A 107,459-nucleotide genomic window follows, 5' to 3' on the forward strand; every position below is an offset into this window, starting at 1 on the left:
TTTTCTCGTACTTTCAAATATGTCAGCTCACTCTGTTTCTCACAGGCTGGTGAATAAGTTGGATGGGTATTAAGTGTTCCATCATCTCCCTTAGAAGGTAAGCGCTGTAAGGGCAGATGATGGTCTTGAATTTGCCCTGCAACTGCCCAGCCGACCCAGGGCTAGAAATCTGACCTGACTTGGAGCGGGCTTCTGGAATAAATGGAGCCAGAGTGGGGGAAAAACTGGTCTCTCAATCTTTTGCTAAGCTGAGGAAGAAGAAGGAAGGGGATATCCAGTCCCCAGGCCTCTAACATTGATTTGCTGCTTCAGGCTGAGCATGTAAGCTCAGGGTGCCTGGACAACCTACTCAGTCAATTAACCAGTAGCTTTTGTGCCATTTATCAAGATTTGTATTATGAAAAGCTTCCATTTCAACATGAATTCTCAAAGTGGTCTAGTTAGGTCACAAATAAGCTTTTCCTTTCCTTGAAACTTGAAATTTAGTCTTTTCATATGCGTAGTCTTTTCGTACCAGTATCATAATATACTGATGAGAAAACAAATTACACTGCCTTGTTTTGTTTTGATTAGTAAATGCTTGTCAGCTATTCCTTTCCTTACAAGAAAATGTTGTAGTTTACAGTACAGTAAATCTTTGTAAAACTCTACCAGGGGTGAACTAAGAAGTATTGGCAAAGAACACAAAATCATTAAATTTGTTGTTTTCTATTTCTTTCAACGGTTCTATAAACTGGTGATCATTCATGACATTTGCACTTATAAACTGAGCAAAATTTTTAACCTCTTCATTGAGATTTAATACACATACCATGCAATTCACCTATTTAAAGACTATAATTCAATGATTTTTAGTATATTCACTGAGTTGTGCAATTATCACTACAATCAATTTTAGAACATTTTTATCAGTCCCTAAAAAAATTTACCCATTAGCAGTTACTCACCCTTTTCTCCTCACCCCGACCCCCAGCCCTAGGCAACCACTAATCTTTGTGTTCCTATAGATTTATCTATTCTGGACATTTCATAAGAGTGGAATCATACAATACATGGTCTTTTGTGACTGGCTGCTTTCACTTAGCGTAACGTTTTCAAGGTTCATCTATCTTGTAACATGTATCAGTACTTTATTCCCTTTTATTGATGTATAGTATTTCATCCTATGGATATACCACATTTTATTTATGCATTCATTGCTTGATGGACATTTGGGTTGTTTCCACTTTGTGGCTGTTACGAATAGTGTGCCATGAACATTTGTATACAAGTGTTTGTAGAGAAATATGTTTTCATTTGTCTTGGGTATATACCTAGGAGTGGGGTTGCCAGATCATATGGAGACTCTATGTTTAACCATTTGAGGAACTGCCAGACTGTTTTCCCAAGAGGATGCACCATTTTACATTCCCACCAGCAATGAACGAAGGTTCCAATTTCTCCACATCTTTGCCAACATTTCTTATGATTTGTCTTCCTAATTATAGCCACCTTAGTGAGTATGAAGTAGTATCTCATTGTGATTTTGATTTGCATTTCCCTAATGGCTAATGATATGGAACATCTTTTCATGTGCTTATGGATCATTTGTATATCTTCTTTGAAGACATTTCTGGTCAGATCATTTACCCATTTTTTAATTGGCTTGTCTTTTTGTCATTGGTTGTAAGAGTTATTTAAATATTCTGGATACAAGTCGTTTATCAGATATATGATTCGCAAATATTTTCTCCCATTCTATGGGTTGTCTTTTAACTTGCTTGATGTGTATTATTTGTATCATTTGAAGCACAAAAGTTTTTAATTTTGATGAAGTCCAATTTATCTAATTTGTCTTTGGTTGCTTGTGCCTTAGGTGCCTTAGCTAAGAAACCATTGCCTAAGACAAGAGCATGAAGATTTATGCTTATGTTTTCTACTGAGTTTTGCTGCTGCTTGTAGGTCTTTGATCCCTGTTGGGTTAATTTTTGTGTGTGGTATGATGTAGGGGTCCACCTTAATTCTTCTGCTTATTAATGTCCAGTTGTCCCTGCACCATTTGTTGAAAAAACTATTCTTTCCTCATTGAATTGTTTTGGCACCCTTTTCGAAAATCAATTGACCATAAATATACAGGTTTATTTCTGGACTCTCAATTCTATTCCATTGATCTATATGTCTGTCCTTATACCAGTACCATACTATCTTCATTATTATAGCTTTGTAATAAGTTTTGAAATTGGGAAGTGTGAGCCCTTCAGTTTTGTTCTTTATCAAAATTGTTTGGCTATTTTGGGCCCCTTGCATTTCTATATGAATTTTAGCATCAGTTTGTCAATTTCTGCAAAAAAGCCAGCTGGAATTTTGATAGGGGTTGTGTTGAATCTGTAGATCAGTTTGGAGAGTATTGCCATGTTAACAATATTAAGCCTTCTGATCCATGAGCATGAGATGTCTTTCTGTTTGTTTAGGTCTTTTAAAATTTCTTTCAACAGTATTTTCTAGTTTTCAGAGTATAAGTTTTGCAGTTCTTTTATAAATTCATTCTTAAGATTTTTATCTTTTTCAAGTTGTGTTAGTTTGCTGTGGCTGCTTTTACAAATTATCACAAACTTAGTGGCTTAAAACAAGAGAAATGGGGGCCAGCCCAGTGGCGCAGCGGTTAACTGTGCACATTCGGCTTCGGCGGCCCAGGGTTCGCCGGTTCGGATCCCGGGTGTGGACATGGCACTGCTTGGCAAGCCATGCTGTGTTAGACGTCCCACATATAAGGTAGAGGAAGATGGACATAGATGTTAGCTCAGGGCCACTCTTCCTCAGCAAAAAGGGGAGGATTGGCAGCAATGTTGGCTCAGGGCTAATCTTCCTCAAGAAAAATAAATAAAATAAAATAAAACAAAACAAGAGAAATGTTTTCTCTCACTGTTCAGGGAACCAGAAGTTTGAAATCAGTTTCACTGGTCTGAATCAAGGTGTTGATTTCACTCCCTCTGGAGGCTCTAGGGGGTTCCTTGCCTCTTCAAAGCTGGTAGCTCCAGCCTCCTTGGTCACATTGCCTCCTCTTCCATGTGTCAAATCTTCTCTGCCTCTATTTTACAAGGACACTTGTAACTGGATTTCAGGCCCACCTGGATACCCGGAATAACTTCTCTACCTCCAGGTCGTTAGTTAAATTACATCTGCAAAGACCCTTAGTCCTTACAAGGTAACTTTTACAGGTTCCAGGGCTTAGGACCTGGTATCTTTGGATGGCCATTAGTCAGCCTACTGCAGGCCCTATTGTAAATGGAATTTCATTCTTGATTTCATTTTTAGGTTGTTCATTGCTAGTATATGCAAATACAATTGATTTTTATATATTAATCGTATACCCAGCAACTTTGCTGAACTCATTTATTAGTTCAAAGTATTTTTTAGTGGATTCCTTAGAATTTTCTCCATGTAAGATCATGTCCATGATCCCTATAAGATCACGTCTACCAAGGCAGTTTTACTTCTTCCTTTCCAATCTAGACATCTTTGATTTCATTTTTGTGCCTACTGGCCGAGTTCAGTACAGTGTTGAATAGAAGTAGCCAGAGCAGACATCCTGTTCCTGATCTTAGGGTGAAAGCATTAAGTCTTTCACCAGTATCATGTTAGCCGTGGGGTTTCTATAAATGCCCTTTGTCAGGCTGAAGAGGTTCTCCTCTATCTAGTTTGTTGCATGTTTTTAGCATGAAGGAGTGTTGGATTTTGTCAGAAGCTTTTTCTGCGTCTATTGCGGTGATCATGTGATTTTTGTCCTTGATTCTGTTGATATGGTGCATTACATTGATTTTCAGATGTTAAACCAGCCTTGTATTCCTGGAATAAGTCCCTCTTGGTCATGGCATATAATCCTTTTTATATGTTGCTGGATTCAGTTTGCAGGTGTTTTGTTGAGGATCTTTAAAGCTATTTTCATAAGAAATATTGCTCTTTATTTTCCTTTTCCTGTGATGTCTTTGACTAGTTTTGGTTTACTGGCCTCATAGAATCAGTTGGAAAATGCTGAACAATTTCTAACAACTATATCCATGACATTTTTCATAGAGTCTGCTTCAGAAAAGTGAGCACAAATATTTTAAATATGTGTCATATGGTGAAATAAAACTATAACGGAAACATCAGTTTCTTGTTTTAAAATTCCAATAAATTCAGGCTGTTAACCTAACACGGCAAGGGCACCTTCCCTCTTGATAGAAACTAAGTTTTTCATATCTAGCAGAAATTCATCTATGCCATGAGCTTGATTGGGGGGGAGCACAAATTGACAACATTTCTTTATAAATTTAGAAGTCTTTGAGACACAAATACTCAAAAAAAGCCAAAAGTATTTATTGGGCAGTGTCTTTTATATTGCATGACTCATCTAAAGCTAGAGAAAGGTCCTTGCAACTTTTGACATTTTGAATTAGTTGAATTCTGATAATGTTAGAAATGTTTTGAATTCTATGGGTAACTGTTTGGTGGCTTAAACTGACTATCTTTCAGGGGTTTTTTAAAATATCTTATTTTTTTTAGCCTTTCCTCATAATTTTCTGACAAAACTTCCATAACTGAAATAATAGATTCTTTTACCATATCTCCATCTAAAAATGATTTTCTTTTTTGTGTGAGAATCTAAGCCATTTTATAGCTGGATAAAGTGACAAGCTCAGATCTTGTTAAAGAATTTTTTTTAAATTTTAGACATTTAATTTTGATTTCAAAAGACCAATTTCATAAATTCTTTTTTGACTGTTAAGGGGAAACTTCGTATCAAATTCACTATGTATTTGTTGAAAATGTCTCTCAGTATTGTCCATTTTATTATTTTAAAATGTTTCCTGCACGACAGCTTTTTTTTCTTTGCTGTTGCAAATTGCTATTTCTGTTCATGGTGAGATTTGCAACATACTTTTTTCTTTACTGTTTCTGTGATCATACTAACTTCTGAAAATCCACTAGAGTCTACATGCCACAAATCTTGATAGGGTGTATTTTCATTTAATTCAAAATATTTTTTAACTGTTTCTTGAGACTTACTCTTTAATCCATCTGTTATTCTGAAGTGTGTTGCTTAATCTCCCACTATATATATATAGTTTTTTGAGGAAGATTAGCCCTGAGTTAACATCTGCTGCCAATCCTCCTCTTTTTGCTGAGGAAGACTGGCCCTGAGCTAACATCCGTGCCCATCTTCCTCTACTTTATATGTGGGACGCCTACCACAGCATGGCTTGACATGCGGTGCCACGTTCACACCCGGGATCCGAACCGGTGAACTCTGGGCTGCTGAAGTGGAACGTGCAAACTTAACCGCTGCTCCACCAGGCCGGCCCCTCCGAATATTTTGATTTTCCCGTTATCTCTCTGTTTCTTATTCCTAGTTTAATTCCACTGTGGCCTAAGAACGTGTTTCATATAATGCCTATTCTTTTACATTTGAATACATATGTTTTATGGCCCAGAATGTGGTCTGTCTTGGTGAATGTTCCATACACAAGCTTGAGAAGAATGTGTATTCTGCCGTTCTTAGATGAAATAGTCTATGGGTGTCAAGTAGGTCTAGATGGTTGATGGTACTATTCAGTTCAACTATATCCTTAGATTTTCTGCCTGCTGGATCCGTTATTTACTAATAGAAGGATATTGAAGTCTTTGGCTATAACAGTGTATTCATCTATTTCTCCTTGCAGCTCTATCAGTTTTTGCCTTATATATTTTGATGCTCTGTTGTTAGATGTATACACATTAAGGATTGTTATATATTCTTGGAGAACTGACCCCTTTATTATTATGTAATTCCTCTCTTTATCCCTGATAATTTTCCTTGCTTTGAAGTCTTCTTTGTCTGAAATTAATATAGCTACTCCAGTTTTCTTTCCTTTTCTTTTTTTTAAGGAAGATTAGACCTGAGCTAACATCCACCGCCAATCCTCCTCTTTTTGCTGAGGAAGATTGGCCCTGAGCCAACATCCATGCCCATCCTCCTCTATTTTATATGTGGGATGCCTGCCACAGCATGGCTTGATAAGCAGTGCTGGTGTCTGCACCTGGGATCTGAACCCACAAACTCTAGGCTGCCAAAGCGGAGTGTGTGAACTTAACTGCTGTCCTACCGGACTGGCCCCACTCCAGTTTTCTTTTGATTGGTATTAGTATGGTATATCTTTCTCTATCTTTTTCCTTTTAATATATCTGTATCTTTATATTTAAAGTATGTTTCTTGTAGATAACATATAGTGGGGTCTTGTTTTTTATCCACTCTGAAGTGTCTGTCTTTTAATTGGTGTGTTTAGAATATTCACATTTAAAGTGATTATTGGTATTTTTGAATTAATATCTAACATGTTTGTAACCATTTTGAATTCATTGCACTTGTTTTCTATTTCTTTTTTTTTAATTCTTCCTACCTCTTTATCTTCCTTCTCTGATTTTAATTGAGCATTTTATATGATTCTATTTTCTCTCTTCTCTTAGCATACCAATTATACTTCTTAAAAGAAATATTTTTTAATTGTTGCCCTAGAGTTTGCAGTATACATTTAGAACTAATCTAAGCCCACTTTCAAATAACACTGCTGCTTCTCAGGTAGTGGGGGTACCTTGTAACAGAGTGTTTCCAGTTCCTCCCTTGCATCCCTTATGGTATTGCTGCCATTCTTTTCACCACTTATCCATATGCTAAAATCACCCAATACATTGTTGCTATTATTATTTTGAACAGTTATCTATTAGATCAAATAGGAATAAGAAAAATAAAGATTTTATTTTAGCTTGACTATTCTTTCTCTGATGCTCTTGCTTCCTTTGCAAAAATCCAAGTTTCTGACTTATATCATTTTCTTTCTCTCTGAAGAACTTCTTTTAACTTTCTTGCAAGACAGGTTTCCTGGTGACAGATTCTCTTAGTTTTGTTTGTCTGAGAAAGTCTTTATTTTTTCTTCACTTTTGAAGGATAATTTCATTAGATTAAAAAATCTTAGTTACTGTTGTTTTTCTTTCAATGCTTTAAATACTTCACTCTCTTCTTGCTTGTGTGGTTTCTAACAAGAAGTTCAATGTAATTCCTATCCATTCCTCTGTTAAGTAAGATTTTTTTTTCTCTAACTTCTTTCGGAATTTTCTCTTTGTCTTTGGTTTTTGCAGTTTGAATATTATATGTCTAAGTGTAGCTTTTTTTGTATTTATTCTGCTTGGTGTTCTCTGATCTTCCTGGGTTTCTGGTTTGGTTTCTTTTTTTTTTTTTTTTGTCTTATAGATTGGCCCTGAGCTAACATCTGTTGCCAATCTTTTCTTCTTCTTCTTCTTCTCCTCAAAGCCCCCCAGTACGTAGTTTTATATGTAGGTCCTTCTGACTCTGCTATGTGGGACGCCGCCTCAGTGTGGCTTGATCAGTGGTGCTAGGTCTGTGCCCAGGATCCAAACTAGCAATGGGTGAAACCCTGGGCCACAGAAGCAGAGTGCACAAATTTAACCACTCGGCCATGGGGCTGGCCTCTGGTTTGGTTTGGTTTCTGTCATTAATTTTGGAAAATTCTCAGCCATTGTTACTTCAAATATTTATTCTGTTCCTTTCTCTTTCTGGTATTCCCATTATATATTTATGCATATGTTACAACTTTTGTAATTGTCCTAAAGTTCTTGGATATTCTGTTCCATTTTGGTTTTCCCATTCTTTTTACTCTCTGCATTTCACTTTGGGAAGTTTCTATTAACAAATCTTTAAGCTCACTGATTCTTTCCTTAGCTGTGTCTAGTCTACTGATAAGACCATCAAAGACATTCTTCATTTTTGTTACTGTGTTTTTGACTTCTAACATTTCCTTTTGACTTTTCTCTAGAGTTTCCATCTCTCTGCTTACATTACCCATCTGTTTTGCATATCGTCCACTTTTTCCATTAGAGCCCTCGGCATATTAATCATAGTTATTTTAAATTCCAAGTTCAATAATATATTAATCATGCTTTTTGTTATCTGTATTTTATGATGCTTTCACTTCTTAAGGTCCTTGCTAATCCTGGAGAGACTGCCCCTCCCAGGGCTAGCTAAATTCTAGAGATAGCAAACAACTTTCTGTGAGCACACCTTTCATATGTAAACCAACCAATACCAAGCCCATGTCTCCAACCACCTCCCACCTCCTTTTTCTCCCCACAGCCCCCCCCCCCCCCCCCCCCCCCCCCCGTACATAGTTGTATATTCTTCGTTGTGGGTCCTTCTAGTTGTGGCATGTGGGATGCTGCCTCAGCGTGGTTTGATGAGCAGTGCCATGTCCGCGCCCAGGATTCGAACCAACGAAACACTGGGCCGCCTGCAGCGGAGCGCGCGAACTTAACCACTCAGCCACGGGGCCAGCCCCTCCAACCACCTCCTTTATGTAACTCTCAGCATCAAGCCAATATTTCTTCTGCCCTAAGTGATCCCAGGGCCAGATCCCAAACAATGAGACCACCTATAGCCAAGAGCCTGCTAAAATTATTCAAACTAACCAATCCTAAAATGTTTATCCTGCCCTGCCTTGCCTTTCCTGCAGAAGACACAATAAAGGTTGGTGCCCAGGCTTTCTCCTCTCCTTCTGCCCCCTGAGTGACTCTGGTGCTTCCCCATGTGGCCCTGTGTGGTATGGTGTGCCCCCTCCTCTTGGGAACTGTGAGTAATAAACTCTTCTTTCAAGGCAGTTGTGTCTGTGTCTGTCATCTTACCACACCTGATTAAAACAAAATCCGTGGGTACACTTGAAGACTAATAATTCCAAAATCCCTGCCATATCAGAATCTCGTTGTGATGCTGCTTTGTCTCCTCAAATTGTGTTCCTTCTTGCCTCTTAGCATGACTTGTAATTTTTTGTTGAAAGCAGACCTGATGTATTGGATAATAGGAACTGAGGTAGATAGGTCTTTCATGTGAAATTTTATGCTCATCTGGCTGGGAGTTAGACTGTGTTTACTGTTTGCTGTAGCTGCAGGTGTTCGAGATTTCAGTTTCCTCTGACATCCTTGTTTTTGTCTTTCGTGTTGTCTTTGGATTTACCCAGAAACTTCTTAAGTAGAATCCAAACCTTGCAGTTCTTTCAGCTATAAGCCACTGTGATTACACAGGAGCTCTATTGATGTGGTAGTGAGCCGTGCGGAGAGAGGAAGCATTCTATCATTCTTCAATTAGGTCTCAGTATTTTAGTGGACTTGTGGCCCTGGGCTGTGACCTTAATGAGTGCTTCTCAGTTTTTTTACTCCTTCTGTGAGACAGGAAGCCTAGAGGGGACTGGAGTTGGGTAATTTCTCTTCCCCCAAGTCAGATATGGCTTTGATGAAGGTTTTTCCCTTGCTGGGCAGGCTTTTGTTATGGAGAAAGCTCTGGGTTTTTTTCAAAATGGTTCTGTTACCTTGTGCCCTGCCCCCCCACCCCCCTCACCCCCCCGCCCCCAACGGCTTAAACATGAGGGAATTTTTCTCCAGTCTTCACCATGAGAACCTGGTGGGGCTCCTGGAGGTAAAACCCACAAAAGTGGTGTGGGAGCTTCCAGGAGTTTTTAATTCTCAGGCTAGGCCACACTCAGCCTCCAGTGGTTTGTCAAAGTCACCATTTAAGTGTTCCTATCAGTTACTGGCTCCAGCAGCTCCTGCTTCAGGTAAGCTGATCTGTGTTCTCTGTAGTCACCTGTCTGTCCGCTTTTCAGAATGGTGGTTTGTCATGTGACCTCAGTTCTCTAGTGGATCTAAGAAAACCTGTTGATTTTCAGTTCAACTTTTTTCTTGTTGAGAGGACAGGAGAGACAACTTACAAGCCCTACGTTTTGCAAGATTTACTAGATTCCACGTCAGTAATATGCCTTCATTTTAAACTAAAAATGTTGTCTATATGTATTTTTAGCTAGAAAAATTATTTGTATTATAATTAAAATAATATTTCAATTCAATTACCATTTATGATTTACATAGATATCACTGTAACTTGCGCTATCTGCATAAAATATTCAAATAAATACATTGTAATATTACATCAGTATGAGAAAAAAGCGTTGAACAAATCAGTCTTTTGACACCAGCTGGATTGGTGATGTGTTTATGTGTAGTACTGGAAACAACACATACTCTTGATATGTTTGCCAAACTACAACAATATCTTATTTGATTGGTTAAAGTAAAACATAATCTTACCAAAATAATAAAGCTGTATTTTATAGAAAAGTGTTTTACACTGCTTTAGTTTTTTTAAAAGAGCGTTATTGAGGTATAATTTACATACCATAAAATTTACCTGTTTTAAGTGTACAATTCAATGATTTTTAAAGAAAATTTACAAGGTTGTGTGGCCACCACCAAAATCCAGTTTAGAGCATTTCCTTCATCTCAAAAGAATCTCTCACACCCATTTGCAGTTTATCACTGTCCCTACTCTCAGCCTTAGGCAACCATTACTTTCTGTCTTTATGGATTTTTCCTTTCTAGACGCTTCATGTAAATGGAATCATACAGGATGTAGTCTTTTTCATCTAGCTTCTTCCAGTCAACGTAATGATTTTGAGTTTCATCTATGTTGTAGCAGGTATCAGTACTTTGTTTCTTTTTATTGCTGAATAATATTCAATTGTATGGATATACTACATTTTGTTTGTGCACTCATGAAATAATGAACATTTAGATTTTTTCTACTGTTTGGCTACTATGAATAATGCTGCCATGAACATATTCATACAAGTCTTTGTGTGGATATATGCTTTCTTTTCCATTGGGACAATATCTAGAAGTAGATGGCTAGAGCATTTGGTACATGTATGTTTAACTTTTTTTTTTAAAGATTTTATTTTTCCTTTTTCTCTCCAAACTCCCCTGGTACATAGTTGTGTATTTTTAGTTGTGGGTCCTTCTAGTTGTGGTATGTGGGATGCTTCCTCAGCATGGCTTGACGAGCAGTGCCATGTCTGCGCCCAGAATTCAAACCCGTGAAACCCTGGGCCACCAAAGCAGAGCATGCAAACTTAACCACTTGGCCACAGGGCCAGCCCCTATGTTTAATTTTTTAAGCTACCAAAGTAGCTATGCCATTTTACATTCCCACCAGCAGTGTTTGAAGGTTCTGCTTTCTCTGCATCCTCACCGACATTACTCTTTGTCTTTTTTATTATAGCCATTCTAATGGGTGTGAAGCGTGGATGTGAAGTGGTGTCTCATTGAAGTTTTAATTTGAATTTAAGTCAAGCATCTTTTCATGTGCTTATTAGCCATTTTATATCTTTGTTGAAATGTCTACTTAAATCTTTTGACCACTTTAAAATTCAGTTGTCTTATTATTGAGTTGTATGAGTTCTTTATATATTCCCAAAACAAGTCCTTTATCAGAAATATGATTCGCAAATATTTTCCCCCAGTCTGTGGCTTGGATTTTAATTTTCTTGATGGTGTCTTTTGAGGCACAAAAGTTTTTAATTTTTAAGAAGTTCAATTTATCAATTTTTTCTTTTATGGATTATGCTTTTGGTATCACATGTAAGAACTTATTGCCTAACTGAAAACTTTTCCTATGTTTTCTTCTAAAAGTTTTATAGTTTTAGATCCAAAGATCTGAAAACGAGGAGTGCCAATCATGTAAATCCCAGTCGGAGGGCAGGAGAATACCAACATCCCTTCCTCCACCTTCTTGTCCTATTCAGAGCCTCAACAGATTGAATGATGCCTAGGCACATGGAGAGGGCAACCCGCTTTACTCAGTCTACGGATTCAAATGCTAATGTCATCTGGAAACACCCTCACAGACACACTCAGAAATAGTATTTAACCAAATATCTGGGCACTTCATGACTCAGTCAAGTTTATACGTAAAATTAACCATCACACTATACATAAAAATACTCATAATCACTGACTCAGGAATTGATCTCTTGGAATTTGTGCTGACAAAATCATTCAAAGGAAAAAGAAGCCATGTGTATATATGTTTACAGAGACATTATTTATAAGTTCAAAAAACTACAACGATGTGGTTGGAGAGTGACTATTAATAGGTATGGGGTTTCTTTTGGAGATGATAAAAATGTTCTAGAATTAGATAGTGGTGATAGTTTTACAACTCTGAATATACTAAAAACGACTGAATTGTTCACTATAAAAGGGTGGGTTTTATAGCATATGAATTATGTCTCAATAAAGATGTTATGCTAACTATAAACAATCTAAACATCAAACAAGTAACTTTTCATATTTTAACTCAGAAATGGCAAATACATAGCCTCCTAGCTCCATTTATATGCCAGAAACTATTCTGAACATGTTATGTGTATTAACTCAGTGGTTTTCAGATTGTGGTCCTCACACCAGTAGCATTAGGTATGCAGATCTGGGCACCCTACCCTGACCTACTGAATCGGAATCCCTGTCGCTGGGGCCTAAGAAACTGTGTTAACAAGCCGTCCACGTGATTGGGCAGCCTGGTCAAGTTTGAACATCTCTGTGTGAACTTATTTAGTTCTCACAGCAAACCCGTAAGGTTGGCAATATTATTGTCCCCATTTTACAGACATTAGTGGAATATCTATAGTCATAAAAATGATAAAATCTAAGATTGTAGAAATATGGAATGCTCATTGATAGAATAAAAGTTTATGTACATATTGTACCTATACACTACAGCTATATAAAAAATATATATGATGCTTGTAACACACACATGCCCCTTGGAAAGAAGTAGAGAAATGAGAATAGTTAATGTGATTGGGTAGGAGATCTTGGGTGTCATTTTTGTACTTGCAGAGTTTCAACAAAGTTCTGTTTGTTTGCTTTTGTGTTTCAGGAGCAGCCCTGTTGAACTGGAAAGTCCTTTCGTAGAAGAGCCACTGAGCTGAGCCTGGAGGGGCAGGCAGGAAAAGTCCCGACCAAGTCAGTCAGGGAGGAAAGCCCAGCCTGGGGTGAGGGGGCTTTAGTAGACCAGCCAGACCTGGAGGTGGGAGTTTATGGAGGGATAAGGTGGGACCATCCGCAGCTGGTTTGTGAAGTGTCTTTAAATGCCAGCCAGAGGAGGCCAGGCTTTGTCTCAGATACAACAGGGAGCCCTGCGAATGTCTATGAATGACAGATATGTAAGAAGTGGTACTTTAGAAAATTGAGTCTGCTAGCCATTTGGTGCAATGAGCAGCTAAAAGACTAGTCAAGATGCTGTTGCAGTTATCCAGACGTGAAAAGGGGCCTAACCTAGGGATTTTCTTTTAAGATTTAAAAAAAATTTTTCCTTTTTCTCCCAAAGCCCCCCGGTACATAGTCATGTATTTTCAGTTGTGGGTCCTTGTAGTTGTAGCATGTGGGATGCCCCCTCAGCAGGGCTTGATGAGCAATGCCATGTCCGCACCCAGGATCCGAACTGGTGAAACCCCAGCCGCCAAAGTGGAGCACGTGAACTCTTCATTCTGTACCTGTGACCACAAATCTAGAATCCCCTATACAAATGAATTAGAAAGCTAAATGTCACTTTTCCAAGAACGACTGGTTATACAACCTGTTCTGTAAAATCAGATCATAGCACTTCCCTCTCTTAAAATACGTTAAGGACTGCTCAGTGCCTGTAGGTTAAAGTCCAAACTCCCTTAACTTGGTTCCTAAGGTCCTTCATGACCAGCCCTCACCTGCCTTCCAGGCTCTTCTCTGGCCATATTTCCCCTAATTACTCCTATACTTTAGCCACACTGAATTCATTTCTGTTCCTTTCAGGCCTTTGGACATGCTGGTCTCTCTGCCCAGCTCCTTCTTTTCTTGACCTACTCCAGCTCATCCTTCAAGGCTCGCCTTAAAAGTCATTTTTCTGGGGCTGGCTTGGTGGCATAGTGGTTAAGTTCACATGTTCCACTTCAGTGGCCTGGGGTTCTCAGGTGCAGATCCCGTGTGCAGACCTGCACGCCACTCATCAAGTCATGCTGTGGTGGCATCCCACATACAAAAATAGAGGAAGATTGGCATAGATGTTAGCTCAGCAATGATCTTCGTCACCAAAAAAAAGTCATTTCCTCCAGGGAGCCTGCCCTGATCTCTAGTCCAGATTAGGTGGCCTTGCTTTATGCTCCATGACTTCTTCCATCATCGCACCTGGTACTTCCTCTATCATAGTGCCTGTCACACTATATTGTCACTTCCTGTCTGCTTGTCTGCCCCTCCACAGTGATCTGTGAGGACTGCTTGAGGAAGATTATCCCTAAGCTAACGTCTGTACCAATCTTCTGCCACTTTATATGTGGGATGCCCCATGGCCTGATTAGCGGTGTGTAGGTCCACATCCAGGATCCGAATCCATGAACCCCAGGCTGCTGAAATGGAGCACGTGAACCCAACTACTATACCACTGGGCCAGCCCCATAATGTTTTGATGTATGTATACATTGTGAAATGATTACCAAAATCAAGCTAATTAACATATCTATCATCCCATTTACTTACCTTTTTCTTTATGTCCTTCTTTCTTTCTTCCTTTCTTCCTTCCTTCCTTCCTTTCTTCCTTCCTTTTTGGTCAATTAAGGTCTACTCACTTAGCAAATTTCACGTACAGTCATGCGCTGCATAATGACATTTCAGTCAAGGACGGACCACATATTCAACAATGGTCCCATAAGATTAGTACTGTATAGCCTAGATGTATAAAAGGCTATACCATCTAGATTTGTGTAAGCACACTCTATGATGTTCACACAATGATGAAAGCACCTAACGACACATTTCTCAAAAGGTATCCCTGTCATTAAGAATGCATGATTGTACGCAATACAGTACTGTGACTGTAGTCACCATGCAGTGCATTAGATCACCAGAACTTATTTATCCTGCATACCTGAAACTTTGAACAATGTTTCCTCCACCCCTAGCTGCTGGTAACTACCATTCTACTCTCTGCTTCTAAAAGTTTGACTTTTTTAGATTCCACATGCAAGTGAAATCATGCAGTATTTGTCTTTCTGTGTCTGGTTTATTTCACTTAGCATAATGTCCTCCAGGTTCATCCATGTTGTCACAAATAACAAGATTTTCTTCTTTCTTTTTTTCCTGCGTTTTCTCCCCAAATCCCCCCAGTACATAGTTGTATGTTTTAGTTGTGGGTCCTTCTAGTTGTGGCATGTGGATGCCGCCTCAACATGGCCTGATGAGCGGTGCCATGTTTGTGCCTAGGATCCGAACCAGCGAATCACTGGGCCGCCAAAGTGGAGTGCACAAACTTAATCAGTCAGCCATGGGGCCAGCCCCTAATAGTATTTTTAAATTTTTTTTAGGAAGATTAGCCCTGAGCTAACATCTGCTGCCAATCCTCCTCTTTTTGCTGAGGAAGACTGGCCCTGAGCTAACATCCGTGCCCATCTTCCTCTACTTTATATGTGGGATACCTGCCACAGCATGGCTTGATAAGCAGTGCATATGTCCATACCCGGGATTTGAACCAGCAAACCCCAGGCCGCCACCGCCAAAGCAGAACATGCGAACTTAACTGCTGCACCACTGGGCCACCTCCTCCTTCTTTCTTAAGGCTGAATAATATTCCATTGTGTATATATATCACATTTTCTTTATCTATTCATCTGTCAATGGATACCTATGCTGTTTCCATATTTTGGCTATTGGAAATAATGCTGCAATGAGCACAGGAGTGCAGATATCTCTTCAAGATAGTGATTTCATTTCTTTGGGATATATACCCAGAAGTGGAATAGTTGGATCATATGTTAGTTCTATTTTTAATATTTTGAAGAACCTCCATACTGTTTTCCATATGGCTGTACCAATTTTTCTTTATAACTTCATGTACATAATTCTTTTGCTTTCTCCTTTTTGGTGAGGAATATTGGCCTTGAGCTAACATCGGTGCCAGTCTTCCTGTATTTTGTATGTGGGATGCTGCCACAGCATGGCTTGATGAGCAGTGTGTAGGTCCACACACAGGGTCTGAACCCAGGAACCCTAGGCCGCCAAAGCAGAGCATGCGAACTTAACCACTACAGCACCAGGGAAGCCCCACTTTTTGTGTGTGTGTGTGACAGATGAGTGATGTGCTTCCACGCCCAGGAACTGAACTCGGGCCACCGAAGCAGAGCATACCAAATTTTAAACACTAGGCCATCAGGGCTGCCCCCATATACATAATTCTTAGGCCAAGTATATGGGGTAGGTATTACCATCCACATTTTACAGATAAGATTGAGGTTTATTGTGAGCATTCACAGCAAGATCTTCCTGGTTCCAAAGCCTGTGTTCTTTCCTCTACATCAGTGCTTCTCAAACTTTAATGTGTATTAAATCACCTGGGGGTCTTATTTAAAGGCAGATTCAGTTTCAACTCGCCCGGCTGGGTCCTGAGATTCTGCAGTTCTAACAGGCTCCCACTGATGCAGATGCATCAGTCCATGGATCACATTTGGTGTCACAAGACTCTGCGTGATACTTCTCTTTTTTCTGAGAGAGGTTAAGTAACTCACCCAGGTCACACAGCTGGTCCACAGCTGTTTTTGAACACAGGTCTATTTGACTTCAAAACCTATGCTCTTGGCTATTAAGATATGCTTTCTCCCTCGATTAGCAGGAAACAGGTCCCCCAACTTCCAGTCTGGGGCTTAAGGGAAAAATCTAGTCCCTGAGAAATAGACGGGAGCCAGAAAAACTAAGAGAGTTACCAAGACTGGACCTCTGACAGAGGGAAGAAGACCAGGGCTCAGTTACCAGACTGGGGCACAGGGTGGGACCAAAGTCTTAGAAACAGATAGAAGCTGAGTTTCTAGAGCACAGCATCGAGGATGACTTGATGCTGAGACTCCAGGTGTGGGTAAGAGCTCCTTCTCTTCCTCCTGCCTGGGGCCTGACATGGGCCAGACCTGGGGGCAGGACTGACCCTGCACGTGTGACGAAGCAGGGGAGAGGAGAAAACGGATGGAGGGGCTGGGAGGCAGGCTGCCCTACATACTCTCCTCCCCAGAATCCTTGGCACTGCTCGGAGAGGCTGGGCTTCCAGGGCTCACCCGTATCCTTTGGGGCTGTAGACTCTCCTTTCCACCCTCCGTTTACTTGATTTCAAGCCTTCCTCCCTCCTTAGTCCTCCGCATGCACACTCCCTGTTTGCCTGTCAGGATGGTCCCATATTTCAGGCCCTTATCCTATTGACCTTGCTCTGTCAGGATCCGCAACAATTGCCTTAGATTTTTCTTTCCTTCTTCCATCCTGATTTGTTCCCTTCAATTGGCCAAGGCATAGGTCTCTGGGAAGTGGCAGAAACCAGAGGCACTAGTATTCACTCAGTCTGGGGTCTGCAGTAGGGAGTGAGGAGCCCACAGGAGCAGCACAGAGCAGGATGAGAGTAGGCAGCAGGGTTATTTCAGATGCTTCTGGGCCTATGCTTTCACATCAGGAATCCAGCCATCCACGTTCCAGCAGCTGTCAGCTTGGGCTGCATCAGAGTCATCAACTATATTAAGATCTTGGTCAGAACTTTTGACTGACTTTTGGCTAAAGCCCACTTCAGAACTTCCACAACAAAGGACAGATACAAATGTGACCTAAAGGATCAGTTACAGAGCTCCAAACAGATAAATGACCAGAAAAATTTCTGAGCATGAAAAATGGAACAATTCAGAATTGGCTTTGCAAAAGAAATAATCAGACATCATTATGTCAATGTTACTGTTGTGAAAGAAACTCTTTTTCACAACAGAGACAGATAATAGCCCCTGCTATGTTAGGATAATTTCCCATTCCCCATGACTGAGAGCCCACTATCCACCTACTGTCACTTCTGCCCCTAGGTAGAGTCTCTCTGTCTGAGTGACACCTTCTCCCAAGAGGAGGATGTCCAGGGGCAAGGAAGAACTGAAGCAGAAAGGGGGTGTTTGTCAGCATCCTCTTACCCTTCCTCGGCTTCTTTGATTCATTTTTGAGTTCATGTTGGTTCATTGTTGAGAGCTGATTACTGTTTCGTCTCTAGAGACTCTGGTAACCGTCCAAATGCAGGTTACTTGAAGAGGGACGCTGGAATCATCCATGACGTGAGAAGCCTTCAGGAACTATGGACACTTCATTTTTGTATATCCCAGTAAAAAGAAAAACATCTTAATGTGTATTTTATACATACACATAGAAGGGTCTGGACGGATACACTCCAACTATGAACCATGGCTACCTTTGCAGAATGGGACTGTGAATGGTAGAAGTTCAGGCTTCACTTCTTTTGCCTTATAGAAGATTCATTGTTTGAATTCTTAAAGTAATGAGCATTACTTTTGTAATTTGAGAAGAAGGAAAGAAGGACAAAGGGAGAAAAGAAGGAAGGAGAAAGAGATTTGGGAGAGAAGTAAAGACAAATAAAACAAAGAGCGAAAGAAAGAGGAAGGAAGGAAGGGAGAAAGAGAGAGAAAGGAAGGAAGAGGAGCTCCCTCCGCCCTCTCCTGAGCAGGATCCAGGGAATCTAATCTATGCCCCATCCTGCAGTAGCAGTTGGAGCCCTCAGAGGAACAGAACAGCAGCTGCTCACTCCCTTTGGCACATTATGCATCATGTGTTTATTTTATTCAGATTTGTCAGAGTTGAAAGAGCTCAAGACAAAAATATACATAATAACTTTTGCCCATTTGAGATATCAAAACAATGAACAATATTTAGGGAGACTAGAGGCAAGAGGGAGGGCAAGTGGAAAACATAAAAAGAATATGTGGGGAAGAAAGAAGCAGCAGTTTCAAGCAAATAGCAACAAATACCAGTCTGCTTAAAAACCCCGGAGGCTGCTACTCTTCCTTCAAGCTGTGACAACCTCGTACCCTACAGGTTGGGCCAGAAAAGCTGCTGTAGAAGGCTTGGTGGCCCTCATTTCCTCCAGAATGCTCACGGCCTTGGCCAGTGGCCATGGATGTGGTTGCTCAAGACCCGGCCCTCTCAGGACTCACCTTCCACAAGAACCTTCCTTAACTGCCCTCTCCCCTCCCTGCTCTGCCCTCAGTGACTGCGCTTCTGCTTTTCTGTGTTATATACTCAAATTTTCAGGTATTTTGCACGTTAACTATTGTCACTCTGGGCCTGTGATCATTTGGCTGTGTGTTCGTTGATCTGAAAACTCTGAGGCCTCTGACCTGCCTCTTTACCCCTCTGGGTGTCTGGGTGCTGCCTGGTCCACAGAGGGTGTGACCTTCCTGTGCCCTTGCCACACCTCTCCACGCTCTTCTCCTCTGACATTGCCAGAGGCCAGAAGGACCAGGGTTAGCAGATGACCACGTAGGCACGTTGCTCTAATTCTAGCCAAGGGCATGGGGGAAAGGACAGAGCCCAGAGCCCTGTGGCCTCTTCCCTGAGAGGACGCAGGGCTAATAATAGGAGGGGAGATTAGGGATGGATTTCAACTGCATTGTTATCTCACAGGAATGGCGTTTGAGAGCCTTTTCTCCAAGCTCTTCCAAGAGCTGCACCACCCCCTCCTCTGCCCATGTCTGCAGGAGTGCTCACGGCCTTTCACCACTTCTTTCTCTTCTTCCATCTGCTCTTCTCTGTTACCCCCATCCATTCCCTCCCCCTCCTCTTCCTCTCCAGCCCCTCCTAATTTCTCCTCCCTCTTCTGTCCATGTTCCTGTCCTCTGCAGCTATTTTCCCTACTTCTCTGCCTTCATCTGCTTCTGTCCACCACTTCCCACAAGTCCTTCCCACTTAGCCTTCTTCCCCACTTTTGTCTCCCTCCTCGCCCCTTTGCCCCACCCCCTCTCCTGCCAGGCTCCTCACTGTCTTCAGCTTCAGGCGCTGGTTTGTTTTCCAGGCTGGTGGTCTCTGTCTCCCCTTTTCTAACGCATTTGGGTCAGTTTCTGGTCCACTCTTCCCTCTGTCCAGTTGCTATGCCCTCCCTCAAAGCTGAGCTGGACAAGCACAAGTAACAGAGGTTGAGGTGGGCTGACAGCCTCTGCTCCACTAATAACTAGAAATCATCACTATCAGACACCAGACATAGGGACACCTCTGAGAACAAGACATGTAGGCCATAGGAGACACCTCCCCAAGCCCAGCCACAGCTATTCTTAGGAACCTGGTACCACAAAAGGGCCTTTTGCTTTGTTTCACACCACCCCCATGGAGCTGCTCTTGGCAGCCAAGGCTGTAATCTCAGAGACAAGGGGCCCAGGCACGGGGAGGCTGGGCTGGAACTGGTGCCCCCTGCCCTGCCTTCTCAGAACCATGAGACTCTGCCCTTGGGGCAAGGTCACCTCCCCCCACGACACACAGACACATAGCTCTGCCACTCTTTTTTCAGTCTTGGCCTATTCACTCCACAGCTGAACCTCAGCTCTGCCAGCCCCACCCCTGCTACTCCACTGTACCTCCTGGCCCGCCCCTCTCTCCAGCTTCCCAAGGACCCTTTCCTGGCTCTTTCCTACTCCCAATAAACCAGTGACCTCACCATCTTGCTTCCTTCCCACTCCTGCTCAGAATGGTTCTGGCTCTTTTTATTTAGTAAATCCAAAGTCCTCTTATAAAGGCCCTTCTTTCCTTGCTGCAGGTGGGGAAGCTAAGCCCCCAGCTCTGGTCCCTTCAGACGTCGAGAAACCTGACCAGCTCTCAGTCCCTAGCCTGATCCATGGATCCCAGGCGATTGGCAGTCAGGCTGCCTGCTGCCCCTGTAAAGCTCCCTTCGGAGAATAGAGCAGCCAGCTCCCCCGGCTCCTCCGTTCCAGATCAGACCCGGGGAGGTCATTTACGCCCTCCTCCAGGGCCGGAAGGACCTGCAACAATGTGCACATCTCTTTGTGTTCTTAATCAGTTTCTAATATTTGTGTAGAACTTTGGGGTGTGTGTGGCAAAGGACTCGAATTAAAGTCCTGCACTGAACCCGGGCTTGCACACCCAGCAGCAGGAATGCTGCATGGCGCTCCAGCGCAAGAACATCAGAGAAGGGTCAGCCTTCCACCCTCCATCCTCTCGGAACACCAGCAGGAGCCCTGCTCCAAGAGACCAGCAGTTATCCCAAGCCCAGGGTTATGGGTTGGGGGCAAGTAGAGGCACCTGCACCATCAAACCAGGCACATCACCTTTCTAGGTAAAATTAAAATACTGAGGCATAAACAAGCAAAAGAAGCTGAGTCACAGAAGCCACTTGTGTTTTGTTTCCAGATCACTCTCTAGAGCTACTCCCTGCCCTGCAGCCCTATATTAGTCCTCATACTGTGGAACGCAGGAGGCCAAGACCTTTTCTCAGGCAGGTGGATGAGGGCTGAGCGCATGGTTGCCCCAAGCTCTGCTCCAAGCTCCCTACTGGGAATCTGGAAATGAGGAAGGAGCCAGCTGAGTCTCTCGTTTGCAAGCCTACCTTATGGTGGTGGGCACCTCAACTCTCCAAGTTTTCCCAAACCACCTCTCAGGCTTCCAGAAAGAGAGACGGAAATAAGAAAACAGAAAAAAAAGAGAGACAGGAAGGAGAAAACAGAACCAGAAAATGTAAAAGGGAATGGGGAACAAAACAAGGGCATCTTTTATCACCCCCTCTTCACGCATTCAGGGTTGCCCGATCTTAAAAACAAAACAAACCACGCAACTTGGCCCCCTTCACCTTCTAGTTGCTATCTAATCTCTTTCATTTCACTGCCAAGCTCCTCCAAGGCATGGTTTACACCCACTGCCTCCACTTCCTGTCCACTCAGCCTTGTCTTAGCACCTCCCTGCAGCCTGGCTCTGCCTGCGACTCTGCAGAAGGCGCTTGCTCCAAGATCACCCAAGTGTTCTTCCCCGTCTTCCCAACACTCAGTCTTTGTTTGGCATCTGACACTACGGCCACCTGCTCCTCTCGAAACACTTCTTCTGATTTCTAGGAAACTGCCCTTTTCTGGTGCTCCGTGGCTATCTTTGAGTTGCCTTCTCCCTTGTCTATGGGCTTTTCTTCCTTCTCCCATCTTTGTACCGTGGGTGTCTCCTCGAACTTTTCCTCTCCTCTCCCATCTCATGGCTGCTTCCACAATCCCCAAGGCAGTTGGTCTCAGTCACCACCCCTGGCTGCCAGTCCCATAAGTCCAACTCCCTACAAGGATGCAAAATGTTTTGCCCTAGATGCCCACTGTTACCTCCAACCCCCCCCCCAACCCAAACACTCTGTGCTTCCTCCCACCTGCCTAAGAGCTTGTTCCCTGTTGCCACCATCCCCATCCTTGCCAACATTGTGCAGTCAGGAGTCCTCTTTCCTCGTTTCCTGTGTCTGGTGTGTCAGAAAGGCATTTTATCTCTACCTGAGAGACCCTTCCAGGCCTTCATATATGCTGGCCGCACTCTCCTCTGACCCTTGACTGCTACCCTATCCTCCCCTCAAGTCTCCCTGCCTCCAGCCTCCTCTCCCTCAAAGTGCCCAATAATATCCCTGCGAGGCCCCTCAAAGCCTGCTGTCAGGACGTCACAGCAATTGCCCCTGGTCCAGAGCTTGAGTCCTTCTTCAGTGCCTCCAGGATATTGTCCATTTTGCTGATCTGGGAAACACAGCAGGGTCGATCGAAAGCACCTTGGAGGTAGACAGACCTGGGTTTAAATCCCAGCACCACACTTGCTGCTTGATCTTGAGCAAACATCTTAGCTTCTCTGAACCCCATTGCTAATCATAAAGTGCAATTTAATTGACAGGCCAATGTGAGCATTAGGGAGATGATATGCGTCAAACTCTGCGAGAGGTGCCGGGCTCAGGTAGGCACTCTGCATGTGAGCATCCCTGTCCCCACTTCCACAATGTGGCCCCACCTGAAATCTCCAGATCCTCCATAGTCCAATCAGGCAAACAACCTGAGTCCTTACTACCTCACCATGCCATTCCCCTGCCATGCCGCTGGTCATGCTATCATTCCACCACCTAAACGACAGCCCCCTTCCCCTTGTTTCTTAAAGCCCTACCCTCCCTTCAAGCCCCACTTTCGGGCCCCCATCTAGAAACCTTTGACCGATCCAGCCCACCCTGAACAAGAGCTTCTCTGCCTTGGGTGGTTCTGGACAGGGACCACTCTGTGTAGCCCTGAACCATCCTCCTCTGGTTTCCAGTGTGATACCTGTGGCTTCCCGAGCTAATGGGAATGCCTGTGAGTCAGAGGCCCTGTGATCCTCCTGTGGCTCCCACAGAGCTGGGCATACAGCAGGCTCAGAAGGCATCTGATTAAGTGACTGACTGGCACTCAGCCGCGGGGTGGAAGGAAGAATGAGATAGGCTAGAAGCTGGGAGGGAGGCACTCTGGCAAGTTCATCAAACACCACTGCTCTGTCTTGAGACTGGCTGCAGAAGGTAGCTCAAACTCTGTGCCACAGATGTTTGTGCAGAGATGTCTGCGTACGCACATAGTGCACGTGTTTGTAGGCATGTGTGCTTGTGTGCACTTACCTGCATTGGTGGTGGGGGGTAGAGGTACGGAGACAGGTGACGGCCCCAGGGAGGCCTGCTTAAGGACCTGGGGCCTCTGACAAAAGGAATGAAGTACAGAATCCCTTCTCCAGCCTCTTGGCTCCTCATTGAGCAATTATCATCCACTCCTAGTAAATCCCATGGTCTCTCCATATCCTGGCTGATCCAGGCCTGGCAGTCATAGGATACTGCCCCAGGGAGGCTTGTGAACAGAGCAGAGGTCCTTGTGTAGAGGAGCAGGGGCCTGTCCTGGGTCCCCCGCTGGGGTCCAACATAGAGAGAGCAGTGTGCAAGACTCCAGGTCGAGATACCACAGTGTCTAGTAGACGCTATCTTTCAGTTTGCCCAATTATTTCATAACATAATACCTTGGTCATTCTCCTTCTAGAGGTTTCTAGGCCCTCTGCGTCCTAAGTCTGGCCCCAGCCCAGAGGTGGTTGGTACTGCTGAATAAACCCTGGGCAGCCCCGTCTCTGACGGCCTCAGTTTAATCTGCCTCCCATTCACACCCCAAATCCCACTCCCTAGGGCCAGCCCAGCTCCACCAGGAAGCTCCACCCAGGATCCCTAAGATCTTCAGGCAGGACACACAAAAAAATCTAGCTGATGTCTGGCTCTAATGGCCAAATAGCCTCTACCTTAGGGCCTCTGCTCCTGTCAGGTGTCCTTGGCTAACGCCGGGTGACTCCTGGTGGGCCTCAGCTCAGCACATTGGCCTGTTATAAGGGCAAGTCCATGGGCCACAGTCAGGCAGTGGTGCTCGCCCACCTCAGGGCGGTGAGCCTGGACTGAGCCTAGGACAGCCTGTGGACTTGGCCTCCTGGTCATGATGTTCCCAAGAGCAGCCACGATGTGATCAGAAGAGATCATAGGACTGCTGGATCTCTGAGCCACCCTGCCCCAAACCATCCCTTGAACCAGGCTGATTCAGTGGGGCTGATGGAGATGTGGGGCAAAGAACTTATTGAGGTAACCCTCCCTGCCCACCTGCAGTCGAGTCTGTGTTCCTAACAACAAAGGCTGCCACTTAGTGAGGGCCCACTGTGCCTGGGGCTGTGCTGGACCCTTTACCTGTGCAAACTCTAGTGGGCTTAATAGCCCCGGAAGGTAAATGTGACTGTCCCCATGTTACAGATGACAAAACTGACTCAGAGAGTTTCTGTGACTGACATAGATCACACAGCTGGAGAATAGAGGCACTGGCTTTCAAAGTGGATCTTTGTGACTGACCCCAAAGCTCACCAGGCTGCCCCTCGCATGCCCTTTGAGGCCTCTAGCCCTGGATCCAGGATGGCCACGCACACAAGGCCTCCCTTTTGGTGAGCTGGGCCCCTCCAAACACTCCCTGAAGGCAAGATGAACCTTCCCAAACATCCCAAACAACGGTGCCAGTCCCAGCCCCACCCCCTCCTCTCCCTTCTTTCCAGCTGTCCACTGTCCCTCAGAGAGCAGAGACTCTGGACTAAGGAGTGGGAGCAGGGTGCAGAGGGATACAAAAGATTTTGGAGCCAGGAAGAAGACAAAAGAGTGACAAGAAGGAGCAGCTGTTTGTAAAGGGAAACCTGAGACAGGCACAAAGCTCAGGCCCTAATCCCAGGCTCGTGTGGAGCCAGGGTAGGGGCCCCGCCAAGGTCAGGGATTCTAGGGGCAGGCTGGTGGGAGCGCTTGGCCCCACTCTAGGGTGGGTCCCCTCTCCCATGGGAGCAAAGAGCTGGTGCCCCATTCCTCTTCCTGGGCCAAGCCCCCTGCTTCTTCCGCCCCTCTTCTCTCCTGCCCCTTTGAGTTTGGGGCTCCTTCCTGACTTCCCTCTCTCCATGCTGAGGCCTCCTCTCACTCACCCTAGCGCAACCCTCCGCCCCCCGTTCCTGGTAGTAATTTTAGTAACTTTTCCTCTGAACTCCCGCTGGCATGTTCACAGCAAATGGCTCCTGTTCGGGCCTGACACTTGATCAGGTTGGTGACAGAGCCCAGACAAAGCAGGCATGATGCCGGGAGGAGAGGCAAGGGTAGGGGAGCTGGATCACCTTCCTTCCACTCCAGGCCTTATTTGGTCTACCTTGGTGAAGCTGCCCTCCCTCCAGCCCCTCTTTATTTTTAGCATTTTGCTCTGCCCTCCTTTGTCTTGTCTGCTATCACTCTGTAGTACACTCTGCACCATCCCCACCCACCCCCACACAGTGGGGCCCTGGCCCCCCACTCCCCCTCGCAGGAATGTGAGTGTGAGCAACGGCACTGGCTGTAAGCTCAGGCCTGGATTTCACTTCTACACACAGTTGAAGAGAGCTGCCCAGAGGAAGGGGTCTTCATTTTGATCACTGTTAGATTCTTGTTGACTAGAACAATGCCTGCTACACAGTAGGGGCCCAATAAATACTTGCTGAATGAAGGAATCAGTCTTCAGACAGTAGCGAGTAGAAGGAAGAGAAGCATGGTGAAGTCAAGAGCAGGAGCCGGAGGCTGGGGATGAGTGGGCGTCTTTAAGGACATCAGACTCTCTATTCTGTCTCCAGATTGGAGACAGGGAGCGGGAGCCTAGGGGCAGGGAGGTGAGTTCTATTCTGCAAGGGGGCATGAAGAATAGAAACACTGTACCACCAACAGGCCAGCGACCCCCAAACCCGACAGGAGGGAACAAAGTGCAATGGATTTGCTAAATGTGAAGAACTCTCAGTGGCTTCCCAACTCCACAGCCAAAGAGGCTGGCCTGTGGTGAAGACACTGGCTTTGAAATGGCTCAGCCACGTCCCAAGCATCCTTTGTGCATCTTAGTTGCCTGCGTCTGTGACTGAGCCCTGGGAAATCAGGGAGAGAGGCAGATTTGAGCTTGGAAAGCTGGAAGGGGTAGATGAAAAGAGTTCTTGCCCTTCATCGCCAATCCCTGAGGTCCCTAAAGGTGGGCCTAATTTCTCAGCACCTGGCAGGGCCTGGTCTGGACTCCCACCCTCACCCCGAGTTTGTTCTGCTACATGTGTTAGCATTGGGGCCCACGGGGCTGCCGCAGCAGCTGTGTACCCCGGCACTACAGAGCTGCCCTTGCGGTTCCTGGTCCACCCCACACTTGCGTGCGTCCTTCCCCCACCCCCACATCTGCTCAGTGCCCTCAGACTGCGCCTTGGTTCCAAGCGGCCCCTGCTGAGCCCTCACCTGGATGTGCCCTTCCCTGCTGTGCTGGCCCCACCTTCAAAGTGTAACTTCTCTGCACCCATCCCCCAGGTCTGCCGCTCTCCTTCCAAGCTGTCAGCTAATCAGATGGATTAACCCGCATGCGCTGAAAAGCTGTGCCCAGGAAGGAGGGGGGATTTCAAACCAAACCCCCGCAGTGGTTGCCTGGACACGGAACCCCGTTGCTGGAAGAGTGTGACATCGGTCGGCTATGTTCTGTGCTCACAGGCTGAGCCCCAACTCTCTTTCCTCACCTCCTCTGTGGCTGCTCCTAAGGCTTATAGGAAAGGGGGAGATCTTTCCTGAACCTCTGCCCCACTCGCCAGAACACCAGTCTCACCAGGTCTGGACAGAGATCGCCCCACAGAACACGAGAGGGTGGGTGGGCCAGGCCACAGCTGTTCTGCTTAGGAGTCTCCTACTCAGAGGAGCTGTATTATCTATGGCTCCGAGAGTGTCTGACTGTGGACTAGGGCGTTTGGTACCTGCAGTCAGAGCTGGGAAAACAAGCCAAGCAAAGGCTACAAACTAGGACCATCAGGCAGACGGGTCCTGCTCTCCACACGCAGTGGGTCCCCACCTCCTTGGACTCCCAGCCCTCCTTCCCAGAACTCCCTCCACAGGCTGGGCTCCGTTTCCCATCTGCTAAGCTTCCCCCCTTGAATCCTGCTGCCCTGACTGGCTGCATGACCTTAAAGAAGGCACTTCCCTTCTCCATAAAATGAAGGACTTGGACCCATCACTAACAGCCTGTCTGGCTCGAGGCTCAGTGACCTCAACATATCCCCCGGCTGGTTCCAGATAATCAGTGCCTGAGACAGAGTCCCCATCTCTAAGCTCCCTAGTCGTTGTTCTTGCCACTTGGCTGGGAAACCTCCTCCCAGCTGCCTCATCTAGCCCCCACCCTGAGGCCATGCCCCCAGCTCTGCCCCATCCCTCTGCTGCTGACAATGAGCCCCTTCCCATCCCACAGTTGGATGTAGGACCCAGGCCATGGAGCAGAGTGGACACTGTACGAGTGGGACTAAGCCAGCACTGGGGGCAGGGGGCCCACCGGGCAGCAGTATTAGGGTCCAGGAGAGCCGTGGGGAAGGGCCAGGGCCCTGCCCGCCTGAGGTCACGGTGGTCGTGGTCAGTTTCCTCTCCTGCCAGCTGTGGAATGCGAGGCCTGGCCTGGGAGATATTTTGGCTGCGGTTTGAGCCATCCCCGCCCCCTGGAACTCAGACCCTGCATACTCCATGCCATAACAATGACGACCACTTCCAATTGTTTCCTAGCTAGGGTGGGGCGGGGGGAGCACTGTTTGGGAAGGGGGGGGAGCCTGGGGGAAATGCTTCTAGTGACAACAGCCCTTTCTAAATCCGGCTGGGGACTGGGCGCAGGTGGGGGTGGGGGCGCCCTGCTGCCCCATATATACAGCCCCTGACCAGGTCTGGCGCCGCAGCTCTCTCCTGTGCTCTGTCTGTCTTTGCCGCTCTCAGGTAGGAGTGTGGAGCTGGAGGCCTTCCTCTGGGATAAGGGGACCCCAGGTTTAGGAAGGGCCTCCTCTAGGAATAGCAGCCTTCATGTGGACTACCAGGTCTGGTCATTGAGCACACATGTGCAGGTCTAAACATGCGTGTATGTGCCGTGGGAGTAGGGGGCTCGTGTGTTATGGGGGGGGCAGTATCTGCATCTGAGTGTGTGGGACAGAATGCATTAGAGGTGTGTGTGTGTGTGTGTGTTGTGTACAAGCACACACGGTCTGAATGCATGGTGAGGGAGGGTATGTACCTCACTGCCCAAGACACAGAAATATCAAATGGAAGACATGTTTATGATCATGCCTGAGGACAAGCAGGCCTATTTGGGGAAAGGAGGAAGAGGATGGCAGAGAAGATTACTTAGGGAGTATGTAGGCTTAAAGCTGGTTCTGTGAGGTCTGCAATGTGTAACTACCCGTGTCCATGCCATGGAGGTGCTCGGGTACACATCTAGGAGTCACAACTGCCACAGTGTATGTACACCTTGCAAAAGGAGCTCACAATTCCAGATCTTTGTATATTCGACAATGTACAGCGATGTGTGCCTATTTAGGCTATACACATATTTAACGTGCAAGTCTGTTGCCGAGGCATAATGGCACACTGGGGGAGGTGTGTGTGCCGAGGTATAGGAAGGAAGCGTGTCTGTGTGAACTGTGTGCACAAGCAGTGGGTGTGGGTGTTCATCAGAGAACACATGGAGAGCATTCAGCTGCGTGATGGATGTGTCTCTGAGAGGATGCCTACAGGGTCTGCTCTCTGAGAATGTCCACCAAGACGGACAACCAACTGGGAACAGGATGGAAGAGAACTGGCTTTAGAGTCATGAGACTTGGGTTCAAGTCCTGGCTCCACCACATATAGTTATGTGTTCTTAGACAAGCAAGCCCATTAACCTTGATTTCCTCATCTGTAGAATGGGGTGAGGATTGAGTAAGAGATTTCACATAAAACTGCTTTGTAGGCTGTAAAGCCCCGAACAAATGTGACCATCAGTTGTTCCTTAGGTGGCTCAAAGAAGACAAGTCACACTACATGGGTGTAGATAAGGGTAGGGAGAGGGTAGACAGGAATGAGGAGGATTAGGACTCAGAGTTGGGTTGATATCAGGAAACTGTTAGAACTAGTGCTCAGGGGGAAAAGGAAATAGTGTTTGAGAGAGGTGACAGGGCCAGAGAAGCTGACCACCACTTCCCACCCATTTTCAGGCCTGGGGGAGGGGTGGCTGCTGAGGGGGAGAGCCAGGGAGCAGCAGAGAGGTGGCCCTGACACAGCCTTCCCTCTCTCCAGGTCACCTGCAGGCTTGAGCTTCTTTTCTTGTAGACACATTTGAGAAGCCAAGGTAAGGAAAGCTGAAGATGGGGTGTGAGGGATTCTGGGAAGATATGGAACTCTAGTTTCTATCTTGCCTTGGGGAGAATGTCTTGGTGACCAAGAGTTCCCTACCTGTGACTAGTGAGGGGCCGGGGAGGATGAGGGTCAGAGATGGGTATAGTCAGTTTCCTGCTCCCACAAGAAGCCCAGAATGCTCCTCCCTCCTCCAGGAGAGCCCCAAGCGGAACAAAAGTTAGCCTCCCCGTCTGCCCTGACAGGTTTTCTAGGCCATTCTTGGGTTAAGGGATAAGCTCAAGGAAAGAGGGACTCGCCAGTGACCCCTCCTGACTCCTGAGCACGGTGCCAGGCGCTGAGGCTCCCACTGAAGGGGAGAGCCCAGGGAGAGGAGGGGAGTGGAAGGGAGGGCAGCCAGCCCCTTCTCCCATCCACTGCAGGTGCAGCCATGGGGGACGCGGAGTTGGCTGTGTTTGGGTCCGCCGCCCCATACCTGCGCAAGACAGAGAAGGAGCGGCTGGAAGACCAGACCAGGCCTTTCGACCTCAAGAAGGACGTCTTCGTGCCTGATGACAAAGAGGAGTTCGTCAAGGCTAAGATTATATCTCGAGAGGGTGGCAAAATCACTGCCGAGACTGAGCATGGCAAGGTAGGTGGCAGGGCTGGCTTGAGAGGCCACCCGGGACGCACCCCACACCTAGTGTAGACAGAGAGGGGTCCCACCAGGATCCACCCCACTCAGACCTGAGGACCGTCCGATTTCCCCTTCCTTTGGGTAGGGATCCAAACTCTCCAAATAGCCCTGCTCATTCCCGACATCCAGTCCATCTTCTCTGTGAGACCTGGTTCCTTCTCTCCTGAACATGGTTGTCCTATAACTCTCCTAACTCCTATCCCTGCTGAGGGAGGAGGGAAAGCTCGGGCTGACAGGAGGGCCTGTGTGGGCTGTTGCAGACCGTGACCGTGAAGGAGGATCAGGTGTTGCAGCAGAACCCACCCAAGTTCGACAAGATCGAGGACATGGCCATGCTGACCTTCCTGCACGAGCCCGCTGTGCTCTACAACCTCAAGGATCGCTACGCGGCCTGGATGATCTACGTGAGTGCGAAACCTACGCTATCCCTCTGACTCTGGTAGCTTCCTGGTGTATACATGTCTACCTCCTGGAGCCAAGAGTTTGTTCTTTGCGCCCAGGCAGTATTGCACTCTATCCTATCTCCTCGGTTTAGTTCTAATACCCCAGAGCTGGGATTACTCAGATTTAGTGCAGTCAGAGATTTTCCTTTCTCTCCTTCCTCTCTTGGGATCTTTCTCTAACTCTGAAAACTGCCATCCCTCCACTTTCATCCCTGGCAACTCACTCCTTTTTTTCTACCCTAGACCTACTCCGGCCTCTTCTGTGTCACCATCAACCCCTACAAGTGGCTGCCGGTGTACACTGCAGAGGTGGTGGCCGCCTACCGGGGCAAGAAGAGGAGCGAGGCGCCGCCCCACATCTTCTCCATCTCTGACAACGCCTACCAGTACATGCTGACAGGTGACAGGCCCCAAGCGAAGGTTTTTCCTGAGGGCCCCCTTGGAGGGAACACACACGATAGCTCTCTCCTTCCTCCCAAGGGGTTTGGAAAGCTGGGAGATGCCTGGACAGAGGCAGGAGATGGGGTGGGGGGAAGCCAGAGGAGAGCATCCTGTGCAGCTCCTGACTTTCCCTAACCATTTTCTCCCTACAGACAGAGAAAACCAGTCCATCCTGATCACGTGAGTGTGGCTCCCACCCTGTTCCCTTCTAGAGTCTCCCTGACGCAGCCCCCATCAGGGCCCTGGCCCCTGTGCCTAGACCCACAGCTCTCTTTCCCTCCACCTTCATGCCAGCACCGACTTCTTCTTTGCCCTTTCCCCTTCCCTTCTGTCTGCTCTCCCCCTTCCTTTCTGCTTCCCATCCCTCTCTTATTTTTTCTCTCCTATCTCCTTCACCCACTCTCCTCCAACTCGACACTCATTTATCCATAAGCCCAGGATCACCATGTCTTCCTCACCTCTTAATTTTATTTTGTCTTTCCTTTCAGAAACCTTCCCCATTCTGCCAGCCCCACCCGTTCTTTGCCAAAACAGCCCTGGCCCATATCCTCTGATTGACCTGGTCCAGCTAAGACCAGGTTCCACCTGCCCAAACCCAGCCCCTCCTTGTGGCATCCTTCCTGGTTGCTACTCTGACCCTACACAAGTCAGAGACCAGCTGTGTGTTTGGGATGAGTATTACCCGGCAGATTCCTGCGTCAGGGTTTCCGCTATTGAGTAGGGCCAGGCATTCTCTCCTGACTTGAGGCTTGTTGGTCTCAAGCAGTGTTTGTTCACTGCCTAATGAGCCCCTGACTGTTCCAACAGCGGAGAATCCGGGGCAGGGAAGACGGTCAACACCAAGAGAGTCATCCAGTATTTTGCTGTTATCGCCGCCATTGGGGACCGCAGCAAAAAGGATCAGACCTCAGGCAAGGTAGGCCTGTTGTCCTCCAAGGGCCTGCACTGAAAAATGGAGGGGGAGGCCTCCCACCTACCATCCTACTTGATCTCTACAGGGCACCCTGGAGGACCAGATCATCGAGGCCAACCCTGCCCTGGAGGCTTTTGGCAATGCCAAGACCGTCAGGAATGACAACTCCTCCCGCTTCGTGAGTGGTCCCTGACCTTGGACTTGAGATCTGGGCTGGTCAAGGGATGGTATCAAATATGAGCCTTCCCTCAACTCATCACCACTCTTCTCCATCTCTCCAGGGGAAATTCATTCGAATCCATTTTGGGGCGACTGGAAAGTTGGCGTCTGCAGACATAGAGACCTGTGAGTGCCGTGAATCTGCTGGGGCTCAGCCTGAGCTCTCCCTTATTCTAACCATCTCAAGCTCAACCTCTCGCTCTCTCCTCCCTCTCTGTCTCTATCTCTCTCTAGGTCTCTGCCCCTCAGTCTCTCTCCCTCTCTTTCTGTCTCTGTCTTTCTATGTCCCTAGGGCTATATATTCGTCTCTCTCTGAAACTCCTTCTGGCCTTTCTCCTCTGTCTCTTCATGTCTGTGTCCTTCTCTGGGAATTTTCTCTGACTATTTCTCTCTTCCTTGGTCTCTGTCTCCATCTCCATCTCTGAGTGTGATTTCCGTGTGTCTGTGTCTGAGTCTCTCTCTTTGTCTCTCCCTCACTCTCTGCCTTTTGCTGCTACATTTATCATTCATTTTCCTCTGTTTCCTTGTACCTAAATTCTAACCTTTTCTTTCTCTCTTTCTTCTCCCCTACTGTTCACAGACCTTCTGGAAAAATCCAGAGTTATTTTCCAGCTGAAGGCAGAGAGAGATTATCACATTTTCTACCAAATCCTGTCTAACAAAAAACCTGAGCTGCTGGGTGAGTCAGAGCTACCAACCGAGACCAACCATCTCCATGGCAACCTGGTTCCCTCTGCTTGCAGCTGCTTCTTGGCATGCCCTGGGTTTATGGCACTGCTGGATTCAGTTCTGGGGGATGTAGGACCCCATTAAGTTCTGTCATGTGCTCTCCCACAGGCCATGTGCTGTGGGAGGCAGCCCCAATGAGAGCCAGGGGTTTGTGCCCACATCCTAACCATATCTTCTCCCCACAGACATGCTGCTGATCACCAACAACCCCTATGATTATGCATTCATCTCCCAAGGAGAGACCACTGTGGCCTCAATTGATGACGCTGAGGAGCTCATGGCCACTGATGTAAGTGTGTGAGGACACAACTGAGAGGTGAGGGGATTGGTGGTGAGGGGCAAATGAGGCCGGTTCACTGGCCCAGGAGTACAGCTAAGACACTGGCTGCCTGTTGTTCAAAGTGGTATGGCCCTGTCCAAGGGCCAGAATGTGCCCTATGACCTGGGTGTGCTGGGGCATGGGTGTGATGAGACGGGGCTAGCCAGTATTTGCTGTTCATTCTCACCAGAGAAGGCTGAAAGCCAGGGACAGAGAAGCAGATAAGACAAGAAACAAGGCATCACCAAGAGAAAGAGGAAGGGGAGGGTCATGCAGATGCCACGGGGCTGGGGCAGGCTGTTATGTGAAGAACAGATACACCCAGGTATGGAAAGTCCAGGCAGAGAAGCAAGCGTAAGGCCTAGAAGGGGGGCAACAGGAGGAAACATGAACGGGTAACCCAGAGCAGCTCCAAAGGACAGCTGTGACCACTGATGCCTGGCTGAGGCTGTCTACACCCCATCCTGCTCCAGTACCTCCAAGTTTTGTTTTAGAGTTCCCCACCAGGTATGGGAGTCTCAGAACCCATAGGGAGTCAGGAGACAAGCTCTCTCTCCAACTGTAGAGGGATCTCATTTACCTGCCATACTTCCTTTTCTGGGGTCTACCAACACGGGGCCTGCCAACAGAACGCCTTTGATGTGCTGGGCTTCACTTCAGAGGAGAAGAACTCCATGTACAAGCTGACGGGCGCCATCATGCACTTCGGAAACATGAAGTTCAAGCAGAAGCCGCGAGAGGAGCAGGCTGAGCCAGATGGCACCGAAGGTAGGGGTCTTGGAGGCTGGGGGGCGACTGTGGAGTCACTGGGGGCCATGTCTGCAGAGGAGTCATCCCTTTACCCACTTCGCTACCTTCCCTTTCCTTCTAGAGGCTGACAAGTCCGCCTACCTCATGGGGCTGAACTCAGCCGACCTGCTTAAGGGGCTGTGCCACCCTCGGGTGAAAGTAGGCAATGAGTACGTCACCAAGGGGCAGAATGTCCAGCAGGTGGGTCATCTTCAGAAGATAAGGTGGGGGGCTGGCATGGTGCAGTGGGAGCTTTTGAATTCACTCTTCCCAACAATTCTGCTCATCTGGGTCTCTTCCCTGCCTGCCAGGTGGCATATGCTAAAGGGGCCCTGGCCAAGGCAGTGTATGAGAGGATGTTCAACTGGATGGTGGCGCGGATCAACGCCACCCTGGAGACCAAGCAGCCGCGCCAGTACTTCATAGGAGTCCTGGACATCGCTGGCTTTGAGATCTTTGACGTGAGTCAGGGGAACCCCGGGGGTGGTGAGAACAGTAACTCACTCGTTCACACATGCAACAACTGTTTGTAGAGCCAGCTATAGGCCGGGCGTGGGAAAGGCAGGGGGGTTCAGCAGTGATGGAGGCAGTCATTATCCTGTCTTCAGGGGGGCTCTGCCTCCCTGCCCTGACATGGGAGGGGACCAGCCACACCCCTTGCTGGGCTGGGGCTGACCCCATTGGCCACTCAGCCACCTGCCTACCTGACCGCTCCTGCCCTCCCTCCCTCTCCCTGCAGTTCAACAGTTTTGAGCAGCTCTGCATCAACTTCACCAACGAGAAGCTGCAGCAGTTCTTCAACCACCACATGTTCGTGCTGGAGCAGGAAGAGTACAAGAAGGAGGGCATCGAGTGGGAGTTCATCGACTTCGGCATGGACCTGCAGGCCTGCATCGACCTCATTGAGAAGGTGCTGCCTGGCCCCACCACCTGAACTCCTCACTCACACCCCACAGGAATCTTGCAGACAAAATGGAAGCCCCTCACCCTTCTGGGGAACATGATCTATATCAGAAGAATCCAGAGGCCTAGTTTCCAGAGCCCTGTCTTGTTCTGGCCACCCAAGACAGAGTAGCATCTGGGAGAGCCATCTCAGGGGCTTGAGAGCGGACACATGGAGGATGGGCACCTCCAGGATGACCTCCCACACCAATGTGTTTAGTGGCCCTGGTTTACCCATCCAAGGAGCAGGAAGTTGAAGGTGGGGTAGGAGATCGTAAGAGTGCACCTATTTTCAACCCCAATATCTGGGGGATGGAGTGGTGTGTAAGGCACCTATGGCATCCACATCCCCAGATGTTCACAAGGGTCCCTCTGAAATCAAACAAAGTCTTTCACCTTGGGAAGGCTTAAACAGGTGCCACTCTGTAGATAACTGTACTCGGAGCTGAGCCTGACATGTTAATGCCCAAAGGGGTATCTCCTTAAGCAAATATTGACCCTAGAGCAGGATCCATCTCCATCTGCATGAAGCATGCTCACTGATGTTCTCCCCTTCACCCTCAGCCCATGGGCATCATGTCCATCCTGGAAGAGGAGTGCATGTTCCCCAAGGCCACCGACATGACGTTCAAGGCCAAGCTGTTTGACAACCACCTGGGAAAGTCCAGCAACTTCCAGAAGCCACGCAATATCAAGGGGAAGCCAGAAGCCCACTTCTCCCTGATCCACTACGCCGGCACTGTGGACTACAACATCCTAGGCTGGCTGCAGAAGAACAAAGATCCACTCAATGAGACCGTGGTGGATTTATACAAGAAGTCCTCCCTTAAGATGCTCAGCAACCTGTTTGCCAACTATCTTGGGGCTGATGCACGTAAGTCGAGACTGGGACCCAGGGGACTGAGGAGCAGGGTTTCTGCCATGGTTCTGAGGCAGGTCAATGGCTATACCCCACCACTTCCATGTCAGGCTGTGCCCCAAGCTTTATACTCTCAGTGAGATAGAATTGGGTGGAGAAGCCAAGGCACCCACAGTGAAACCCTCACCTGGAGGCCTAATGCCAGTGAGGCTGTGATTCTTCACCCTGCCCTGGCGCCCCCCCATCCTCACTCACGCTCCTTTTCTTGACTCTCCTCCCCTCAGCTATTGAGAAGGGCAAAGGCAAGGCCAAGAAAGGCTCATCCTTTCAGACCGTGTCAGCTCTGCACAGGGTGAGTGTGACCCAGCCCCAGCCCCATGCAGCTCCCGAAGCCAGCCCAGCCCGGCTCTTCCCTGCCTTGCTCGTCCTTGCCTTCCCGCATGCCTGGCTCCTCAGTCCACTCCTGATCCTCTTCACTCTTGAGCTTCTCGTCCTCTCCATTCTCCTCTGCTTCACTGCTGACGTCCTTTCTTACTCAATTTCCCATCTTACCTCTCCTCTTTCCCTCCCGCCTTCTAGCCCAGTCTCCTCTATCCTCCCCCAGCATTCCTTCACTCTCTTTAGCTCCTTGCATTCTCCTCATCCCTCTTCCCTTTCATTCCTCTGCTCTGTCTTTGTTACTTCTCTTTCTTTGACTTTCTTTACTTTTCCTTTTTGTTTTTTTGGGCCACAGGAAAATCTGAACAAGCTGATGACCAACTTGCGCTCCACACATCCCCACTTCGTGCGTTGCATCATCCCCAATGAGACAAAGTCTCCAGGTGAGCCCCAGACTTGGGCCCAGCCCACTGCTGGAAGTGCACTGCCAGGGACAAGGCCTTCTAAATTCTCCTCATCTCCCACCATGGTGCTCTCCAAGCCACATTCTTCTCCCCCCATCCTCCATGAGGTCTCAGAGATTATACCTCCCTCCCCCTACGTGCTACCTAACACTTGGAATGTGTAACTCAGGGTAATGCTTAAGCACTTTGATGGACGTTACCTCACGAGTGCCCTTCAACCCCCAATGAGACATATAAGCATTGTTTATCCCTTTTGGACTGATAAGGAGATGGAGGCTCAGGGGCCTGGGTTCAAGGGCTGGCTCTGTTCTGATCAGCTGAGTGACTTTGGTCAAGTCCCTTAACCTCTCTGGGCTTAGTTTGTTCTCTAGAAAATGGGATATATCTGCCCTGGCTACTGCCTATGATAATAGGCATAAACCATATAAAATTAAGAATGTGACAACCTTCTGGTTACTCTTAAAAGTATGGCTAGAAAAAAGTGAAAAGAATAAAGGATCAATATTAACAGACTTGCTAAGATTTCCAGCTAATAAGTAGCAGAGCCAAGAGCAGAACCCAGAAATTTTGGCTCTTAGTCCAGTGCTCTCTCTACACACTCCTCTCCCCTCCCCTCCTGCCATAGGGGTGATAGACAACCCCCTGGTCATGCACCAGCTGCGCTGCAACGGCGTGCTGGAAGGCATCCGCATCTGCAGGAAGGGCTTCCCTAACCGCATCCTCTACGGGGACTTCCGGCAGAGGTGCGTACCAGGGTGCCCTGGGGCTCAGGGAACAGGGGGAGCCTGGGTGGCCTTTGTGGAGAGGGGAGTCTGCAGGTGGCCCCAAATTCTGTGGGCAGAGCAGATCAATGCAGTACATGGGTGAGTCCAGGCACCTCCCTCCCTAGGTATCGCATCCTGAACCCAGCGGCCATCCCCGAGGGCCAGTTCATTGACAGCAGGAAAGGAGCAGAGAAGCTGCTGAGCTCTCTGGACATTGACCACAACCAGTATAGGTTCGGCCACACCAAGGTGAGGAAAGGAGGAGACAAGCTGATTACAGGGAGACCTCTCTTGTCCTTTGACTCCTCAGCTCATGGCTCCTTTCCTTTTACCAATCATCTCAGGAACATCTCTGAACCACATGCTACCCCTCCCCATGGACCATGCTCACCACTCCCCCATCCCAGGCCCAGCTGCCATTGACCTTCTCCCCATAGTTCTTTCCTAGGTTGTTGTCTTCCTTAAGGTAACCCCCTTCCTCTTTCCCCTCCTGCCCCGTCCTGGTCATGCCCACACACACCTTCTTCGCAGGTGTTCTTCAAGGCAGGGCTGCTGGGGCTGCTGGAGGAGATGCGAGATGAGAGGCTGAGCCGAATCATCACCCGCATCCAGGCCCAGTCCCGGGGTGTGCTCGCCAGAATGGAATTCAAGAAGCTGTTAGAACGCAGGTGAGAGATCTCAAAAGGAGCTTCCCAGCCATCTGAGGCCCAGGCTGGGTCAGGGGCAGGAGAAAGAGCTCATCTGGTCTTCAATAGCAAGACCGGCAAGAGGAGCTCATACGGACACAGGGTGGGCCTGGTAGGTGGTGGGAGTGCGAGGTGGATGAAGGAAGGGGCCGTAACCTAGGAGTCAGGGCCTCGGGACAGGAAGAGGGAGGAGGGCTCTCTCACCACCCCTCCTGCTGGGCCCCTGCAGAGACTCCCTGCTGATAATCCAGTGGAACATTCGGGCCTTCATGGGGGTCAAGAACTGGCCCTGGATGAAGCTCTACTTCAAGATCAAGCCTCTGCTGAAGAGCGCAGAGACAGAGAAGGAGATGGCCACCATGAAGGAGGAGTTTGCGCGCCTCAAAGAGGCGTTGGAGAAGTCTGAGGCTCGCCGCAAGGAGCTGGAGGAGAAGATGGTGTCCCTGCTGCAGGAGAAGAACGACCTACAGCTCCAAGTGCAGGCGGTGAGGCTCCTGGGTCTCTGCTGGCTCTGCCACCCTGCTCTGCCTGCGTCTCCCACACACCCTGCGCCTCCAACCCAGGGGCTCACCATCTTGCCCCTCACAGGCGGAGGATTCTGGAATCACCACTTCCAAAGACCTCCAAAGAAATCCCTCAAGAGAAGGAAAGGGAAGGGGGAAAAGAAAACAACTTTTAAAAACATGGGCTTTCCATCTGGGTTCAATCTGGATCCACAGCTTAATAATTTGTGACCTTGGGCAAACCATGCATTATCTTTGAGTCTCAATGTCCTCATCTCTAGACAGACAGGGAATAAAGCTGCCCATCCTACTCGGTTGGAAATATGTAACATGCTTGCATCAACAGATGCAGTTCTCTTCCTTCAATGGGGGAGACCAGAAGAAGAGGGCCAGATAAAGAGACTCCTTTTTCCCTTCCTCTCTCCTCCTGTCCCCCAGTGCTCCCATCATGTTTCCCTAGAACTCTTCCTATCCTCATCCTTCTGAGATTCTTCTAGCTGAGGATATCCTGGAGATCCCCTCCTATCCTGAGCCCTGAGCCTCCCCCTCCCTCCACCTGCCAGGGCAAGTACCTCACCCACTGAATGGCCTTGCCTTTAGGAACAAGACAACCTGGCAGATGCGGAGGAGCGCTGCGACCAGCTGATCAAGAACAAGATCCAGCTGGAGGCCAAGGTGAAGGAGATGACTGAGAGGCTGGAGGATGAGGAGGAGATGAATGCCGAGCTCACTGCCAAGAAGCGCAAGCTGGAAGATGAGTGCTCTGAACTCAAAAGGGACATTGATGACCTGGAGCTGACACTGGCCAAGGTGGAGAAGGAGAAGCATGCAACAGAGAACAAGGTGAGAGCAGCTCTTTCTGGCTCTAGCCCAGGTCTTTTCAAGATTCCAAGACCACACTGACCTTAACCCAGGCCAGGCCACTCAGGAGATCCTGATAGCAGCATGGTCCTTAATGTTAGAGGTCTCCCAAGATATCGCCAGACTGGTGACCTTTGACCCTAAAGGGGACGGGGTTCTTGGTCGGCAGGTGAAGAACCTGACAGAGGAGATGGCTGGGCTGGATGAGATCATCGCCAAGCTGACCAAGGAGAAGAAAGCTCTGCAAGAGGCCCACCAGCAGGCCCTGGATGACCTCCAGGCTGAAGAGGACAAGGTCAACACCCTGACCAAGGCCAAGGTCAAGCTGGAGCAGCACGTGGACGATGTAAGTAGATTATCACAGGGCCTAACTACACTATGTCCATCTGTGCTTGTGTGTGTCTGTGTGTTTGGGAGATGGAGTTGGGGAGTGCTACTTCTGATGCCTTTCTAGAAGGGAGCTGGGGAATAAAACAGTGGAAGGATGGTCAATTCTGAGTTGTGTATCTCATCTCACTGATAAGGTCAACAACAGAGATGGGCTTCCTTACTTCGATTTAGGTTCAAGCCTGTATATCTCTACCTTCAAACACAGAATTTAGAGGATTATCTCATAAGAACATGATACATCTCTCTGGGGATTTTGTGAGGCTCCTCAAGGAGGATCTCTGGACTTCTAAGAGTTTAGGCATGATCTGATTGTCAGTGATCGTTGTTCTCACAGATAGTCCTTTGTGCATATCTCTGCTGAATCATGTATCTCTCTGTGTTGTCATTATGGAAATAACTGTCTCAGCCATAAGACTGTAAGCTGCCTTTAGGTGGGAACTTGGATTTATTCAATTTTGTGTCTGCAGCACCTAGCACAGAGCCTGGACCCCAGTGGGTGTTTAGAGGATGCTGAGTGAATTCATGTAGATTTGGGGTTTCATCCTACAGTCATTTGTTCCCTCATTTATCAGATAGTTACTGAGCTTCGCTCCGTGCTGGGCAGTCTCACAGCTCACTGGTAATGTGTGGCCCACTTTGGGGAAGCTTTCCAAAGTCCTGGACATCTCTTAGGATTCCTCAACCCTCAAGCAACTGAGCTCCCAGATTACCAAAACAAGATACTTGGCTTCATGGGGCACGCTGGTCCTTCTTTCCTCCAGCTGGAGGGATCCCTGGAGCAGGAAAAGAAAGTGCGCATGGACCTGGAGCGAGCTAAGCGGAAGCTGGAGGGCGACCTGAAGCTGACCCAGGAGAGCATCATGGACCTGGAGAACGACAAGCAGCAGCTGGATGAGAGGCTGAAAAAGTAGTGTGTTCCCCCTCCCTCTCACCTTCCCCCCTCCCTGGCCCAGCAGCCTGTTCTGCGGGCAGAACAAGCTGACACAAGACATCCCCTCTCACAGCCAACAGCCTCATGCAGCCTCGATAAGTGGGCAAAGGCCTACAAGAGGAGGGCCTTCCTCTCCAGACACACACATCAGGGCCTGGCAGTTCTCCCTAGAGAGAGTCTAACTTGGATCCCTCAAGCCCTTTCTTCCTGTTGGGCGCTCAAAAGGGATGGACAATAACAGCTCGCCCCCTCAGTACACAAGGCTCTTTGGAGACTAGTTGCTCAACACAGAGGAAGCATCCGCACAAAAGCCTCTCAGGAAAGTCCCTTCAGGGTCCTTCCCAGAGAGCCCAGAGGGCCACAGAGAACTGGGCCAGCCGCAGCCTGAGCAGTGCAGGGGGCTGGGCCATTTCTTTGTTCCGATGAACTCAAGGTTGCGATTCTTATTGCAAGTCCTTCCAAAATGTATAGATCCACTTTCCAGACTTGGTAAACAGCGAGCCTGCAGGACATATTTGAATGATCCGAGGAGCTCATTGGGCTCAGGGACTCTGCAAGGCTCTGTGAAGCATCATGGTCTCCATCCTCGTCGGGCCTGCATCTGCCCAGGAGTCTCCACACTTCCCCAGACACGGTGTTGTTGAAGGGATGAACAAGTATAGGACCCCCTGAGCCTTAGACCACCTTCAAAAGATGGTATTTTTAGCCCCACTTTATCAAAGAAAAAACGAGGGCTCAGAAAGTTTCACCAAATTGCCCAAAGTAACAGTGACAGAATTAAAGATCATCGGAGTTAAAGGGGCCTTTGGAACCATTTAGTCCAGCCCCCACAGTTTACGGACCAAAGAGGGAGCCCCTCCGAGCCCAGGGCCTGGTGCCCCACCTACAGTGCTTTCCCCAGTACATTTCCTGTTGGATTTCAGTTCTCCAGCAGGTGATATACCTTTAGGGACCCTACGTCACCCCTGGAAGCTGCTTTTATGATGAAATCCTGCTCTTCGTTTGTTTTATTACCATTTCCAATCGCTGGTGGGCCCCCTGGAGCCTAATGGGCCTCTCTTGCCTCACCCTCCCTCCTTCCCCCACAGGAAGGACTTTGAGCTGAACGCCCTCAATGCAAGGATTGAGGATGAGCAGGCTCTGGGCAGCCAGCTGCAGAAGAAGCTCAAAGAGCTTCAGGTAAGGTCTGAGATGCCCAGGGTTGGCACTGGAGTCCAGGCTGGTTCTCAACTTCCCAATCCCCTCCTCCATGCTGTCCTCTCCCCAGCATTACAGGCACTTGCTATGTGTCTATGGGGGAGATGCTTCGCCATCACAGTAACCTTACAGAGCCCCTCCAGGAGGGGTGGGCGATCCAATGATGACCTAGGAAGAGACCTTGAAAACCTCACAGGTCTGGAGGGCAGAAATCCCGGCTTCCTCTCTCAGCTTGGGTTTAGCCAGTGACTATGGGGAGCCCGCTCCAGATCTCTGAGTCTCCATGTCCTCCCCTGCTACCTAGTGGCTTTTAAGGTCCCTTTATCCCTAATAGTCTATGACTTAAGTTCTTACCTTTAGAGCAGACACTGTTAGGTCTTTAGCTGTCTGGTCAGACAAACAGGGCTCTCTCATTCTAACTTTTATAATTTTTGCTGCTCTACTGCTTAAAATATCCATAGAACCTAGGTTTTTCTGTCCCTTTTCAAGAGCAAGCCTCAACCACTTTCCTCCAATAAAGAAAAAGTATGACGTTCTGGCCTAAAGGAAGGCTACCTTGGCTGTCCAAACCACCTCCCCTAAATCTTTTTATTTCTATTTCTCAGTACTTAGTTCCACCGGGAGAACTAAACTGACTTGCTGTTCCACACAGGCCAGGAGACTCCAGAGCCCTGGGAGGGGGCTCTGAGGGAGGGTCCCAGGTGATAGGTCTTTGTGTCCGCTCCCAGGCACGCATTGAGGAGCTGGAGGAGGAGCTGGAGGCCGAGCGCACTGCCAGGGCCAAGGTGGAGAAGCTGCGCTCAGACCTGTCCCGGGAGCTGGAGGAGATCAGCGAGCGGCTGGAAGAGGCTGGCGGGGCCACATCCGTGCAGATCGAGATGAACAAGAAGCGCGAGGCCGAGTTCCAGAAGATGAAGCGGGACCTGGAGGAGGCCACGCTGCAGCACGAGGCCACGGCGGCGGCCCTGCGCAAGAAGCACGCCGACAGCGTGGCTGAGCTGGGCGAGCAGATCGACAACCTGCAGCGCGTGAAGCAGAAGCTGGAGAAAGAGAAGAGTGAGTTCAAGCTGGAGCTGGACGACGTCACCTCCAACATGGAGCAGATCATCAAGGCCAAGGTGAGCCTGTCAGCCTCTCCTCTCTTCCATGTCCCTCCACCCACCTCCACTTTCTTTCTGTCTTCTCTGATGGTCCACTTTCCTGCTTCCTTTCTACCCAGTTCTTCAATCCTCTCCTGCTTTCCATGCCTTCCCTCTTCCTGTCTCTTTCAATGGCACCCCTTTCAGTGTCCCCTATAGCCATCATATGACTCTCCTTCCTCTCTCAGGCCAACCTGGAGAAGATGTGCCGGACCCTGGAAGACCAGATGAATGAGCACCGGAGCAAGGCTGAGGAGACCCAGCGTTCTGTCAACGACCTCACCAGCCAGCGGGCCAAGCTGCAGACTGAGAATGGTAAGCCCCACCTCAGTTTCCCCTGACTTCCTGAGCCACCCCAGCTCTGGGTAGACACACAGTCACCCCTCTCCAGAGAATGGGGCCTGAGGGTTAGGGGAGTGGCTGGAGGGAGAGGCGAGTGACTGACCTTGAAGAGTTGAGTGGGCCTTGGTGCCTCTCCAGGTGAGCTGTCTCGGCAGCTGGATGAGAAGGAGGCACTGATCTCCCAGCTGACCCGAGGCAAACTCACCTACACGCAGCAGCTGGAGGACCTCAAGAGGCAGCTGGAGGAGGAGGTTAAGGTGAGACCCAGACTCACGCCATTTGGCCCAGGCAAGGAGCACACCAGCTGGCCTTGAGCCACATCACTTCTCCTCCCAAGAATGAGGCTTGCTGTCTGATTCTCCCAGAATTCCAAAAGAAATAATATCCCAGAACCCACCACACACCTCCTAAGTCTATTCCCCAGGCGAGGCCTTCTGCCTTTCTGCTGCCTCCCTGGACAGAGAGGGAGGGCATGGGCTAAGGGTGCCTTGGTCGAGGGGAAGTGACGTGGAGGAGAGGAAATAAACGAGGGAGATGTGTTATGGCCTTGGCTGGGCACAGGCACGGGATGCTAGATGCACAAGTGGGTCCTGGGATTAGCAGAGCAATCTGAAAACTGGAGAAAGAAACTCAACTGAACTTATTCCTAGCACTTTGCTGGGCTCATGAAAAAGGGGAAAGAATATGACTTTAAAAAGGCCAGGACCTCTTATAGCTTAATGATCTTAGGGAAATCACCTAGCCTCTCTGAGCCTCTGTCTCCTCCCCTGTAAAGGCGGGTGAGGGTGATATGGCCGCTGCAGGGAGGGGCACAGGGGTGGTGGGCATGAAGCGTTTCCTAAGTCATGTGGTGCCGCGTGGGCCTTCTTAGCTCTTAGTACTCAGGAAACTCTTCCAGGTCCACTGAGGAGGTAGAGATGGCTGAGGCCATGGGGAGGATGTTGAAATAGGTTGAGGAGATGGGCAAGGGCTAGGGTGGTCTTATGGAGAAAGCTGAGCCCACCTCCCACGGCCCGCCTCCCCCCAGGCGAAGAATGCCCTGGCTCACGCGCTGCAGTCGGCCAGGCACGACTGTGACCTGCTGCGGGAGCAGTACGAGGAGGAGACGGAGGCCAAGGCCGAGCTGCAGCGCGTCCTCTCCAAGGCCAACTCAGAGGTGGCCCAGTGGAGGACCAAGTACGAGACAGATGCCATCCAGAGGACCGAGGAGCTCGAGGAGGCCAAGTGAGTCCTGGGCGGCCCGCTTCAGTAGATCTGGCCCCCCGGAATGGAGGTTCAGCGAGGTTTTGACAGCACGGGAGGACCCTGCCCTGCCCCCTCCTTCTCCTCTCAGGGAAGCTTTTTGCTCGCGTTATGTTTCTCATCCGAATATAAGACGAACAAAAGGTTTGTCTGAGGGCAGAGTGCTCCCACCCGGGGCAGGGCGCTGTGGCAGAGGGCGGTGGGTGAGTTGCAGAAGCCCGTGTGACCTCCATGTCTGCAGACCAGAGGCAGGCCCAGTGTCAAAGGGACACCACAAGAAGGCCCTCTTGGGTGCTGTGGGTCTTCACGTCTGTCAGGAGACCCTCTGCCTACCTGTCCTCAGGCTTCTCCAACAATGCTTGAGTTTTCAAGGATTGTTTTCTAGAAGACTCACATGGTTTCCCCTTGTCCAAATCCGCACCCTCCATCCTCCCCACCCTCTCCCACCCAACCCCCATCTCCCCGGGCAGGAAGAAGCTGGCGCAGAGGCTGCAAGACGCCGAGGAGGCCGTGGAGGCCGTCAATGCCAAGTGCTCGTCTCTGGAGAAGACCAAGCACCGGCTGCAGAATGAGATCGAGGACCTGATGGTGGATGTGGAGCGCTCCAACGCGGCCGCCGCGGCCCTGGACAAGAAGCAGAGGAACTTCGACAAGGTGGGCTGGGGTCGGGGGCCGCAGCCAGGAGACAGAGCAGGGGGGCTGGTGTCCTCAAGGAGGACATTCTGTGGGGGAGGCGGCTGAGCCCAGATGAGGGGCCTGGGCAGTCCCTGGAGGTGGGGACGGGGGCTGGGCCTGCAAGTGAGCCCCGTCCATCCCCGTAGATCCTGGCCGAGTGGAAGCAGAAGTACGAGGAGTCGCAATCGGAGCTGGAGTCCTCGCAGAAGGAGGCGCGCTCCCTCAGCACCGAGCTCTTCAAGCTCAAGAACGCCTATGAGGAGTCCCTGGAGCACCTGGAGACCTTCAAGCGGGAGAACAAGAACCTCCAGGGTGCGCTGGGGCCCGAGAGGCCGGGCAGGGGCCAGGGGTAGTGTCCACATATGGTGCCACCTAGGGGCTCCAAGAGGCGTGCCCCCCCCCCCCCTTTGGACAGTGGCAGCCCCCAACTGAGGCACTTGGCCTCTCCCGCAGAGGAGATCTCCGACCTCACTGAGCAGTTGGGTTCCAGTGGAAAGACCATCCACGAGCTGGAGAAGGTCCGCAAGCAGCTGGAGGCTGAGAAGCTGGAGCTGCAGTCGGCCCTGGAGGAGGCTGAGGTGTGTCTGCGCAGGGCCTGGGGGCGGAGGAGGCCGAGCTCCAGGCTGTGGCCCCTGTTTTATTCACTGTGGCATTCTCAGGGCCTAGAACAGTGCCTGCGCACAGCAGACCCTTGACAAGGTTGTGGAGTGAATGAATGAACGGCTCACTCCATTCCCTCCACACATTTACCGCTTACGTCTTAGACAAGACTTCCTGCTTCCACTCCCCTCCCCTTTCCCTCCTCCGCCTCCCTCCTCGGATTACATTCTCTGCCTGATTGCCTCTGTTTCCTTGGCAACACCTTTCTCTTCGTTTTCCTCTTTGTCTTCATAGCTCGCTCTCATCTGTGAGGGCCTGAATCACCTTCTCTTGGGCCTGTTTTTTTTTTTCTTTTAAATTCTCTTTTCTTCTTCTCCCTTCTGCTTCTTTGACTGAACCACTTACACCACTCTTGAACTCGCTTTGTATCCACGATTCATGGACAGACCCCTGCCCTGGCCCTGTGCCCCGACTGCCTGCCTCAGACCCTCTCTCCCCACCCCTCTCCCAGGCCTCCCTGGAGCACGAGGAGGGCAAGATCCTCCGTGCACAGCTGGAGTTCAACCAGATCAAGGCAGAGATCGAGCGGAAGCTGGCAGAGAAGGACGAGGAGATGGAGCAGGCCAAGCGCAACCACCTGCGGGTGGTGGACTCACTGCAGACCTCCCTGGACGCAGAGACGCGCAGCCGCAACGAGGCGCTGCGGGTGAAGAAGAAGATGGAGGGCGACCTCAACGAGATGGAGATCCAGCTCAGCCATGCCAACCGCATGGCTGCAGAGGCCCAGAAGCAAGTCAAGAGCCTCCAGAGCTTACTGAAGGTACATGGAGACTCTTGGAAGCAGGAAGTCCTCACCTAGAGAAGGGACTGACCTCCACGTGGCCCAGTTAGGTGGTAGTGTCCCCTCACTGCACCAGATCCCTCCTGCCCCGGGCCATTGCAGAGACAACCCACTGGACCCTCCTGAGCCACTGCAATGGGCTCTCCACTAGCATCCAGTTTGGCGTTAACAGCCTTCTGATGGGCCCAAAGGTCAGTTCCCTCTCTCATTCCCATCCTCCTGATCCACAGGACACCCAGATCCAGCTGGATGACGCGGTCCGTGCCAACGATGACCTGAAGGAGAACATCGCCATCGTGGAGCGGCGCAACAACCTACTGCAGGCTGAGCTGGAGGAGCTGCGGGCCGTGGTGGAGCAGACAGAGCGGTCTCGGAAGCTGGCTGAGCAGGAGCTGATCGAGACCAGCGAGCGGGTGCAGCTGCTGCACTCCCAGGTGAGTGGCTCCCCTGGGCATTCCTGGAGGGAAGCCCCACTGGCAGTTCCCAGCAGGTGAGGTTTGGGAGCTACTCAAGCCTGCTCAGCGCTTTTCATGCTCTGCCTACCCCACTCCTCAGAACACCAGCCTCATCAACCAGAAGAAGAAGATGGACGCAGACCTGTCCCAGCTTCAGACTGAAGTGGAGGAGGCAGTGCAGGAGTGCAGGAATGCCGAGGAGAAGGCCAAGAAGGCCATCACGGACGTGAGTCCCCTCACCCACCCCCCTGCCCCCCCGCCGCCTCCAGGCCCAGGTGTCCTTGGATCGAGCAGTGAGTGCGTGAGGACTTAGCCCGCCGGTGCATCAGCTCTCTCCCGCCCACAGGCCGCCATGATGGCGGAGGAGCTGAAGAAGGAGCAGGACACCAGCGCCCACCTGGAGCGCATGAAGAAGAACATGGAGCAGACCATTAAGGACCTGCAGCACCGGCTGGACGAGGCGGAGCAGATCGCCCTCAAGGGCGGCAAGAAGCAGCTGCAGAAGCTGGAGGCCCGGGTGCGGGAGCTGGAGAATGAGCTGGAGGTTGAGCAGAAGCGCAATGCAGAGTCCATCAAGGGCATGAGGAAGAGTGAGCGGCGCATCAAGGAGCTCACCTACCAGGTGCGGGCGCAGCAGCTGCTCTGGGGCCGGGCCCTTTGCATCATGGCCTGAAGCCAGGGGGGCAACCCCCTCAGAGGAATGTTGTGTTTTCCCTCAGCCTCTTCCAGGGCTAGGGGTGGGAGCACAGCCCCTGGTGGCCTGGTTTCCACTCTGCCTAACCCTGTTCTACCTTGAGTGTCCCCTGGTCAGTCTCTGAGTCTCCTCACCTGTGAGCTCCACCTCAACATTCACCCTCAGCTTGTCCCCTGGGGGCACACCCGGAGCTCCAGACAGCCCTTCACCAGCACAGATCACCAGAAAGCAAATATGTGGCCAAGCTTTGGCCTGGTGCCATCACCACCTCAATACACCAAAAATATACCAAAGTCATTAAAACAAATCTCCAAACTTTTCAGTTATCCAGGGAGGTGTAGGCTTGAGCTTTCCATAGTGTTTTTCTAGAATCAGACTCTCAGTTCGATTTTGTTTCTCTTCCAGTCCAGAAAGTAACCCTCTGTCTATGCACACTTGTCCTTAACCTCCATCCAGTCTGTGTTATTTCCCTGCAGCCAGGGAAATCCCCTCACGCCTGCCATCCACAGTTACCACCAGTGCTTCCTGGGTTCTAGAACAGGGGAGCTTATCCTCCATGGGGCCCCAGGACCCCCAACGGCGTGCCCCCTGCTTCCCGGCACAGTGTGCACATGCGGTTTTGCGCACAATTTCAGGAGTCCCATAAGCTCCCTAGACTCTTTCCTGGTACAAAGCATTAAAAATATTCATCTTTTTTTTGGTAAGAAATTACGAGAATCCAAGTGTTTGGTGAGGGTCAGAAAGTAGACTTGGGTCAGGATATTACATTCAGGGTAAAGACGACAGGTGGGGGGAGGGGACATGCTGCCTCCTCTGACGGTGCCATCCTGTCCTCATTCCTGACCACCCCGACCCCCAGACGGAGGAGGACAGGAAGAACCTGCTGCGGCTGCAGGACCTGGTGGACAAGCTGCAGCTGAAGGTCAAGGCATACAAGCGCCAGGCCGAGGAGGCGGTGAGTGACCACGCCGGGGCCTGAACCTGGAGAAGGGACACAGGGGAGCTGGTGCCCCAGGCTGGGGGGCTGAGCACCCTGGGTGCCCTCTCACCTCCTCCTCTGCTCCCCTCTGCATGAATGTTGGTGAGCGGTGAGATCTCTGAGCTCCTGGTTTGGGACAGGGAGTCCTGCCCACTAGGAGGCTGGGAATCCCCTCTCCTGACCCTGTCTCACCTCCTTCTCTGCTCCCTGGCCCCACAGGAGGAACAGGCCAACACCAACCTGTCCAAGTTCCGCAAAGTGCAGCACGAACTGGATGAGGCAGAGGAGCGGGCGGACATCGCCGAGTCCCAGGTCAACAAGCTGCGGGCCAAGAGCCGCGACATCGGCACCAAGGTGGGTCGTCCCACACCCCAGGTCTCGCAAGTTGCCCCCATGGCAGCATCCCCGCCCCCCAACATCAGTGTCCTCAGGCAGAACCCCCTCACACCACGGATGCCTCTTCATTCATCCCTAGAACTGACTGCAAAGCCCCAGAGGGGAGGGAATTCAGTCCTCTGGGATTTTGAAGATTCCTCCAGCTCTAGCTCTCAATGACTTTGTGAATTCCAGCCCTCGGGTGATTGGGAACCCTCCCCTCGATGACCCCAACTGATAGGACCCAGGGTGTCTCAATTTCCCCCAACTGCTAGTCTCCACTTCTCTTCCCCCCAGTTTTGGCTTACAACTTCACAACTCAAACCTAAAATGGACATCCCAGGGAACCCCGTTGTCCTCACCCAGGCAGCTCCCTCCGGCTGGCCCCAGAGCCCTACCCTCCGGAACTTTCCCTCTACACTGATCCCTAGGGCACATCCGCCACCCATGGGGGCCCATCAGGCCACACAGCATCCTTCCACCCGTCAGGTTCCCCAGCCCCCCTTTGTCTTCTGTGCCCAGCTCTGCCCCACACCCACCTCTCTGGCACTAATTTGGACTTTGTTTCCTTTCAAAAGGGCTTGAATGAGGAGTAGCTGTGCCACATCTTCTTGACCTGCCCAGTCCTGAGGGTGCCAATGGAGTTCCAGTCCCGGAACGCAAATAGCAGCCCCTTTGGAGGAAGCAGAATAAAGCAATTTTCCTTGAAGTGAGATCCTGCCTCTAGACTCTTCTTCACTGCCTGCCAGCCACAGGAACATGGGGTCAGGGACATGCGGGTGGGACACAGGGGTGAGAGGAGGTGGGGCTCCAGAGGAGGAGGGACAGCTTCACAGGCCAGACCAAGGAGGCCTCCTTGGGGAGCCTGTGAGGCTCTGAGACCCCTGGTGCAGCACTGCCCGTGTGCTCCCCTTCCCCTCCCCCTCCCAGCCCTCTCCTCCCAGCCCCTCTCTGGCTCAGAGACACTCTGGGTTGAAGGAAATTTAGGAAAACGCTTAAGGCTCGCCAGATCATGTGAGCCTGCCCCGACCGGCACCCTGGCTCTGATGAACACTAGCCCCACCTGATAACACCCAGGGCTCGGCTGTGGGGAGGACATTTATAGGGGTGCCCTCTGAGGTGTGAGCCACCTGGGTAGGTGGAGTAATGACCCCCAAGTCCTGGTTCAAGGCAAGTCTCTGAGAGGCTGAGGACTTGCAGTGGCCAACTATCCTTCCAGACACGGCCACCACCATCTCCAACCGCCCCGAAAGGCCCGCACCTCCTCCCCCGACAGCCCGGGGCACTGCACCCTAGCCCACCTCCCTCTCCTCCTCGTCTCCTCTCGGGTCAGCCCCTCCGTCCAGGGTGCTCCTTTCTTCTCCCTCGTTTCTTCCCACGGTAACTTCTGTTGCCAAGACCCTTCTCGTCTGGGCTTGCTGGAAGATGGGGGTTCTTTGGCCCATTTATGGCAGACCATCTCGAGGGGAGGCAGGCAGATGCGGGACTGGGGAGAGTCACAGGTGTGAGCAGGACTCTGGGGAAGGGGCTCTGCAGGGCTGGGAAGTGGAGGAAATTGTAAGCGCCCCCTCCAACTGAACAAACCCAGCTCCCCTAGAGTCATACTACACATGGGTGGGCTGCTTAGGGAAGGCCTGGGACTGTGGGCCATAGAGAGCAGGGGCTTGGGAGGCAATGGGACTGTCCCCCTGGGACTCCTGGAACCCTGGTGCAGCCCTGGACTGAATCTCCCCACCACCACCCCACCACACACAGCCACTCCCAACCAACCTCGTGCTCCATCCCCCACTCTGAGCAGCAGCCAAGAGTGAGGGCCTATCCCAGGAAGGAGGGGATGCCAGTCTTAGAGAACAGGAGGAGAGGAGAGGGGGACAAAGGAAATGAGGGAGGGAAAAGGAAAGACCTAGGGAGGGTGGCAGTGGAGAGAGAGGGAGAGAGCTTGAGAAACTGGAGGACGGTGACCAAGGGAACCCACAAAGAGAAGAGGTACAGGAGGTGAGGAGGAGAGGTCCAGAGGCGGTCCCACCTCCCTCCTCACACCCCCTCCACTCTCCCGACCTAGGACACTCCTCTTCTCTCAAGGACTTGGAAAGCAATGAGGAGATAAGTAGAGAAAAGGGAGGGACACACTTGAAAAGGGGGATGCAGGGGACACTTAGAGAATCTAAGCTCCCAGAGCAGAAGATCTAGACACTGAGAGAACACAGCAGACAGGGGGGTGCGAGAAAAGACTGGCAGCTGAGCCCCAGGAGAAGGAGGGTGACCAGAGGGGATGGGAGAGGATAAAGACGGGTGAGCCTTGGAGAGAGAAGCCGGAAGAGCCGAGGGGGCGATACTGGGCGAAGGAAAGAATCCTGGGTCACCTTCAGATGCAAGGAAAGTCAGGGAAGCTGATTGGAGAGGGGTGGACAAGACCCTGGAGCAAGACATAGAGGCAGAGAGGCAGTCAGGCGGAGGTCGGGCTTAGAGAAGGCAGACGCTAGTGGGAATGTGGGCATGGCAGACCCTGAGACAGGCAGAAACATGAAGGCCAGGTCCGACTTTGCAACAGGGAACCAGGCAGAGGGAAAGGAAGGTTAGACACAGACAGACAGAGATACAGGGAGCCAGGCAAAGAGAGGCGATGCGGTGCCAAGGAGGCTGCCCCTGCCTCGTTGTCCCCTCACCTGCGGCAGGAGTCTCCATCCCGTGCCCTCGCTCTCCAGGACTTCCAGCAGAATGAGGAGCTGTCTGGGAGCAGCTGAGGGAGGATGGAGAGCAGGGATGGATGTGAGAGCCAGGGGAGAAAAGGGGGCCTCAGAAAGGAAGAGGAGGGCAAACCAGACCACACAGGGGGCAGAGCCCTGGAACCAAGTTAACCCCATGCCTCCTCCTCCTTCTACAGGCGGTATGGGTTACTGCCTGCCTACCCCACACCCCCTCTCCATCTATACTGAGTCTGGCCAGCTTGGAACACAGGGTTCCCTGAGGACAAAGCCTGGTCTTTGTCACCTGGACCTGACCCAGCCTGACCTGGTGTTCTCAGCCCCTTATCACGTCTCCAGGGCAATGGGAACCAGGCAGTGACGCACTGGCCATGGGCTAACCCCCTAGCTTACACACTGGGGCCTCGAGTGACCTGGAGCTGGGGACAGGTGGCCTGCATCCCCTGGGAGTAATGATTTGGCCTAGACACCTGCAGGAGATGGGGATGTGGGGTTCACTCAGGTCCCTCCAAGGATACTGGATACAGGGTACAAGTCCCCTGGAGAGAGATGTGTGTTCCTGAGTCCAGTAATGGGGCTGTGGAGGGTGCCAAGCAGTTGGAGACCTTGGGGGAGAAGCCATATATTTAGTGGAAAGCTCTTCTACCCGGAGAAGCTGACCCCTGTCTGTCCTACCCACCTCCACACTCTAGAGCTATATTGAGAGGTGACAGTAGATGGGGTGGGAGGGGGAAGCTGGGACAGTGCTCCTGGGTGTGAGGGTGTGAGGGAAAGCCAGAGTCGGGGAGTCTGGCTTTGTTTCCTGAACACAATGTCCACTTAGTCATAACAAGCACGGCCTGCTGAAGACCGGACACCTACAGCCTCTGAAAGGTGGCATCATGGGAGGCTAAGGGAGGGCCTGGGGCACTTGGGGTCACCCACAAGGAAGGGTATGTGAGTACGAGCTACAGGAGGCTCGGGGGAAGGGACGCCAGAGTTCTACCTGTGGAGGGGGAGCAGGCAGCAGAGCCCCACGCCCACCCCCACCCCATGGAATGCAGAGCCTGGGGCCAAGCTGGTGTAAATCCCTTGGCCTGCCAGGCAGCCCCGCCAGCCTCAGCAGCACCTGTACCCTCTGGCAGCCCAGAGAGGCACGAGGGAACAGCCCCCTACCCCCACCCCTCCTCCCTCAGGTCCCCGGATTAACGCCTCCTGCCTCTGCCCACCCCCGCTCTGCCCCACACCAGGAGCAGAAGGTGGCAGTGGGAGGGTAAAAGTTTATGTGTGCAAATGTGACTGTGCAAATGTGTTTATCAGTGTGCATAAGAGCAAGCAGGAAAATCCGCAAGCTTGAATGTGCGTGCAAATCTGCGTGTGTGTGGCTGAGAATGGGCATGTGAAGGTACTGGACTGTGGGTCGGAGTGCAAATCCTTGGCTGTGGCACTGGGGAATACCTTCCCCTATTGGAGGGGGTTGGATGTGGCCACTGTATCAGGAGCATCAGGAGAGGGGTTCCAGATGTGTGCCCAAAGCAGCACAGCCTCAGCACAGGCAGGAGGATACCTGCCTGGAGACATGGGGACCAGAAGGAAGCCAGGCACGGAATTTGTGGAGAGAGAGGGCAGTACAGAAATTCTTCTCCTAAAAAAAGGAAACTGAGTCATGGCACTGGGCAGAAGATCCCCTCCCTGGGCATCTTGGCTCCAGCTCTCAGTTCCTCACACTGTGGGACTCCAGGCCCTAGAGAGTGGGGAGATGCTCCCAGCCTGGGGCTTTGTGAGGACAAGCCAGAGTGGAAAGGAAAGGCGAGAAGAAGGGAGGGGAGCCCGTTAGGGGGTAGGACAAGCCTCTGGCCTGCGGGATAAGGTGACCCTCACCCAGTGTGCTCAACTCACCCTTCAGGTTAAAAATAACCAAGGTAAGGGCCTGGGTGGGTGGGGGAGGTGGTTTGAGAAGGCCCTGTCTTCCCACTCTCTGCCCATCAGTACTCTGGAGAGGAGGAATGTGCCCAAGGACTAAAAAAAGGCCCTGGAGCCAGAGGGGCTAGGGCGACAGACCTTTCATGGGCAAATCTGGAGGCCCTGCTGTCCTCTTGTCACCTCCAGAGCCAAGGGATCAAGGGAGGAGGAGCTGGGAGGGGAGAGAGGTGGGAGGGAGGGTCCCTCCGGAAGGACTCCAAATTTAGGCAGGGGGTGGGGGCAGCAGGATATAAATGAGTGGCTCGAGGACGGACAGACACTCCTCTGGACCAGGTGAGAGAGGGTTTAGCTGCAGAGGCTCTGTGGCCAGCCCTCAGGGCCCCACCTTGAGGGGCTCTGCCTTCACCAGCAGTGGGGGGAAGGTCGGTCAGAGGCCCAAGGGTTCTGCTAGAACTGTCTTTCTCCAGCCCCCCGGGAGTTCCTGCTGACAGACAGGAGGTTCCAAGGGAAAAACCAGAACACTCTTTTCTTCTCTGATCTGTGTTTCTTTGCCTGCATCTGTCCTCTCCTGCTTTCTGTATCCTCTGCACACTGTCTCCATCTTTCTCCCTCCTTGGACGGCTTACTTCTCTTTGTCTCGGCTTTCTTTTACCTCTTGGTCTTTGTCAACACTCATCGCTGTCACACTTCTTTCTCTGTCTCTCCCTCTTGCCCGTCCTTCTTGGCTGTGTGTTCTAATCTCCCTGCCTCTCTCTGTTTCCGACTCTGAGCCCACATCCACCCCTTGCACTTTTACTAACTCTGCATCCTTTCTTTTCCTGCCTCTCTGCCTCTCTCTCTCCCTGCCTCCCCCTTTTGGTCTGTCCTGCTCTTGTCTGGCTCTCTGGGGCAAGCCCGCTGGCTTACTTCTCACTGCCTCCCTCCATTGTTCTTCATTCTCTTTTTCCGTTCCTCTCTCTACCTGGCTGTACCTCTGTGGCTCCACTCATGGTCCAGAGTCTTCAGGATTCTCTGTGAAGAGATAACCAGGTGAGAACCACCCCAATTTCCTCCTAGGAGCCAGGGTGCTGGACCAGGGTCCCACTGTCTCTCCTCTGAGCAGCTCAGCGCCTCCCCTTAGCAAACTCCAGCCAATTCCACTCTACTCAGACCCCCACAGGGGTTCTCCTTCAGCATCCAGTCAGAGGACAAGGGAAGCAGAACCTGAGCTGGGAAGACTGGACCCAGGCCAAGTGCTTCTCAGTGGCAGAGAAAGCAGTAGGACCCAGGTGGTGAGGGGATGTGGCATGGAATGGGGTGTGGAGGGCAGTGTCACCCACTAAGACCTGGGTTCTTGTGTCTCAGCTGCAGAGGAGCGACAAGATGACCGATACCCAGATGGGCGATAGCCAGATGGCCGATTTTGGGGCGGCGGCCCAGTACCTCCGCAAGTCAGAGAAGGAGCGTCTGGAGGCCCAGACCCGGCCCTTTGACATCCGCACTGAGTGCTTCGTGCCCGATGACAAGGAGGAGTTTGTCAAGGCCAAGATCGTGTCCCGGGAGGGGGGCAAGGTCACTGCCGAGACTGAGAATGGCAAGGTGCGTGGAGCACAGCCCCCGGGGAGGGGAGGGAAGGTTTTGGGAGAAGGGTGCAGGAGTGGAGTCACTTACAGTGGGATCTGAGGAACCCTGGAGAAGAGCCAAAGCCATTGGGGGTGCAGGACATGCCCCCCTCAAAGAGTCCAGCATCTGAGGGTGAACTCTTGACATTTCTCAGATGGACCTGAGCAGGTGCAACAGGGCGCCACCCCAGAGAAGCACACCCCTTGCCAGAGAGGATGTTGGCAAGAGCCCCAGCCTGTTTCCTCCTCAGTGGGTCTTGTGGATAAAGAGGGCACAGACACATCATCGAATGGAACTCCCTTATCATACTTGTACCCCACTCCTTTATGCCTTGGTTTCCTCCATGGACCAACTTTCCCAAATCCCCCTCACCCAACCCAAGAGCAAACTCTTAGACCCAGATGAACACAAAGAGAGAGAACTCTTGAGCAGAATGCTCAGTCCTGGGCTGGTGACTGGCACTCAGAAGTGCCCAGTCCCCAGTCCCTCACGCCAGCCGTGAGAATTGCCACTGGTCACCAGCAGTGGCTCAGAACCGTGTGCCTTGCAGACATACTGACTGAATTTCGTGTCCCTTTGAGGAATGAAATAACAGGCCACAACCTGCCGGGGACTTCGACTCTGCCACTAACTCACCACCGTGCCAACAATTCATTTAATTATTTCAAGCCACGGCTTCCTCTACTGTAAAAAAATTCTAGAATACCTACTTGCAGGAACTAATGACGTCAGGGCATGGAAAACCCCATGGGGCCAATCAAACCACACCGACAGTGACTGATGGGGAGTATAGAGTAGATGGGCGAGATGTTTTTCCACTAGGGACGAAGGTTTGCCCTCAAGCACTGCTCCCAGGAGACAGCCTTGGGGTCAGGATAAAGCTGGCAGATGGGAGAGCTGCCAGCCCCTCTGAGTTTGTCCCTAGACACTTGAGGCAGAGATTGAAAGGTGATGCTCATGGGCACAGGATCTGGAGTGCTAACAAGACACAGGGACTCTCGGGCAGTCCCCAGGATGGGAGAGACAGCGGGTGGGTAAATTATCTGGGGAAAGTGTCCTGGAGGAACTATGGGGTAAGGCCAGGCACAGGTCAGAGAAGAGCCAGGGAGCAAGGTGGGGGCGGGGGTCGTGTTCTGGGAGGAGGTGAGTGGGCAAGGCTGGCAAGCCAGACCAGCAAGGTCCTGGTGGGAGTGTGGTCATCCTGACCCACTGCCCATGCTTCCTCCCCAGACGGTGACCGTGAAGGAGGATCAGGTGTTGCAGCAGAACCCGCCCAAGTTTGACAAGATCGAGGACATGGCCATGCTGACCTTCCTGCACGAGCCCGCGGTGCTCTACAACCTCAAGGACCGCTACGCGGCCTGGATGATCTATGTGAGTGCAGCCTGCACACCGCAGGGCCCCCGTGCTGTCCGGAGAGCAAAGTGGCCAGGGAACTCTCTCAAGGGGAGGAGTCAGAACACTGCCAAGGGGCCCCAGTACCTCCCACCCGCCCCGCCCGCCCCCCTCCCCCCTCCCTCTTTCCCCTCTCCCCACCTTCCCCCACCCCTCCCTCCTGGTCAGCTGCAGAAAGAGAGGAGCCAGCTGGGATGACCAGGGACTCTCCTGCCTGCTGCCACCGCTCATCCTGGGCTCTCCCCTCCTGATTCTCATGCCTGCCCTGTCTCCTGATCCAGACCTACTCCGGCCTCTTCTGCGTCACCGTTAACCCCTACAAGTGGCTGCCGGTGTACAATGCAGAGGTGGTGGCCGCCTACCGGGGCAAGAAGAGGAGCGAGGCGCCGCCCCACATCTTCTCCATCTCTGACAACGCCTACCAGTACATGCTGACAGGTGAGCCAGGCAGCCCCGACCTGTGTCCCCTCACCCCACACTCATGTGGACCTGGGCCCACAGCCCTGACCCACAGCCTCTCCTCTTTCCTCCTCCAGATCGGGAGAACCAGTCCATCCTCATCACGTGAGTGGGCGCTGTCATCCACAGAGAGGCTTAGGGGTGACCCAGGCTGAGTCCTTGGGGGGCAGGGAGGAGGAAAAGTTTAGGCTGTGATTGCAAGGAGTGTGGTGTGCTGGCTCTCATTAGAGGGGTGCAGGGGTGACCAACGATGATGGGCCAATTCCGCAGGGAGCTGGACCCCAGTGAGGAGGTCAGATGGCCGGGGCACTCAGGAAGGAGGGTGCATGCTGAGCTCCGAACGGGGAACAGTGGAAATCTGGGTTCTGATCAGTCCCTATTGCCTCCAGCGGAGAATCTGGGGCAGGGAAGACTGTGAACACGAAACGTGTCATCCAGTACTTTGCCAGCATCGCAGCCATAGGTGACCGCAGCAAGAAGGACAACGTCAATGCAAACAAGGTTCATGGTGGGCCACAGGCTCAGCAGAGAGGGTCTGAGGGCAGACTGACCTGGTGATCCCTAGCCCTGTCCTGGGGAGAGGTGGGCACAGAACCACTGAGCCCAGTACTGAAGACCTTCTTGGCAGGAGACGCACTCTGTGGTCTAAATACGGCCCTTTGGTGCCTCAGACCCATCAGCAGGCCATCTAGCCCCACCCCCATCCCCCAGGACCAGAGCAGCCCCCTGCCCTCCCCACCACCACCTGGAGGTGGACAGAAGATGAACCCCCTCTGCTCTGCTCCCTTCACAGGGCACCCTGGAGGACCAGATCATCCAGGCCAACCCCGCCCTGGAGGCCTTCGGCAATGCCAAGACCGTCCGGAACGACAACTCCTCCCGCTTCGTGAGTGCCCTTGACCACTGCCAACTGGCCCCGTCTGGCCTTGACAAAAAAAGGAGGGTGCTGTTTTGCCAACAGACAGCACATCCAGTCAATTGTACTTTATTTGGCTTTGGAATATCAGTGTGTGTGCGCACGCACACACACACACACACACTCTCACTCTAAACCCTCCCGACTCAGCCTGGCTCCTCGAGTTCTGGGAACTCAAGAAAAGAGACCCAGAGTCACCACAGCTGTTCCATAGCCAAGTAATGGAACTGATTTCAATCACTTTCTAGATTTTTCCTTATGACTATTACCACAGCTCTTCCACATTGGAAGTGGGAAGAGAGCATAAACACTGGAGCCAATTTCCTGGCTTTCCACTTGCCCAGCAAGTCCCCACACCTCTCTGAGCCCCGGTTCCTTCATCTGTGAAACAGAGTAGTAATATATACCTTGCTGGTTATTGGGAGGATTACACGAGATCCTATCAGAAGTACAAACAGGAGGATTCTATCTGGGTTCATCCGTAGCCTGTGTCTGCTTGGAGAACCCTGGTGGTATGTGGAGATGGGCATCTTTTCCCTGTTTGACTCGTGTTAAACTGGGACGCCAAATAGGTCGTTCACATTTCCAGGGCACTCTGGGTTGCCTTGAGGTCCAAGATCCCCATTCTGTCCCTTCTGTCCAGTTCCCTCACACTTTGTCCCATCTGCCCCCAGGGGAAGTTCATCAGGATCCACTTCGGAGCCACTGGAAAGTTGGCTTCTGCAGACATAGAGACCTGTGAGTACTCAGGGAGCCCTGCCCACCCTCCGGGTCCCCACCTCTGCCTTCTTTCCCAGCCGGGCGGCCCTATGTCATCATTTCCCCTTCATCCTCTTTGTCTACATTAGCCTCTTGGCTTTAGGATCCTTTCTTCTTTAAACCATGTCTTTTCTCCTGGTTCTCTCTATCATGCAGTAGGAACCTTTCTCCCCTGATCTGCACCCTTTTTCTGGATCAACTCTCTTTCCTTTCTCCTCTCTCCTCTCTTCAGATCTCCTAGAGAAGTCCCGGGTGATCTTCCAGCTGAAGGCTGAGAGGAACTACCACATCTTCTACCAGATCCTGTCCAACAAGAAGCCAGAGCTTCTGGGTGAGCTGAACTGATGTCCCTGCTGCCCCGCTGCCCTCGCTGAGCCTGCCTGTGTGCAGGGCGGGCACCCTCCTCCTCCCCACTCTGCCTGCCCTGCTCATCCATCCTCCCTGCATCTGCTCAGCGCCTCTCTCTTCCTTCCCCACCTTGGACCTGCCTGCGGCTCCCCTTTCCTCCCTTTCTACCCTTCCTTGTCATCTTTCTCCTCCTCCTCTGTATGGATTTCCTCCTGCTCCTCAATATGTGCCTCCCCTTCTCCCAGGGGCCATTCCCCCACTATCCTCCCTCTGCTTTTCAGCCTAGGACCTTGCTTCTTCCTGCCCCAGGTACCCCCTACCTCCTACTTTTTCATTTCTTTTGGATTCTCTCCTTGGTCCTGGCTGACTCTCCACCTCTCTCTCTGCTTCCGGTCCTCTTCTCCCATCCCTGCGCCCCTCTCCTGACCCCTCTCTGCCCATCCCCTGCCTTCTCCCACCCCTTGTCCCCTGCCCTGTTCCTTGCCTGGACAGACATGCTGCTGCTCACCAACAACCCCTACGACTACGGCTTCGTGTCTCAGGGAGAGGTGTCCGTGGCCTCCATCGATGACTCCGAGGAGCTCATGGCCACAGATGTGAGTGAGGAGGCAGTGTGAGGGCTCCCGAGGGCCCATGCGCCACCCGCTCCAACCGCCCTCCCTGCCTCTCTCACCCCATCCCAGAATGCCTTTGACGTGCTGGGCTTCACTCAGGAGGAGAAAGTTGGCATCTACAAGCTGACAGGCGCCATCATGCACTACGGAAACATGAAGTTCAAGCAGAAGCAGCGGGAGGAGCAGGCTGAGCCAGACGGCACCGAAGGTTTGAGGGGCAGGAGGCAGGGGCCAGAAAGACCTGAGGTGCTGGTTTACCTGTCATGCCAAAGGCAGCCCCCTGGGAGCAGGGTCTCCCATGCTGCATCCAAAACTGGTGCCTTTCAACAATTCTTAAGGAGTTAGGTTCCCACCAGTGTTGTCAGGACCGTGACAGAGAAAGTGGGAGGAAACCAAAAGTGTGAGAAGCAGTGGTCAGAGCGCGGGGCCTCTTCCCAGGGCCAGGCTCTGCCCCCACCCCACCCCATCGGCCCTGCCTCCAGGCTTTCTCCTCCCTTGGAGCCGAGCCAGGCCTCTGAGTACCCACCATCCGCAGACAAGCTGGCTCCCGGAAGACCTGAGGATTGTGGGGTAGATGGGTAGGGTGAGGGTTGGGGTGTGCAGGAACACGGGAGAGGAGGGCAGACCGAGGGGCCCCCCACAATCCCACCAACTTCTCAAGCCCAGCTGCACTGACCAGAAGTAAGTTGGAGATTTTTCCTCCCGTGCCCAAGACTCACCCAAGTCCAGGAAAGGGCAGACTCCAAGCTCTGCATCTCCCTGTCATTAATGCAGGGTCGGGAGGCCGCCCAGCCCTTGTGAGCCGCCCAGCCCTTGTGAGCCCCCCGGCAGGCTCTGTGCCACCTTCTGTTTGGGAGGAGCAGGTCAGGGGTCAGGACACAGCTGAGGGCATTGGTATGCCACCCACCTCCCTGGGCCTCAGTTTCCTCCTCAATGAAATGGAGTGACAGTCCTTCCCAGGCAGGGCTGTTTCGACAATCCTTTGAGAAGGAGATGTGAAGGTGTAAACAGTGCTAGACAAATGCTCAACAACATTCCTCTTGACTTACCTTCGAGGATCCCTTCTCTCTGTGTCAGCCCAGATCAAAATGCCAAGCCTGGGTTTCATGATAGCATGCCACATTATCACAAAACTCTTCAAATTAAACCAAATAAATTCCCTCTAAATAGAGATGGTATTTGGACGGCATCTTTGGAGAGCTGGGATTGGGATGAGGGTGGCTGGCCAACATGCTGTTGCGAACCTTGATTTCCCAGCCAGTCAAATTGGTGGTCGTGGATTGAGAGTAGAGCGTGCTCAGTCCCGGGCTACATCCTGGGGTGGGGAACAAAGGAGGCAGGGAGCAGAGCACAGCCGGTCCCATCAGCCAGTCCCTGCCCTGGAGAGACGAGAGGGTGCAGTGAGGGCAGGGGACAGGCTTACAGAAGTGCTGGGCAAGGGCTGGTCCAGAGACATGCAGCAGACATAAAGGAGGACCTGTGTGTGGTGGGAGGCCCTGGGCTGATGAAGAGGCCCAGGCTCCAGCCTGACTTGGGCACACACTGGCTGTGTGACCTTGGGCACAAGGTGACCCTGGGCAAGCCTTGTGCTGGTCCAGGCCTTTGATCTGCAACTCTTTAATGAGAGGGGGTTGGACCTAGTGCATCTGAAAGGCTCTGGCCCTGGGACCAGGAAGGAGGGTCTGTCGAAAGTGCTTGCTTACTCCTTTCTGTCTCCACCAGATGCCGACAAAGCTGCCTACCTCATGGGGCTGAATTCAGCGGATCTGCTCAAGGGGCTGTGCCACCCTCGGGTGAAAGTGGGCAATGAGTACGTCACCAAGGGGCAGAATGTCCAGCAGGTGTACTACTCCATCGGGGCCCTGGGCAAGGCAGTGTATGAGAAGATGTTCAACTGGATGGTGATGCGGATCAACGCCACCCTGGAGACCAAGCAGCCGCGCCAGTACTTCATAGGAGTCCTGGACATCGCTGGCTTTGAGATCTTTGACGTGAGTCAGGGGAGCCCCGCGGGTGGTGAGAACAGTAACTCACTCGTTCACACATGCAACAACTGTTTGTAGAGCCAGCTATAGGCCGGGCGTGGGAAAGGCAGGGGGGTTCAGCAGTGATGGAGGCAGTCATTATCCTGTCTTCAGGGGGCCTCTGCCTCCCTGCCCTGACATGGGAGGGGACCAGCCACACCCCTTGCTGGGCTGGTGCTGACCCCATTGGCCACTCAGCCACCTGCCTACCTGACCGCTCCTGCCCTCCCTCCCTCTCCCTGCAGTTCAACAGCTTTGAGCAGCTCTGCATCAACTTCACCAACGAGAAGCTGCAGCAGTTCTTCAACCACCACATGTTCGTGCTGGAGCAGGAGGAGTACAAGAAGGAGGGCATCGAGTGGGAGTTCATCGACTTCGGCATGGACCTGCAGGCCTGCATCGACCTCATCGAGAAGGTGCTGCCTTGGCCCCACCACCTGCGTCCCATCCTCTGCCATCCCAGACAAAGTGGCAGCCCCACCCCTTCGACACCCAAGAAACTAGAGTCCCCAGAATCCCCAGCCTCTCTCCAGGCCCAGCTTCCACCCACCGTGCAGTCACAGGCTACACAGGATGAGCCCCTTCCTTCTCTCCCCAGGACCTAAGACCTTGTCCTCTAGGGTGGTCACCTCATAGTGCCTTAAGAAGGGGACGTAGTGAAGGAGAGGACTCCTAGCACTTCTGACACCCCAAGAGAAGGGCCATTCATGGAAAGATCCTAAGCTGAAACATTGGCTTCCCATCTTCTCCCTGTTCTCTGAAAATAAGCCCGTCCTCAGCCACTCTTGCCTGTAGACTCAGGAGACAAGGATGGAGCTGGCGGAAGCCTCAAAGTACTGCCTTGCTCTCAGGGCACCTGTGTATGTTGCTGAAATAGCCAGAGCCTGCAGTGGCTGACCCTCACTCAGTCCAGCCACTGCCCTTCAGAAAATGTTGGGTGGTTATCCAGGGTGCTGCTCTTCCAGAGGCCTCAGAGTGCCCTGAAACTGTATGGAAAAGAGACGTGGATGTATGTTTGTGTGTGTGTGTGTGTGTGCGTGTGCATATGCGTGTGTGTGTACATGCATTTTTCTGGGGAGGGAGTCTTTGGTTTCATCAAATTTTCAACGGGATTCTTCCCCCAAGAAAAGTCAAGAACCCCCACGCTTTCTGAAGAGCAGGATGTGCAGAACCACCCCTTGAAGAAGTGTTGCCTATCATATAGTCAGGGGTCTGGTCTGCCCTGCAGTTTGGCATCTCTGACACACATCTGTCCCTGCCCTGACCCCACTCAGGGGCGGGGAGCCATCCAGGAAGAAGGGGCTGTGTTGCGAGGCCATGGGGGCCTTGCAGGATGACTGGGAGTACATGGCTCTTTGCTGGATTCCCTGGGGCAGAAAGAGGTTACATAGGCCAGATCTGAATGTAATTGGATTTAGGTTAATTCCAGGAATATTGACTACCTATATTGGGACAAGAGGCTCTCTGTGGCACGCCAGCCAGTGGGCTGTAGTCTTTCCTCTGTCAGAGTGTGGGACACTGGAAGCCTGGGGGTGCACTGAGTGATGCTCTCTATTCCCCACACTGCTCTCAGCCCATGGGCATCATGTCCATCCTGGAGGAGGAGTGCATGTTCCCCAAGGCCACCGACATGACCTTCAAGGCCAAGCTGTACGACAACCACCTTGGAAAGTCCAACAACTTCCAGAAGCCTCGTAATATTAAGGGGAAGCCAGAAGCCCACTTCTCCCTGATCCACTACGCTGGCACCGTGGACTACAACATCCTGGGCTGGCTGGAGAAAAACAAAGACCCACTCAATGAGACAGTGGTGGGCTTGTACCAGAAGTCCTCCCTCAAGCTCTTGGCCACGCTCTTCTCCACGTATACTTCCGCTGATTCTGGTAAGAGGGCAGCCCCTGTACTGGGCCAGTATAAGAAGGTAACTTCTGGAGGTATAAGAAGCCAGGGTCCCGCTGCTGTAAAGCACATGACTCTAGAGCCAGGACGGAGCCCATGGGCCAGGGGTGGGGGTCAGGAGATCCCACAGCAGTCCATCTGCACCCCTTCTGTGAAAGTGCCACTTTCCACTTTGGGTTATGGATATTGGTGCATGTGTCACATGTCTTCTCCATACTGTGAGCAACTGGGGGTCAGTGAGGGGACACAGGCATCTCTGTACCTGGCACAGCATACAGCTGTGCCCGCAGGAGGTCTCAGTAAACCCCAAGAGGATCGCTGAAGAAACGGTAGAACAGAGGAGCCTGCAGGTCAGAGAAGGAAGGGAAAAGGTGTGGATTGAAATGAGGAGGAGGAAGCACAAGAAGAAAAGTAGGAGGTGGAAAGATGCCAAGAGTGAAGGTGGGGTGAGGCGAGGGTGGCGGAAGAACGCTGATGTTATTTCAGCGCCTGCTCTGTGGCAAGCACTGCTCAGGGCCTTACTCACTCGGTCTTATCTAATCTTCTTCACACCATTTAGAGGTAGTTCCTATCCTCCTCATGGGAAAACCTAAACTTGGAGAATAACTTGCATGAAATCACCTAGCCAGTGAGCAGCAGAACCCTGCCCCTGCCCGAGGGCTCCTCCATTTTCAAGCTCTTGTTCATCATTCTTTCTCTTGTTATTAGTGGACAGCAGTAAAAGCAAAGGAGGCAAGAAAAAAGGCTCATCCTTTCAGACCGTGTCGGCCCTCCACCGGGTAAGAAGGGCCCAGAGATGCCAGGAGACCTGCAATGGGCAGGCCCAGCCCCTTGGCTGCAGCACCCTGACCTGAAGCTCTGAGTCTGGGGAGGAAAGAAGCTAGAGCTACATGGTCGTTTTTGGCATATAAACTCTACACAAGTCTGAACTCAAGGTGTAAATTATGTGTCAGCTCCCCCTCCCTTGGAGGGTGCTGGCAACAGGCTGTCTGGGGCCCAGAGCTCACGAACCAAAAGGATGGTCCCTGTGGCTCCTGACGTCCCACTCTCATCCACCCCCAGGAGAATCTGAACAAGCTGATGACCAACCTGAGGACCACCCACCCTCACTTTGTGCGCTGCATCATCCCCAATGAACAGAAGGCTCCGGGTGAGCGATGGAGAAGGGTCTAGTCTGAGGAGGGCACTTGGCTTCCACTTGCCCTGAAGCTGACACCTCTCTCTTCCCCTCCTGCCTCAGGGGTGATGGAAAACCCCCTGGTCATGCACCAACTGCGCTGCAACGGTGTGCTGGAGGGCATCCGCATCTGCAGGAAGGGCTTTCCCAACCGCATCCTCTATGGGGACTTCCGGCAGAGGTGGGTAGGGGGTGTCCCAGAACTCAGGGAACGCAGGAAGCCTGTGTGGCCTTGTTGGGGAGAGGACTCTGCAGGTGGCCCCAAATTCTGCAGGCAGAGCAGATCAATGCAGAACTATGGGTGACTCCAGGCACCTCCCTCCCCAGATATCGCATCCTGAACCCAGCAGCCATCCCTGAGGGTCAGTTCATTGACAGCAGGAAAGGGACAGAGAAGCTGCTGGGCTCCCTGGACATTGACCACAACCAGTACAAGTTTGGCCACACCAAGGTGAGTCCAGGGCCCCATGGGGTGGATTTGCAGAACGTGTGGGCATGTTGAGTGGGGCAGCTGGGAGCTCAGAAGGCAGACTCCTGATTCCTGGCTTCCTGTATCAACCCAAGGGCTGATGACCAGGCTTCCCTTCTGCTGTCTTTCACATTTCACTCTCAGGTCTAGGACGCACAGGTGGTGGGTGCCCTGGGAGCTCAGCCGGGGTCTCCTGCCCTCTTCCACCACCCTGGCTACCCTTCTCTGAGGCTGCGGCCCCTTGGTCTTCCCTTTGCCCACAGGTGTTCTTCAAGGCGGGGCTGCTGGGACTGCTGGAGGAGATGCGGGACGAGAGGCTGAGCCGCATCCTCACCCGCATCCAAGCCCAGTCCCGGGGCCAGCTCATGCGCATTGAGTTCAAGAAGATCTTGGAGCGCAGGTGAGGCACGAGGGAAGGGAGAGGCACTCCCGGAGATGTCAGAGGTAGACAAGCAGGACCAACCGGCGTGGGTCAGAAGACCAGAGTTCAAATCCTGACTCCACCACTTACCAGCTGGTCTGGGCAAGTGACTTGACCACTCTGGGTCTCATTTTGAATTCTTAAAAAAAAGAAAATTCCCATAGTGAAATGCAAATTAAGACTCCAATGAGATACTATTTTTTAAGACACTAGATTGACAAAAATCAACAAGTCTGGCCCACTGTTTACAGGTGTGTAAATTAGTGCAACCTCTTTGGAAAAGAATTTATCATCTGTTAAAGATGAACGATTGCATACCTTTTGATTCCACTCCTGAGTGCCCTCCCACAGTGAAACTCCTGCACGTGCACAAGAGTACATGCGGGATGAAAAAGAATCTTCATAGCAGCATTGGCCAAAATAGCAAAGATCTGGAAATAACCCAAATTCCACCCACAGGGGCATGGGTCAATAGTAGGATAGTCATTAAGTGGAATATTATAAAGCAATGAAAGGAGGGAACTACAACTACCTGCTAGTGTGTTTGAGCCTTAAAAGCAGATTGTTGAGTGAACTAAAGCAAGTCACAGAAGGATTCACACAATGTGATGCCATTTTTATAAAGCTCAGAAATAATAACAAAAAATAGCCGCATATTGTTTAAAGATTTAGACATATAGGGTTAAAGTATTTTTCGAAAAACTAGGAAATGAAAAACACAAGATTCGTGGTAGTGACTGCTTCTGGTGCGGGGACCAGGAAAGGAGACGGAGAGGAGTCCACAGGCAGAGCCAGCAGCGGCAATGCTCTAGCTCCTGTCTGGGCAATAGGTTCACGGAGAGTCAGTTTGTTTCATGCTTTGCAACTTATGTATATATCATGGATATTCCTATCTATAAAATACCACCATTTTTAACATATTTGAGGTTCTTATGAGATTAGAAACACTGAACACAATAGACACTCTATAGCTGGTAGCTTCCATTACTACTAATGCCCCAGTATGGCAGATATAAACTACCCTTGAATTATCAATTAATATTTATTGAGCAGTTCCATGTTCCATGTGGTAATGTTGGGGTGGGGTGCATCTCAAGGCTACGAGACAGGGCTCCTGCCCTCAGGTGCCTACAAACTTGCTCAGACAGGCTGGGAACCGAGTGCAGTTGCCCCATAACTAGGAAGTGCTCGTTGATAATGCTCCTCCCCGCCTCCATGATTCCTTGCCAGGGATGCCCTGCTGGTAATCCAGTGGAACATTCGGGCCTTCATGGGGGTCAAGAACTGGCCCTGGATGAAGCTCTACTTCAAGATCAAGCCTCTGCTGAAGAGCGCAGAGACAGAGAAGGAGATGGCCACCATGAAGGAGGAGTTTGGGCGTATCAAAGAGTCGCTGGAGAAGTCTGAGGCTCGCCGCAAGGAGCTGGAGGAGAAGATGGTGTCCCTGCTGCAGGAGAAGAACGACCTACAGCTCCAAGTGCAGGCGGTGAGGCCACGTGATTGTCTCTTCACTTCTCCTCTCCCTTCCCCTAGATTATAGCCCGTCTCATCACCAGAGAAGAAGACCCTGGATCTCTCATCTCTTTAACCACCAGCTCTGCTCTCTGTCCTCCTCTTCTAGGAACAAGACAACCTCAATGATGCGGAGGAGCGCTGTGACCAGCTGATCAAGAACAAGATCCAGCTGGAGGCCAAGGTGAAGGAGATGACCGAGAGGCTGGAGGATGAGGAGGAGATGAACGCTGAGCTCACCGCCAAGAAGCGCAAGCTGGAAGATGAGTGCTCTGAGCTCAAGAAGGACATTGATGACCTGGAGCTGACACTGGCCAAGGTGGAGAAGGAGAAGCATGCAACAGAGAACAAGGTGAGGGCAGCTCTTTGTGACTCCAGCCCAGGTCTTTCCAGTATTCCCAGACCAGGATGTGGCCCTGGTCCTTGGCATTGGAGGTCCCCATAGATATCTCCAGGCTGGTGACCTCTGAACCTAAAGGGGACGGGGTTCTTGGTCGGCAGGTGAAGAACCTGACAGAGGAGATGGCTGGGCTGGATGAGATCATCGCCAAGCTGACCAAGGAGAAGAAAGCTCTGCAAGAGGCCCACCAGCAGGCCCTGGATGACCTCCAGGCCGAAGAGGACAAGGTCAACACCCTGACCAAGGCCAAGGTCAAGCTGGAGCAGCAGGTGGATGATGTGAGTAGTAAAAACCAAGCTCCATCTCTCTCAGATCAGGATTTTGTAGGCAACACAATGGCCAAGGGGTCCCTGATCCCTAGAATTAACCTCTCTGACCCCGGGGGCCTTTTTCTCTCTGCAGTTCCTCCCTGGGCTGCGACTCTGAATTCTTTGTGCTTGCAGAGATTTCTCTGCTGGTTTGACTTCCAATCCCACTGGACTGAGCTTAGAAGGGAGCAGAAGAGCATGCACTGTGGATCTCAGGTTTTCTACACCCTCTTTGTTTTCTTCTCTCCGCCAGCTGGAGGGGTCCCTGGAGCAGGAGAAGAAGGTGCGCATGGACCTGGAGCGAGCAAAGCGGAAGCTGGAAGGTGACCTGAAGCTGACCCAGGAGAGCATCATGGACCTGGAGAATGACAAGCTGCAGCTGGAAGAAAAGCTTAAGAAGTAGGAGCCTGTAGGGGCCAGGAGGGGCTAATGGAGGCACCTGCCCTGAGGGTTAAAGCCCGGGGTTCTGCCCCTGTTTGGCCGTGGTTGCGCTGGGCACAGTGGGCATGAGGAGGTCAATCACAGCCCTCCACCTTCACCCTCTGGGCCAGGGTGGGTTGAGGGGGCGACGACTGGTGCTGGCATGCTGAAGCCAGAGAAGAGAATGGGCACAGAGGAAGGAAGGCCACTTGTCACCTCCCTTCTCTTCCAGGAAGGAGTTTGAAATTAATCAGCTGAACAGTAAGATTGAGGATGAGCAGGCACTGGCCCTTCAGCTGCAGAAGAAACTGAAGGAAAACCAGGTGAAGTTCTTTGGGGCACAGCCAAGGGGGAGCTCAGTGGCCCTGAGTCAGCTGAGGCTGCAGGAGCTGCTTAGGGTTCTAGACAGTATCTGGAACTCCAAGCCGCCCCAGAGATCCCCCAGCCCTGACTCACAGGCATTGGGAACACCGGCCCTCCCCCATTAGGGCAATAAAGTCTTGCTTCAACAAGGCTATTGCAGGGGTAGAGGGGGTTCTCATACCTGCTAAAAGCACTTCTCTTTTTGAGCAATGCTGTGCTTCATGGGTTTTCTGCTCTGGGATAAATGCTAGGGTTCGATTCTCTTCTAATCCTTCCTTTGACACTTCTCGCTGCCTGGGGCTGAGAAGGAGCTTCATGGAGCACTGTCCTCTGGGGTGCTCCATTCATACTCTTCCCGGGTCCTGACCCAGCCCCTCACCCAGGCTGAGTCCCCATGGAGTCCCCATGATTAAGTCAACTCCCACAACCTTGAGCAACTCGCTTCCCCTCCCTGAACCACAGATTCTCTTCTCATCTGTAAAATGGGATTAATAACCCTTGCCTTACAGAGGACAAGAGGGGATAATATGTAGGAAACCACTTTGTCAACTAGGAAGCCCTATATAAACGTTATTTTAATATAGTCCAGGTTAGAGAAGTCAGCAAGCCACTAGCAAAGAGGTGTTCTTTTGTCTTCCCCATAGCTTTCTCCTCCCTCTGCAGAAGGAGATTAAATTAACAGCCATAGTCTCCCTTACCTTTAATGCACCCTGAATTTTAATGCACTCTTGGTCCCATGTTTGTCAAAAGTGCCCTGGACGCAAGGAAGGCAGGTACTGTCATCCTCATTTTCTAGCTGCAGAACCTGCATGGCTAGGACTGGACATAATGACCCCAAGGGCAGCAGACACTCAGCTACTGTGGGCAGGGCCTTATCCTGTCATTTTCTCATCAGACTGCGGCTGAGGAAGAGAGCTAACCTCCTCTCGGTATTCAGGGCCCATGGCCCAGGCTGCAAATGACGCATGAACACAGTTCCACTCCCCTGGGGGCTGCTCAGGGGCTGGCCTGCCGTCAGTGATAATTTGCCCTCCTGTCTGGTTGGCGCCGCTTCTGGGTTTTAGCCAGAATATTAGGACATCCCCAGGTTCTTCTACCTGGCTCTGTGCAACTTTGACTCTTAGACTCAGAACAATAGTACTGTCATCTCCATCAGGGCTTGGCCACGGGCTGTGGCTCCTCCTTCTTCCTGCCCAAGCTCTTGCACACAATCCCACCTTCTCCATCCTGGGAGCAGAGGCATGGACCACCCTGCACGTTCCATTAACACTGTCCACAGCCACAGATGAAGGGATCTTAGTGATCCTCCCTGAGGCTCCTGGCTAGTCAGACAACAGATTAAGATGGCAGATGAGACTTTCTCCCAATTTAGTCAAGGCCAAGGCTAAGGCCAGAAAAATGAGGTAGAGGATGACGCAGAGGAGAGCACTTTGCTAGCACTTGGCTGGCCTGGAAGGGAACAGTCAAGCTGGAACCCAGCCCTGGGCATCAATACAGCAAGCTGTGGAGAGTGAGGAATATGGTTGACTTTGTGGACTTTGCGGTTAACTCAGAAGATTACAAAAATTTTTGATTATTTGATGCATATTGTTGCAAATACTTGTAAAATAAAAGCACCTGCTCTCCTGCCTTATGGTTAGCAGAGGAGAGCCTAGTGCATCTGAGGAATCTCTGAGTTTCAGGGATCTCAAGATTCTCCTCTGAATGCAGATTCTCAGGATTCAGGGCTGTAGATGCTCAGACTGGGTCCGAGGTGCCCCTGGGAAGTGCTTGAAGATTTGGCTTCAACCAAATTCCTATTGATGGCTGTATATTATAGGATGTTTAGCAGAAGCCTGGCCTTGCCCACTAGATGCCAGCAGCAACACCCCCTCCCCAAGTCACGACAATCAAAAATGTCTCCAGACATTGCCAACTGTCCCCTGGGGTTGGCAGGGGACACTGCTCTACAGGACCTGATGCTTGGGCCAGGAGATTTCCAGAGCCCTGGGAGGGGGCTCCAAGAGAGGGTTCCAGGTGGTGGGGCTGAGCCCTTTGTGTCCGCTCCCAGGCACGCATTGAGGAGCTGGAGGAGGAGCTGGAGGCCGAGCGCACTGCCAGGGCCAAGGTGGAGAAGCTGCGCTCAGAACTGTCCCGGGAGCTGGAGGAGATCAGCGAGCGGCTGGAAGAGGCTGGCGGGGCCACATCCGTGCAGATCGAGTTGAACAAGAAGCGCGAGGCCGAGTTCCAGAAGATGAGGCGGGACCTGGAGGAGGCCACGCTGCAGCACGAGGCCACGGCGGCGGCCCTGCGCAAGAAGCACGCCGACAGCGTGGCTGAGCTGGGCGAGCAGATCGACAACCTGCAGCGCGTGAAGCAGAAGCTGGAGAAGGAGAAGAGTGAGTTCAAGCTGGAGCTGGACGATGTCACCTCCAACATGGAGCAGATCATCAAGGCCAAGGTGGGCTACCCACTCACCTCTCCTCACCCTCCTCTCCCTCACAGCCTCACAGTGCGCCTTCCTCCACTTTCTCTAGTTGCCGTCTCTCAGAATTCTCTTCTCAGCCTCTCCCTCTCTCCCTTGTCCCTCCCTCACCCTCCACCCAGTCTGTCTCCTCACCATCCCTCCCTTCCTCAATTCTGTGCCCTCTTCAGATTGTGTCCCTCCAGCACCGACCCGTTTCACCCCCCTGCCCTCTGTGCTCTCTCCACCTTAGCCCTTCTTTCCTTCCTCTGCTCAACCCAGCCCCTTCTCCCCAACAACTCCAGCCCCTCCTGCATTCACCCTTTCTGTGTCCCTTCCTGCCTGAAGGCAAACCTGGAGAAGGTGTCCCGGACGCTGGAGGACCAGGCCAACGAGTACCGCACGAGGCTGGAAGAGGCCCAACGCTCCCTCAACGACTTCACCACCCAGCGAGCCAAGCTGCAGACGGAGAACGGTGGGTGCTTCTAACCAGCCCTGTACCTGCCCCAGATAGGGCACTGGTTGCCCTCTTCTGTGACCCACAAACCCCCATGCCCACCTCCAGGAGAGCTGTCTCGGCAACTGGAGGAAAAGGAGGCACTGATCTCCCAGCTGACCCGAGGCAAGCTCTCCTACACCCAGCAAATGGAGGACCTCAAGAGGCAGCTGGAGGAGGAGGGCAAGGTGAGGCCCAGCTAGAGGGCAGTAGGGCAGGCTTGATGGCAGCCCTGGGGCCATTAACATCAATGCCAGCAATGGAGCCCAGAGGCTGGAGAGAGGCCTCTGTAATGGAAAGACCTCCAGGCTAGGTCATTCTCCGCTTCAGCTAAGCCACACTGGAAAGTCATCTAAAGCCTCTTTTCTTATTTGTAAGGAGGTCGAGGGGGCTAGCTGGGAAGCCACTCCAGGACAGTTGAGATTCCACACCAGCCCTCATCCTGAAAGAGGCTGGGGCTTGGTTGAAGTTTGTAGACATGAAAATGACCTGGAGAATGGGGGGAGGGCCTTCCCTCCCACCTTCCTGGGAGCTGAGCCCACTTCCCGGTGCCTGCCCCGCAGGCAAAGAATGCCCTGGCTCACGCGCTGCAGTCGGCCAGGCACGACTGTGACCTGCTGCGGGAGCAGTACGAGGAGGAGATAGAGGCCAAGGCCGAGCTGCAGCGCGTCCTCTCCAAGGCCAACTCGGAGGTGGCCCAGTGGAGGACCAAGTATGAGACAGACGCCATCCAGAGGACCGAGGAGCTCGAGGAGGCCAAGTGAGTCCCAGGCAGCCCTCGCCCTGATTCTAAGAGAGGAAGGAGCAAGAGGACCTGGGGTGGGGCAGGCAGAGTGGGCATGGGATGGTTTGAGGGGGGAGAACGGAGGGTGGAAGAGATGTATTAGGCAGTAGAGGTGCTTGAAAGGAAGCCTGGATTCTGCGCTCTGAGTGAACCCCGCTGGCCCTTACTCACTTCCTGTGACGGGCGAGCTTTTGGCCCGGGTTATACCTGATGCTCACGTATAAGACGAGCAAAAAGCTTGTTGGTCAGAGGAGCTATCGACGATCAGCCTGGGTGGGGAGAGGTGGGGTCTGCCACCCAGATGCTGCTGCACGTAGGGAGGAAACTGTTCTAGGCACCTGCAGCCTTGGCTCCCTTGAGGATGGGGTTCCAGGGCCTGAAGGGCTGCTCAGCGTCCCAAGGAGCTGTGGGGAGAGGGTGGTCCCAAGGTCCCGCTGTTCCCAGGTAGAGTCACACACACACACCCATCTCCCCGGGCAGGAAGAAGCTGGCACAGCGGCTGCAGGACGCCGAGGAGGCCGTGGAGGCCGTCAATGCCAAGTGCTCGTCTCTGGAGAAGACCAAGCACCGGCTGCAGAATGAGATCGAGGACCTGATGGTGGATGTGGAGCGCTCCAACGCAGCCGCCGCGGCCCTGGACAAGAAGCAGAGGAACTTCGACAAGGTGGGCTGGGGTCGGGGGCCACAGCCAGGAGGCAGAGCAGGGGGGCTGGTGTCCTCCAAGGAGGACATTCCGTTGGGGAGGCGGCTGAGCCCAGATGAGGGGCCTGGGCAGCCCCTGGAGGTGGGGACGGGGTCTGAGGCTGCAAGTGAGCCCCGTCCATCCCTGTAGATCCTGGCCGAGTGGAAGCAGAAGTACGAGGAGTCGCAGTCGGAGCTGGAGGCCTCGCAGAAGGAGGCGCGCTCCCTCAGCACTGAGCTCTTCAAGCTCAAGAACGCCTATGAGGAGTCCCTGGAGCACCTGGAGACCTTCAAGCGGGAGAACAAGAACCTCCAGGGTGCGCTGGGGCCCGAGAGGCCGGGGGGGAGCAGGGAGGGCGGCACTGAGGCAGGGAAAAGACAGGATTTGAGCTTTCTGGCCCTCTGACCCCCAGAGGAGATCGCTGACCTGACTGAGCAGCTGGCAGAAGGAGGAAAGACTGTGCACGAGCTGGAGAAGGTCCGCAAGCAGCTGGAGGCCGAGAAGCTGGAGCTGCAGTCGGCCCTGGAGGAGGCCGAGGTGAGGGCCTGGCTCTGCGCGCACCCCTGCCTTGGACAGCCCGCCCACCCTCTCTACTGTCTCTGACTCCCCATCTCTCCTGCACCTGGGGGTGACCTTGACTCTGTTAGCTCCTTATTCTTAATCCAAGGTCGTCTACACACTTACCCACTACCCATGACCACTTCCAGAGCTAGTGTCTGCACAAAGGAAAACATCATAGTCTGATCACAGGCCATAGGTTTTGTTTCCCACCGGGTTTATAAAGTTGAGGGGCCGGCTCCGTGGCCGAGTGGTTAAGTTCGCGCTCCACTGTGGCGGCCCAGGGTTCAGATCTCGGGCGCGGACATGGCACCGCTCGTCAGGCCACATTGAGGTGGCGTCCCACATCCCACAACTAGAAGGACCTGCAACTAAGATATACAACTGTGTACGGGGGTGGGGAGGGGGGAGATAAAGCAGAAAAAAAAAAGTTGAGATCTGTCCATCATCTTAACACCTCAGACAGTGGGTGGGAACAAGGGCTCCAGAGTCAAACAGACCTGAGTTTGAAACTCGGCTTCTGGACCTCCACAGTGTCATCGGGCAAGTTCTTTAAGTTCTCTGTACCTCAGTTTTCTCATCTGTAAAATGGAATTAACTTGGGGCCGGGCCCCTGGCCGAGTGGTTAAGTTTGCACACTCCCCTTCGGCGGCCCAGGGTTTCACCAGTTCCGATACTGGGCGTGGACATGGCACCACTCATCAGGCCATGCTGAGGTGGTGTCCCACACAGCACAACCAGAAGGACCTACAACTAGAATATACAACTATGTACTGGTGGGGCTTTGGGGAGAAGAAGGGAAAAAAAATATTGGCAAGCAGATGTTACCTTAGGTGCCAATCTTTTGAAAAAAGGAACTAATTGTACATACCTCCTAAGATTTTTATGTAGGATTATTATGAAGATTAACTGAGGTAACACCCTTAAGCACTTAATACATATTAGCTATTGTTACTGTTCATTTTTAAGAACATAGGGATAGCCTTGAGTTTAGGGATTTCTAACTTTTTTCACTAAAGGGTGAGGGACTTGGGAAACAAAGATAAAGCTTTGAATTTGTGGTTATAAAAATCCCTCCCTTTTCTATGATATTTTAGATGGGTCAGGAATTCATGCAATGTTGGGGCTGGAGGACCTTGGCAATTGTGAGGTGTAAACTCTGTCCTTGACAGAGGAAGCCCATGGCATCCAGCACTTCCTCCCCACAGCACCCAGGTGGGCTGGGAGGCAGGTCCCATCTCCCACCTCGTCCTCTCCAGGCTATATCCTGGCTGACACCCTGCATCCTTTCTGCCTCCCTCCCCTGGCCCTGTGCCCTGACTGCCTGCCTCAGACCCTCTCTCCCCACCCCTCTCCCAGGCCTCCCTGGAGCACGAGGAGGGCAAGATCCTCCGTGCACAGCTGGAGTTCAACCAGATCAAGGGAGAGATCGAGCGGAAGCTGGCAGAGAAGGACGAGGAGATGGAGCAGGCCAAGCGCAACCACCTGCGGGTGGTGGACTCGCTGCAGACCTCCCTGGACGCGGAGACGCGCAGCCGCAACGAGGCGCTGCGGGTGAAGAAGAAGATGGAGGGCGACCTCAATGAGATGGAGATCCAGCTCAGCCAGGCTAACAGGATAGCCTCGGAGGCCCAGAAGCACCTGAAGATTGCCCAAGGCCATCTGAAGGTAACAGAAGTTGGGGCTCTCAGAAGCAAGGTGAGCCCAGAGGAATGGTGAGGGCCAGAGAAAAGGGTCCTGGGCTAACAAATATGAGAAAGTGGGAGCCACCTACCTTCCGGACTTGGAGGCGTAAGGGAGGAGAACTGACCAGACCCTAAAGCATGTCCTGGACCAGTCCAGCCTCTAGACCTAGAGAAGAGATGAGGGAATGTGCTCCTTTGCCCTCCACTTGACAAGAGGTTTGTAAGTGTGGGATAAGGAGCATCAGATCCTGAATGGGAGTCCCTGATGGGATGGGGTCCAGGCCTCTCTACATCACTCTTTTCCCCACAGGACACCCAGATCCAGCTGGATGACGCAGTCCGTGCCAACGATGACCTGAAGGAGAACATCGCCATCGTGGAGCGGCGAAACACCCTGCTGCAGTCTGAGCTGGAGGAGCTGCGGGCCGTGGTGGAGCAGACGGAGCGGTCTCGGAAGCTGGCCGAGCAGGAGCTGATCGAGACCAGCGAGCGGGTGCAGCTGCTGCACTCCCAGGTGAGGAGGTCAGGGGCCACCACAGTATAACCTGCTGCGTGGCAGAGCCCGGGACATCTATAGTTGTTCTGAGCCAGATGCTCTGAGTGAGCATGTCCAACCAGGATCACAAATTATTTCATCTCTTAGGCCAACTCTCATCTGTTATTTGTGGCTGCAGGAACCACCACCTTGAGAAGGGGGGTCTACACTGAAAAGCTAAGAGTGTCACAATTGATTGGTGATGCCTGCCAAAGTCACAAATCTGGAAGTAGTGGGATGCCTGCATTATTCAATATCCTTGATGTAGGAGACAGCTTCCAGCTCACTCTGTAAAAATGGGACTCTGGCAGTTTAAGGAAGTACAGTTTGCATCTACTTGCAAACCAGATTCTCGATAGAAGACCATTTTTCTGCAATCGCATCAACACTATCTTTAGCTACGCTCTGCAAGGAGTTTTTGTGCCCATCTCTTGCAGTGCCCGAGGAGTTCCATGATCTGGTATATGTGAGAATGATGTCCTCCACTGACCTGGTTCTCTCCTCCTTCCCCCACCTCATTCTTTCTGTAACTACAATCATCTCCAGCATATTGTCCTGGTAAAAAAGTTGCTCCCATTTTCCTCAGAATATTTCCATGCTCCTGCATAGATATGTTACTAAAGAGCTCAGGAGAACTGCAGACCCTTCCTGCTTCACGTCTTTCTTCAGAGCTGAGTAATTTTAGATATAACATCTCGAACATATCTATTTTCACAGGAAAAGGGGAAGCACATGCAAAATAAGGACTATGCTAAAAGCAAGGCGTGTTTTTAAGAAATGACCAGTTTTAATTCTCTCTGGATAGAGGTGTAGAGTCAGGTGAGAAAGAAAGTATAGATGTGAGAGTTTTCTCTACTCATCTCTAGAACACCAGCCTCATCAACCAGAAGAAGAAGATGGAGTCGGATCTGACCCAGCTCCAGTCAGAAGTGGAGGAGATGGTGCAGGAGTGCAGGAACGCCGAGGAGAAGGCCAAGAAGGCCATCACGGACGTGAGTCCCCCCACCCAGCACACACCGCCCCGCCCCCGCCGCCCCAGCCGGCTCCAGGCCCAGGTGTCCCTGGATCGGGCAGTGAGTGCGTGAGGACTTAGCCCGCCGGTGCATCAGCTCTCTCCCGCCCACAGGCCGCCATGATGGCGGAGGAGCTGAAGAAGGAGCAGGACACCAGCGCCCACCTGGAGCGCATGAAGAAGAACATGGAGCAGACCATTAAGGACCTGCAGCACCGGCTGGACGAGGCGGAGCAGATCGCCCTCAAGGGCGGCAAGAAGCAGCTGCAGAAGCTGGAGGCCCGGGTGCGGGAGCTGGAGAATGAGCTGGAGGTTGAGCAGAAACGCAACGTGGAGACGGTCAAGGGCATGAGGAAGAGCGAGCGGCGCATCAAGGAGCTCACCTACCAGGTGCGGGTGATTGGGAGTGGCCGTGAACGCGCTTCCCTAGCCCCACCTCTTGGCCCACACGGGCTCCTCCAGAACCACCTTCCAGGAATGCCACCCCGCCCTCCTGGCACCTGCTCCTTGAGAAGCTGTCTTTAGATTAATTTTCTTTCATGTTCTCTGGAGTCAGTTGGGCTGGGGGCCATGAATTTTTCTAGCAAATGGAGAATCTACTTGTATCTCCTGAAAGCTCTTTTAACAGCATTTCTCCAGGGTTTTAATAACCTGAAGCGCTACCATGAAGGCATGAGACAGAAAAAGGAATCTTTCCACTTTACACCTGCCTGAGAGGGAGAGACACGGTGTGGCACTTTAGGGATAAAAGTTGGGGATGGGAAAAGATGCAGATCTTCCATGGAACTTCTGGGACAACAGATACAAGGCCTTAGACAAAGAAGATTCCAGAATGTTCTAAGACCTCTATTTGCATAGCTCAGAGCTTTTGCCCTTGACCTGTTATTTTCACAGGGTATGTGGAAAGGAAAGACAGAGAAAGGGGTAATGGTCCATTTGAAGGCCGGATATGAGAGGCACAGGAAAGAGATGCAGATGTATTGTGGACAGACCTGGAAATGGCATCTGAGTACATACAATAATGTGGAGATAAGACTGATCAAGTGACATGGGAGCCAGTGATCTTGATGCCCCAAATCTGGCCCAGCACAATATGTTAGAATATTGGGTTATGATAGATTAGAATGAGCTGGGCTATGCTAATACCCCTTCTTTCTGCGTTCCTCACTATTCCTCTCTGGTCACTCTAGAACCACAGGCCAAGAGCATCTGTGGTGGAGCTGATAGGCTGGAGCTAGAACAGCCCGATGTCTCCTTATTATCACATGAAGGAATTCCATTTGATTCTGAGCCCCTCCCCCCACTTACAGCTCTAGGGCCACAGCCCTCATTGCTTTTTAGATCCTGGACTGAGGACCTTGGCTCTTTGACCTACAAGTAGCATCAGAGATGTTCTCTTGCCCACCACCTCTTTGACCTGGCCCAGTGGAGGGAGGGGCAGCTGAGGCACAGGAGAGTGGATGGTGAGGGAGGGGAAGATGATACCACTCACTCCTCCCCCAAAACTGCCTTCTTCCGCCCATCCACCCCCAGACGGAGGAGGACAAGAAGAACCTGCTGCGGCTGCAGGACCTGGTGGACAAGCTGCAGCTAAAGGTCAAGGCCTACAAGCGCCAGGCCGAGGAGGCGGTGAGTTCGTGGTTTCCTCCACTCTTTCATCAACACACCTCCTATGGGTGAGAACTGACGAGTGTCTGCCCCCACATGGGGCCTGGACAAAGAGTCACTTTACCTCTCAAACATTTGTTACACGTGTCCAGTGGGCTCAGAGCTGCGTCAGGCACTCTGAGTTAACGAAAGCAAAGCTTATTTAACTCAGGGCCTGCCCACAAGCTGCTTATAATCTGTACACCATTAAGCCCAAGAGAAGGTAGCCCAGCTGCTAATGCAGGATGGGTGGCTAGCCAGTGCTGAAGGCGGCAGTGGAATTGGGCCTGGAAAGGGACCTGACCAGGCTTAGGGCAGTGGGGAGGACCTCTGGGTGGGCAGAAAAGTGTGGATGTGAGGAATTGATGAGCACACCTGTGCAGGAAACCCCAGGGCTGGGGAGGGTCTGTCAGAGTCACAGCTGGACAGGTGCTGTGAAGCTGGAGTCTGAGGGGCCTGGACCAGGCAGCACAGGATCCATGGTGGGCAGTGGGTAGCCACGGAGAATTCGGAGTGCGGGGCAAGTTGACAAGGGTGTTAAGCTAGGAGCAGGATACCTTTGGTGAGGCTCTTGCATGAACATCAGTGAGGGGTGAGATCTCTGAGCCCCTGGTTTAGGGACAGGGAGTCCCACCCACTAGGAGGCTGGGAGTCCCCCCTCCTGACCCTGTCTCACCTCCTTCTCCACTCCCTGGACCTCGCAGGAGGAGCAGGCCAACACCAACCTGTCCAAGTTCCGCAAGGTGCAGCACGAGCTGGATGAGGCAGAGGAGCGGGCGGACATCGCCGAGTCCCAGGTCAACAAGCTGAGGGCCAAGAGCCGTGACATCGGTGCCAAGGTGGGTCCCTCCCCCAGGACTGGCTAGTCACCCCTATGGCAGCTCACCTCCCCCTGCCATCAGTGCCCCCCGAGCGGACACTTCTTTCCCTGTATTTGGACAGCCCTGCAGGACCCATAGCACCCAGACCTGAGAATCCCCCATCTTGCTCCGAGCAGCCCCTACAGACTGGATCCTCTGCAGAAAGCCCAGTCCCACTGCCCAGACCACAAGACCCCTAAAAGGGACCCCAAGATCCCTGAGACCAGAACCTCTCCCCCTAAAGACATCTCCCCAGGCCCCCGAAAGCCTTAGAGATTCCTCGCCTCACCCTTCCTCCCTCTTGCCAGCTGCCCCCTCACACCTCTTATTCCTTTCTCAGCAAAAAATGCACGACGAGGAGTGATGCTGCCTCCAGAACCCTGCTCTCGCTCTCGCTAACCCATAATAAATCCGAGTGCCAGACGCTGCCTGAGCTCCTGTCCTTCCCCGGCACCGGCCAGCCAGGAGTTGGAGGAGGGGGGGCCGCCCCTGTATCAGAGCCCTGGGAGCCGAGGCATCCACATCCTTAGAGGAGAAAATCCAGGTCCAGAGGAGGGAGGTGTCCTTCCCGAGGCGGCACAGCCATGGGTTCCAGTTCTGCTCGGTCACTCATATGATGGAGGGAGGGAGAAGTTTCAAAAGTGGAGAAAACAAAGACACAGAAGGTGGGCCAATTCCAGCCGCCGGGAGAGAGGTTTTTACAGCTGAGGCTGAAGCTGCCGTACCCCACCTGAGGCTGCAGGGGTTAAAGGAGTCCTGGGACACCCAGTCCCTCCAAAATGAATTTCCCACTGATGCCAAGAGAGGCTCAGGGCTGGCTGGGGAGGGAGGTGCAGATAAAGGGGTTGGTCGCATTCTGGTCAGCCCCTTAGAAGTAACCCACAGGGAGTCCCCCTTCCCATCATCCCCAGGTACATCAGCGGGACCTGGCTCTCACGCCAGCCTCTGTGGGTCAGCGCTTCACCACAACAGCATCCTGAGACTCAGGCCAGCTAATGCTGAGCCAAAACCCGGGTGCAATGTGGACCAAAACCAGGCATGGATTGTCTCATTTTGACCTCTCACACAGACACAGACGAGCACAGGTGTATGTGCAGGTACACACCACGCAGATCACACTCTGCTGTCTCTGAGCTCCCACCAGGGACAGTCTGGCCCGGATCACGCAGCTGCTCTGGGGCCAGGGCTGGTCCTGACTCCGTTCTGCCCCAAGCAACTCCCTGCCGCCTGCTGGGCTCTACAGCCAGGCTCTCCTGACCACCTTCTCATCCCTTCACCTGGCTCCCCGTCTCCTGGCCTCCCCCAGCTAAGCTCCTTCTATCCTCCTCGGAGGCCTTGACTCCACCTCCTCCAAGGTCAGTCACCAGTCATGAGAATGGACTGTGCATAAAGCCCTGAGAATTGTGAGCGGAGACCAGAGAAACACAAAATCCAGTTAGTTCTAGCCCTGCAGGGGCTGCCAGGCCTGGTGAGGAGCCAGGACACGAGGACAAGAGAACAGGAAGTGGGAGGCAGGAAAAAGACCAGGAGATACTCACGGTTGTCACCAATGGGAACAGAGCATCACTACCAAAGTTCCAGATTCAGCTGGGCTTAGGGGCTGAGGCTCCTTCTGGGAAGGAGCACCCCAGAAGAAGGAAGGTATTTCAGGGCAGGAACACACAGGCAGTGGGGAGAGGGGACAGCAAGTCAGCTTGGATGAGCCCCTGAGCTGGGCCCTGCTGGGCTCTGTGGGGTGGGGCAGGGATGTCCTGGCTGCTCTGGACTGTCATGGGCCAGGCAGGGCTGATTCCCAGGCTGCAGCGGTGCCTGCTGCAAACCCCCTGAGCCAAGCTCTCCCATGGCGCTCGCTGTGGGGAGCCATGGCTGCCCTTCACCAGCCTGTCTCCCTGGTCTGTGAGTGCTCAAGATAGGCCCGCCTGTCGCCTCTGCATTCCTGGGGCCCAGCACAGGGTCTGCACACCGGAGATGCTCAGGAAATGCTTGCTGAGGTGCTGGCGAGCTGGGAAGCTGGACCCACTGGTGGAGGGAGCTGGAGATGAGGCTGGGCCATTTTTTCTGAGCTACGAGGGGCTCAGGACAGCATCCAGAACACCTGTTTGGGTGTTAGGAGCGCTGAGCTCTAGCCCCAGGTCTGTCACAAGTAAGGAGGTCACTTCCCCTAACTGGGCCTGTTTTCTCTTACGTGGAATGAGGGCACTGGACCAGCTGACGTCTAAGGGCTCTTCCAGCGCTGGCCTTTTGTGAATCTCCACCCTCATCTGGTGCCACAGGCTGACTTCTCCCATGTGGCCTGTGGGCCAAGTCCTCCCCACACCACAAGGGGGCGCTCTACACAAGCCCCTGGGAAGCACCTCGCCTTATACCCACTAAGTGTGTGCACAGGTATGGTGGTGGGCCCTTACTCACATCGGGAAGGCTTGTGCCTTCTCAGACACAGAACTCCGGATGCCCAGCCACCAGGCACACCACAAAGTGGCCTTGTACATTGAGAGTTGCGGTACAGAAGTTTTGTGTTGAGGGACGTCTTCAGCATCTTCAGTCTAGGCCCCCACGTCCTCAGTGCTCACCCTGGTCCCAGAGAAGGGACCATGACCTGCTCCAGGCAACAGTTCCGTGAATACTCCTTGGCATGCCTGACCTGCCTAATTTCTGGGGAAGAAAAAGACTCACCAGTAGGATTCGAATCTTTTAATTTGGGAATGACGAGCTTCCTCCTGAATCCTCCTCCCTCCACAACACCCCCTCCCTGGCTGAGCTTCATCAGGAGCCAGATCTCAGAGCGCCAGGCTCCACAGACAAGTCCCCGGTGACTTCTCAGACCAGACTCCATCTCTGCAGGCCTGGGGTGGGGGGCAGTAGGCTGGGGTGCCAGCAAATCCAAAGATGTGTCTGGGCTTCATCGTCCCCTTTGTCTGGCTGAGCCCGGAAGCCAGGTAGCCCCAGGGTCACTGCTGGTCCGCTGTGAAGATGGAGCCAGGCAGGGAAGGGCATGTCAGGATAGGGTAGCTGGGGCAGGGGGTAGAGGGGACCTCTCCTCTCCCCAGAGCACAGCCACTCACCCTGGGTGGCCCTGGGCACTATCTCAGTCCGATAGATCTTGAAGGCATCATAGGCGAAGACGGAAACCAGGATGATGCCAAAAACCTGTAGGAGTAGGGGCAGGGATGGCACAACAAAGGCCATCAGGCCATCAGATATTAGGGAAAGGGAGGCGGGTGGTATGGGACAAGATGTGAGCCAGAACCCTGGGCACTGGTTGGACTTGGGGGAGGAACAGAAAGTGTGCAACCACCAGGCAGAGGTGCTCGGGGGGCTAGAGAGCTGCGTGGGGCTGGACTCACAAAAGCAGCAATGGCAGCTCCATCCCGGGAGGTCACGGCCGCAAAGGAGACCACCAGGAAGATGATGATGGCACTGACACAGCGGAGGAAGTCCTAGGGGGTCAGGGATGCAGCGTCAAAGGGCAGTCAGAGGGCAGGGGAGCATCACCCCGAGGTTTTCTAGGCTAGTCAGTGGCTTGGGCCTCAGGTACTGTGAATCTCTACGTGGAGATATCCCTGGACGCAATGTAAAGCACTTGAGAGAGAAAGAGGAGAGAGGCCCACACTGCTCCCCAGGGAAGGGATAAGATAAGTGCAGAGCGACCAGGGTGAGAAGCCAGGGGCCTGGGGTGGGACTGGGGCTGAGGCCAGACCTTTGGTGAGTGGGAGAGCAGACCTAAGGGATGTGCGTCCTCGATGTCCGTGACCCAGTAGCTGTGAGATCAGTGTAGATCACAGCAGTTTTTGAGTGTGGGGCACAGCTTGGGGCGAAGCCCAGCTGGAGTGTGGGGGCTGGGCCCCCTACTGACCCAGGGAAAGGAGAGAGGCTGGGAGAGGAAAGGGAGACTTGGCGTTCAGAGAAGAAAGAGACCAGAATGAGGTGGGGGAGGTAGGATCCCTCACCAGACAGGGCCAGTTCAGCCGATCGAAGCGCTGGTAGTACTGGGTGGCGTAGAGGAAGAGGAAGGCCAGCGTGATGAAGAACTCTAGCAGTGCTGCGGCCATGTAGGCCGAGATGGAAGCCGTGAAGCAGATGAAGATGATGAAGGTCAGGGCCTGCGGGACGGAGTGTACAGAGCTTGCCAGGCAGGGGACACAGGCACAGCCAGGCCTTGCCTTCCCCTCCTCGGGAGCTCCCCCTGGCTGGCCCCCCAACCCGCCTTGGAGGTCTCCCCATCCCTGTGGTGAGAGCCACATGCCAGGGCGTCTCCAGCCTCCCGCCTCTGCCAGCCCAGGCCGCCCCTGCCCTGGGGTCCCAGCAGCCGCAGCCGTTGGCCAAGCTGCACAGCTCCAGGGGCACCATTCTAAGGAATCCACGAAGGACGTGTCCCTCCCGCTGATGCACAGAGTACAGTGTGCACGCCAGCTCCCAGGGTCATGCCCGCAGCAGCCCCGCTGCCCCATAATACTCTCCCCACCCCCAGATGCCTAAAACTCCTCTAACGAGCACCAAGGGCCTTTGGTTCCATACGGAGAGACAAGACATAGGAGGCAGATGCTCCACGGAGGACTCTGGGGGTCCCTGAAGCTCTGGCGACATAGGATGGCATTTACACTAAGGGCTTGCTAAGTGACATGGGGAAGTTCCTTTCCTGAGGACAGATGTTCGTGGGGAGTGGACGACGGATAAACATGGGGCTGCAGGAAGCTTTGTGATAGTTGGACTTCTTAGACAGGCCAAGAAGTGGCCATCTTAGAGCCCAGGGAAAGACAGGCTGGCGTCCCATCCCTTTGCCTCACACTCCCCCCGGGTCCCAGAAAGCTCTTCTAACTTCATTCCTTCCTGCTGCTGCTGAGCCTTCAGTAACTGCCTCCAGATGGAGAGGCAGCAAGAAGGCAGGGCAGGAGACGAGGGCGAGGGCGGGGTGGCCGGGCGCAGGAGGGGTCCAGAAAGCCTGGGAAGGGAGCCTGCCGAGGGGTGAGCCCTGGGGGAGGGGAGCAGCGGGTCATCCCGGGAGGGATGGAGGCACCAGGTGGGGAGGCGGCTGTTACCAGCTCAGTTTCCAGCAGGATGCCTTTGAGGGAGGAGAGGAAGGTCTTGTCCACGCTGAAGCCCTGGAGCCCTGCAGCTGCCCCCTCTTCAGGGGGCCGGTCCCGGCGATCCCAAGCACTGAGCATCTCCACGGGGCCCACCAGGCACAGCCCCCCACTGCCACCAGCCCAGGAAGGGAAACAAGAAGACGGAAACCTGGCAGGATGGGGAAGCAGACAGGAGCAGGAAGGCACTTTGAGAAACCTGAAAGTGAAGCGGGCAGGCCTGCCGTGGGGCCGCCCAGGGAGGCTCGCCCAGATGGGCCTTCACCCAGCTGCCCAGAGTGGCCCTGCCGGGGCCTGCACCAGCCCCCCAGGAGGCACATGGGGAGGAGAGGGGAGGGCCAAGGAAGGGGAGTGGTCAGAGCCCAACCAAGCCTGGAGAAGGGGAGAAGGGAGGAGAGGGGAGAGGAGGAGATCCACGGAGAAACTGGGAGGAGCTGGGAGGTAAGCTGAGAAACGGGCTGGACTAGGTAGGAGCCCCCCAAGGACCTGAGCCTGAAGTTTATGTCCCCCTCCCCTAAACTTAACCCTCTTCCTGGCCCGGTCCTTTCTCTCTTTTCCTTTTAGGGAGGGTGGGAGCTGGAGCCCGGCCCAGGCAGCACCCCCAAGACCGAGCTGTAGCAGCCAAGACTGAGGACAAAGGCAGATTGTTGGGGGGACAAGGGGGCGCTGTGTGCCTGCTGCAGTGCCTCAATGGGCCTCTGTCCCTCCAGCATGCCAGGAGGGGGGCCGGACCCCACCCCGGTGTTCAGGGGCGGGCCAGGGAGCCAGAGAAGGGGAGGGATGGGAGGCCGCAGCGGAAACTCGGGAGCGCAGAGGGAGAGGGCAGTAGGTGAGAGCTGATGGAGGGGACAGGAAGGGAGCCGGCTGGGGACCACAAGTTGTTCAGGCACCAGGGATGCCGAAGACAAATTAGGCCACTTTTAAATACAGATTATTTATTTGGATAAGTCTCTCCATGCTCAATAACAGCCTTTTCCTCAGAGTTGCCCATGCCAAAAGACTAGTAACTACACCAGGATGTGTGCAAAGTAGATGCTCACTGAGTGGTTGATGAATGAATGAATGAACAAATGAAGAAATGAAATGAGGGGCTCTCCATTAGCAATGGGGAAAATATCAAGAATGTCCACGTGCCACACCAGGGCAGTCAGGGATGGGAGGAAAGTAAGAGAGTCAGGTGGTGGCCTCCAGAAATGGGCAGATTTAACACCGTTCCCGAGAGGAAATGCCAAGACACCAGCTTCCAGAGGCCATAGCAGTCTGGGCTCCCTTTGCTTCACCCTGCATTTCCATCCACTCCCAAAAGTGCAAAGTGCGGTTGCCCCCGAGTCCCCCAGCCTGTCCCACGATCCCATTGCACCAGGTGGCGCTTTGGAGGGGCTGAGCGTTCAGGCGTCCTGGCTCACCGTGGCAGGTGGTTGTACACCCAGCTCCAGCGTTCCGACCAGGGACCGGCCACGGGTGGCACGACTAGGCCATCACACGGGGCCGCACACACACGCAAGCCAAGGAGACGCGGTAGAGCCTGCGTTCCAGGCAGTAGCCATCGTGGGCGCCCCGCTTCCCAGGGCACGGCCGCCGGTAGAAGACAGTCTGGTTGTGGTAGAGCAGCTCCGAGTTGCCCAGGGGGTCCATGTGGGAGCCTGTCTGCAGGCTGACGCAGTGCGGACATAGGCACCGGGCGTGGTACAGGTCCTCGGGGAGCCGGTTCAAGTCCCTGTCCAACCTGTGGGGGTGGCACTCGTCAGGCCCGGGAGGGAGGGTGGCAGGGCAGACAGGGGACGGGCCAAAAGCAGGGAGCCCTGGGGGAGGGGGGAGAAATGCCAGAGGAAGGAAATGGGGGGGGGGGGGGGGGGGGGGGGGCAGCTGACTTCTTGTCCCAGCTGTGTGTGACTTTGAAGAAGTCACCCCCTCCTCTCCAGACTTATTTTCCCCAACTGTAAGCAAATGTGGAGAATGGAAGAGCGGCTTTCCAACTGGTCCTGGGAGCCCTGGGGAGGCCGGGGAAGGTGAGCAGCCTCCTGGCTGAGCCTCGCCAGACCAGCTCGCCTTCCATCTGATACACACGCTGGGCTCTGGCACGAGGCTTCTTTTTTGTAATTGTTATTACGGTTTCAGGGGGTTTTTTTATTATTATTATAAAAGTAAAACCTGTTCTTACACCCAAGAATTAAAAAGTATAAAGTGAAGACTAACAGTGTGTCTCCCCACCACTCCCAGACCCCAGAGGGAGCCACTGTCAACCACTTCCTGCGCATCCTTCCAGACACTTCCCACGCACATATTATAAGCACACACAAGGGTGCACGGTGAGGCTTATTCTGAAAGGACTTCATGGCCAAAAACAACTTGAAAAGTAGATGATCCCAAGGTCTGGGACCCCCAAAGGCTGGCAGGAAACAGCTGCTGGGTTGTAAGGCTGTTCTCCATACAGACAAGCCCTCACAAGCCGGGCTCAGCTAGTGCAGCCCTTCCCAAAGTGGGTTCCCTAATAAGTATCCTGCAAGAGAAGGCGTCTGTGGCCAAATGAGTTTGGGAAACTCTGAGTTTAATGGTTTCCTTTCTGGGACTTTCTTTTCTTCCAGACTTGAATGTGCTGAGTACATTGTGAATCCTGAAGGGGTGAGGGCTGGAGCATCTTTTCCCACACTTACTTGACATCGTCACTTTTTTCTGAGGAGCAGATTGTGGGATGAGTGTTGCAAAGAAAACACTTTGGGGAAGACCAGCCAAATGGTTATCAGGGGTTCACAGCCTCCCAACAAGAGGTCTGGATCTCAGCCCAGTCAGCCCTCTAGCACCCGGCCTCCCCAAAGGGGTTCCCACCTCTTTGAATTTAGCCCAGAACCCAGCCAACTTTAAAAAAAATCTTTTTTTTTAAAGATTGGCACCTGAGCTAACAGCCGTTGCCAATCTTCTTTTTATTCTTTTTTTTCTGCTTTTTATCCCCAACCACCCCCCCCAAGTACACAGTTGTATATTTTAGTTGTGGGTCCTTCTAGTTGTGGTATGTGGGATGCCGCCTCAACATGGCCTAATGAGTGATGCCATGTCCGCGCCCAGGATCCGAACCGGCGAACCCCTGGGCTGCCGAAGCAGAGCGCGCAAACTTAACCACTCAGCGACGGGGCCGGCCCCTCAGCCAGCCTTCTGAGACCACTTCAAAGCACAGTGACCTGGAGTCTCCACCCCAGATCTAGTCTCAATCAGAGCTGACGCCCCCCCCCCAGCCCACCCCCACTGAGCTTCTCCATCCATCTCCAAAGCCAGGGCTCACACAGAACTAGACTTAACGGGGAGTGGGAACACACACTGCCCATGAGGACACAAGACAGAAGGAGAAATATGTTGGGGATCCCTAAGGGCCTAATTTTTAATATTTGGTGTCATTGTCCCAATTTCAGTGCTTCCTAATAGTTTTTACATCACGGCACAAATAGAGAAATATAATATTTGTGTGGCACACTGGGTGAAAAAATAAGACTGCTCATGATCAAAGATAACCAGCCCAAGGCTTCAGCCACCCAGCTGCCCCCAGGCATTGACGGTTTCCCTATCTTGGCACCATTACAACCCAATCACGGCCAGGCAGTAGTGTTTAGTATTGGGATGCTTCGTGACTGTATCATATCATTATTCTCTGATATTTTAGTTAGAAAAACAAGGCCATTGTAGGGACAAAAGAAGAAAAGGGGGAGGAGGGGAGGAAAATGAGGAGGAGGAGGAGGAAGAGGAAGAGGAGGGAACCAATATTTTCTGTACTGAGTACAGATTTTACATATATTATTTCATTTGATCTGCACATTAGCCTATGGGGTATTATCTCATTTTCCAGATGAAAGAAAACTGAGCTTTGAAACCTCGAGTAATTGGCCCAAGGTCACCCAATAAATATCAGAGCTAGGACCCAGGCTAGGCCTTGTCTAACACCCAAATATTTATGGCCTCTCCGAGATAAAAGGGGGCAGGTAGGCTGGCATTGGGTGGAACCGCCCTGGCCCTGGCACACACCCTGACCAGCACACGTGCAGGCATTCAGGAGGGGACAGCAGACTCACTCATATCGCCAGGGGGAGATGGACCTGCTGTTGAGAGGTCCGTCTTCGCTGGCCCTGCAGGATTCTGGGTGGTGGGCGAGGTTAGCAGTCTCTGGGGGAGGCACGTGCGCAGTGCTCCACTTCAGCCACTCCTCAATGGGGTCCTGTCCTTTCTTGGGGCAGCAGCTGGGCCAATGGGTGCATTCCTTGTGCCACAAACTGAGGGTGGGGGTTCCCATGACCATTGCCAAAAACACAACCACCTGTGGGAAAATGGCAGATCATATGAAATAATATATGTAAAATCTGTACTCAGTACAGAAAATATTGGTTCTCTCCTTTTCTTCCCTCCTCCTCCCAGGGGGGGAACCGCTCTCATCTAAACTCAGTGCAGCTCCCCCAGCTGTTCCCTGAGATCCTGGTTTCGAGCCTCCACCTGGTCCGCAGCCCCAAAACTAGGAGCCCAGCCTCCCTCCACCCTCAGCAACTCTCTGCTCCTTTCCTGTGAGCTGTCAGTGCCTGGCCAGGCCACTGCACCCTCACCTGGTACATGCCGGATGCTGCTCTGCTGCTGGTCCAGCCCTGGTGTCACACTGGCTGACAGGTAGGCCTTGTGGGAGCAGGCTGACTGGAGCAGTCTAGGAGTCCTGGTTTTATTTTCAGCAAACCTGTTTTGTTTATTCAAATTTATTTCCACTACCTTTAGAGGGAGTGACCTGAGATTAAAAAACAAAACCAAAAAAAAAAAAAAAAAAGAAGAAGGCTGAAAGTGTTTCCAAAAGCTGCTTAAAATGTTCATGGAAGTTGTGATTAATGTTATTGTTACCCTGGAAGCGTATTGGGTAAACTTTTGTTCTTTGCATTTTTTTTCAGGTGTCAAAGCAATAGTATCCTGCTATTTGGAGCCTTTGGGAGCTGGTTGGCTTGGTACCCAAAATTAGGGAACAGATCTGGCCTATCTTTAAGAGGCCTCATTTCCGTGGTCTCTGCTGCTCCCACCCAGGGCCTTGTCTCCACCATTCCCCTTCTCAGACTTCCCTTGATCACCCACCTTAGTGAACATTTCCCCTCTATCTCCTTTGACCCTCAACCCTTCTGTTCTCTGCCCCCTTCCTCATCTTGGATGACCCCAATTTCTATGACCTCCTCATCTATGACTTCTTCTCCACTGTCCCTTACTGACTCCCTAACTTCCCCTTGTCTTCTCCAGTGGCCACTCCGACCCATCCCCGCCCTTTTCCTGACCTCCTCTGGGCTAGAGATATAGGCCTAACCCCACAGCACCACAGAAAGGCCCCAACCCCATAGCTTGTTGGCTGGATGCACAGGGTCTTATGGAAGAAGATCTGGTTACTGTCCCATTGCCCAAATGAGAAGGTGACACCAGGAAGAGGAGAGGCATCGGCAGCCTCACCTCAGACCCAGGGAGGTCCCAGCTCCAAGACCAGCCTGTCCCCACTCCCACTCACAGGGCCTTGGGGACAAGGGCCATAGCAGGCAAAGCTGCCACTCTCAGGCCATGGGGTGAGCCCACCCAGCCTCAGCCCCCCAGCTCCATGGGCCACTGTTGGCCAGGAGCAGGTATGTGTGCTCAGAGCTGGGCCTGACCCCAAAGACGCCGGTCAGCCAGGGGCCACCTCACCTGGGAGGCGCAGTGCTGAAAGCAGCCCAGAGCCTACTTCCCTCCCTTCCCTTCATCCTTCCCCGTTACCCCGCACCCCCACCCTGACCCCCCTCCCCAACACACTCAGACACAGACATCATCTCTAGAACGCTGTTTCCTGATTTGCATGTGCTTTCCCTTAGAAAATACTCCTCTGGTAACCAAGGACTCAGGACATAAACAACGGGAACCAGGGATCACCCAGAGTGCAGGGTGAGGAGGAATCCCTCGAAGGTTTTATGGCAAAGTGGCCCCAAAGCAGAGGAAGGATGAGGTCGGGGGCATGCTGGAGAATGGGAGAGAAGCCACTCTGGTGAGTTTTGGGGGGCCAGAAGTGAGGGTGGGGTGCAGACATAGGGGAAACAGACAGTGGCTGGGGGAGCAGGACACTCAAGAAGAGTCCTGAGGTCAGGAACACCTCACCCCGCCCCCTGCTCTCTACCCTGAGCCCCCCACGCCCGTTCACTCCCACGCGCCACGACCTCAGCTCCTGTGTGTCATGTGTCAGGCTGGTGCCAAGCCCCGCACATGCATCAGCTCATTTTATCCTAACAATAAACCATGAGATGGAAACTATTATCCCCATATTACAGGTGAGGAAACTAAGACGCCAAAGAAATTTAGCAACCTCCCCGGGGTTGCACAGCTAGGAAGAGGCAGAGCCAGTTTTCCACTCCAGCCTGACCAACTCCACATCTGAGCTCCTGGCGTGGAGGCACCACACTGTGCTGACCCCTGGTCGACTGCATGTGAAAGGGAAGCCCCCTCAGTAAGTGTTTTCCCACTCACCCGGGCTGGAGCTGGGACAGCTCTCACCTGCCCACTCAGGCGTCCTGCCCTGCTGGCTGGGGTCCACTGCTCCAGCTTCCTATTCCCCAGTCTTTGGTCTGGCATGTGGCCCCAGGATGGCTTCTGCTGTTCCGGAGAAGACCCTAACCCCAGAAAAGCCTCTGAGGGGGCAGTGCTCTTCCAGAAGAGCTGGATCCCTATGGGTCTCCCCCAAACCAATCAGAGCCTCAGAGCCTGACATTGGCCCAGCTCCCCTGATCTTGGCCCCCATCCAGGAGGGGTGCTCGAAAGAGCTGGAAGGGACCCCAGCTACTTGTTTCATTTGCTGATGCTGCAAAAGGACCCACATTTGTTGCCCAGGATGTTGCCCTTAGGAGAGGCCTTTGGGGGGTCCCCCTACCTCTGTACCGGGACCTCCTCTGAGGAAGCCCCAAAAGGCAGAGGGAGGGCCCCTCCAAGCACAAGTTTCCCCCAGGGTTGGCCTTTCCCCCCCGTGATGATCAGGCCTGACCCGGGAACCTGTGCTCTGAGCCACACGCCCCCTGCGTCCTCCCGTTTGCTCAGGCTCTGCCCTTATCTCAGTGGCATCTCTGTGGAACTCCTTGGGGTGACTCCCTGCCATGAGAAACATTTTCCAGAGGGTTTTCCTCCTGGGGTGACTAGTTTTGGAATCCCTGAGTCACGTCGGCTTCCACAGAATCCCTGGGGGTGTGGGGAGACGGGGGGTGGCGAAGGGGACAATGGTGGAGGCAGAAGCAAAGGAAAGTTCGCCCAGCACCTGACATCAAGGGTGCCTTCCACTGTGAGCTCATCTGCCCAGACCCGACCTGGCAACCAGAGGGGACCTGCTGGGAGTCCCACCCCGGAGTGCTGGGAGGAGCGCCGTGCACCTGGCAGGAAAGGGCAGGGAAGACGTAGGGGTGGAAAACACTCCCACCTGCGACCAGGAAAGGCTCAAGAGGCTTGCAGGAAGCCAGAATATGGCGGTCCTGCCCTTTCTCAGAAGGACATTCAAATCCCCACCTGCTGCCAGGAAGTCCTGACCCTGCCTCTGATCAGCTTTTGACTGTGGGCCCTCTCTGGTCCTCTTTCCTCATTTATAGAAGTGTGTATGTGCTTTTTGGGGGGCAAGTGGGGTAATCCAGATGAAAACAAAAGCACCAACCAGCTTAGCTGCTCTGGACCTCGGCTCCTGAGGTAGAGCTGAAACCACAGGCCTCAGCAGGGTCTGCTGAAGCTCATCACACTCACCTGATGTGAGATGGAGGCACCGGTGGTTAAAACGCCGCCATACTTCCGCCTCTGCTGGTACATTGATGTTGTCCTCAGCCCTGGGGCAACCCCATCACAACCTCCCTGTGATCCAGCAACTAAAGGGTGAATGCCCTGCCCAGATGGGGGCCTCCAGAACACTGCTCCCATGCCCCAGGATTGGTGGGTGAAAATGGTACTGGTTGCTAGTTACCTGTAGTATCCCCTTTAGTTACAAAGATGCTGAGGCTCAGAAGCCTACCTTCAAAGAGAACCCAGGCTGGCCTGGGAAACTCCCAGAGAATCAGAGTGAACAGGACAAGAAGCCCCACGACTCCCTCCCCCACCATGTGCCCCGTGCCTCCCCACTGAGAGCCCTCGGCTTACTCAGCTTCGTCCTCCAGTCACAGCAGCCCTGTCCATTAATTCATTCACCAAATATTTATGGAGTACCTACTACACACCAGGCACTATTCTAAAACCTGGGAATGCAGAGGAGGGCGAGCCAGATAAGGTCTTTGCCTTGTGAAGCTTACATTTAAGGAGAAGACAGATGATAAACATGGAAACAAGACAATTTCCGATAATAATAAGTGGTATGAAGAAAATGAAACAGTGTTAGGAGATAAGCAGTTATGAGGGGGAGGGAGAAGACGGAGGGGCTGCTTTAACTTGGAGAGCCAGGGAAGGCCTTCCTGAGGATGCAGAATTTGACGTTTGAGGGAAAAGGGAAGAGTGGTCCAGGCCGAGCGAGCAGGGCACGTAGAGTCCTGGAGGTGGGGAAGAGCTCCACGTATTTGAGAAACAGAAAGGACAGTGGGGATGGAGAGCAAAGACTAAGGGGAAAGCAGGATGAGATGAGATGAAGAGGTGGGCAGGGCCAGATCACATAGGATCCTAGAGGCTGCGGTGGAGCATTTGGTTGTTATTCCAAAGTCAGTGGGAAGGTATTGACCAGAATCAAGCATGATATCCGTGATGTGAGTTCTTCGAGGGCGGGCACCCTCGCCTCAACATTCTGCTGCCTGCACAGCGCTGGCATCAAATAACAATCCTGACAGTTGCTTTGATCCAACATCTGCTCATCATGGGCCAGGCACCTTCTCAGGATTCTCTGAACCCTCACAACAAGCTCACGTGGTCGGTTCCATAGTTGTCCCACTTCACAGACAGGGAAGCAGGGGCTCCAAGAGGTCATGGAGCCTGCAAGGTCACTGGCTAGTGACGGAATCAGGATTAGAACCCAGGCACTCCCAGTTCTAGAGGAGAACTGGGAGAATCTGTGAGCACCTGAGACATTCTGATTAGCAGGAGAGACCAGAACAGGTCAAGGAAGGCACAGGGGGAAGAGGAAGAGACCAGCCAGTGGACGCTGCTGGGAAGGGGAAAGAAGCCTGGGACCCAGAAAGCCAGATGGAGGGGTTCCTTTCCTTTCTACCCCTTGAGTACGTTAGGGGCAAGACCCGAAGCTGAGGGCCTGGCTGCCTGAGGCTGCCACCCACCCACAGTCTTAGTGACTGGCCCACCCTGGCTTTTTCCCAACCTTGCCTAGAGCCCAGAACTCTCCCTGAACAGGTTAGAATCACCTTTAACTCCTCTGAAGGAGAGGGCAGAGATGAAGCATAAGGACAGGGAAAAGGCTCCTCCTGCCCTGGACAAAGAAACATTGTCAGCTTTCATGAAAGCACAATTAGGGGGAGTTGGGGGTGGAGCCAAGGTGAAGTTGAAAAGACAGGAGGGCATCACTGTGCTGGGCACTCCTCACCGAAGTGACTGTTAGAGATGAGGAATCAGACTCAGCTGTTATATAACTTGTCCAAGGTCACCCAGCTAATAAACCAGGATTCACTCCCCAGTCCGACTAGCTCCATTCCATGTGTGGGCATGCCAGCAGCACAGTCTTGTCTTCCGTCAGGTTTGCTCTCTGCTCCCCCCACTACCTTTCTCCAGGCACTGAGCTCTGAGCAGGGAGCCCCATCACCCACCTCCCAAACCACCATTTTACCTGGTCCCAGAAATTATTTCCTGCTAAGCCTTTTCTGGCCTCCATCTATTCCCCCTGGTGCCAGTCAGAGCGTTCATCTTTGGGAACTGGGTTTCCCGCCCACCTCCATCTTGGACCCCAGTGTGCCTTGGCAGTCCCCTGGGCAGAGATCATATCAAGTCACTTTCCAGCAGCTGAATGTCTGTCTTGCAGGAAGCCAGGCCTGCCAGGGCTGGGGTCTGAAGGAGGTTGGACCAGGATGGAGCTGGAATAGGGAAGCTCTCCCTTCAGACGCATCTGGAAATTTAAAAGTTCCTCTACGTCCTAAGGGAGCCTAGGTCTGTACAGGATTCCCAGCCCCACGCCCATGTCTGCACCCCATCTCTGAGCCAAGCCCAGAACCAATATTGTCCATCCCCATGTTCACCCCAGAATCCCTCTCTATTCCACCCATAAATTCCACCCTTCCCCTTTGCAGAGGGCTCTTATAGGTGCCCAGGCAGCAGGGAGGGGAAGGCTCCAGGACAGGTGTTCCCCCTCCCCTCCTGGAAATGCCTAGATTATAAAATGTGGGGAGAGAGGAGGGGAGCATGTGCCCAAGGCCCCAGGTTCACAAAGGGGCTTAAATTAGACTTCTGATGTTATCTCCAAATGACGTTATACATGGAGTCCTTGTCTGTTCCATGTGTTTGAAATGTTAATTTGTTCTATGTAAACACTGAAAATACACTACAGCTTTTCAATCCTGTTTGGCCTCTCACTTTTAAACACCAGGAACCTCAAAAACCGGAAGAAGGAAGGCTTCCCTAGAGCCTCTGGAGGCCTTGATGTGTGCCCCCAAAGGAAGAGCCAGGGGGAGGGGTAGCTGGAGGCAGGCAGCGCGCACTAAGAAGTTAAGAGTGCAGGAAAGGCGTGCGACCTGAGATCGCCTGTCTTTCCAGCTGAAACTCCTGAGCGCAGATCCAGCTCCGCTGAAAGAGTCCTGCCCTGATGGGCCCACAGTCCCCACTCCTGCTCGTGACAGCAGAAGTGAGCCAGAGCCAGGGCAGGGGACAGGCCCAGACTGGCAGAGGAGTGTAAGAGGCGGCACAACCCGCCCGCCCGCAGCTCTGGGACGCTCAGGCTTCACCTTCTCTCGCCAGGGCCAGAGTCCCCGTCCAGCCCCAGACCCCCGGCCTGTCCCCGGCAGGAACGGCCAGGCTAACCCTGCCACCCCTGCAGAGACAACGCTAAGGGAGAAAAGAGGCTCCGCTGAGGACCCCAGAAAGGCGGGAGGAGCGCGCTCCCTCCCACGGGAAAGACAGATGTGGGGCTAATAAAAGGGAGGCAGAAAGAGGCGCGGGGCTGCGGGGGCGCGGCAGGGGACAGGAGCTCCCAGTAGGGAGAGGATCGGACCGCGGGGAGGTCCGCCGCGCCGTCGGGAGGAAGAAGGCGCCGGGGAGAGGGGCCGGGAGGGGACGCGCAGTTTGGCCCGAGGGTCCCGAGCTGAAACTCAACACCCGCCTTCGGAGGGATCGTCCTCCTTTCTCCTCCGCCCCTTCCCTCCCCTCCCCTCCCTTTTCCCCTCCCTCCTTTCTTAATCCCCAGGACCGAGCCCCGCGCCAGAGCGGAGAGGGCCCGGGGGAGGAGAAAGGAGCCGCACTGAGAGGGAGTGGGAGCGCGGGTGCGGGGGGCGGGGACGGGGAGCCGCGAGCGGGGGGTGGGGGGAGCCTGAAGGCCACGCGCGACCCTGGAGACTTACCAACCCGCTCAGTGCCCCCCACCTCCAGGCGAGTCCGCAGGACCCTGACCCCTACCCCTCCTTCGCCTCCTCTTTGCTCCTCCTTTTGCTTTGTGGCCTTTCTCTCCCTTCCCAGGGACACGGGGAGCTGCCCTGAGCTCTGGGGCGCGCCGGGGGGCCCTGCGAGGGTGCGCGTGAGCGGGGCGGGGGGCCGGCGCCTGGGGGAGGGAGGTGAGGCGGGGGAGCTCGCGGCCCCGCGCGCCGCGCCGAGGCTGGAGGAGGGCGGCGTTGGGAGGCCGTCCCGCCCCTTCGAGCCGGGCCGCGTGCGACTTGCGAGGCGCCGTCGCGGGGCCCCGGGACCCCCGGGCGGGCCGAGGGCGAGTGCGTGAGAGCGCACCCCCCTCTCCGCCGCGGCTGCGAGCGTCCGGGCCGAAAGCAGCCCCCCGGGCAGCCCAGCCCAGCGGCCGCGCTCTCGGGGGCTTCTGGCGCCAGCCCGGCCTCCTTCGCCAACTTGGGCGAGTCTGAAGAGGGACGAGCGTCGCAGTTCTCGCTCCCCCTCCCTCCCTGCCCCCGTCGCAGCGGGGCCGCCGCGGCGCCCGGGGCCCCGACCACAGCCCTGGGAGCACCGCTCGCCGGCGCGGCCCCCTGGTGGAGGGGTGGGCCCTGAACTCGCTCGTCCGGCCCAACCGCCCCGGCGGCTTCTCCCTGCCCTCGGGGCCGCCCTGAGCGGCCCGCAGAGACGTCGAGCGCAGCCCCAGCCCCCGCCGCCTCGCCGGCCCCGGCCCTGGAAGGGGGCTCTCGGCCCATGCGGACCCGGGGTTCCCCCGCGGCCTAGGGCAGCCAGCCCCCCGGGCCTGGCCAACCCTGCGGCCCTCGGGAGGCCGCGGGGACAGTAGAGCGCGCGCCCTTGGATGAGGTCCCGCAGCGACGCCCCGGCCCGCCCCGCTCCTCCTCCTGCCCGGCCAAGCTGCCTCCCATTTGGGGAGTTTTGTGGGTTTTCTTTCTCCTCCTCCAACCTCCACGGAGGCCACGACTCAGGCGCCGCAGCCGGGGGCCGCCTCCATGGTGCGGGGCAGCGGCTGCTGAAGTCAGCGAAACCGAGCCTGGCCCGGAGCAGGCCGCGCGCGAGGCCAAGGCCATGGCGGTAGCCACGTCGGTGAGTCCCCCAGGGAGAGGAGGCTGCCGGGCAGAGACCTCCACAGCCTGCCCTGCACTCCTGTCACTTTTATTCCGCCTTCTCTTTGTCTCTCTCCTTGGTCCCTTTCTTCTCCAGGAGCCTGTGTCCCCCGCCTCTCACTTCTGTTCCCCTTCTCCCTCCCACTCCTCACCCCTAGCTCCTTCTGGGTCTGGGCTCCCCCTTCTCTGCCCCCCTCTCCATTCTCCTCTTTTTCTTTCTAGAGGCTGCCCCTGGATGGAGGGGAGGGGGCGAGACCAGCCCGAGTCCTGTCTGCTCTTTTATGGGCGGGAACAGATGGCCACTGGTGGTTGGCAGGGGCTTGTGATTGGGAGGCAAGTAAAAGGTTGGGAGGGAGCTGAAAGAACAGAGGTGGCTCCAGGGAAATGGGAGAGGCCCTTCTCTAGAGGAAGGATGGAGGAAAGGGGGGAAATAGAGCAGGAGGGAGATCAGACAGGGAGAAAGAGAATATAGAGGGAGGAGGGGAGGTGATGTCAGCCAGCCTCTGGCCACTTTCCGGGGACTGGGGACAAAGGGAGGAGACAGCTGGCAAGATGGGACAGTGGGAGGAGGCCTCCCAGAGAGCCTGTGGCCCACTGCCACCCCAATCAAGGCAGCCACTCCCTCACAAGTCAGCTGGGCCCCTGAGGAGGGGGTAGAGCAGGGATGGCCACACCCAACATCCATCAGTCTAACAGCAGCTCTGGCCTGGGTTCTGACATCGTGAGCTGCACAGCTTTGGCCCCATTGGACAGAATTCAAACCTAACTCAGGGAGGAGCTCTCCACAGCCCCACCTCTGCTTTCTGCCCTGTACTCCTTGTAGCCTGAATCCAAGCAATCCTGGCCCCCTTCCACCCTTTCCCAGGAAAGGCGAGGCTGCCTCTTGCTTTCTGGCCCCTCTGAAGGGTATTCTGGGAAGGAGGATTGTGAGGCTGGAAAGAGAAGCGTAGCTCCTGACATCCTCCCGTACCCCTCAAGGACGAGTTCGAGTTCCACTCCTTCTCAGACCGAACTCCTTTTAGTTCCTCAAACTATGTGATGGTGAGAAGACCCTAGCTCGGAGCCAGGAGAGGTCCTGAAAATAGTGGGGGGACTCTGACGGAAAGATGCTGGCTCCGAAGCCGGGCCGGTCAGCTTTGTAGTCCCAGGAGTTCGATTTTCCTTTCCACCCAGAGGGTGGGTGTGGAGAGGTATTTATGGTAATTAGACTCAGGATCCTAATAACAGCCAATATTTATTGAGCGCTTACTGGCCCTAAGCTTTGTCCTTGTCCTCGTTGTCCTTATTGTTTGACACATTATCTCATCCAGTCCTCAGAATGATCCCGTGAGACTTAGAAAGAGGCAGAGCCAGGACTCAAACCCACCCCACGTGTGTCTACCGCAGAACAGACCCAGAACGCATAGAATCTACAGTTAGAAAGCAAGGTGCCGAGCTAGCCAGGAATGGGCATCATCTGGTTAGCAGGTTTTCTTTCTGTGGGGCAATATCCTTTAGAAGCCAAAATATAATCAGAAAATGGTTTGGTGAGTTTGGAATCAGGCAAGAGGAGAAGTCTGTTTGTTGTTAAAGTCACCCAGTCATGAAGGGCCGGACAGCCTCTCGCCTGAGGGCAACACGACACGTGGCCACCAGGGCCTGCAGGCCAAACCCAGCCTGCCCGAGACCTTTAGCTTGAGATGTCTACTGAATTAGTCAGCCCACAAGGCCACCTGCACAGTACTGCCTGCCTTCCTGCTCTCCGTCACCACTGCCCGAGGTCCTGCTGCCAGGGGCGGTCATTAACAGACACAACTGAGGCAGAGTAGATTTTGATATTGTGAGTGGTTTAAGCTCGATTCTACCAAAGGACCTCGTGAGACCAGAGCCCTGTGAAGGGAGCTTGGGTTTAATGAAGACTGCACATGCGCTTGAGTCATGATTGAGTCATAGACCCTCTAGACTGAACTCTGTTACTATGATAAGAAGAAAGTAGGTCCTTGTGTTGGTGATTGTGGAGAAGTAGTTGAGGAGTGAGGGAGAGGGCGGGCTCGGAATCCGACAGCCGCAGGTGGAAATCACGCTGCTCCAGCTGTGTGTTGTTGAGCAAAGTACTAACCTCTCTGGTCAGTTTCCTTTCCAAATGGGGAGAAGGACGGCTCCTCACACCTAAGGTGGTCGTGAGGATTAAATGAGATGAGGTGGTGAGTGCAACGATTTGCAAGGTGTCTGGATACATATTCTTTGCTTGTACCTGTCACTTATTACCTGAGCGTATGACCCTTGAAAGTAAAAGCTTAGATGTCCCCACCAGACAGGACTGGAAACAGGCTGGTAAATGCTCTTGGTTGGTCCGCCAGCCCCGCTCCATACACACACCCACACACACAGAGGCATATACACTTTTCTCTTCTCCATGGTAAACTCAACTTCTTCCGGTAGAACCTTATTTGCTCAGACTGAGAACAAAACAGTTGCTTTGGCTTCTGTTTTCTTCCCTCGGCCTGGGCACTGTCCGGGCTGGCCTTCTCCCCGTCTCTCAGGATGAGGGGTCTCTGCAGCTGCTTGATCTAACCTTTTGCTTGTGGGGGATGCTGCCTGGGAAGCGAGAACGTAAAGGAGATTCTGTGGGAGACCTTAGCAGGGCTGCCTTGTGTTCATGAGGCTTTGGAGGAAGTTCTTTCAATGTAGGTTTATTGGGGACTGATTCCAAGTCAGGCCCTATGGCAGGGCTAGGAACACAGCAGTCCCTGTTCTCACAGGGCTTAGTGTCAGGGACAAAATGGATAATAAAAAAGTAAATAGGCACATAGTGTAAAGTATTATAAAGGAAACAGTGGGTGGAGACAGACACAGAATGGGCTGGGGAGAAGACTGCAGAAAAGAACTTTTTGAGAAGGGGAAACTTAAGCAAAACTGAAGGATGAATAAGGGCCAGTCAGGGGAAAAGCATTCTGGGTAAAGAAAACAGAAGGTGCAAAAGCCCTGAGGTAGGAAAGAGCTTGCCTAGTTCAAGGAACAGAAAGGAAGAGGGAGAGTGCAGGGGAAGAAGCTGGAGATGAGGCAGGGCCCAGTCACAAAGAGCTGAGTCAGGAGGTCAGATTTTTAGCTTGAGGGAAATGGGGAGCTCTGAAGTGTTTTGAGCAGGGGGTGACCTGACCTGATCTGTGTGTGAAGACCCCTCTCCCTGCTCCCACCTCACCCACCAGGCCCAGCTGGCCCGGGCGCTCTATGACAACACTGCCGAGTCCCCCCAGGAGCTGTCCTTCCGCCGAGGGGACGTTCTACGGGTGCTGCAGAGGGAGGGCGCTGGCGGGCTGGACGGCTGGTGCCTGTGCTCCCTGCATGGCCAGCAGGGCATCGTGCCCGCCAACAGAGTGAAGCTCCTTCCTGCTGGCCCAGCACCCAAGCCCGGCATCTCCCAGGTACCCCCAGCCCAGCCTGGCTCACCATCTCCAGCCCCAGAGCACAGCAACGAGGACCAGGAGGTGAGACCTGGAGCCCTCTCGCCCCAAGCCGGGAGAGCCCTGAGACCGCAGCTCTTCCCTGACTGCAGGGAGGGGGTTGGAAGGTGGCTAAGCTCCTTTGAGGCACACGTCATCTGTCCCTGGTGCCCACTCCTGACCCACCCACCTGTCTTGATCCCCCAGGTGTATGTGGTACCACCCCCAGCTCGGCCCTGTCCTACCTTAGGACCTCCAGCTGGACCCTGCCCGCCCTCCCCTGACCCCATCTACAAGGTCCCCAGAGGCAATGGGACCCAACTGGCTGCCCCTGGAGACGCCTTGGAGGTGAGGGCCGGAGGTCTGTGTGCATCGGGCAGGGAACAGAGGCTGTCAGGGGGCCCCTTGCTGAGCCTGAGGGTGACGAACTGCTCCCTCTCCAGGTCTACGACGTGCCCCCTGCTGCCCTCCGAGCTCCCACCAGCGGCCCCTATGACTCCCCCGCCTCCTTTTCCCGCCCTGTGGCGCTGGTTGCCCTGCGGCCTCCCGGAGAGGACGAAGCTCCCTATGACGTGCCTCTGGCCCCGAAGCCCCCGTCAGAGCTGGAGCCGGATCTGGAGTGGGAGGGGGGCCGGGAACCAGGGCCCCCCCTCTACGCCGCCCCCTCCAACTTGAAACGGGCATCGGCCTTGCTCAACCTGTACGAAGCGCCTGAGGAACTGCTAGCAGACGGGGAAGGGGGGGGCACTGACGAGGGCATCTACGACGTGCCCCTGCTGGGGCCAGAGACACCCCCTTCTCCAGAGCCCCCAGGAGCCTCAGCCTCCAATGACCAGGACACTCTGGCCCTGCTTCTGGCCAGAAGCCCCCCAACCCCACACAGGCCGCGTTTGCCCTCAGCTGAGAGTCTGTCCCGCCGCCCTCTGCCTGCCCTGCCTGTCCCTGAGGCCCCCAGCCCTTCCCCGGCTCCCTCTCCTGCTCCAGGCCGGAAGGGCAGCATCCAGGACCGGCCTCTGCCCCCACCCCCGCCCCGCCTGTCTGGCTTCGGGGGCCCCAAGGTGGAGGGGGATCCAGAGGGCGAGGAGGTGGAGGACGACCCAGCAGGACAGCACAATGAGTATGAGGGCATCCCGCTGGCCGAGGAGTACGACTACGTCCACCTGAAGGTGAGCTGCCTCCTGAGCCCTCCGGCTTGCACCGGGGCTCTCTCAGACCTGGAGTCAAGGGCCTGGGACTCTGATGGCGGAAGAGACCTGGGGAAGGGGCGGGGCAGGGAGGGGCTGGAAGACCTCTGTGCTGAGGCCCTGATCCCCTCCTGCAGGGCATGGATAAAGCTCAGGGATCCAGGCCCCTGGATAAGGCCATCACGGGGGATCCCGAACTGCTGGAGGGGGCGCCACCAGAACAGCAGGTAAGCCTGCAGGGCTCATGCCAGAGAAGGGGCGCAGGGGAGGGGGAACAGCACCTTGGAGGGAGGCGTATTCTTCACTGAACCCTCAAGGGAAATAGATTAGGGTGGGAGGAGAGTTTGTGAAAGGGGAGGAGTGGGTTAGAGAGGAGTTACTAGTCAACAGGAAGGAGCTGGAACTTAGAAAAGGTATCAGGAATTCAGAAAGAGGGGAAAGAATGTGTTGGAGAGAAGTCAGGAAACAAAGCAGCCAGGGAGCAGAATTTCTGGACTGTGGGTCAGAGCTGGGCTGGTGACTGCTGAGGCTCCTTCCAACTGTAAATTCCTGGGCTCCTAAGAGACCTGGCCCCTAATCCCAGCTCCACCACTAAGAAGCCAGGGCTCAGGAGCCACCTGTTAATCTCTCTGGGCCTCAGGAAAGTGAGGCAGGCTCCACAGCTCTGTCCAGAGTGGTCCTAAGCACAGTAGCTACCATTTATCGGGTATGTCCCAAGGGCGGGACCCTGTAATGGGTCAACACTGATCATAATCATAGTCCTCGTATGGGGCTTACAGTGTGCCATGATCTGTTCTTTCTATATACCCGTGTCCGTTAATCTTCACTGCAGCCTCAGGAGGCAGCTCCCAGGACTGTACCATCCACTGTGTTAGCCACGAGCCACCTGTGGCTGTTGAGCACCCAAAACTGGGCTAGTCTGAATTGAAATGCGCTGTAAATATAAAATGCACACTAGATTTTGCAAACTTAGTATGAAAAGAAAATCTCCATTTTTATATTGATTACATAGTAAAATGACTTTAAAAGAAATTTTTTTAATTGCTTTTTCTCCCCAAATCCCCCCAGTACGTAGTTGTATATTTTAGTTGTGGGTCCTTCTAGTTGTGGCACATGAGACACTGCCTCAGCATGGCCTGATGAGCAGTGCCATGTCTGTGCCCAGGATCCGAACCCGTGAAACCCTTGGCTGCCAAAGGAGAGTGCGCGAACTTAACTACTCGGCCACGGGGCCGGCCCCAAAATGACAACATTTTTAATATTTGGAGTTAGAAAAAATATACTAGTTTCTTTTTACTTTTCTTAACGTGGCTACTAGAAAATTTAAAAATTACACATGTGGTTCGAATAACGTTGATACAGTCATGTGTCGCTTAACAACGGGACACATTCAAGGAACTCACGGTTAGGTGGTTTCCTCGTTGTGCGAACATCCTAGCGCGCACTTACCCAAACCGAGATGGGACGGCCTACTACACACCGAGGCTCTGTTGCTCATCTTACGGCAGGCCCATTGTGCGGTCCATCGTTGACCAAGACGCCATTATCCAGCACATGACTGTATCAGGCAGTGCAGTACCAGATTCCCCATTTTGGTGATAAGGAAACAAAGAAGTTCAGAGACTTGTTTGAGGTTATTTGAATGCAGATTTGTCTGACATCAACTCTGGGCACTTTTCTGCCGCTCGCTATGGGAATCAAGTTTTCCGATGGCAGAGTTAGGAGCTATAGAGGCTGCACTCAGGATGAGAAACAGAGGGAGGGAAGGAGAGAGGAAGCCAGAGCAGAAGTGGCAGTAATGAGAGTGTCCCCACTGACCGCCCCTCTCACCCTCAGGAGGCCCTGTCCCCAGGGGAACCGCTGCTCCTGCCCGCCAGAGACCTCCAGCTACTGCATTTCTACGCAGGGCAATGCCAGAGCCACTACTCAGCCCTCCAGGCGGCCGTGGCGGCCCTGATGGCCAGCATCCAGGCCAACCAGCCTCCACACCTCTTCGTGCCCCACAGCAAGCGGGTGGTGGTGGCCGCTCACCGCCTGGTGTTTGTTGGGGACACCCTGGGCCGGCTGGCGGCCTCCGCCCCACTGCGAGCACAGGTCGGGGCTGCAGGAACAGCACTGGGCCAGGCATTGCAGGCCACCGTGCTGGCCGTCAAGGGGGCTGCCTTGGGCTACCCTTCAGGCCCCCCGGCCCAAGAGATGGCACAGTGTGTGGCAGAGCTGGCAGGGTGGGCCCTGCAATTCACCACCCTGCTCACCAATCTGGCCCCCTGAGGGCCCCTTGGCCCCACTCTGCCCCTTCCCTGCCTGCCAGAGCTCCCCTCCAGGCCTGGGGTGGCTGGGGGGCTCTATTTTAGGGACAGGGAGTGGTGGAGGTCTTCTTTCCCTCTCCGCCCTTTCCAGTCATCTCAGTCCCTCACCCGGGGTGGCTCCTCCCCCTACCCCGCAGCTTTTTGTACGAGCCATTTTGTATAAATTATTTATATTTAATGTTATTCCCTGCATTGTCAGGGGCAGGCACCCTGCCCTCCAGGGCAGGGAGGAACTGGACTCTCCCCCTCCCTCAGCCTGGGGTGGAGATTCTTGGTCACTGCACTGCCACCCACCTCTGGAAGTTTGGCCCCACAGAGAATCAGGTGGCTGAAACCTGGGGCCACGCGGGGCCCGTTTCTTGTCCTGTTTCTTGGCTCTAGAACATCAGTGCCTCATTGTCAGCTGAGCGCAAGGGCAGGGAATTGACTGCCCAGAATGTGAAGGTCTGGGAGAGGCCAGGGCGGGAGAGAGCTGGCCCTCGGGCACTGGGCACGCACGTCAATAAACCCGGCTGTCTGGCTCCCTGCCTCTGCTTCTTGGGAGCCTGGATGGGGCGGGCCTCATGCCCCTCAGCCCAATGGGACACATGCTGTAGGCAGGATGCCTGTAGGGTTTTTGGGGAAATTTTGCTGTTTCTTCAACAACTGTTCTTTCAGCGCATTTTCAGCTCCCATGACGTGCCAGGCACAGGTCTGAAGGTGCATCGTGGGGGTGGGATGGATATGAACAAGTCAATTAAAATAAGTAAATAAAGAATCTGCCACAGATTTGACACTTGCTGGCAACGGGAAATAAAGAGGGTGATGTGAAGGGCTAACTAGATGAGGGAGAGGCCGCTGAAGGAGACTTTAGCCAGGATGGTTGGGGGCTGATACCTGAGCCAAAACCCCAAGGGTGACAGAAACAGGAAGGGCCTGAGAACTGGCATTCCAGGAAGGCTGACACTGATTACTGACTGGCGGGCCTTTCCTCCAAGACCTCATCGTCAGGTGATGTCATTAGAGAGGTGCGCATGTGGAGAGGGTGGCCACACGAGCCTTGAAAGGTGCCGTCCTGAAGAGCTCCCCCCTGCTAAAGGCCCATCCTCCCCTTTGCACCACAGGACAGCTCTGGCCAACGGGAGAGGGCTGCGGGCCAGCCAGGGCACCCTCCCCTTTAGGTTAACCCCGAGAGTCCAGTCCTTAAACACCCCTTCCTGGGCCTCCTGCTGGCCGTCCTTCTGGACACTATCTTTTAGAGGAGTGGAGGGACAGGGGAATGCAATGCGTTGGAGTCCATAGTCCTCAGGGCTCTGGTGAACTTGATGAGCCATGGCCTGGATGGGGGATCACTCCAGCCACTCACCACAGGGGAAAAAGCCCAAGCCACAGGTCCTTTTTCTTCAGTTGTGTTTTCCTAAGATGATACCTTGGCCCATTGACTGGATTGGAGGCACCCCAAACTAGTCAGGATCTTAGTCTCATGGCACCCACTATGCACTTGCCTCCTCCATTTTGGTTCTTTCTTTCTTATTTCACTCTCAAAAGAAAACTCATTTCCAGATTTTGAGGTCACCAAAATTCACCCTGTATGTTGAAGACTTACAACAGGGGCCATCCTCCATCATCTTCCAAAAAGAATTTCAAGAAGTCAGCCTGGAATTAGAGTCAGAGGTCACAGTGCAAGTCCCAGATCTTCCAAGTAGCTATGTGTCCACAGGTGCATCCTGTCAGTCCCTCAGTCCCAGTTCCATCTGTAACGTGAGGATGATCATCGTGGTCTCAGAGCTGTTGTGAGGCCCTAATAAGGACATACGACAGCCCTACACCACATACAGCTAAGGAATTATAACTCCTGGATAGACACAAGGACACAGACAAATAAATCCCCCAGGACTGTGGCTGTGACAGCACCAAAGTAAATCCTGAAGAGATGCTGAAATGATGTGGGGTAGGGGAAGTGATGGGAGGCTGCTTAATGCATTAGAAGAGTTTCCCGTATTTGGAAAACTTCAGAACAGAGGAGACAAATTAGCAGTGAGGCTGGTAGAGAGAAGAGGGAATGGATTTCCTGTCTGAGACTGTCAGGACACTCCTTTCCAGCCCTCACCTGAGATTAGAGAATAAAGTCCCTATAAGGTATCAAATCTCTTAGAGAAATATGTCTCTAACTTTAATGTACATATACCTAGGGATCTGGTAAAAACAGATGATTCAAGAGCCTGCATTTCTAACAAGCTCCCAGGTGATATGGGTGCTGCTGGTCTGTCGATCACACTTTAATTGGCAATTCTAGGAGTTAGGGAAGGCTTCTCTGAGGCAAATATGCTTTGGCTGACAGCTGAAGGATGAGGAGGACTTGACTAAAAGGAGAGGAGAAGCCTAGGCATAAAGACCAGCTTGTGCAAGGGCCCTGTGGCATCAGAAAAACTCAAAGACCAGTGTGACTGGAGTGCAGAGAGTGGAGAGAGAAGTGGGATGGAGCTGCAGAGAGCATGGGACCATGTACAAGGTACGGAGGATATTAGTATTTGCCTTGACGATGAGAAGAAGCCATTGAAGGCTGTTAAGTAGGAAAGGGACATCAACAGATCTGCAGTTTGAAAAGATCACTCCATCTGCACTATAAATAACAGATGGGGGCAGGGGATGGAGACAAAGCCAATGCAGAACACCAGTTGGAAATTCAGAGGCTAAAGCAGTCTGTGTAACAGGTAGCTTGACTAATGGTGGTAGAGATGGAGAGAAGCAGAATATCTGAGAACTGTATAGGAAGTAAAATAGAGAGGATTTTGTAAAGGATTTGACATGGGGGTAAGGCAGAGGGTGCTCTAAGGGCTGTCACCTGAGCACCCCACTGGATGACGAGGGTGCCACTCGCTGAGGAAAGAAGCACTAGAAGACAAGCAGGTTACAGGGGGGAAGAACGTGAGCGTGGTCTTGGCCGTATTGGGTTTGAGTCCCTGTGAGTCATCCAAGACAGGAGGTCAAATAAGACGTGGCTTCATGGGTCTGGGGCTCAGAAGAGAGATGGGAGCTGGAGATGTCAATCTGGGAATCAGGTTTTGGTTGGTTTGCATTGTTGATACTAGGGGTGACTGAAGCCATGGGCATTGATGAGATCCAAGGTGGGGAGAGCAGTATGAGATGAGAGGAGGGCATAGGACCAAGTCTCGGAGGATTGCAGACACTGGATGATAGTGAGGAAGAGGAGGATGAACTTGCAATGGAGAAAAGAGGAGCAAGACAAAGAAA

The 107,459-nt window shown here is 53.0% G+C and overlaps 5 protein-coding genes and 1 long non-coding RNA gene across 8 annotated transcripts; 4 read left to right on the plus strand and 2 right to left on the minus strand.

Moving 5' to 3' along the window:
• Positions 1-27,878: 27,878 nt before the first annotated feature.
• Positions 27,879-49,927, plus strand: LOC124235386 (myosin-7). Its single transcript, XM_046653265.1, has 40 exons — positions 27,879-27,979; positions 29,312-29,363; positions 29,791-29,999; positions 30,305-30,448; positions 30,731-30,887; positions 31,081-31,108; positions 31,736-31,844; positions 31,927-32,019; positions 32,123-32,186; positions 32,641-32,739; positions 32,975-33,078; positions 33,738-33,876; positions 33,980-34,098; positions 34,209-34,358; positions 34,637-34,807; positions 35,404-35,713; positions 35,983-36,050; positions 36,432-36,519; positions 37,166-37,283; positions 37,430-37,553; positions 37,836-37,972; positions 38,220-38,475; positions 39,094-39,336; positions 39,524-39,700; positions 40,506-40,651; positions 41,764-41,854; positions 42,601-42,990; positions 43,200-43,326; positions 43,492-43,610; positions 44,381-44,577; positions 45,066-45,249; positions 45,417-45,582; positions 45,724-45,848; positions 46,382-46,690; positions 46,942-47,145; positions 47,267-47,392; positions 47,513-47,788; positions 48,720-48,815; positions 49,059-49,193; positions 49,793-49,927. The coding sequence occupies exons 3-40, from the start codon at positions 29,799-29,801 to the stop codon at positions 49,808-49,810; spliced, it is 5,808 nt and encodes a 1,935-aa protein (XP_046509221.1). The 5' UTR covers positions 27,879-27,979; positions 29,312-29,363; positions 29,791-29,798; the 3' UTR covers positions 49,811-49,927.
• Positions 49,928-51,962: 2,035 nt separating this feature from the next.
• On the plus strand, positions 51,963-80,013 carry LOC124235387 (myosin-6). Its single transcript, XM_046653266.1, has 38 exons — positions 51,963-51,983; positions 55,166-55,399; positions 56,654-56,797; positions 57,100-57,256; positions 57,355-57,382; positions 57,667-57,778; positions 58,071-58,163; positions 58,868-58,931; positions 59,185-59,283; positions 59,793-59,896; positions 59,984-60,122; positions 61,637-61,905; positions 62,184-62,354; positions 63,512-63,821; positions 64,546-64,616; positions 64,900-64,987; positions 65,078-65,195; positions 65,342-65,465; positions 65,747-65,883; positions 67,135-67,390; positions 67,526-67,768; positions 67,918-68,094; positions 68,378-68,523; positions 68,777-68,867; positions 70,958-71,347; positions 71,699-71,825; positions 71,916-72,034; positions 72,410-72,606; positions 73,111-73,294; positions 73,463-73,628; positions 73,725-73,849; positions 75,230-75,538; positions 75,866-76,069; positions 76,957-77,082; positions 77,217-77,492; positions 78,636-78,731; positions 79,454-79,588; positions 79,950-80,013. The coding sequence occupies exons 1-38, from the start codon at positions 51,978-51,980 to the stop codon at positions 79,971-79,973; spliced, it is 5,859 nt and encodes a 1,952-aa protein (XP_046509222.1). The 5' UTR covers positions 51,963-51,977; the 3' UTR covers positions 79,974-80,013.
• A 2,305-nt stretch (positions 80,014-82,318) lies between these two features.
• Positions 82,319-84,973, minus strand: CMTM5 (CKLF like MARVEL transmembrane domain containing 5). The gene is made up of 5 exons (XM_046654719.1): positions 84,646-84,973; positions 83,557-83,709; positions 82,954-83,046; positions 82,672-82,756; positions 82,319-82,571 (listed from the first exon to the last, which is right to left on the minus strand). The coding sequence occupies exons 1-5, from the start codon at positions 84,769-84,771 to the stop codon at positions 82,558-82,560; spliced, it is 471 nt and encodes a 156-aa protein (XP_046510675.1). The 5' UTR covers positions 84,772-84,973; the 3' UTR covers positions 82,319-82,557.
• Positions 84,974-85,608: 635 nt separating this feature from the next.
• On the minus strand, positions 85,609-96,261 carry IL25 (interleukin 25). Of its 2 annotated transcripts, XM_046653057.1 has the most exons (5): positions 96,156-96,261; positions 92,431-95,425; positions 89,271-89,443; positions 88,749-88,990; positions 85,609-86,416 (listed from the first exon to the last, which is right to left on the minus strand). In XM_046653057.1, exons 3-5 carry the CDS (start codon positions 89,277-89,279, stop codon positions 86,161-86,163), a joined length of 507 nt encoding a protein of 168 aa, XP_046509013.1. In that variant the 5' UTR covers positions 89,280-89,443; positions 92,431-95,425; positions 96,156-96,261; the 3' UTR covers positions 85,609-86,160. The 2 variants fall into 2 exon arrangements, with proteins under 2 accessions (XP_046509013.1, XP_046509014.1); XM_046653058.1 differs by lacking the exons at positions 92,431-95,425; positions 96,156-96,261 and adding an exon at positions 91,207-91,797.
• Positions 89,607-91,216, plus strand: LOC124235330 (uncharacterized). Its single transcript, XR_006887447.1, has 3 exons — positions 89,607-89,654; positions 90,534-90,703; positions 90,984-91,216. It is a non-coding gene; the product is annotated as an uncharacterized LOC124235330 (long non-coding RNA).
• An 898-nt stretch (positions 96,262-97,159) lies between the features above and the next one.
• EFS (embryonal Fyn-associated substrate) lies at positions 97,160-104,993 on the plus strand. 2 transcript variants are annotated; one of them, XM_046653053.1, is made up of 7 exons: positions 97,165-97,290; positions 97,533-97,643; positions 100,499-100,777; positions 100,940-101,080; positions 101,176-101,898; positions 102,054-102,143; positions 103,753-104,993. In XM_046653053.1, the coding sequence occupies exons 1-7, from the start codon at positions 97,273-97,275 to the stop codon at positions 104,185-104,187; spliced, it is 1,797 nt and encodes a 598-aa protein (XP_046509009.1). In that variant the 5' UTR covers positions 97,165-97,272; the 3' UTR covers positions 104,188-104,993. The 2 variants fall into 2 exon arrangements, with proteins under 2 accessions (XP_046509010.1, XP_046509009.1); XM_046653054.1 differs by lacking the exon at positions 97,533-97,643 and having other exon boundaries at positions 97,160-97,290.
• The last annotated feature ends 2,466 nt before the right edge of the window (positions 104,994-107,459 follow it).

Source organism: Equus quagga, chromosome 2, assembly GCF_021613505.1.
Source record: "Equus quagga isolate Etosha38 chromosome 2, UCLA_HA_Equagga_1.0, whole genome shotgun sequence".
NCBI classification, from domain to species: domain Eukaryota; kingdom Metazoa; phylum Chordata; class Mammalia; order Perissodactyla; family Equidae; genus Equus; species Equus quagga.

Bases quoted from the DNA above. Each gene is read 5' to 3' on its own strand.
- CMTM5 (XM_046654719.1), bottom strand. From the start codon at position 84,771: ATGCTCAGTGCTTGGGATCGCCGGGACCGGCCCCCTGAAGAGGGGGCA. The intron at 83,047-83,556 runs GTGAGGGATCCT...CTGACCCCCTAG, and splicing joins GGCTGAACTGGCCCTGTCTG to GACTTCCTCCGCTGTGTCAG. The intron at 82,757-82,953 runs GTGAGTCCAGCC...CTACTCCTACAG, and splicing joins GAGCTGCCATTGCTGCTTTT to GTTTTTGGCATCATCCTGGT.
- IL25 (XM_046653057.1), bottom strand. The intron at 86,417-88,748 runs GTGAGTCTGCTG...CCACCCCCACAG, and splicing joins ATCTCCCCCTGGCGATATGA to GTTGGACAGGGACTTGAACC.
- LOC124235387 (XM_046653266.1), top strand. The intron at 61,906-62,183 runs GTGAGTCAGGGG...CTCTCCCTGCAG, and splicing joins CTGGCTTTGAGATCTTTGAC to TTCAACAGCTTTGAGCAGCT. The intron at 64,988-65,077 runs GTGAGCGATGGA...CTCCTGCCTCAG, and splicing joins CAATGAACAGAAGGCTCCGG to GGGTGATGGAAAACCCCCTG.
- EFS (XM_046653053.1), top strand. The intron at 97,644-100,498 runs GCAAGTAAAAGG...CTCACCCACCAG, and splicing joins CAGGGGCTTGTGATTGGGAG to GCCCAGCTGGCCCGGGCGCT. The intron at 101,899-102,053 runs GTGAGCTGCCTC...CCCCTCCTGCAG, and splicing joins ACGACTACGTCCACCTGAAG to GGCATGGATAAAGCTCAGGG.
- LOC124235386 (XM_046653265.1), top strand. From the start codon at position 29,799: ATGGGGGACGCGGAGTTGGCTGTGTTTGGGTCCGCCGCCCCATACCTG. The intron at 30,449-30,730 runs GTGAGTGCGAAA...TTTCTACCCTAG, and splicing joins ACGCGGCCTGGATGATCTAC to ACCTACTCCGGCCTCTTCTG. The intron at 47,393-47,512 runs GTGAGTCCCCTC...TCCCGCCCACAG, and splicing joins CCAAGAAGGCCATCACGGAC to GCCGCCATGATGGCGGAGGA.